The following is a 144,179-nucleotide window of genomic DNA, read 5'->3' on the forward strand; positions in this document are numbered from 1 at the left end:
TTAGTCTCAGAATCCCTTTTCACTCTTAAAAATTATTAATGATGCCTAAATAGCTTTTACTTATGTGAGTGAGATACATCAACATTTGCTATATTAGAAATTAAAACATAACAATCTCTGAAGGTCAGACTCATTTTCTTTTTTCACCAAGCCTTTGGAGAGACTGGAGATGAGTTGGAAATACAATCCAAGGAGCTATGAGTATGGTTGGCAGTCTAGAGGCTCTAAAAGTCCCTACAGGCAACCACATCAGGCATCAGACCCTAGCACTGTGTATGTTGAGGGTGCCTGCAAAAATAATGGAAGAGGAGTGCAAGGAGGTATTGGAGTCTACTGGGGACCAGACCACGATCTAAACATAAGTGGTACACATTCTGGACAACAGACAAACCAAAGAGTATCATCAGAAGTAGCTGCTGAAGGATATGAGCAAGCAAAGGCCCAAAATAAGGACAGAATTACTGTGTACACAGATAATCAACTTCTCACCAAAGGTATGAATGAATGGATTGAGAACTGGAAAGAAAATGGCTGGAAAACAAATGAAAATAAAGATGTTGCCCACAAAGACCAATTCACTAAGCTGGACAATATGATTCATGATATGAATGTTGAGCAGAAGTATGTACCTGCTTGTTCGAAAGTTGAAGGCAATGCTGAATCTCAAAGATTAGCCAAAGAAGCAACTAGGAAGAAGTGAGAAGACTCAATCAACACTTTGCAGATGGTGAAATTTAAAGTGTCACTCCCTTTATCTTTAACCCTGCAATATAATCTCCAAATAAACCTCTTTACCTCCCCCCACCCCCTCTTGTGTTGTAGCTGTCTTTCATGGCTATCTGTTCTATGTGTTATTTTAGTTTTCATTCAATAATATAAACAAAATACTATATACTATACTATAAACATACTATAAACAGTAGAAATTATTCACATGCACTACCAATAAGAGAAAGGCAGATATCCTCATCTCTGTCAGATCCAACTGAACTCTGACTTGCTCAACTCTTGTCCCATACTGCCTATAAACCAATCCAGACTGCTTGACTGCTCACATAACTTGGAGTAATTGGAGTCACCAACTTTTCCTTCAGGTAAAATGGACTGTGAAATGAACCTTGCTGTCTGCCTTGACACTGCTTCCTAAGGACTTCCTGGCTTTACCATTTGCCCTGCTTATATACCCTACAGCATCCCAATATCATCTGACCTACTGACAATCTAAAGATGCCTGTCTGGGCCATGCAATCTGCTCCTCTGGTGCATTTGAATGACTTTTAGGACCCAGAACTTTAAAAAAATCTTTTCATTTGCCCAGCAACGAACTCTCTAATAATGTTGTCTTCCCCTGCCCCTGGCCTCCGCAAAGTGTGAACTTGACCATAGACTGTCTTTCTGTAGTTGTCATCCATCCCCAGTACTGAGCATAGCACTTGGAACTTAGTAGGAATAGGAGTTCAATAAATGTTTTTCCATTTTAAAAATAAAAGAAATTAAAACATGACAATTATTATGAAAATAGTTTTGATTTTGCAGATCTCTTCAAAAAGACTCTCTTTGAGAACCACTGGATTAGATAATGTCTTAGGTCCTTTCCAACTCTAAAGTCCTATGGATCTAGGGATATGATTCTCCCTGAGAGACATGGTATAATGTACCTGTAGCATCTATCCCACAGCATTGTTGTGAGAGTCATTTGAGACAACAAATGAAAAAATGCTTCCAAAACTTTAAACTACAGCATATATGTCAGCTATTATTGCTTGAGCTGGACTTTGAATGATGGTTAGGATATCTACAGGTAGGAAAGAGAACTTTAGGAAGGGAATAGGACAGGTACAGAAGTTATATTTGTTAGGGGTGAATGAATAGAACAGTTTCTCTGAAAAGAGAGTTGTTGTAGCAAATTAGCAAGAAATAATATTGGAAAAATAGGTAGAGACTACATTGTCTTTAAGATATAACACAGGGGGTGGAGCCAAGATGGTGGCTGGAAAGCAGGGACTTGCTTAAGCTCTCCCCCAAATCCTTCCAAACACCTGTAAAAAATGGCTCTGAACAAATTCAAGAGCTGCAGAACCCACGAAATAGCAGAGGGAAATAGGTCTCCAGCCCAGGACAGCCTGGATGGTCACTATTGCATGGTGCTGAGAGTGGAGCGCAGCCCAGCGTGGGCCCTGCCAGGACCACCAACCAGACTGGGAGTCAGGCGGAACAGGCCTGAGGGCCATGAATCACTGACATGTGGCAGTTACCAGACTGCTCAACCCACAAATGCCAAAAAGCACAGAGTAAGTTAGTGTGAAAACTGCTGGATTGAGGTGAGAGCAGTCTGGCTCCAGCCCTAGGGGCAGCACAGGTAGCCCAGCAGTGGCAATGGCAGCACCAAGTGGCTGTTGCAGCTGCTTCCAGAGCTCCAGCTGTAGCTACTTCAAGAGTCCCTGGCTCACACGGTGGGAGGAATCAAGCGGTGGATCAGAGTGGGAGTGCAGGGAACACTTTGCTGGCACAGAGGCAGGGTCTCTTGCTCTGCCCTGCTTGGATTTGGGTTGCGATCCTGGTTGGTAGTTCTTGGGGGAGGAGGAGCACTGCTGTGGCAGAGCTTGTGGTGACTGTGGAGTAGAAGTAGCTCTGAAAACAGCAGCACAGCCCCTGAAGTTTTCTCTTCTCTACAAGCAGTCATACACTGACAAAAAGCTCAAGGGTCAAGTAGTTGTCTGAGAACATGAACAGGCAGCAAAAAAGGACGCAGACTATTGAATCTTTTTTTGGTGACAAAGAAGACCAAAACACATAATCATAAGAGGTCAACAAAGTCAAAGAGCCTACATCAAAAGCCTCCAAGAAAAATATGAATTGGTCTCAGGCCATGGAAGAGCTCAAAAAGGATTTGCAAAAGCAAGTAAGATAAGTGGAGGAAAAATTGGGAAGAGAAATGAGAGGGATGTGAGAAAACCATGAAAAACAAATCAATGACTGGCTAAAGGAGACCCAAAAAATACTGAAGAAAATCACACCTTAAAAAATAGACTAACCCAAATGGCAAAAGAGCTCCAAAAAGCCAATGAGGAGAAGAATACCTTGAAAGGTAGAATTAGCCAAATGGAAAAGGAGGTCCAAAAGACCACTGAAGAAAATACCACCTTAAAAATGAGATTGGAGCAAGTGGAAGCTAGTGACTTGATGAGAAATCAAGATATTATAAAACAGAACCAAAGGAATGACAAAATGGAAGACAATGTGAAATATCTCACTGGAAAAACAACTGACCTGGAGAATAGATCCAGGACAGATAATTTACAAATTATTGGACTACCTGAAAGCCATGATCAAAAAAAGAGCCTAGACATCATCTTTCAAAAAATTATCAAGGAAAACTGCCCTGCTATTCTAGAACCAGAGGGTAAAATAGAAATTGAAAGAATCCACTGATTGCCTCTTGAAAAAGATCCCAAAAAGAAAACTCCTAGGAACATTGTCGCCAAATTCCACAGTTCCTAGGTTGAGGAGAAAATACTGCAAGCAGCCAGAAAGAAATAATTTGAGTATTGTGGAAACACAATCAGGAAATACAAGATCTAGCAGCTTCTACATTAAGGGATCAAAGGGCTTGGAATATGATATTCCAGAGGTCAAAGGAGCTATGATTAAAACTAAGAATCACCTACCCAGCAAAACTGAGTATAATGCTCCAAGGCAAAATATGGATTTTCAATAAAATAGAGGACTTTCAAGATTTGTCAGTGAAAAGACCAGAGTTGAATAGAAAATTTGACTTCCAAATATAAGAATCAAGAGAGGCATGAAAAAGTAAACAAGAGAAATCATAAGGGACTTCTAAAGTTGAACTGTTTTGTTTACATTCCTACATGGAAAGATGATGTGTATAATTCATGACACTTTTCTCAGTATTATGGTAGTTGAAGGGAATATACATCTATATAGACAGAGGGCACAGGGTGAGTTGAATATGAAGGGACGATATCTTAAAAAAAAATCAAATTAAGGGGTGAGAGAGGAATATATTGAGAGAGGGAGAAAGGGAGAGATAGAATGGGGTAAATTATCTCACATAGAAGTCTCAAGAAAAAACAGTTCTGTTGGAAGGGAGGAGGGGGCAGGTGAGGGGGAATGAGTGATTCTTGCTCTCAATCAATTTGACTTGAGGAGGGAATAACATATATACTCAATTGGGTATCTTACCCCACAGGAAAGTAGGGGGAAGGGGATAAAAAAGGGGGTTGATAGAAGGGAGGGCAGATAGGAGGTAATCAAAAGCAAACACTTTTGAAAAGGGACAGTGTCAAGGGAGAAAATTGAATAAAGGGAGACAGGTTAGGATGGAGAGAAATAGTTAGTTTTTCACAACATGATTATTGTGGGAGTGTTTTGCCTAACAATACATGTGTGGCCTATGTTGAATTGCTTGCCTTCTTAGGGAGGGTGGGTGGGGAGGGAAGAGGGGAGAGAATTTGGAACTCAAAGTTTTAAAATCGGATGCTCAAAAAAAGTTGTTTTTGCATGCAACTGGGAAATAAGATATATAGGGAATGGGGCATAGAAATCTAACTTGCCCTACAAGAAAGTAAGGGGAAAGGGGATGGGGGGAGGAGTGGGGTGACAGAAGGGAGGGCTGACTGGGGAATGGGGCAATCAGAATATATGCCATCTTGGAGTTGGGGGGAGGGTAGAAATGGGGAGAAAATTTGTAACTCAAAATCTCTTGGAAATCAATGTTGAAAACTAAAATATTAAATAATAAAATATAAAAATTTAAAAAAATAGTACACCAAAAAAATAAAAGATATAACACAAACCCTCAGACTGGCATTTAATGCCTTCCACAATATGGCCTCTGTGTTTCCAGTCTCATTTCATATTACACTCTCCCCTCTTCACAAACTACCCCTTATACTTAAACTGGTCTACTAGAGTTCCCATGATAGTTAATCTCCAGCCTCCATGCCTTTGCAGAAGGGTACTTGATGTCTGTATCTCATCCACACCTCACCTTGAGAACCTCAAATGTTCATTAAAGTATAGTTTAGGTGCCATTTCTTACACAAGGCCTTTCCTGATTCTCCCAATTATTACTTTATCCCTCTTTAAATGATTTGTATAATTTTGTATATATTTTGTGTAGTGCAGGTATGATATTTAAATGTGAACATCTCAACCTTCCAATTCTCTTCAGTCTAGCTCATTCATCTCAATGTGGACTCACAGTGGCAGATGAGGGTGGCAACGCTGCTACAACTCAGTCTTTCAGGAGTCTGGGGATAATTCTGGTGTAGGGAAGTTCAACATTTACTACTCACAAGTGCCTGAGTCCCCGTACATGTGTTTCCAATTTAAACAAATGAGTCACAGTCACTCCATTAGTTCTTAATTATGAAACATTTATTAAACAGAATACAAAACAAGAACAATCATTACGTAGTAGTCCATCCTTAAACTTGGATTACATACACATATAGTGTCTGTGGGTAAGAATGGACACAAACTTATAGAAACTCAGGAGGGAAGTACACGAGTGGGGAAAACTCTGTGTTTGTGTTTGGGGTAACTCAGGACTCAGGACCATAAGCTTTGACGTCCTTGGTCTTCTTGGAGCACAGTTTGTACCAAACACCACCTGCTGGGTAAGGCAGCTTTTCAACTGGCTGTTCTACTCAAACCATTCCTTGACTGGGCTCTAAGGCAATGCTATACTCATTTAGCAAAACAATGTGGTTGAGCTCTACCAGTTCTTTACCATATAATGGTATACCATAATACCATAAAATGTAGCTCATCTAATTTGAGTAAGTTACTGAGGGTAACTTAATGCTCCCTTATCTCTTCACTGACCATTAGTTCCAATTCCTTGTAAATCATTTTTGTTCTACTCTTCCCAGTCTATAGAAGTAGCATAATAGAGCAAAACAGTATTCAACAGATATGGAGTTAGAAGACCAGGACTCAAAACCCAGTTCTGCCACTTTTTTCTTGTTTGTAACATTGGCAAAGTCATTTAACTTCTCTAGGCCTCAGTTTCCTTAGCTGTAAAATGATAGTTTGGCCAATTGCTTTTTAAATCCCTTCCTGTTTTAAATCTATCATCCTATAACAACCTGGAAAAACCTACACGACATAATGCTGAGTGAGCGGAGCAGAGCCAGGAGAACGTTGTGCACAGCCACACATATATGGATTCCGTGAGGACCAACCCTGACATACTGCGCTTTTCTCAGCAACCTAAGGGGCAAGGATAACTCCAGGGGACTCACGATGGAGAATGCTATCTTCATCCAGAGAAAGAACTGCGAAGTTTGAATATAGATCGAGGCGCACTACATGCTCGCCTTTTTTGCTTCTTTTTTGTTTTTGGTTTTTGGGGTTTTTTTTTTTGGTTCTGTTTCTTCTTTCTCATGATTCATTCCATTGGTCAAAATTCTTCTCCACGACTTGACTAGTGCATAAATTAATTCAATGCGAAGTTATACATGACAGTTATATGAGATTCCATGCCGTCTTGGGGAGGGAGGGGGGAGGGAGGGAAGAAAAACTGGAACTCAAAACTATGTAGAACTGTGTGTGGTAAACTAAAAATAAAGAAATTTTAAAAAAAATCTATCATCCTATAATCAGTCTCCTTGGGGAGAAAAACAGAGGCAAATAAGAGTTGAATAATTCAGCCTTCTTATCCTTGTCCATCATCATCATTCCATTCACCCTAAGCAGTAGTTGCAATTTTTTTTTCGATCCTTCTCTTTTTTCCAACCATAACAACTCCTTTAAGTCCCCCATTGTCTTCACCCCTCAAAAAAATCTCATTTTGTTGAATTTAGGATTCATTAGCCTCAACTAATTCTGAGCTTCAGCAGTCCCAAAACAGGACAATGCTAGCCTTCTGCATTCATCCTCTGATATCTGCCCTTGTTTACATTTTTTATGCATGCTGTAAAACGTGAGTTAGTTACTGAGTTACTCATACAGTCACATGAGTTTCTATAAGCACCTCCCCATTTTCTTCCCCAATGGAATTATTGTTTATGTCTTTAATCTCATCTTTAGGATCTTCTCATACTTCTGTGGCAGCTTCCCCTGCAGAATGTTAAGCCAGCCATCATTTCTATGAACTCTAAGAAATTCACTCACTTCAAATCTAGAATATATTTCAAACTATCCTAATCTTTCCACTTTGTCTTTCACAAACTCACTGGCTCCCAACTTCAGTAACCAATTTTATATTTATAAACATAGTTCACTATGTGTGTAAATTGAATGATTTTTGTCCCATGATTATAGGCCAGAAAACCTTCTTAGCAAAAATGGTTTTTCATAAAGCTTTTATAGTGTCACTGGTGATTGTTAAATTTCACTGATTCAGCTTGCCCTTGGCTGAAAAATTCCTGACAAGTAGGGTTTTTTTAGGTCATTCTCCTTTTATAGTTACTTTCATTGTAGTGGTTACTATAGCAGGCATTGATTACAAAGTGTTCCCTCACAGCCCCACCCACCCTTGAATCTATAGAGTAAATCAATCTGTAACTTGTATTATCTTCTGTAAACCTCAACTAGTCCCAGAACCTACACTTACTTTCTTCTTCACTTCCTTAATTTTCTCAGCTCTTTTAGTCTATAGGTTTTATTATCACACTTCTAACTGCCTTCAGTTTAGGTTCGCTTCTTTCATTTTAAAATGTGGCACTTTTTCCCCCTTCATCTTTGAAAATCTTAAACACAATAAAATAGTACTGATGCAAATATTTTATAGAACAGTATCAAAGAACTACCCATTCTGATCAACCAAGATCCAACATTTAGCTGAACAAAGCAGATAAATAATAGGGGACCTTCCCTACCTCTCAATCCCATGGGCTTGTTCATTAGTTTTTTTTTTTTTTTCTAGAATTAGGTCTCAATCTAAATTCCAAGTACTAGCCCATATATAAACTAGGCTCCAGCATTGTCATACTACTGTCATCAGCCACTCTAGCTCCTCCCTACAGTATATTATCTCTATTGCTCTTCCTTCGCCACCTCAGCTGTTGCAGTAATCATTTATCGGCCACCAAAAATGTGACAGGTGCTATAGACCAATGTACTCAACTTGAACTAGGATGCAGATGATGGATGAAATAAGATGGCGACCCTTGAGAAAATGAATGTAGAATTCATTACAGATCTTAAGGTGTCATATCAAAGTCAGCAATTATTATTGCTGCTATCATAATTTAGGCTAAACAGAAATCCAGGTAAGCAGGAATCCAAAAATATCATGAAATGGAAAGGATGCTACTGTTTGTTTACTAGGCTTGTTTTAGAGGGCAAACAAAAGTTTGTGGGTTAAAACTGGGGCTGCTTTGAGAAGCTAATGTCAGTATTGTTGGCAGTGTCAAACACCACTTTCTCTCAAACCAAACATTCTAGTTTGGTTAAGTCCAAAAATACTGTGAAAACGTTGGGGTTGTCACTACAGGATGTTTTCAAGAAGTCACTTCTAGAGCTTTATTAAGATCCTCTCTAGTTACCTTGTACTTCCATTTTTCTTTATATATAGATATAGATATGTTCTATGGCCCAAACTATATTTTAAATCTCTTGAGAGTAGAGAACGCATGAGAGTACTTTGTCTTATGTTTCCTTGTACTTAAATTCATCCATCATAAAGACTCACTTATTGATACATTTATTTAACACATTTCAAATGTGTTTGAAGTAATTTGCCTTTCCTCATGCCTATCTTTGTACTTCTCACATTCTGTTTTGTATTGCAGTTATTTACTTATGAGTCTTATCTCTCCAGTTAGATTGTGAACTGCATAGGCACACAGTATCTTTGTAATTTTATTGATCTTTGCACTTGCCCCCAGGACTAGCCTGGTACTTTGTACTTAATAGGTTCTGAATGGTTGTTGAATTAATGAGAAGTATTATTGATAACTTATTCAACAAAAAAATACAACAAATTTGTATCCTACTATGTGCAGCTCACATGACAGATACAAATAAAAATAATTAAGACTTTTAAATGGTTTAAAATATTGTAACAGCAATAAAACACACACAACACATACAACTGAGAAATGGTGGCAGCATTAAAAGAAATAGGGAAACCAAGAGGAGTTTCAGGTTTTAGAGAAGAGAAGAAAATTTAGAGAAGAAAATGCTGGTTTTTAGGAATACCATTGTAAGGACCAAGAAGTTATATAAGACACGGTTCATGCCTTCAAAGAGTTTATAATGTAGTCTCTTTGGTGTCTGACACAATGATATACACACAGCAGGCACTAAATGTTTGTCACTGCTCAGCATAGTACATAGAATATTGGACTTGAAGTCAGGAAGACTTGAATAGGAATCCTGTCTCAAACACTTACTAGCTATGTGATGTAGGGCAAGGCATTGAATCTTTCTCAAGTCAGTTTCCTCATCTGTAAAAAGGGGATAATAGCACCAATTTACAGATGAGGAAACTGAGGCAGTCAATGGGTAACTTGTAGCTTAAAGTGTTTTATAAATGTTAGTTATTATTAATATTGTTAATACTATAATCAGGGTTCATTATGTAGCCTATAATATTTTAAAATCTGTCAACTTAGAAGCAGTGAATTCCAGCCTGATGTTTAAAGTGTTATGGGAATGCCAGGGTAAATGTAAATATAAAACAACAAATATGTACAAAAACATTTAATTTAGAGCTCGAAGGGACTTTAGGGATTATCTAGTCAAACCCATTGTGTATAACCAGCTACAAGTATTCAATTATATTAAGTGTGTGCATGTAGACATACATGTGTGTGTATGTTATACTACATCATATTCTATATGTAATGGAGAGTGGTACATGCATAAAATACCTCTAATAGTATCCACCCTAGCTGAAGAGACCGAGGGGCCTGATCCCCAAAGTCATGATGACATGTAATAGATGTGTTTCAGAAAGACCTGAGCACATGTACTAGTTCTGGTCTGCTAACTGTATGGTTAGAAGAAACCTTCCCGATTGGCTATCTAGCCAAACCTGAGGACCCATTCAAAAGAGCTCAACCCTTTTTCTTTTTGGATGCTTTCTGTTTGGCGTCTCTGCTGTTGGTTTGATTTCTTCAATGAAGGCAACTAGGTGAGAGACAATACTGTAAGAGGAGAGGCCTTAGGCCCTCCCCTTAACTCCCCCCCACCAATGAGGCTAACATGCAGCTTTATGGAAACCTCAGTTTTTGCCTCTATATTAATTTTTTTTTTCATTTTAGGTGAAGGGAATGGAGCCTTCAACCTTTTCAGTTTCAAAAGTTCAGGAGAACAAATGTTTAGGCTTTCTGATATCCCTACACCTGGCATTTAAAGCCAGCTTAGAATCAATGCCATGTGGAACACTGGATGACAATCAAATGACTTTTGCAACCTAGTCCAACAATAGCTGAGACAAGGACCTCATTCAGCACCAGTGCTGCGTTTGGATTTGAACTTGGTGGGACCAATGCTATGCAAGAACTGAGCTAAATTTGAGCCTTCTCTCCCCAGAGACTGAGGTACTAGAGGGGAATGTTCCCTTAGGTGTTGGGGAACTTTTGTTTTTGTACTTTTGTTTTTGCTCCTTTCCCTTTGTAAAAGCTAACAGATGCTAAATGGTTAAATGGAAGTAGGGTACTAATCATGGGCACCTAATAGTGAAAAGAGCACTACTACTGGAGACACAAGCCAGTGGCAATAGAAAAGAAACACCCCAAGCCCCTCAGGGTACCCCCTAGAACCCTGAAAGATGTAGCTACTCTGGCTCTAGGTAAAGGAGCCATAGCATAGTTGCTACATATATGCAGTTTGAAGTTGCACAGGACTTATTGGAGCAAGATGAAGACCAAATACAGTGACAGCTCTTCCATAAAATCTTCGCTAAACCTGCTTTTCTCTCCCATACCTCCTCCTAGCCCAATATGATCTTTCCATCCTCTGATTCCTCACAGCACTTTAGACTTGGTCTTTATACCTATAACATTCCACCTGTTATTTTTGTGCATGCCTTATCCTCCCTCTCCACCTCCAACCCATTAGATTATAAAAACCTTAAAAGCAGAGACTACATCTATTTCATCTTTGTATCCTAGTACCTATTACAGGTCCTTGAACATAGCAGGTTCTAAATAAATATTGGTTATAACGTAAATGGAAAGAACCGAAAATGAAATTAGATGCTGTGTAATTACAAATGACCAAGGCTGGTCCCAGTGAAGAAATGAGGATATGCACCCCCTTCTCTGCTTTTCATAGTTGTAGGATGCTGGGTATAAAATAACTCATTTGCTTATTATAAGATCTGAATGATGTTTTGGTTAGTTTTATGGAACTCATTTTTCATTTTTTGTTACAAGAGATGGTTCCCTGGCGAGGTGAAGAATGACATATTTGAATATTAAGGTGATACAATAATTGGAGAAAAGTAAAGCAACTCAGGTTCTACCTAACACCTATAAGATTAGCAAAGTTGACAAAAAAAGAAAATAAAAAATGTTGGAGGGGCTATGGGGCTAAGTTACATCACATGCTATTGATATGAGTTGTGAACTACTCCAGCTATTCTGGAAAGCAACTAAAGTTACTAAACTGTATACAGGATCTGACCCAATAATACCACTAAGGTCTTTGACCATCCCAAAGAGATCAAAGAGGAAAAAGATCCACCTATACAAAAAATACTTATAGTAGCTCTTTTTATAGTGGCAAAGAAATGGAAACTTAAGAGTACCCATTATATGGGGAATGACAAACCAAATTATGGCATATGGTTGTAATGGAATTATTTGTGTGTCAGGAGAAATAGTTTGATATTGTTCTTGAAATGCTAGCTGTAGCGATAAGACAAAACTGAGCAAATAAGCAAAGAGAAGGTAAAATTATCTTTATTTGCAGATACAATAATTTGCCTAAAGCATCCTAGAGATTCAACCAAAAGAATTAAAGCAATTACTAGTTTAAGTAGGATACAGTACAAACTGACAAAAATCATTAGCTAAAAAAGATAAGAAATTTAATTCCATTAAAAATAACTAAAAAATACATTAAAATATGGAAGGTGACCAAGAGGCCCTCAGGACTAATATGAATATGAATGCAAAACATTCTATAAAAATAAAGACTTAAATAGCTGGAATAATATTCACTGTTAATGGCCATAAAATAAAAATGATACTATCTATATTTATAGATTTAGTGCTGTTCCTATTACAATATTATAGGGTAACCTTAAAGAACAAAACAAAGTAGCAAACTATATCTGGAAAAAAAAAATAAAAAATCTCAAGGGTCATAATGAACAACTATGGCAACAACAAAGAATGAGAAAGGCCTAGATTTACCAGATCTTAAACTATATTACATCAGATCATCAATACTAATTGGCATTGGTTAAGTCAAAATGTCAACAAACAGAAGATACTAAACAAAAACAATCAAACCTAGTAGCCTAGCCTTTTATCAACCCCCAGGTAGCAGATAGTATGTGTAATAGAGTGACGGAAGAAAAGAGTCCGCAAAAACTGGAATTCTCCTTCAGACGTTTACTAGCCGTGTGACCTGGGCAATTCACTTTACTTCTCCCAAATAATAGTCCCAGGCTTCTTATGAGGATAAAATGAGATTTTTGTAAAATGTTTTGTAAACCTTAAAGCCCTATTACTGAACCCCAGTACAACTACCAGTGGGGTCCCATTGTTTCATTTTTTGCCTTTACAACCTAGTACAGTGCCTAACAAATGGCAGGCAGCTAATACTGATGTTTAATTTAAAAACACTGGGAATGGCAGGAATTAGGCTGAGACTAGTATCTTATGCCATATGGCTAGCCATCTTGATTCTCTGTTGGTGTGAAGAGAAGCCTTTTATAACCTAGCCCTCTCCCACCTTTCCAGTCTTCTTTCACCTTGCCCCTTGTAAAGTACTCTTCATACTCTTCTTCTATTCAGTGGCACTGGGCTCCTGGCCATTCCAAAAATGACATTCATCTCATTGCTGCAAACATTCTCTCTGGCTGTACCCCATGTCTGAGACTTCTCTCCCTTCTCCTTTCCATGTCCTAGCTTCCTTTTCCTCCCAACTAAAATCCCACCTTCTACAGGAAGCCTTCTCTAACTTCTCTTAATTCCAGTGCTTTCTGTCTTTTAATTATTTCCTATTTACCCCGTATATAGCTTGGTCTGTATTTGCGTGTTGTCTCCCCCATTAGATTGTAAGCTCTATGAGCTGTCTTTTGCCTCTTTTTGTATTCCCTGGTGCCTGACACATAGTAAGCCCTTAATAAGTTTTTTATTGAATGAATGAGGAAGAAGAGGTAAACGAGAAAGGGAAAAAAAATTCAGGAAATAAACGTTGGCAAAGAAGAAACAATTTTTTTTTCCAGATGATACAACTGTTTTAGGAAACTCTTGAGATTAACCTGAAAAAAAATTGAAACAATAACTTCACCAAAGTGGCAATATATAAAATTAAAACCTTATAAATCATCAGGCTTTTTTATTTGCCAACAATCCCAGCAGACCTAGGAACATAATTCCACTCAAAATAACTATAGCATAAACCTCTTCTTTGCACTTGGTACATCTCCCTTGCACTATAGCTATTGTGTATAATTTTTTCCACCTATCAGATGCTAAGCGCTGAGAGGGGTAGAGAACTTCTTGCTATCTTTTCATCCCCAGAAGCTAACTCAATGCTTTGCATATAGTAGCCACTTTACTGTTTGAATTGAAATACCTCCTGGGAGAAGTCCAACAGGCCTGCCTTGACCCAATACTCATCGCTGGGCCTTGGGACTGGGGGATTATTGCAAACTGAAGACTGTGGACTCCAGGGGGTTTAATTCGGTTTCCTTTCTATGGTCCATCTTCGCGACTATGGTGCCAATGTTGGGGCTTCCGGGTTGGAGTCAAATGAAGTCAACTCTCCCTCTCCGCTTCACAAAACCCAGCGACACACAAAGGATGGATGCCCCTGGCGGCTCTGCACACATCCCCATCCCCTTCTCCTCTTCCCAGGGATGCACGTAAACCCCAGGGGGTCGGGAGTCCGTTACTTCTCCCTCCACGCTCCATCCCCCTAGAGCTTCATCCTCCTCCTCCACCGTCCTTCCCCCGCCCTGCCCCAGGCGCCAAATCTGAGTCTCTTTCTCTCCTAATCAGTTACTTCTTGGCCCGAGCCCACTGGGGCTTCGTTCCTGACCAGCCTCCCAGGGCCAGGAGGTCCGGTCCCCGCCAGCTCGCTCTCCTTCGCCTCAGGGACTGGTTGTCCCCAACCACCTCCTTCAAACACAAGCCTGGCATTCGGGGGCGCGCACTACAGGCCGCACTGCCCTTACCCCCATTCCCTTTCTCCAGCTGCAGGGCGCAGCACGAGTTTCCGTGTTTCCCTCGGGGCGCTCCTCGCGGCTGGAGAACCCAGCACGGCTCGCGCCGATAACAGAAAGAGGAGGGGAGTGGGGGGAAGGGGAAATGAGCAGTGCGGTGGCGGGAGGGGGGGTAAGAGGACGAAAGGGGAGGAGTCTAGGGGGAGCCGGAGGAGACGACGCGTGGCTCAGCCCCACCCCTCCGGGGTGGAATCTGGCTTCTCCATTGGTCGGCGCGTGACGTCAGTCTCTTCCCCGCCTCGACGACGAGGCCGCGCCCACCCATCTCTTTCCCTGCACCCCGCCCCTTTACCGGATCTCTCTAGTGTCCGCCAGGCCGCCTCCTTCAGCCGGCGCTGAGCCTCAGCCCGGTAGTCGCACGGAAAAGGGGGAGGGAGGAGAGGCGGCTGCGGCGGCCGGGAAGGAGCATTGTCTGGGCAGGTGGAGGGAGATACGTTGCCCCGCAGCCAGCAGCACCACCTGTCGCTTGGCTAGGAGCCCGGTAAGGACCCGTGCGGGCGGCTGCTGGGTTTCCGGGCAGGGTGAGGGGAAGAGGGACTGCCCTCGGCCGGAGTGCGAGTCTTGCCCCTGGGGCCTGACCCCGGGTGCGTGGGACGGTAGGAGAGGCGGCAGCCCCGGCCTCCAGCGCCTCCCTCCCCACCCCCGCCTGGCCGGCGGGTCCTGGGGGGTGCTACACCCGCGGCTATTTCCCGACGGCGGCGACGCAGGGACCCTGGTCCGGGGATCGTGAAGATGGACGGAGGGAGGGACTCGGGGCCCCGGGACGTTCTTCTCTCTCTCTCTCTTCCTCCCACCTGTGACCTCGTGCGACCTCCGGCCACCTTCCCCAGCTCCGGGTGGTGAGGCACTGATGGTCTTAGCAAGAAAGAGCAAGAGCATCCCTGCGTGCCCTCCCCCCAACAGAGTTTGCCTTTGGAAAGCAATCCTGAAGGTGGGCATTTCTATCTGGATTAATTTATTTGGTGTGCCCCGGTGACCCCTCCTAGAGGCACCTTCCAGTTTTGGAATTCATATCTGCCACTGGGGGACGGGTGGTTGTTTTGTTTTAGATAGACGGGCCTGTTTTAGGAAGCAAAAGTCGGAAGAAAGAGATAGTTTAGAGAAATTCAAATTCAGTTGCATCTATTGAATGGGCAGCAGGTGGTTAGTTTTGGTTCGGTTCGGTTCGGTTCTGCCTTCCTAGGGATAACCTCTCTCTCTACTTGTGTGTCAAATTTCCTTGGCCCTAAGGATGAAATATCCATTCTTGGTTCCAAGCAGATTCTCGATGATGATAATGATGAGTCTTAAAAAAGAAAGATAATAATTGCCTTTGGTGTGTGTGCTGTCACAAATATGATCAAAATAATAAATTGCAAGAGATACTCTCTTAGGAAATGTTTTAGGCTTCATAAAATGATCACTCTGTAGCAGAGAGCCCAGCAGTTAATGTAGCTTTGCAATTTGTTTTCATGTTTTAATAGTATCACTAACATCTTATAAACCCTAACCCTTTTAAATCATAAATATCCACCTCTTTATCTTTCTCAAAGCATTGTGGAAGATAGAGGAGAGAAACATTACTATTCAGAAAAAATACTTAACTGCCTTTTTAGCACAGAAATCAGGATGGACTAAATCTACCAAGTTGTTTACTGATTATTTTGGTAGCACTTAGTTAACTAGCTTATAAATTCAGGGGAAAAAAACAGGTAAATTAAGTTATTTTTATATTAAAAACTTTAAAGGATCAAACTTGTTTTTTATTTGTTACTTTGTAAGCTGGCTTTTAACCTGTAGGTGGCTTTTCTTTTTTAAAATGACAGTTATAAAGACTAGAAAGTTAGACATACAAAATGGAACTGCTGACATGGCTTTAACAATAAAATGACTAGGAAATGTTGGGCATTGTATTTTTGGAGCAGAGTTGTGCATTTCTTTTAGAATTAGGACAAACTTTTCCATATTAAATTTTTGAAAAATCATCCTTTCTTTTCATATGTATCCTTCAAATTTTCTCTGGGATCTGTGCAGAGGCATAGACCAATTCAAATTCCATCCCAACATCCATCCCCTTTTTCTTGGGACTTTTTTTTTAGTGGCCATACACATATTCCATGAAGGGAGCTTAACAAACCTAAAAGGCATATACTATACAAAATGTGTATCTTATGTCTTAATAAATAGTATACCTGTTAAAATATTCATATTATTTATTTTTATCATTTATATAAAATAACACAGCATTTACATAGGCTTGATTTGATCGATAGCAACTCTGTGAAGTAGGTGAGGAATATAGCACATATCACCACTTTACATGTGAAGAAACTGAAGCTCAGATAGATTAAGTTATTTGTCTAAGGTCATAAAGCTAACAGAGAGTAGAGCTGGGGCTTGAACATAGGTCATATGACCTCAAGTGTAGTGCTTTTGCCACAACTCTAGTTTGTCAGACTAAAAATTATGCTAACCAAGAAAACTTTAGTCAATGTTTTGAGTGTTTCCTGTTTTAATTTCCTTTAATTTAAAGGAAACCTGATAGGTTTCCTCTCATTCTGCCATTCCACTCTGACTAGAACTATTCATGTATTGTTTATATTTAATTTTAGCTTACTGTTAATGTGAAATTAAATTCTAATAGGCTTATGTAATTTTTAAGCTAAAAGATTAGGGTTTCTCGTATATGTAAATTGGTGTAATTGTAGAAAATTGACATTAAAATCAATGGTGTTATCCTTTGAAAAGAGTGGAGCATTGAGTGAAAATAGCTAGCAGGAAAAATATGCTTGATTGTATTATATGAAAAATAGCAAAATTGTATTTAAAAGGGACCATTTTAGTTTCTTGAATATATCTGTTTCATAATTTTAATTATTGGTGCATATTTCCATTTAAACTATAATAATGAAATATATATGTATAGTATGATTGTTTAGTAGAAAGTTCTTTGTTGAATGCCATGTCATCTTTGCTGTAAAGACCTTAATCACAGGGAAGTAAAAGTATTTTAGAGTACAGTAGAGTTCTTTTTTTACATTATGCCATAGTCAAGGGAAGTAATAGCGCTTTGTCTATTAAGGTCAATGTAACTACTTTGTGGCTCCTCACTACTAAGCATATTATTATGGTAGTTTGGACAAAGGTCATGTCTTAAGTACTCTTACCCTTAAAAATGTCTGCAGTAAATTGCTGTGAGTTTCCAGGACTGAAATGTACATGTACCTTGTTTTATACAATAGAAGTTTTAGAAAAGCTGTATGAAAGTGAAATTTTTATGGAATTATGTTTAAAACACATTAGAGCAGTAGCCTTCAGACTCTTTTGATCACATATCCTTCTCATAAAACATTTTTGAGCATGTACACCCCTAGACATATATATGTCTATTTGTAAATTATATACATGTACGACTGTACTAATTATGCACACAAATTATATAACAAACGTATATACGTATATATATTTATATGTATAAATATACTGATATAAAAATTTATATTTTATACATGTATAAAATATACTGACAAATTGAAATTAAAAAGAGTAGGATAAAAATGACATGATATTTGATCCTAGAGTCAATAGAGAGCTCCTAGAATTTAGCAAATAGAGTCCTGATATGATCAGACCTGTGCTTTAGGAAAATCACTTCTATCTTGGAGGATAGATGGGGAGAGGGAAATGAGACAAGGAGCCATGATGAGAGATGATGAGAGCATAAAATAGGATGGTGGTTGTATGAGTAGATAGAAGTGGGCAGATGTGAGAAACAAGATTTGGCAGTTAACTTGCATGTATGAGGTGAGTAGAGTGAGGAATTGAGGATGACACTGAAGTTGCAAACCAGGGTGACTAGAAGGATGATAGAATCCTCCAAGGTAATTGGGAAGTTTGGAAGTTAAGTGGGTTTAGAGAAAAGAGAATGGAATGAAATTTGCATTGCAGAACACAATCCATCCATGCCTATTCATCTGGCGCCACTCACTATCCCGCTGATGATGGAAAAGAGGTCAGGAATTCTTATCTGCCATGTATGTAGGACCAGCTGCTGCAGCCAAATAGTGATCCTGGGGGGTTAGGGTATTGGGCACACTGGAAAAAAGAGGATTTTCCTGGCAGCATCTGTACAGCTGCTGTGCAGATGCCCAGACTGGGTTAGGTTATGACAGCCCTAAGAGCCACAATTGCTGCCAAACTGGGGAAAAGGTTGAGAGTTTACATTGCTAGAAGAGAGGCTTTGGTAGTGTTGGGAGATAATAGGTGTGGTTGTGTTGGAGACAAACCCCCTAATTGTCCATCTCTGGGAGAGTGAGACTTGACTCCCATTCTCACCTTGGATTACTTGATCTTGTACCCTTTGTAGTCATTCCCTGGCTCCACTTTGTAGATTACCACATGAGATATTTACAGACAAATTACTACCTACCCCTCCCTTCCTCCCTCCTCCCTCCCTCTCCCTCTCTCTCTCTCTCTCTCTCTCTCTCCCTCCCCCCCTCTCCCTCTGTCACATACACACACACAGTTCCAAACACATAGAAATCTGGATTATTCTATATTGGATTTGCTTAAAGGAGTGCGCCTATACTTCTTCCAGCAATAATAATAGCTCACATTTCTTTAGTGTTTTAAGGTTTTTCCCACAACAACCTAGTGAGTAGGTAGTACTGTGTTTTTCACTCCATTTTACTAATGAAACAGGCTTAGAAGTTAAATGACTGACTTTTCCATTGTTATATAGCTAGTGTGGATTTGAACTCCAGACTATATCACACTACCTAAACTAACTGAACAGATGATTTTGAAATTTGATTGAGCCACTAAGTAGAATTCATTGTTACATAATAAATTTATCACAACTCCAGAAAGCTTAAGTAGATTTTGAGACAGCTTGGCATAGTAGATAAGGTGATAGGAGTCTGGAAGAACTGGCTTTAAATTCTGTCTTTGTCTCTTATACTAACTATGTGACTTACGACAAATCTGTTAGACTACTAAGTTATAGGAGTTGTAGTTTGTATTGGTGGAGGGAGTTCCCATATTGGAGATACCCACCACAGTTACAAAATTATAGATCTGAAATTACAGATCCTTCACAGGACTTTTATTTAATAGACTTAAAGGGATTTAAAAATGTCTAAATTAAAGATGTTCTTGTTTTCTATATTGATGTCTGTGTTTATAAATAACATGAAAAATTCCCCCTAATGTTGCAACTTCCTGATGATAAAAGAAATGTCAGGTTTAACACCTCCAAAATTGAACTCCTCTCTTCCCCTGAACCTTTCTTCAAACTTCCTATTTCTGTTGATAGTGCCACTATCCTCCCATTCATTCAGGTTTGAAGTCCCCTAGTCATGATTATTTTGATTCTTCCCACCCCTTCCCAACAGTTATTGGTTGCCAGGTCCTTTTCATTATACCCCTATATCCATCATCTCTCCATTCACACTAAGACCACCCTAATTCTAACCCTTTAGCTCTAAAGCTTAGATGAGCCTATTACAGTTTGAAGACAGCCCACCTTCTCAGCCTTATTTCTTTTAGTAATTCTTTGTTCCAATCCAACTAGTTGTCCCCCTACGACTGTTTTTTAGAAAATGTATCTTTCTTTAAGATCCAGCTCTTATAGCCTTCTGTAATTTTTGAGGAGCTAAGCAGATTATAAATTCCTAGGCTTGGAGCTTGCAGGAACTTTAGAGGTTGAATCCAGCCTTCTCATTTAACAGATAAGGAGACTGAGGTCCAGAGAGACTGTGATTTGCACACAGCTAATAAACGCTAGTGGCAGGATTCCAGCTGAGCCTTAGTGACACCCAAATCCTGTGCTTTATGCGCTAAACCATGCTGCCTTTTATAAATTATAAGTTTTACTTTTTTTCTTCCAAATAATTCTGTTGAGTAAAGGTGCTCTGTGAAGTTCTGGGAAACTGTACCCCAAAGGAGACTTTTAAAAAATGTGTTACTTATAATACTTAAATACTAAGTACTGTAGGCAATTGGAGTATAGGTCTGGAGCTGGCAGGTACCTCAAAGACCATCTAGTCCAATCCTCTCATTTTAGAGTTGAGGAAATTGAAGCCTAATGGGGGTTCAAGTTACTTTTCTAAGTTGGTAAGCATCAGAATCAGGATTTGAATTCAGATCCTCTGATACCAAAGCTGGTACTCTTTCAACTAGAATACATTATTAAAATGTTTAATTTATGCTTTTTTAATGAAGTTTCCTCAGTTTCAAGGATTTTGAATTTTGTTCTTTGAGTTCTGATAATGGTACTTAAAATAACAGTCCACAATTTTATTGATTTTCTTTAAATGATTTTATTATTGATACTCTTGAGACATTTGTCGATAATGTGAAAGTCTACATAAATTTTGCGTGATATGCAAGATATATAGCTGTGAAACCACTTTAATGCTTCTTAGCATTAAAGAAGTACATTTGTAGCCTGAACCCTGTGGTTGATCCCATCTTTCCTAATGACAGTGCCACGTTCAGAAACAAGACACATTCTATAAGTGAATACCTGGAACAAATGCCTCAAGTCTCCTCTACATCAAAGGCAAGTTTTATAATGGAGCTTCATGAATAATGACTTCAGTTTTACCACATTTTAGCAAATAACTGAGGTATCCTTTTTAAACATTCTGCAGAAATGTAAAGTGGAAGTGTTTTGTTTCATGAGTGCAGCAAACACAGATTACAAGTTTTTAGATTTCATTTACGTGGAAGAATATTTTTGTTAATATAACTAAATGATTAGCTGTAGTTTATGATATAGTAGTTATTTTATTACCTTCTGCCTCTGCAAAGCCTAATAGTGCTTATCACAGAGTTATGGAGGGGAGAAAAACCTAGAATCACTGCAAAGCAATTTTATTTCCCCTAGAGAATTATTTGTCCTTTGCCATAATCTTATGTGACTGTAAAACAATAAAACACAGGTTTTTCTGCACACTGCACTCTGAAAACCTAGTTTAAGGGAGAAGGGGTTAGGGGACAGCATTGATGGTTCTTGTTAATCTTATTAAAAACAGAATCACTATACTTATACTGTTTCTAGCTCAGCCTTATTTGTTCCTTTTATTCCCTTGGATCATGCCTGTAATAAGCCTCTGTGTATCCTTGGAGGTATGGGAGCAGAATGTGGGGTAACTCCCTTAGGGTATAGAAGGAAGGGAACATTTTCTCTATATCTGTTTAAATCCTAGTGGGGTTGCCCTTCGTTATTTTATGACAGTTTTCCTTCTACTATCAGGACAGAAAAGCTAGCTCATCATTTTAGTAATTTTTAAAAATTATGATGTACACCATCTTAATGGTGGATGGGTTATGTTCAAACAATGCCAGAACATTTAGATGAAAAATGAAAAAAAATGCAAATATCTGACTATTTGGTAATTTATTACACAATTATTTTAGATTTTATTCAGATAATCTAATTATTTAAATAGTTTTATGATGATTATTATTCCTATAAATTATGCTTTACATGTCACCAAGGATAAAGAATGTACATTGTCTAGACTATGATGACCTGGGCCCAGAATTATACAGGACAAAGAGGGAACTGAATTCTCTTTAGAAAGTTGGCAGTGCTTTTTATTTTTAAATGTTTTGTTGATACCTTTTTTTTATACCACAGTCACTTCTCCCCTTAAGCCTCTGCCGTATAACAAATAAAAATAGTTAGCAAAACCAACCAACCTAAACACAGCATTTTGAAAATATTCAGCACTCCACTCCCATAGTGCACCATCTCTCTGCTAAAAGGAAGTAGGATGTCTTTTGAAATTGGTGCTGTGTTTTATTTAAAAAGAAGGAGATCATTGCATTTAATCTGATTTCTGATTTTTAAGTATTATTTTTCTTTTATATTGTTGTAATTGTATACGTATTATTTAAAAACGCTTTTCAGGCAATATGCAAGAAATTTATTGGAAATATGGTAACTTGTAGCTGCTGTTTGGGATTTAAAGTTGATGTCAGTGATGGTGTTAACAAACATTTAGGACCTGATATATTTAGAGCACTGTTAGGTGATGGAGGAGATAAATCAACTAGTCATCAAGCCTTTCTTAAGTGACTGCTACATGCCAGGCCATACGCTAGGCACTAGGGATCTGAAGACAAACTGAAACAGTCCCCTCCATCACATAGCTTACTTTCTGTCTTGAGAGATGATAGATCAACAGGTATAGTCAAAGTTGAGGTGAGGGTGGGAAATGGAATCTAAGAGGCGTAGGTGAAGAAGGACTGAATTTAGGCATGAGAGACAGCCAGGGTGCAAAGGCAGGAGACAAAAGATGGAATGCCAGCTGGGAGAAGTAGCAAGAAGCCTAGTTTGACCAGATTGTAGATTACAAGAAGGGGAATAATGTAAGAGAGTTTGTAAAAGACTTTAAATGCCAAACAGAGGAGTTTGTATTTGATCCTAGAAGCAATGGAGAGTTACTGGAGTTTATTGAATGGGAGTCTGAGATGGTCAAACCTGTAATTGAAGGAAATCACTTTGTCATCTATGTGAAGGATGCTTTGCAGTGGGAAAGAGACCAATTCAGAGGCTGTTGCATTAGTCCAAGCAGGAGGTGATGAGCTAGAGTAGGATGGTAGTAAGTCATGTGAATAGACAATGTAATGGAAATAGAAATAATAATAGTAATAGCTAACATTTATATAGCTCTTACTGTGTGCCAGACACTGTGCTAAGCACTTTGCAACTATCTCATTTGATCCTCACAAACAAACCTGGGAGGTAGGTGCTATTACTATACCCATTTTACAGATGAGAAAACTAAGTTGTGACTTGACTAGGGTCACATAGCTAGTAAGTATCCGAGGCTGGATTTCAAGTCTGGTCTTCCTGACTCTTAAGTCCGTGGCTCTATCTACTGCACTATCTAGTTGCCTCAAAAACAGTGAAAAGATTGAAAAAAGTAGAAGAAAATAAAAGATATCTCTTGCCAAAACTAATTGATCAAGGAGAGGGGACTTGAAAATCGTTGGAGTAGGTGCCACAGTGGATAGAGCACTGGCCCCGGAGTCAGGATCTGAATTCAAATGCAGCCTCAGATACTTACTAGCTGTGTGACCCTGGGCAAGTCACTTAACCCTGCCTCCAAAAAAAGAAAGAAAAAAAAGAAAATCATTGGACTGTATGAAAGACACAAACAAAAAAGGAGCCTACGCCATGTATTTCAAGAAATAATTTTTAAAAACTGCCCCAATATCTTAGAACCAGAGAGCAAAGTAAAAATGGAAAATGCACTGGTTATTATATGGGAAAACAAACAAACAAACAAACAAACAAAAACCCCCAGGAACAGTATAGGCAAAACCTAGAGCTTACAGATGAAAGAAAAAATATTGCAATCACTAGAAAGAAAGAGTTGGGTAATGAGGATGGCATGCAGGGAATGAGTGGTCCTATCCCATATCTGGACTATTCAGAGAAGGGAATTATACACATCCATAAATTTGGGTGTAGACAAACATTTAATTCAATAGGGAAATGGGAGAGAAAAGGAAGAGGCAAGAAGTGGGAGGGATTAGTCATATACAAAACAAATTCTAACCATAGAGGGTGGATTATGGAGGAGAGTTTTAAAGGTAAAAAAGAATAAGAACATGTGGTTGGGGTCTGGGTGCGAGAAAGACAAGAGGGACAAGGGAGCAGAAGCAGACTGCATGAAGTGGACTAGTGTTGAGGACACTCTTCTTTTAAGAGGCCAGAAAACAGAAAAAGGAAAGTATAAGGGAATAGGATCGAGGGAAACACACAGATAATGATCACAACTGAAAGCTATGAACTCAACCATAGAGCAAGGGTAGAAAAATGGTTTAGAAAACAGAATCCAGCAATATATTGCTTACAAGAAACACTTTAATGTTTTTGTTTTATTAATAGCATGTGTCTTAACAATATGATGATTTTAAAAATATAAATGGTATGTTCATTTTAAATCCTGTGAATCTAATAGATTATTTTTTTCAATAAATACTCCACAGTCATTCCCAGTAACAGTAATATTAAGAGCAGTCTTACCTCATTAAGGCAGCGAATTGAAATACTTTTTTAGTAGCAAGATGATACAGTGTATTTTTACTGTTTCTCTTTGGTCATGTGATTCAGTGGTTGAATTTTAATTAACACCACTACATAGCAATAAATTATAATTTAATTAAAATTAATATTGAAAAAGTTGTCCAAATATGGATATATGATATGATGAATATCTTCTTTTAGTATTCTGGCCCTTCTACACCCCTCTCCCTTTTTGTTGAGTAAATTTTTTAAAATGAAAAATAAAGTTCTCAGGACATAGCTGCATACATAGTCAGGCAAAATCAATTCCCATATTAGTCATGTCTGAAAATAAGTCTCTTTCCTCACTTTAAGTTCATCACTTCTACGTGAGGAGGAGAGTGGCGAATTTCATCTTCATTCTGTTGGACTTGTGGTTTATCATTGCATCGATCACAATTCTAAAGTCTTTAAAAGATGTTTAAGAAATGCTTGAAAGATAAGAATTCATACAGTTAAGATGAAAGGCTTGAGAAAAAGCTAATATAATTCATCAGAAGTAAAAAGGGTAAGAGTAGCAATCAGGTCTGTGTGACCCTGGATAAGTTACTTAGTCTTGTTTGCCTCAGTTTCCTTATCTGTAAAATGAGCTGGAAAAGGAAATGGCAAACCACTCCAGTGTCTTTGCCATGAAAATACCCAATGGGGTCACAAAGAGTTAGACACGACTGAAAACAGCTGACCAACAAAGCAATCAGGATCTCAGAAAAAGCAACAGCAAAAATAGATGATTAAAAGAGATAAACAAGAAGATTATGTTTTGCTGAAAGGCGTAATAAACAATAAATTAATGTCAATATTAAACATGCACCAATTGCCATAGTATCTAAATATTTATAGGAAAAGTTAGATGAGTTATAGAGAGAAATAGACAAGACTATAATAGTTGAGAATCTCAATTTACCTCCCTCCAACTTAGATAACTCTAATCAAAAACTAACCCCCCCCCCCGCCCGCCCATGAAGGACTAAATACAATTTTAGAAAAGTTAGATATGATTGACCTTGTGGAAATTATTGAGTGGGACTAGAAAGGAGCATATCTATTTTTCAGATGTGTATGGTACCTTCACAAAAATTGACTGTGTGTTAGGGCATAAAAACCTCACAAATGAAAAAAAAAGCAGGAATATTAAACATCTTTTACAGATTATAATGCAATAAAAGTATGTTTAATAAAGGCTCACTGGAAAAAAAACAATTAAAATTCATTGGAGACTAAATTTAAACAAGTGATAATTTCATCAAAGATGTCAATGTCAACAGTGATGGCAATATACAAACATTCTTTAGGATGCAGACAAAGAAGGCCATAGGAGAAATTTTATATACACTTTCATCAGTAGAAGAGAGAACAGATCAATGAATGGGCAGAGAACTAAAAAGTAAACAAAATCTAGAAAACTAACCAATTAAAAGACCCCAATTAAATACCAAAATAGAAATTTTGAAAATCAAATCAGGTCTTGAACTTGGGTTTTGAATTCAGGTCATGAAGGTCTTCCTGATTCCAGGCCTGGCACTCTGTCCACTGCCCCACCTAGCTGCCCTCTGGCTATAATGGAGAGAGTATGTAAAAGGATGTGAAATAAACCTGAAAGTGTAGAAAAGAGCCAATTTGAAAAGGGTTCTTAAGTACAAAGCTGAAGAGTTTGTTTTATCCTAATAGGGAGGCATAAAAGATCCTTGATCAGAAGAGCAACATGGTTAGACTTATGCTTTAGGAAGATTATTTTGTCATCTATATGGATAGATGTATTATGAAGGCAGAATTTATGATTTCAAAGAGAATCTCATATACGTCTGAAAGGTTCGGAACCGCAGGATATAAGGAATTCTCCAGGCAGAAGGCAGAAGAACTAAAGCATGTATTTAAACTCCACAGTAACAGACCCACAAACCAGCGTCCCCATTTTGATATTTTGATCAAAAGTTTCCAGGCCCAATAAGTCCGCCTCACAAGAGTAACCAGGAGGCCACAGAGAAGCATGATGGTATAAAGCAAAGTCGTGTACATGCTTCCCCTCTACAGTAAGAAGATTACCCACTGGTCACAAGTCCTTGCTCAGCACTCCTTGCTCCGCACGTGGGTCAGCTCTGCTACCAGCAGCTCCTGCATCAGCTTCCGCTGTAGGCATCTCTGGCTCCAACCGGAAAAGGAAAGGGAGTCTTCAAGCCATCTTCTCCCCTCTTATAGAGTTTTTGACATCATCAAGCGCCGCCTGAATGACCGGGCCGATTGGTTCTTGAGTTGGCCCCTTCCCCTAGGTTAACACCCAATAGGGCATGGCTCTGGAGTCAACACCTCCCCTCAGCCAGTCCCATGACTCATCACACAGGAAGTTCTCTGCTCACAGGCATGAGTCTCTGGGCTTCCTGCCCCGGAAGAGGTCACACAGGAAGTTCTCTGCTCCCAGGCATGGCCCAGCAAGGCTCAATGAGATAAACTGAGTCACTCAAAACAAAGGCCACTCTGGCCACAATAGACTGGAAGCCAAGAGTCCAATTAGAAGGCTGTTACAGTAGTCCAGATGAGAGGTGATAAGGACCTGATCTAAGGTGGTAGTCCTCTTTGTGTAAAGAAGGGGAAAGAAGCTAGAGATGTTGTGGCAATACAATTTTATGAGAGTGAAATAGAAATCCAGGCACTTAATCCCAGTCAGCCTGAAATTGCCAGCTGTCCACTTGAAACCATGTGGTACGATAGAATACTAGATTGAGATCAAATCCTATTTTTGACATTTACCAGATATATGACCTTGGGCAAGTCATTTAACCTCTTTCAGCATCTGTTTTTTCAGCTATTAGAAATAGCAATGACTATAAAAACTATCAATCTTTATGGGATTGTTTTGTGGGAATCACTTGAGATAATTTACATAGAGTCCTTTATAAATCTTAAAGTGCTTATAGAAATGTCAATGTTATTAGTTACCTCACAAGGTTGTCCTGAGAAAAAATATTATATAAATTTGGGATATAATTATTATGAGATTATAGGCATCCTTAGTGGCATCTGGCAAGATTAAGGGAAACCATGGTTGTTAGGGCACTGGTGTTAGTCATGAAGATGTGAGTTCAGATCCTCCCTTAGACATTTAATAGCTGCATAACTCCTATCCTTCAGTTTCTGACCTGCACTTCTGTCCTTCATTTTCCTCATCTGTAAGATTGTGCAACGTGATCTCTGACATCCCTTTCAGCTCTAAATCTGTGGTCCTAATCACATAACTTTGTGTTATATTGAATTGTTTTTAGCTTGGCCAAGTCATTTAACTTCACTAGGCTTCAGTTTCTTTATCTGAAAAAGGAGGGAGGCGGACTAAATGCCTCTGAGATACACTTTAGCTCCAGAGCTATGATCCTAGGATCCTCTTCTCAGCAAAGAGGCAGGGGTTTTGAGGGACAAGATGTTACAAACATTATCAGGACTCATTGTATTAGTTGTTTTAATATACATGTAGCTGCTTCCACAAACTCCCTAACCTGTCATTTCCTTAATCTCCTTAAGTTTCATGTCCTACTCCTTCATTATACTTTAGTCAGGCTTGCACAATATACAGCCTGCCAAAGAATTTCAGACGGCCTGTGAAAAATGTAAAGAATGTAAAAGAAAGTAAAGATGTAATGAGTGCTTTGTCTGTGCCTCACTTGACCTGCCTTCTGCTAGTCACTATTGTGCACATCATACAACTTGGCGGTTGGTTGCCACTGTGCCCGCTCTCCCCTTTGTTACATGACCCGCAGCTACCACCGTCAGTCTGTCTCTAGTCTGAGAGGAGTGATTTCATGATAAATAAAAATCTTAAATAATATGTATAATTAATTGATACTAATTGAAATCCCCCCCCCTTTTATATGGTCTCTCTGCAAAATAGTTTAATCATCAATTATACCTTTTCTTGGAAAGTGAGCTGCTAAAAACCTATCTGTGCCCCAAAGTTTAGCCTATTTTAATTTTGACCCCTCCCTACTGCCAAGCTGTGCATATCTGCATTAGATGTTGTCTTTACTCACAATTAGAAATTCTAACATTCCCCTGTCCAACCATAATCTCTTGTCATCCTATCTTTCCCTTTTTATGCATCTTATATCCTTTCTTTTCCCTAGTCAAGACCTTCTGTTCTTCTACCTCCTTCAGTATTTTCTCAAACTGGAGCCAAGATGGCGGCTGGAAAGCAGGGACTAGCGTGAGCTCCCTGCTGAGTCCCTCCAAAAACCTATAAAAAATGGCTCTGAACCAATTCTAGAACGGCAGAACCCACAAAACAGCAGAGGGAAGCAGGGCTCCAGCCCAGGACAGCCTGGATGGTCTCTGGGTGAGGTCTATCCCACATGGAGCTGGGAGCTGGGAACTGGGAGCAGAGCAGAGCCCAGCGTGAGCGGCACAGACCAACCAGACCAGGAGCCGGGCGGAGTGGGCCCTAGAGCCCTGAATCAGTGAGCTGCGGCAGTTACCAGACTTCTCAACCCACAAACACCAAAGACAACAGAGAAGGTTAGTGGGAAAAGCTGCGGGAGTGGAAGGAGTGGAAGGAGTTCGAGGTTCGGCCACCGCCCCCGGGGCAGTGGAGGTGGGGCAGCTACAGCTGCTTTTGCTTCCAGCCCCAGACCCACCTGGTGGGAGGAATTAAGTGGCGGATCAGAGCAGGAGTGCACAGCCTGCTGAAGATCTAAGCCCAGTCTGGGTTGGGGGTTCTTGGGGAAGGAGGAGTGCTGGTGTGGCAGAGCTGGTGCATCCCCCCCAAATGTGGAACATAGAACTCTTTAGTCTGCAAGCAGTCATACCCCACTGAAAAACTCAAGGGTCAAGTTAGTTGGTTGGGAATATGGCCAGGCAGCGAAAACCCACCCAGATGCAGTCTCAAACTTTGGATTCTTTCTTTGGCGACAAAGAAGACCAAAACATACAGCCTAAAGAAGTCAACAAAGTGCAAGAGCCTACAACAAAAGCCTCCAAGAAAAACATGAACTGGTCCCAGGCCATGGAAGAGCTCAAAAAGGATTTGGAAAAGCAAGTTAGAGAAGTAGAGGAAAAATAAGGAAGAGAAATGAGAAGGATGTGAGAAAACCATGAAAAACAAGTCAATGACTTGCTAAAGGAGACCCAAAAAAAATACTGAAAAATACACTGAAGAAAACAACACCTTAAAAAACAGACTAACTCAAATGGCAAAAGAGCTCCAAAAAGCCAATGAGGAGAAGAATGCCTTGAAAGGCAGAATTTCCCAAATGGAAAAGGAGGTCCAAAAGACCACTGAAGAAAATACTACCTTAAAAATTAGATTGGAGAAAGTGGAAGCTAGTGACTTTATGAGAAATCAAGATATTATAAAACAGAACCAAAGGAATGAAAAAATGGAAGACAATGTGAAATATCTCATTGGAAAAACCACTGACCTGGAAAATAGATCCAGGAGAGGTAATTTAAAAATTATTGGACTACCTGAAAGCCATGATCAAAAAAAGAGCCTAGATATCTTTCAAGAAATGATCAAGGAGAACTGCCCTGATTTTCCAGAGCCACAGGGCAAAATAGAAATTGAAAAAATCCACTGATCGCCTCCTCAAATAGATCCCAAAAAGAAGTCTCCTAGGAATATTGTTGCCAAATTCCAGAGCTCCCAGATCAAGGAGCAAATACTGCAAGCAGCCAGAATGAAACAATGTGAGTATTGTGGAAACCCAATCAGAATAACCCAAGATCTGGCAGCTTCTACATTAAGAGATCGAAGGGCTTGGAATGCGATATTCCGGAGGTCAATGGAGCTAGGATTAAAACCTAGAATCACCTACCCAGCAAAACTGAGTATCAGGCTCCAAGGCAAAATATGGATTTTTAATAAAATAGAGGACTTTCAAGCTTTGTCAGTGAAAAGACCAGAGCTGAATAGAAAATTTGACTTTCAAATACAAGAATCAAGAGAAGCATGAAAAGGTAATCAAGAAAAAGAACAAGAAAAAGAAATCACAAGGGACTTACTAAAGTTGAACTGTTTTGTTTACATTCCTACGTGGAAAGATGACGTGAATGATTCATGAGACCTCAGTATGAGGGTAGCGGAAGGGAATATGCATACACACACACACACACACACACACACACACACACACATATACATACATACACATTCACATACATATATACACATATATACATATATATATACATAAACATATATGTGTGTGTATACATATATATATAGAAAAAGAGAGAGAGAGCGGACACAGGGTGAGTTGAAGATGAAGGGAAGATTTCTAAAAGAAATAAAAGCAAATTAAGGGATGAGAGAGGGAGATAGGGAGAGATAGAATGGGGTGGATTATCTCGCATGAAGGTGGCAAGAGGAAGCAGTTCTGTGGGAGGAGGGGAGAGGGCAGGTGAGGGGGGAATGAGTGAATCTTGCTTTCATCAGATTTGGCCTGAGGAGGGAATACCATACATACTCAATTGGGTATCTTACCCCACAGGAAAGAAGAGGGAAGAAGATAAAAAAGGGGGGGGATGATGGAGGGGAGGGCAGATGGGGGTGCAGGTAATCAAAAGCAAACACTTTTGAAAGGGGACAGGGTCAAGGGAGAAAATTCAATAAAGGGGGATGGGTTGGGAAGGAGCAAAATATAGTTAGTCTTATACAACATGAGTATTGTGGAAGGGTTATACATAATGATACACATGTGGCCTATGTTGAATTGCTTGACTTCTTAGGGAGGGTGGGTGGGAAGGGAAGAGAGGAGAGAATTTGGAACTCAAAGTTTTAGAAACAGATGTTCAAAAACAAAAAAAAAATAGTTTTTGCATGCAACTAGAAAATAAGATACACAGGCAATGGGGCATAGAAATTTATCTTGCCCTACAAGAAAGGAAGGAAAAAGGGGATGGGAGGGGAGTGGGATGACAGAAGGGAGGGCTGACTGGGGAACAGGGCAACCAGAATATACACCGTCTTGGAGTGGGTGGAGGGTAGAAATGGAGAGAAAATTTGTAATTCAAACTCTTGTGAAAATCAATGCTGAAAACTAAATATGTTAAATAAATAAATTTAAAATTAGAAAATAAAAAAATAAAAATAAATATTTTCTCAAACTGTTAATGCTACTCTGGATTTCATTTTCCTCTCTCTCTCTAGCCATAACCCAGTAGTAACACATTTCAGCTCTGTGCCGTCATCTCCTCTTGAATCCCTTGTCTCCTTGTCCTATCCCTGCTTTTCTCCTGCCAAACTTCAGACCTCTGCCCTGGGTTACTCCTATCATTGATCTCCTGTACTCTTATTCATGAGTCCCTGAACAAAATTGGAGGAAGTTCCACAACCATGCTGAATTGGTACACTATACATTAATGTTATACAAAGTTAACTAGGCCATCACTGCACCAAATGACTCCGTTTATTTTTCCTTGATACCCTATTGTTTTAATAATCTGGCTAGCAGCTCCTGTGGGGGCATAAGATCCCCCCCACAGCCAGCACCCAGGAGGCTGCTGGCATACCGGGAAAGCACAGGTTCTTTTTATCTGCTTAAACAAGGAAAGCACGGTGAAGGGGTTGACCAGCTTACTTTAGTCCAGCATTCAGTTAGCATATAGACAACATTCATTTAGTTCAGGGGAAGAAACGCCAGCATTCAGTTAGCATTCAGTTAGTTCAGGGGAGCATACAGGCAACATTCATTTACTTCGGGGGAAAAAGCGAGCACCCCGAATTTCAGAACTAAATACAAACAAATTACAAATGTCAACAGATGGACCCAATACAGATTCATTCACTTACTTCAGGGGAAAAAGCCAGCACCCCGAAGTTCAGAACATTCATTTAGTTCGGGGGGGGGGAAACAAAACTAGCACTCCAAACTTCAGAACAAAATACAAACAAATTACAAGCATCAGCAGACAGACCCAATACAATTCATAGTTACCAACATCTGGGCTCAGCCCAAGAGCAAGGGCTGGCCCAGAGTCACGCTCGCCACTGCTCCCACGCCAACCAGAAAAGGAAAGAGGGCTCTTCAAGCTGTCCTCTCCCCTCTTATAGAGTTTTTGACATCATCAAGTGCCGCCTGAATGACCAGGGCCGATTGGTTCTTGAGTTGGCCCCTCCCCGTAGTGTAGACTAGGTTAACACCCAATAGGGCAAAGCTCTGGAGTTAACACCTCCCCTCAGGCAGCCCCATGACTCATCACACAGGAAGTTCTCTGCTTCCTGGCATGGTCTCTGGGCTTCCTGTCCCGGAAGAGGAGCAGCAGACCCAGCAATGCCCAGTGAGGTAAACTGAGTCACTCAAAGAAAACAAAGGCTATTCTGGCCACACCTATCTCTCAACAGAAGTTATTCCAGACCTTTTCTTTCTTCCTGAAGTCTGCCCGCACCATACCTTTTCCTCATCCTTTCTCACAATGGAAGGCCTTCCCTTTTAATTTACTGAGAATACTGTGGTCATTTGTTATAAGTGCCCTCTTCTCCCTTTCTCTTCATCTCAAATCCCTTTACATCTTCCCCCAGTTCTCTCTTCCTTCTTTCAGTTCCTGACAAAGAGGTGCAACTTCTCCTTGCCAATAACCCTTCTACGTGTGTGCTTGATGCTACACTCCCCCATCTGGTTGCAATTTCAATTATCTCACCCCACCCCTGAATCTTCAGCCTCTCTGTCAATTTATTGTTTCCCTGCTGCCTTCAAAACATGCCCAGGTTTCCGTCTTTAAAAAACCTTCACAAGACCCTACCATCCCTCAAGCTATCGTCCTGTGTCTTTCTTCCCTTACTCAGCCAAACTCCTTGAAAAAGTTATCTATCCATCTACTCATGATGGAAAATGCTGTGCACATCCAGAGAAGGAACTGATGGAAGCTGAATACAGATTTCCCTTCTTTATTTTTTCGTAGTTCTTTTCTTTTTCTGTTTCTTCTTTCACAAAATGACTAATACAGAAATATGTTTTACGTGATTTCATATACCTATCAAATTGCTTACCATCTTAGGGAGATGGGGAGGGAGGAAGGGAGATAAAACATATCGTAGGGTCAAATATACATCAAACTAAATTTTAGTTTTCAAAAGCATATTCAGAAAGCAATCCATGAAACTAATCTAAAAAGCAAAATGACCCTCAGTATTGTGTAGCACTTCTCTGCTTCTCCAGGGCTGGTGGCAGAAAAAAAAATGAGGCAGGTTGCCAAAGCTCTCACTTACTTAGTCTATCATAAACATTAACTTGATTGTTGATACTGTGATATGAAATCCTTGTCCATTGACCAGAGTTGACATACTCCTGGAGGAACTGCATCATCTCAGTCTTGACATTATTGTATAAAATGAAACCAAAAGACAAAAGAAAGTTGTAGCTAAATGGAAATGCCAGTTCACAGATTCTCCAGGGAAGTGGAAACAGAGGAATTGGCATAGTTGGTTTTATTGTGCTTTAAGGGGGAAGGGGGAGGTGGCATGCAAACAGGGAAGAGGAATATCACGGGATGCTTGGTCATTTCATACTGCATTTCTCATGATAAACATTGGCAAAAATACCACCACGATTAAGGCAGTATTTTTGTTTAAGTTAAAGATAAAAATTTTATTAGAGATGAAGTTTAGCTGTTGAAAATCAGTTGCTACAACCAGCAGTTTATCAGGGATCAGAAAGAGATGAGAGCCAAACACAATGCCAGTTTCATATATGAAAACTCTTTTATGTTCTTAAAGTGGAAGATTATGAGCCATATTGCTTCATGAAAGGTCAAGAAGGAAAAAAGTGATTGAGAAGTCTATAGAAAGCTTATCGAGAGATCTAGGTAAGCCATATCACCATTTTTAAAAAAATAATATTTTAATTTTTCCCCAATTACATGTTAAAACAATTCTTTAATATTTTTTTAAGGTTTTGAACTACAAATTCTATCCCTCCTTTCCTCCTGCCCCTCCCTCAGATGGTAAGCAATCCAATATAGGTTATACATGTGCAGTCATATAAAACATTTCCGTATCAGTCATTTTGTATACAAAGAAAGGAAGGAAGGAAGGAAAGAAAAATAGTACACTTCAGTCTGTATTCAGACAATAACAGTTCTTTCTCTGGAGGCAGATAGCATGTTTCATCATGAATCCTTTGGAATTGTCTGAGCTAGAATAGCTAAGTCATTCACAGTTTTTCACTGTACAATATTGCTGTTACTGTGTCAACATTCTCCTGGTTCTGCTCATTTCACTTTGCATCAGTTCATGTAAGTCTTTCCAGGTTTTTCTGAAATAATCCTGCTTATTATTATAGCACAATAATATTCCATCACCATCATATACCACAGCTTGTTTTGCCATTCACCAGTTGATGGGCCTCCCCTCAATTTCCAGTTCTTACACCACAAAAAGAGCAGCTATAAATATTTTTATACAAATAGGTTCTTTTCCCTTTTTAAAAAATCCTTTTCATAATGGAATACTATTGTGCTGTAAGAAATAATGAACAGGTAGATTTCAGAAAAACCTGTAAAGACTTACATGAACTGATGCTAAGTGAAGTTAGCAGAACCAGGAGCACACTATACACAGTAACAGCAGCATTGTGCAATGATTAACTATGATAGACTTAGCTCTTCTCAGCAACGTAATGATCTAAGACAGTTCCCAAAGACTCAAAATGGAAAATGCTATCCACATCCAGAGAATGAACTATGGAATCTGAATGCAGATTGAAGCATACTATTTTCTCTTTCTTTTTTTTCTTTCTCATGGTTTTTCCCTTTTGTTCTGATTCTTCTTTCACAACATGACTAATGTGGAAATATGTTTAATATGATTGTACATGCATAGCCTATAGCAGATTGCTTGCCATCATGGGGAGGGAGAAAAAAATTTGGAACTCAAAATCTTATAAAAGTGAAGGTTGAAAACTATCTTTAAATGTAATTAGAAAAATAAAATACTATTAAGGTGGGGGGGGAAGTATAAATTTTAAAAAATAAAAATCTCTTAGTTCCAAATTGCTGTCCAGAATGTTGAACCAGTTCACAATTCTACCAATAATGCATTAGTGTCCCAGTTTTCCCATATCCCCTCCAACATTTATCATTTTCCTTTTTTGTCATATTAGCCAATCTGTTAGGTGTTAGGTGGTACCTCAGTGTTGTCTTAATTTTAAGCCATATCATCTTGAGAGAGCTTTAAAGATGAAACTGAAAGGAGGAAAACCAAAAAAAATTAAAATGAGAAAGGTTGTGTATCGGTAATTAAGGTGGGACTTTTTTTACTCTTTTCTCTTTTAGAAGGCTAAAGTAATCAGGTGCCCTTGATTAAATCTTACTAGGTGAAAAGCCCCAGGCCCACACCCTTTTGCTAAGTGTAAAGCCCCAGGCTCACACCCCTTTGCTCATTAGGTATGAAGCCTTTGGGGCCCTAAGATGGGCATATAAACTCACAGGTTAGCATTTTGTTTGGGGCTTTCACTCACTGGAAGAGTGTTGATGTGGAGACTCTGGGTAGCCACCAGGGAGCCCTCTTCCCTTCCCCCACCTTGGAAAAAACCCAGATGTTGGTGCTTCTCTTTTTCTATTTATGTGATGTCTTGATCAGACAAATCCCATCTGTTGAATTGTGTTATTTGCTCTGTTTATATTGTCTCTTTGTGATTTCTGTTTGTATTTGCTCTGAAGTTCAGGGTGCTGGCTTTTCCCTTTAAATTAAGTGAATGATATATGTATGTTTGATTAAAGTGAGATTGTAAACCCCTTAAAGTTACTTTCCTTAGAAAGCAAATCAAAGAACCTGTGCTGGCAGCCCTTGTTGCTAGTCTTGTTGGGTCTTACACCTCTACAGAAGCTGCTTGCCATGTCGTTACAGGTTGGCCAAGATTTTTATAGCCATCTTTTTTCTCCATCAATGACAGTGAAGTCACCATATTTGAACTCTATCATCAAAGTTTCTAATGTGTTATATGAGAAAGTAGAAGTGGCTCTATTTCTTTGCATTCCACATCATCAATTCCCATCCATTTAAGTTCACTGACACCCAAGATGTTGGTAGTTAATCTTTCCCTCTTCTGTTTGACCATATCCAGCTTACCTTGGTTGACAGATCTTACATTCTGGGTTACTATGCTATATTGATCTTTATAGCATCAAACTTTCCTTTCATCACCAGATACATCCACAGCTAAGCTTCATTTTGGCTTTGGCCCGGCCACTTCACTCTTTCTAGAGTTACTTGTAGTTGTCCTCCACTCTTCCCCACTCATCTTCCTATGTCATAACAATAGAATAGGAATGACAGAGCTCTTCAAGAAAATTGGAGATGTTAAAGGAATGTTTCATACAAAAATGGGCATGATAAAAAACAAAAATGGTAGGAACTTAACAGAAGTAGGAGAGATTAAGAAGAGGTGGCAAGAATATACAGAAGATCTTACCATCACTGATAACCATGATGGTGTGGTTGGTTACTGATAAAGTGCCATTCATCCTGGAGATTGAAGTCAAATGGGCCTTAGGAAGCATTGCTAACAATTAGGCTAGTGGAAGTGATGGAATTCCATCTGGGCTATTTAAAATTCTAAAAGACGAAGCATTAAAATGCTGTACTCAATATGCTGGCAAATTTGGAAAACTCAGCAGTGTTCACTAGAATCGGAAAAACTCAGTTTACATCCCAATCCTAAAGAAGGGCAATGCCAAAGAGTGTTCAAGTTACTGAACATTTGCATTCAGTTCACACATCAGCAAGGTTATGCTTAAGATTCTATAAGCAAGGCTTTAGCAATATGTGAACTGAGAATTACCGGAAGATCAGGCTGGTTTTCAAAGAGTAACTAGAAGCCAAATTGCCAACATTCACTGGATTATGGGGAAAAGCAAGAGAGTTCAGAAAAACATCTACTTCTGCTTCATTGACTGTGCTACAGTAAAGCCTTTGACTGTATGGATCACAACAAAATGTGGTAAGTGCTCAGAGAGATTGAAGTATCAGATTATCTTACTTGTCTCCTGAGAAACCTGTATAAAAGTCAAGTAGCAAGTTAGAACTGAAGATGGAATGACCGATTGGTTTAAGATGGGAAAAGGAATACAACAAGGCTGTATATTGTCACCTTATTTATATAACTTACATGCAGAGTGTGAAATGTGAAATGCCAGCCTGAATGAATCAAAAGCCAGAATTAAGATTGCTGGGAGAAATATGAACAATCTCAGATTTGCAGATGATATCACTCTGATGGCAGAAAGTAAAGAAAGATCAAGAAGCATCTTGATGAGAGCGAATGACGAGTGTAAAAGCTGGCTTGAAGCTTAATATCCAAAAAATCTAAATACATACATCAGTACATATATACATCCAAACTAGAGATCAGAAGGACCTGAGTTTTAGTTTTTATTTGGTCACTTATTTGCCTTTTGATAAGTTATTTAACTTTTCTTTCCCTACAGCCCTTTTCTCTTATTAGTCAGTTCCTCTCAGAATCCCTATTTTAAGGAAGTATCCAAGTTAGCCATGTTCACTTCTTCCTTTCTCTCCTAGCTCCATTTTTTAATGTAAATTAGTTTATTTTTATTTTCCACAATGCACTTCCATAAGTTTTAAATTTTCTCCGCCTCCCTCTTGTACCCCCTCCCCAAGACAGTGCAATCCGATACAGGCTCTACATATACATTCTTATTAAACATATTTTCACATTAGTCATATTGTAGAAGAATTAGAACAAATGGGAGGATTTGTAAGAAAGAAAAAACAAAACAAAAAAAGAGAGCAAATAGAATGCTTCAATCTATATTCAGACTCCATATTTCTTTCTCTGGATGTGGATAGCATTTTCCATCATGAGTATTTTGGAGTTGTTTTAGGTCCTTGCATTTCTGAGAAGAGCTAAGTCTATTAAAGTCAGTCATCACATAATGTGGCTGTTACCGTGTACAGTGTTCTCCTGGTTCTGCTCACTTCACTCAGCCTCAGTTCGTATAAGCCTTTCCATTTTTCTAAAGTCCACCTACTCATCATTTCTTATAGCACAAGAGTATCCCATTACATTCATATACCACAACTTGTTCAGCCATTCTCCAATTAATGGGCATCCCCTCAATTTCCAGTTCTTGGCCACCACAGAAAGAGCTGCTATAAATATTTTTGTACATGTGGGTCCTTTTCCCATTTTTGTGATCTCTTTGGGATACAGCCCTAGAAGAGGTATTGCTGGATCAAAGGGTATGCGCATTTTTATAACCCTCTAGCTCCATTCTTAAAGCTCTAGATTTCTTTCTTCACTATACCTCCATGTCTATATGTTTTCTTTCCCAGATTTTCAGCTTCCTTTTATTAAATGTTGTCTTTCTCCATTAGAATGAAAGCTCCTTGAAGTCAAGGGCCTACTTTTTGCTTGTTTTTGTTTGTTGACTTCTCTCAGCCTTAGTTTCCTCATCTATAAAGTAGATGTAAATTATGCTAAGTACATTATCTATATTTTCTCCTTTGATCCTCACGTGTCCTACATTCTTTACAGGATTATTGTGAGTACTGTATAAGGTAGTATATGTGAAAGGGCTTTAATCTTGCTATTATCAGACTGCTGAGATTTTTTTTAAAAATGCATTAGCATAAAAAAGATTCTAGTTTTTAAATTGGCATCATTTAGTATTTATGTGATCACATAGTATCCAGGCAAAACTATGAAACACTTAGCATTCTTGCAGTGTTCTACATTGTCACTGTTGCTAGAGGTGCAGTTTTTAATTGTATTATGTAAAAATCCAAATTCTCACTTGAGACAAATTTGAGACTTCAGTATCAGTATTTTCATTATGTAGTCCATCTCATTTTCCTACACAGAAGGTAGAGATACCATGAAACTGGATAAGCCGAAAATTGTTTGGATTTGAAATGTATTGCCAGTTTACCTTTCTAATTTTGTTTAGCTCGAGCCAACAATTGAAATTAGTTTCTGTATTTTGAGCATACAGTAAAGGTGGTATTCCACAAGTATCCTAGGAATAGGGAGGAGTAGCCACTCTGAGATTAAAATCTCACCATAAAAATATACCCAAAGTTAGCTAGCTACACTAATCTAGAAAAAAGACAATTAAGAATTAACATAATAAAAGCAAGAATCTGTACACTGATAAGTTAATATAATTTGACCAAACAATGAAATGTATATAGAACAGATATCTTCAAATTCCTTACTAGAGTTGAAATTATATTACACATAGTATATTGTAGTGCATGCCACATTGGTTTTTATAGATAAACTGTGGCCCTGAAATTAAATCTCCTTAAAGGATCAGGACTAGACCTGTGATTTCATTGAGTTGAGGATCTCCCAAAAAATGTTGTGAAGATAAAACTGACAAGATTTGGCACTAGATTTTATATATGGTGTGAAAGTGAGGAATTAGGGATGATAAATACTGAAATTGTGGGCCTAGGTGACTAAGAAGAATGGTTGAAGCTTCAAGAGTAATATGGTAAGTTTGGAAGAAAGGAGAGTTTGGGGGAAAGAGATAATGAGTTCTGTTTTAGACATATCAAGTTTGAGATTTCTAAATATTATATTGCCAGTATGTTTCAGAAGCAGAACTTTGAATCCAGGTCTTCCAGGTTTCAAGGCCAGTTCTCTATCCACAAACATCATGTTGCCTGTCTTGTGAAGTTCTAAATAAATTCACTTTATGTGTATGGATGTGTGTAAAACTTTAGGCTTTCTCAATTTACATACTTCTCTAAGCCATTCTTAGGGCATCCCAAGTTAAGTTCCCCATGTGGTTGTTTATTTCAAGCCTTTTGTAATTCCCTACCCATCTCCAGGTAGTACTACCTGTCCCCTTCTCTCCATCTTTTGCCACTAATATTTAAGTGATCTATGGAACTGGCAATGGATTTGAACCTCTCCCCTCCCCTCCTTCTGATGATACTTGTCTCTACTTAGATAATGGCAGTAATGGTTCCCATGAAAACAGATTTGGCAGAATACCTGCCCTGGTAGTTTTAAAGCTTCCACCAGCCCTACAAGTAATACCATATATCAGGGTGTGCCTTTATATGAGCTTTGCTAATGGAAAAAAAAAATTCTCTTATTATTTCAACTTCTGCTCTTCCCTTCTCTCATCTTCTTGTTCTCCTTCTCCTGTTTTGTCTTCTACTCTTCCCTCAGGATGCTCTTTCGCTTCCTTTTTCAGATCACAAAGCCATTTGCTAGAAATTGAAAAATTTTGTATATGCATTAAACAAAGCTTTCTGAATATGCTTTTGAAAACTAAAACTTAGTTTGATGTATATTTGACCCTACAATATGTTTTCATCCTGATTTTTTTTCATTGTTTTTTCCAGGTGAAAGAAAAGATGTTCTCCAGATTAAGAGTAGTTGCCTCTCCTTGTACATTGGCATGTCGAAGTGTACACACCAAAGAAAAAGGAAAGCCATTAATGTTGAATCCAAGAACAAACAAAGTTAGTAACTTTAATACTACTATTCATTTTCTCTCTTCTCATTTATTAGTTTAACACAGTATTTTGCCACTGTCAAATAAATGATGCGACCAAGTTATCAATACTATCAAATGAACTTTTTGAGTTTTGAAAGTTTTATTGTTCTGTGGAATTTGCTTTGGAGATGACCCTGATAGCATTTTAAAATAATATTTTATTTTTCCCAAGTTACATGTAAAAACAATTTTTAACATTTGTGGGATTTTTAAAAAATTGTTTTGAGTTCCAAATTTTATCCCTCCTCTTCCCCCCCCCACCTTTGAGACAATAAGCAAGCTGATAAAGGTTGTACATGTGCAGTCGTGTAAAACACTTCCATATTAGTCATTTTGTGCAAGAAGACTTGAACAAAAAGAAAAAAAGAGAAGATATAGTATGATTCAGTCTATATTTAGACAGCATCACTTCTTTCTTGAGTACTTTGAGATTCTGGCAGCATTTTTAATGATAGAGTTTTTCTAGCAGGGGTTCTGTTTCCTATAGAAGTAAGGTATTTGGGGGGTAGCTAGGTGGCGCAGTGAGTAGAGTGCTGGCCCTGCAGGAGGACCTGAGTTCAAATCCGGCCTCAGACACTTGACACACTTAATAACTGTGTGACCTTGGGCAAATCACTTAACCCCAATTGCTCTGCCTTTCCCCTCCAAAAAAAAAATCAAACAAACATAGTCTGAGGTGGGGGTAGAGCCAAGATGGCAGCTGGAAAGCAGGGACTTGCTTAAGCTCCCCCCCAAGTCCCTCCAAACACCTATAAAAATGGCTCTGAACAAATTCTAGAGATGCAGAACCCACGAAATAGAAAAGGGAAGCAGGGCTCCAGCCCAGGACAGCCTGGATGGCTGCTGGGAAGGGTCTATTGCACAGAGCTGGGAGTGGAGCAGAAGAGAGCCCAGCATGGGCTGTGCCGTGACTAACCAAACTGGGAGCCAGGCGGAACAGGCCCTAGCGCCCTGAATCATTGAGCTGTGGCAGTTACCAGACTTCTCAACTCACAAACGCCAAAAACAACAGAGAAAGTTAGTAGGAAAAGCTGCTGGGACAGAGTGAAAAGAGTTAGGGTTTGGCCACTGCCCTGGGGGCGGTGGAGGTGGTGCAGCTTTGAGGCTGCTTCCAGAGCTACAGCTGCAGTTGCTTCCAGCCCCAGGCCCACCTGGTGGGAGGAATTAAGCAGCAGATTAGAGCGGGAGTGCAAAGCCTGCTTTGCCCTGCCTGGATCTGGGCCACGATCCTGGTTGGTGGTTCTTGGGGGAAAGGGGGCGCTGGTATGGCAGAGCTTGATGAGTAGAAGTAGCTCTGAAAATAGCAGCACGGCCCCTCAAGCTTGGGACAAAGTACTCGCTACTCTGCAAGCAGTTGTACCTGGACAAAAAGCTCAAGGGTCAAATAGTTGGCTGGGAACATGAACAGGCAGCGAAAACGCACCCAGATTCAGTCTCAGACTTTGGAATTTTTCTTTGGTGACAAAGTAGAGCAAAACATACAGCCAGAAGAAGTCACAAAGTCAAAGAGCCTACACCAAAAGCCTCCAAGAAAAATATGAATTGGTCTCAGGCCATGGGAGAGCTCAAAAAGGATTTGGAAAAGCAAGTAAGAGAAGTAGAGGAAAAATTGGGAAGAGAAATGAGAGGGATGTGAGAAAAACCATGAAAAACAAATCAGTGACTGGCTAAAGGAGACCCAAAAAAATACCGAAGAAAATAACACCTTAAAAAATAGACTAACTCAAATGGCAAAAGAGCTCCAAAAAGCCAATGAGGAGAAGAATGCCTTGAAAGGCAGAATTTCCCAAATGGAAAAGGAGGTCCAAAAGACCACTGAAAAAAATACTACCTTAAAAATTAGATTGGAGCAAGTGGAAGCTAGTGACTTGATGAGAAATCAAGATAATATAAAACAGAACCAAAGGAATGAAAAAATGGAAGACAATGTGAAATATCTCATTGGAAAAACCACTGACCTGGAGAATAGATCCAGGAGAGATAATTTTAAAATTATTGGACTACCTGAAAGCCATGATCAAAAAAGAGCCTAGATATCATCTTTCAAGAAATTATCAAGGAGAACTGCCCTGCTATTCTAGAGCCAGAGGGTAAAATAAAAATTGAAAGAATCCACTGATCGCCCCCTGAAAAAGATCCCAAAAAGAAAACTCCCAGGAATATTGTCGCCAAATTCCAGAGCTCCCAGATCAAGGAGAAAATATTGCAAGCAGCCAGAAAAAATCAATTTGAGTATTGTGGAAACACAATCAGGATAACACAAGATCTAGCAGCTTCTGCATTGAGGGACCAAAGGGCTTGGAATATGATAATCCGGAAGTCAAAGGAGCTAGGATTAAAACCAAGAATCAGAAGTAAGGTATTTTGAATCTGTGTTGGGTTAGACTAAGGGACAGATCATTTATATCTAAAATGCATAATAGCACTCTGGAAGGACGTATAACTCTTAATTAGAAAACCCAGCTTCTTACAGCTTCCTGGATTCTGAGTCAGCATTGAAACACTTAATTGCAAAGGTAGCTAGAGCTTGTGTAGGTAACCCCACCTGTAACATTACTGTCAGAACTTCTCTTAGAGGGCAGTGAGGGAAATGAACTTAATAAGGTATTCCTTTTATTTACCCCTTTCCAACTTGAAACAAAGCCCAAGGTAGACATTAGTGCTCACTTGATAGGTAGTTAAAGCAGGGTTTTTTCTCAGTGAATAGGAGAGGATGAGTCTAAGTAGAGGAGCTTTTCTTACTAACTCTTTTCTTCTTTCTATTCTAAAAGCAATTACTTTGAAATTGGAAAGAACCCTATTCCCAACTGGCATGCTTTTGTGAACTTTATAGTTTTTTGCCTAATATAATTTTAGCTGATTTAATTAGTAGTGACTCTTTTTAGAAATAAAATTTCAAATCACATTTCATAGTCAGGTATAATGTAAGTCTAATTTTCTCTCATATGTTGCAAATAATATCCATAAATATCCATCAGTGAAATTCTCATATTAGGAAATTCATATATTTGCAAAGAGAATTGAAAAACTCATTCTAAATTGGCATTTTATCTTGGCTTAAGCAGGAGATAAAGACAAAGTAATTCATGCTAGTTATTTTGTCCTGTGACATATCTAAAAATATGTGAGTTTCTAATTAAGACATATGCCAGCTATCTGGAGACAGCCATCCCTACTTTATCCTGACATGAAAACCTAATTTATTTTTTATTACTGGCTTCATAGATTCTCAGAGTTGGACAGGACCTCAGTAGACATTTAATCTAATCCATACCTGCAAAGCAGTCCCTTCCACAGCATACTTGATAAATGGCCATCTTTCAAGACAGTTTGGGGGTAAAAGAGAAAAAGGGGGGATTCCAAAAATTTTTTTGAGGAGGGGAGGGCAAGGTTAAAGTCACAATGTTTTGGGGGTTTTTTTGGAGGGGAGAGGCAAGGCAAATGGGGTTAAGTGACTTGTCCAAAGTCGCACAGCTAGTACATGTCAAGTGTCTGAGGCCAGATTGGAAGTCAGGTCCTCCTGACTACAGGGCCAGTGCTCTTTTCACTGTGCCCTCCAGCTGCCCCTAAGTCACTATGTTAAAAGTCATGAAACTATCCCAACCTTTGAAGCTTATAAGATAAAGTGGATTTATTTTAGTTATAGAGCATCTCATGATAGACTAGTAGGACTTACTTTCTGCTTGTGTTTTCTAGAAAGAAATTAGCTGCCTATCAGGTTTTTAATGAAATTTACTAACTTTACTTTATGGGGGGGGAAGGCAGGGCAATTGGGGTTAAATGACTTACCCAAGGTCACACAGCTAGTAAGTGTGTCGAGTGTCTGAGACTGGAATTGAACTGAGGTCCTCCTGACTCCAGGGCCAGTGCTGTACTCACTGTGCCACCTAGCTGCCCCGAGGTGGACAGTTTTGCTAGTAATCTACCAAAACCAAGATTTTTGTTAATCACTGTATGTTATATATGACAACTATATAAAATTATCTCTAATGATCAATTAGATTAGGTCACAAATGTAATATTTGATATATTATTTGAATCTTCATGGTAAATATATAGTAAAAGTACCAATCTGAACTCTTATCTATGGTTATACTAATAGGAAAAGGCATTAATAAGTGAAATCTATAAATATTCCTAAAAATTAGTTTTAGCTATCTAGCCTTTTACACTAGGTAATCAGTGCTAGTAAAATTAGCTGTGTTTGAATTTCACTCCTCATGTATAAGGTGCTAATAATGAGTGAAAAGCGAAGCAAAGGGTTAGTCAATAAACATTTATTAAGAGCCTGCTGTGTGTGAGGCACTATGCTAAGTGCTGAGGGTACAAAGAAAGGCAAAAGTCAGTCCCTATCCTTGAGGAGCTTGCAGTCCAGTGGAGGAGTCCACATGCAGACAACCTATATATAGCAAACAAGTTATACACTGAATAACTGGGAAGTGACCAAGGGAGGGAAGACACTAGAATTAAGGAGAACAGGAAAGGCTTCCTCTAGAAAATGAGATTTTAGCTGGGATTTGAAAAAAGCCAAGAAGTAGAGATGAATAGAGGAAAAGGGTTTAGACAATTCAAAGCCAAATAATTAATAATTCTGAAATTTGCATATGCATGTGGGTTAATTTTTTTAATGAAGAATATTTTACCCTTTCCTCATTTAGGGAATGGCATTTACATTGCGAGAACGACAAATGCTTGGACTTCAAGGACTTCTACCTCCTAAAATAGAGACACAGGATATTCAAGCTTTACGATTCCATAGAAACATAAAAAGAATAAGTGATCCTTTGGAAAAGTAAGATTTTGTCAGAAACTTGGTTTTTGTTCATTTTGGCAGGTGTTGGTTGTAATTTGTAAGATTTAGATGTTTCATTATTGTGGTATAACCAATGCTTTGACTTTTTACTAAAATTTATATATTCAGTTATTTGAATAACCTTATTTCACTTTTATTTGTCATTGTAAATTATTGTTGGAAAAGGTTTTGAGATTCATAGTAGGCTCAGTAGAATTATAGAATATTAGAACTAGAAAAAAATTGTAATTCCTCCATTGACCATTGTCATCTAATCTGACTTCCCACCCAGTGCAGGAATTTCCTCTACAGTATCCCTTTGTAGCTAGGTGATTATTTGAAAAGTCTTTCTTTTAATGGGTCAAAATCTGCTTCCATTTATTCTAGTTCTGTCTTTCTGTCCTCTAAAGCTACAAAAATAAGTCTAATCCTACTTCCATGTGATTGTCCTTAATATGTTTGAAAATAGTTGCCATGTCCTCCCTCAAGTCATCTTTCTGTATTCCATGTATCTCCTATATTTTTTTCTTACATGGCATTGATTTTAAGCCATTTACCAAATTAGCGTCCCTGTCCTGGTTCTACTTTATTTGCCTCAGAGAAGCAGTATGGTAGAAGGGAAAGAGTATTAGGAAAGGCCTGAGTTCAGATCCCATCTCTGGCACTCACTAGGTATGTGACCAGATTTAACCTACTCTTAAGAGATAATGTGACAGTAATACTTTGGTTTTGTATACTACCATCTTTATCTATTTTCTGTTGCCCAGAATTGATCAAAGGAAGCTATGTGAAGAGCTTTATAGGAAACTGTTTTTAGTCAGTTCTGTCTTATATACTGTTTGCTTTCCTAGAACCTATAAATATTTTAGTTCTCTTTGACAATTTGTCTTGTTCTCTATTTAAGTAATAAGTAGATTATATTTTTATTGCTTAATGTTAATTCATAGAGTTGAATGAAAATTTTACTTTATTTTTCTGAATTTATAGTCAGAAACACTAATTTTTATGATCATATTGCTTTAAAAAGTAATGCTTTCCATATTATTAACCAAGTGATAATATGCAGAGCTATATTCATATATCTTTTTGGTAGGTTGATATGTTAGCATGAGCAGTAAATTATCTCTAAGCTTGTTAATTTACCATGCTTATTTTCAGATATATCTACATAATGGGAGTCCAAGAAAGAAATGAGAAGTTATTTTATAGGATTCTTCAAGATGATATTGAAAGATTAATGCCAATAGTATATACCCCAACAGTGGGGCTAGCCTGTTCACAGTACGGACACATCTTTCGGAGACCAAAGTAAGGCCAATTCTAATTTATATTTAGAAATTGTTATGATCATGGTTTATAGAAAAGATACTGTATTTTACTTTGTTGCATCTGCAATTCTTTGCTGTATGTTGATATACCTCTTATTCCTCATGTCTTCCATCCATTTTCTGTATTACAATAGCTTAAGTGAGTGATAGAAAAAACAACATACAAACTTCTATTTTGACAGAAGTGATTATTGCCATATTCCTATTGCCCCTAAAATATTATATGAATTACGTCTGTTTCATGTTAAAAAAAACATAAGCACAATATTAAGTAATAATAACCAATACTTAGTTCCTTATAAAACATTTTTTGTAAGTAAATTGTATTTTAATTGTTATTTTACAGATGAGGAAGTTTAGGTTCAGAGAAGTTTAGTGTTGGAGCCAGGATGAAAATAGTGGTCTTTTGATTCTCAGTCTATTATTCTTTTGACTATACCAGGATGCCTCTTTGGGAACTCTTTTCTTCATTCTGGTAGAGATACATTCTACTTTTCACTGAATCTACTTGACAATCTGGCCATGACTACCTTCTGACTAATTTGAGAGATTTTCCTCAGTTCTTTTTTAACTTTATATTTTTCTGCCCATGTAGTACTGAGTTCTGTTGGCTTCTTTCTCTTACCATGTCACTATGTGCTAATGCTTTTTGTTCAGCTAATAGAGTTAAACAAAAATCTTGCCATACATCTTGCACACTCTTCCTCTCCCTCTCTCTCTCTGTGTCTCTCTTTCTCTCTCAAATGTGAAGCTAAATGTACTGAAATGTAGCTTCCTAATTGCTGCTCTTCCCGTTAGACTCTCCTCCTCCTAGTCTATTTTGTACACTACCACCCACTGTGCTTCTGAAAAGACCACTTTGATTATGTCCTTTCCTTTTACTGCTTTCTATAACTCATCCCAAACCTACAGTTTTACCTTTAATCTCTACTATTTCACATGAATTTTTTACTTCATCCAGACTGGTGATCTTATTATCTCCTAACCATCGCTTGATTAATATTTTCTCTCTGACTGCTCATGTTCTTTCTCATACCTGAAATGTACCCCCACACTCCTCTACCTAGCTGACCTCAGAGCTTCAATGCCTAACTTAGCTTATTCTTCCTGAAGACTTCTCTAGCTTTCATTGATCTATTTCTTCTCTGACAGGTGTGTATGTGGGAGAGTGGAATAAGGGACCTAAAAGCTAGAGACATGGAAGGATGTGTATATTGGAGGAGGGGGAGATTTGTGTGCATAAAGGGTGGGGAAAGGTATTCCGAGGGGTCCTTGCTATGTGTGGCTTCCTGGCTATAGAGGATCCTCTGCAGGGCTGGAGACAAGATTATATGTGAGAGGGCAAAGGAAGGAGTTTCTTTCGTGCATTAAAATGGGTCTGAGGGGAGGACATTGAATTTCACTTCTGCTGAAAGGGAAGTCAGGGACTCTGATCCTAGGGGGAAGAAAAGGAGTGATTGGGAGGACTAATGATCCAGAAACCCATGGCTCCTCCATGCCTATACCTACCCTGAAAGGAGTACCCCAAGGTTTACATGCCTTCTGATTCTTCATCTACATTAAGGACCTATGCCAAGCTTATGTATATTTATCTGTGTGGATGCAGAGTCCTGTATATGTGGAGATGACTGAATTTGAGCCTACTCCAGGTAGTCTCTCTGGGTTGGCTCAAGAGTCATGCCTTATTAAGCAAGATGAACCTTTTCCATAATAGTCTTAAAATATCTGAACAGCCATATTGTGTCTGTCATGATAGCCTTCTTTACCAAGCAAAACCATACAAACCAGAAGGCCAAATTTTTTATTAAATTATACAGAAGGAAAGAGAGCAGCCTCTTCCCAGTCTCAACCTGGAACCAGGGATTTAGGCAAGGGGAGGGGAAAGCAGGTAAAAGAGGGGAATCATAAGATCTGGGGAAAGAACCTAGGAAATGGGTATGTCTAGATGAGGGGGTACTAAGTGGCAAACGGAGAGAAGTAAAGAAAACTTCCCAACAACTATAGCTACCCAGTAGGGGAATGGGCTACCTCAGGTGATACATTTCCCTTCCCTTATTTTGGAGGCTGTTGAGAATTTTCCCAGTCAGATTTGAGTCAGACTAGATGACCTTTAAAGTCCCTTCTAACTCCAAGGTGCTGTGATGTTTTTTGTCTATGGCACTCATGCTTTGTATTCATTACCTTGGCATGTTTTATTTCTTCAGGTAAATTTTAAGCTTTGCAGGTAGTACCATGACTTACATATTTTTATCATCTGCTTTACCTAGCATAGGACTTTTTGCCATATTAGATTTTTAATAGATATTTGTTGTTTAGAAAATGATTATTTGGTCCAGGTTAGATTCAGAGTTGGAACAGCAACATAGAGATTAAGTGTCAGGTTGAGTTGGCACAAGATTGGAAATTGTAGCAAAAGTGGATTCCAGTTATTTGATTTCTGTTTGACTGTATCTTCTAAAATCCAATTTGGTGGGGGAGGGAGGAATTTTTTCCAAATGATTAAACTTCCTTTTACTATGGGTAAGAATATTGTATTTCATATGACTTTGCACTTTAAACCATGATCTCCTATAAAATCTGTATATTCTGTAAATGCTTTTTTCTATATTTCCTTCTCTCTCTAATTGCTCCTCTTTCAAGCTTTAATGAAGTTTTTATATTGATTTATTTCATAGAAGTTTTTATGGTTTCATACTTTCTCATATTCATGATTGACTTTTATATCATTTTGATAGTTTTTAGCTTATTTGAGTATGATAGCCTCATCCTACATAAAACAATGATAGCATTTAAATATAATAATGTTTCCCGACAGCTGTGCAGTGAGCAGTTTTATCAATGTGACATAATTAGATTAATTTGGAAATGTGCAAAAAACTACACAAAGTAGTCTAATCTACTAATAGTTGGGAGGGAGGGACTTCATAACACAAAAGAAAGCAAACTATTGTAAAGTGCAAAAGTGTTTTTGTTCTGTTGCAGGGGATTATTTATTTCAATCTCAGACAGAGGCCATATTAGATCAATTGTGGATAACTGGCCAGAAAATGATGTTAAGGTACTAAGAGCACAACTCTCCCTTTCACAATGTTGTCTTTCCCTTTAAGTTACCTATGTACATAGACATCAATGTTTTTCATTGTTGCCATAGTTTATTTTGCACTTCTACGTCATGGTGCTTTTTTAATGAGGATATCATGGTATTGTACAAATGTAAGGGGTAGCCTTTCTCTTTAGGAATCACTAATAAAAGATCAGCTGACTCAGAGAAAGAGAGGGTGACAGTGCTGACCTCTGCCTGCCCCAAGCTTCTTTTAAACTTTAGTCTCTTCATAATATTTAAAGTACCAAGAAGCTTTATTTGGGGGTTCATGATTTTATTCTGTGTGTAAAGCTAATTGCTAGATTTTCTAATTCTTTAAAAGCTCTAGGATAGATCCATTTCCTGTTTTAACAAAAGCATTTTGCATACATTTTCTTCCACATTTTACAACAGCACGAGGTACCTAGTAGTAGTATGGGTATTATCCCCCATTTTTAAATTTGAAGAAACAGTTTATAGAGCTAGAGCTAGAGTTCTAAACTCAAATCTTTGGATTCTAAATCCATTACCATTTCCATTGTGCTAAGTTGCCTCTCCTTTTTTCTTTCATCAAATAGAATTTTAGCACCTTTACCTGTAGGTGCTTTTGTTTTTACATTTTTATGCTTGAACACCTCACTAAAAGAACTATTTTGGAAAGAACTTTATTAGTTCTTACTAAGGGGATACTTAGAAAATGAAACTCGCAGTGCTGTCTAAGCCTTTTAGATTTATCCTTAGTTAAAGAACCATCTTCATCTGTTGTAACATTTTAGGAATCCAGCTCATGCATGTATTGTTTCTGTGACAGTTTCTTTTGTATTTCTTCCATAAGTATAGTTATTTGACACATTTAAGGCTTTTGTTCTTTACCACATTCTTTTGCCTTTGTGTTTAAATTCAAGGCTTACCAGGGAGAAGACTTTTGTATTTAAGCCAGAACTTTTAGCAGAGAGAAATTATTTTTAATTTATTACCTTTTTAACATTCTTTTATCAAGGAGTAGCTCTAAAATGTAAAGTGTGCTTTTTTAGGTTATTTTCTTTTAAAGTTTTTAAGGTAAATAATTTGAATTACAAAATTATAGTTAAAAATACAATAAAAAGTAAATCCTGTAAAAATACCATTTTAACCTCTAATATTTTGATTTAACTTTTGATGTGTATCTTTTTGTAATTAAGGCTGTTGTGGTAACTGACGGAGAGAGAATATTGGGTCTTGGAGATCTGGGTGTCTATGGAATGGGAATTCCAGTAGGAAAGCTTTGTTTATATACAGCTTGTGCTGGAATACGACCAGATAAGTGCCTCCCTGTGTGTATTGACGTGGGAACTGACAATCCAGTGAGTTTAACATTTTCCACCCTCTGATTTGTCTTCCAGTTCTGTTATGAAAATTATTTCTCTTGTATTTTTCTCTAATTGATGAATAAGAAAGGCAGAAATTTTCTAGGCATTATATGTTTTTGGCTTGATTGAATTTGGTTTAGCTGCAGGTTTTGTGGCCAAAACTAAACATTATACCTGGTGTGATAAAGTGAAGTCCTAAAGCTACTAAAGGAGTTTTAGGAAAAATAGCAAGAATGTTAGTTTCTTGTTAATTCGTTTCATGCTACATTTTTACATAGAAATTATGTAAATAAGATTATTTATTTTTATGCTGTCTGTTTTCTTTTATAGTCGCTCTTGAAAGATCCATTTTATATGGGCTTATATCAGAAAAGAGATCGCTCCCAGCGTTATGATGACCTGATTGATGAATTTATGGAAGCCATTACTGACAGGTATTTAATGAAATTACAAATATATCAAAGTATTAAAAAAATTACTAGTTTGCATGAGGGGGTTCCAATTACAAGTTAAATTTAAATTTCTGCATTAAAAATAGCAATAAAATTTTATAAGATTATAATAGCATTTATATAACACTAATGTTTGCAGAGTGGTTCGTAAGGATTACATGTTAACTCATTTGATCCTCACAACAAATCTGTAAAGTAGGTGCTCTTGTTATCCTTCTTTTACAGATAGGAAACTGAGGCTGAGAGAGGGTAAGTGACCTGCCCAGTATTAACACTGCTAGGAAGTGTCTGAGGAGGGATTTAAATTCAAGTCTTCCTGACTCCCCAAGTCCAGACCTCAATGTGTCGTTATAAAATCATACCTCATTTGTATAGCACTTAAAGGTTTACAAAGCACTTTGCTCACCAGAACCCTATGAGGTAAATAGTGAAAGCATTGTCCATTTTTTCAGAGACAAAATGGAAGCTCAGAGCTATCAAGTGACTTGCCCAGTGTCACACAGTACACATGGGAGCCCAGATTTGAACACTGGTCTTCAGGTTCCAAGTCCAGAATTCTTTCCATTAACCAACTGATGGAACCTGGGTGTAGATGTCTGTTTTTAAAGAAAAATCCTCAGTTTCTGATCCAGAAGAGTAGAAAGAGATTACATTTCAAAAGGACATGTCAATTCTTTTTGTTTCTTGATTAGGTCTACTGATAAGTGAGGGATGTGTCATCTCTGTACTATGCTTAACTCTTGCTGATTTAGTTTATCTGTTTGTAGCTTTAATTTGCAAATCCTGATTCTTCCTAAAAAATTAGAAACCTTCCTACCTGGAAAAAATATTGGAACAAATTGACAGTTTACCAATTCTGAATATCAGGAGCTAGTAAATACTTGTTTATTTTCTTTTTAAATAATAAATAGGAGATGCTCTCATTACCCTTGGCTGCTCATTCCAGTGTTTTAGTACCCTGAGAGCTGATAAAATTCTAACTAGAATTTCTTTGAAGTTCCATGTTCTATTGTCCTCCAGGAATTTGGGGAGTAGCCACACAACATTCTCAAATATTCTTGTTATACTTGAATACAGTTTATCAAGTAACTCTTGTTCTTCAGGCCAAACAACCTCAATTCCTTTTTTTTTTTTCTTCACAATGATAAATTTTTATTTCTCAACTTTTAAGAGTTCTTATTTAGACAGATTCTTGAACTGGTGGTTCATAGCCATCAGTCCTTTCTACTTTTGTGCCTGTTTCATCTCCTGAAGGTTTTCCAGAGCCACCACCTTCACCATGCAGTTCCATTACCTTTCCCAATTCAAATCTGGGCTTCTTGAACATCTTGACTTTTCAGACAAGTACATCATGGAGAGGGTAAATGGACTGGCAAGCCTTTTCTATGTCTTTTCCAATGCTATCTGGAATTAGTTTATTGACAACTTCTTTCAAGTCGTTTGTCTGCACCTCTTGGGTCATGATTTCCATCATTTTCTTACGAATCTGACAGACCTGTTGGTGCTGGGCATAAGAGGTCTTACGGATCTGGTTGTTGCGCTTTTTGGTAAAACCAACACAAAAGAGGTGGAGCAAGTATCCATCAGTAGTTTTAACATCAACATGGGCTTCAATCATGGTCTGCCACTTTTTGACCATGGAGCACATCTTGTGCTGGGTAAGGTCCATTCCTGGACATTAGTCAAACAATTTTTACCTTGAACATCTTCAGCAATTAACTTGAACTTACGAAAAGCAACCTCATCATTCTGCAGATGAGCAAGACTTACTTCAAAAACTTGACCTTTGAGACCATCAGAGGCAATTTTTGTTCCTTGAGTCCTTGTAACCAGTGTTTTGCCAATATTGTGAATGTTGAACATAGCTGGTGCTTTTACATCATACCAATCCTTCTTTGAAAATGGATCAACCACTTTCTTCTTGGCTCCTTTTTTGCTGCCTTTGGTGAGGTGCTTATTCTTGCCCCCTCAATTTCTTTTTATAAAAATTTTTTTTGCTATTTATTTAGTATTTAATTTTCTCCCAGTTACATGTAAACAACAATTTTTAACATTTGTTTTTAAAACTTTGAGTTCCAAATTCTCCCCCTTCCTCCCTCCCAAATCCCCCTCATTGAGAAGGCAAGCAATTCCGTGTGGGTTATATATGTGTAGTCATGCAAAACATATCCATAATAGTCATGTTGTGAAAGAAAACACAGATTAAAAAAAACTCAAGAAAAATAAAGGAAAAAAAAGTTGCTTCAGTCTGTATTCAGATACCATCAGTTCTTTCTCTGGAAATGGATAGCATTTTTCATCTTGAGCCCTTCAGAGTTGTCATGCATTGCTGTATTGCTGAAAATAACCAAGTTATTCCCACCTGAGCATCCTACAATATTGCTGTTACTTTGTAGCCATTACATTTCACTTTGCGTCAACCCATGTAAGTCTTTCTAGGTTTCTCCAAAAGCATTCTATTCATCATTTCCCATAGCGCAATAGTATTCCATCACAATTACACACCACAATTTAGTCAGCCATTCCCCAATTGTTATACATCCCCTCAGTTTCTGATACCCCCAGAAAAGATCTGCCACAAACATTTTCTGTATATATAGGTCCTTTTCCCTTTTGATTTTATCTCTTTTGGGATACAGACCTAGTAGTGGCACTGCTATGTCAAAAGGCATGTCTGGTTTTATAGCCCTTTGGGCATAGTTTCAAACTGCTCTACAGAATGGCTTAATCAATTCACAACTCAAACAACATGACATTAACGTCTCATTTTTCCTACATCCTCTCTAACATTTGTCATTCACCTCCTGTATCCTGTTATCCAATATAATAGGTATGACATAGTACCTCAGAACTGTCCCAACTTGCGTTTCTCCAGTCAATAGTGAGTTAGAATACCCTTTCATATGGCTATAGACAGATTTAATTACCTCATCTGAAAACGAGTTACATCCTTTGATCATTTATCAATTGGGAAATGGTTCTTATTTTTATAAATTTGTCACAGTTCTCTATGCATTAGAGAAGTGAGGCCTTTATCAGAGAAGCTTGCTTTAAAAAAATTTTTTTCCACAGTTACTATTGCTAACTGTATTTCCCTCCATCCTTTCCCCCACTCCCATTTATTCTATTCTCTCTCTTCTTTTACCCTGTCCCTCCTGAAAAGTGTTTTGCATCTAATATCCCCTTTCCTGAATCTTCCCTCCCTTCTACTACGACCCCCCTCCTTTTATCCCCTTTTCCTTCTATTTTCCTGTAGGGTAAGATAGATTTCTGTACCCCATTGCCTGCATATCTTATTTTCCAAATACATGTAAAAACAATTTTTAACATTTGCCTTTTTTTTTTGAATGGGGGAAGGCAGGGCAATTGGGGCTAAGTGACTTGCCCAAGGTCACACAGCTAGTAAGTGTGTCAAGTGTCTGAGGCTGGATTTGAACTTAGGTCCTCCTAACTCCAGGACTGGTGCTCTACTCACTGCGCCACCTAGCACCCCAATCTGCCCTCCCTTCTATCCCCACCCCTCTCTCTTATCCCCTTCACCTATACTTTCCTGTAGGGTAAGATAGAGTCCCATATCCAATTGAGTGTGTATGTTATTCCCTCCTTAAGCCAGATCTGATGAGAGTAAGGTTCACTCATTCCCACACCTCCTCCCTCTTCCCCTTCACTGTAAAACCTTTTTCTTGCCTCTTTTATATGAAATAATTTACCTCATTCTATCTCTCCCTTTCTCCTTCTTCCAGTACATTCCTCTCTCTCACCCCTTAATTTTATTTTTTAGATATTAACCCTTCATATTCAACTCACACTATGCCCTCTGTCTATATATATTCCCTCCAACTACCCTAATAATTTTTCCATGTAGGAATGTAAATAGTTTGACTTTAATAAGTCCTTATGATTTCTCTTTCCTATTTACCTTTTCATGCTTCTCTTGTATATGAAAGTCAAATTTTCTGTGTAGCTCTGGTTTTTTTCTCAAGAATGCATTAAATTCCCCCATGTCATTGAATATCAATTTTTTCCCTTCATTGATTACACTCAGTTTTGCTGGGGTAGGTGATTCTTGGATTTTAATCCTAGCTCCTTTGACCTCTGGAATATCATATTCCTAGTCGTCTGATCCCTTAATGTGGAAGCTGCTAAATCTTGTATTATGCTGACTGTGGTTCCACAATATGTGAATTGTTTCTTTCTGGCTTCTTGCAATATTTTCTCCTTGACCTAGGAACTCTGGAATTTTGCTATAACATTCTTGGGAGTTTTCATTTTGGGATCTCTTTCAGGAGGCAATCGGTAGATTTTTTCAATTTCTAGTTTACCCTCTGGTTCTAGAATATCAGGGCAGTTTTTCCTTGATAATTTCTTGAAAGATGATGTCTAGGCTCTTTTTTTGATCATGGCCTTCAGGTAGTCCAATAATTTTTAAATTATCTCTCCTGGATCTATTTTCCAGGTCAGTTGTTTTTCCAGTGAGATATTTCACATTGTGTTCTATTTTTTTCCATTCTTTTTGTTTTGTTTTATGATTTCTTGATTTTTCATAGAGTTATTGGCTTCCATTTGCTCCATTCTCATTTTTAAGGAATTATTTTCTTCAGTGAGCTTTTGGACCTCCTTTTCCATTTGGCCAATTCTGCTTTTTAAGGCATTCTTCTCCTCATTGGCTTTTTGGACCACTTTTGCCATTTGGTCTAGTCTATTTTTTTTAAGATGTTATTTTCTTCAGTATTTTGGGGGTCCCCTTTAGCAAGCTGTTGACTCATTTTTCATGATTTTCTTGCATCATTCTCATTTCTCTTCCCAATTTTTCCTCTACTTCTCTTACTTGATTTTCAAAATCCTTTTGAGCTCTTCCTTGGCCTGAGCCCAATTCATATTTTTCTTGGAGGCTTTCATGTAGGAGCTTTGATTCTGTTGTCTACTTCTGGGTGTATGCTTTGATCTTCCTTGTCACCAAAGTAAGATTCTATAGTCTGAGTTTTTTCCATTGTTTGTTCATTTTCCCAGCCTATTTCTTGACTTTTTAATTCTTTGTTAAGGCAGGGCTCTGCTTCCAGTGTGGAGGGTGTGGTGTCCTAGCTTCAGGGGTTTTGTGCAGCTGTTTTCAGAGATACTTCTAGGGACATACAAGTTTTCAGTTCTTCCAAGGTGGTGTGGTATAAGGAGAGGTGTTTACTCTTCTCCTGGCCTGTGCTCTGGTCTTTGAGTGACCGCAAGCACTCTTCTCTGCCCTGGAACCATGAGGAGGGTTCCCTCTCCACTGCTGCCACAAGCCCTGCTATACCAGTACTTCTCCTTACCCCAGGACTGAGACCCTGATCCAAGTATGGGCAAAGCAACAGAGTCCTGCTTCAGTGCCGGCAAAGAGACCCCTGTCATCTCCTTCTGATCAGTTCAATCCCCTTACCATCTATGGGCTGAGAGCTCCAGAAACAGCCACTGCTGCAATGGGGCTGTGCTGGGGCCAGGGCTGGACTGCGCTCCTCATTTACCCAGGTCCAACAAACCTTTCCTCCAGACTTTCTAAGTTGTCTTTGGCATTTGTGGGTTGAGAAGTCTGGAAATAGCCACAGCTGCCAATGATTCAGTCCTCTGAGGCCTGCTCCAGGTTTCCTGGCACAGCTGTGCTCCTCTCTCAGCCTGGTGCAATAGACCTTTCCTGTTGACCTTCCAGGTTGTTTTGGGCTGAAGATTTGTTTCACTCTGTCTTTTCATGGGTTCTGCTGCTCTAGAATTTGTTTAGAATTATTTTTTACAAGTATTTGGAGGGGTTTGGGGGGAGAACTCTGGCGAGTACCTACTTTTACTTCTCCATCTTGGCTCCCAACCTCAATTCCTTTTGTCATAGGGACTTATTCCATTCTTTTATTTTTCTGATCGTCTATAGATCTGTTCCCATTAGGGCCCTTGATTCATTATTTATTTTATTAACATAATCCCAGTACTAAATTTTGTTATGTAGCTTGTATATATCTGTAATCTCTAGATCATTTTATTTTGTATTTATCTCAAGCTAGACTCCTAACCTTATGCTTTTATTTTGAAATTTTGATCTCAAGATATTATTACCATCTTACATTTTTAGTTTGAACTTCCTATTATACTCTTTATTGCTCAGGCCTTTAAGCAGTTACTGTATCTACTGATATATTTTTGTTTCTATGCCATTTATTTTGGACTCATCTATGGTTTTGTCGGTATAGGCTAACTCCTAGGGTAGAAGTTTCCTTTATTGGTGCATATTAGGACCTCATTTTCAACATAGAGTATTAAAATATCGTGGGAAGCAGTGAAAGGTTTCAGAAATAGGACTTAAAGTGGCACCAGGTCTCCTTGAGTGCAGGGCCCTCTGTCTACTACAAGATGCTGATTCTGTAACTTCATTATAGAAAATGTGAGGCTAATTTAGGTGAAAGCAGTGAAAATAATTTAAAATGTTTTAATCATACTTTTCTTGAGAGATTTGAGTGTCCTTATTTAAAAATAGATACCTTGAAGAGTGATTTGAAACCTTTTTTTAAACTATATGGGATTTGAATTAACATAACAAGACATGTTGGAAGGCTAGAACTGATTCCTATACTTCCTACATTTCTGCATTACACATAGAGAAAGGTATACTAAATCTAAATGATCCCTAAACTCCTCTCTACCTTAACATTCTTTGACTTCAGTTAACTTTACCTGAGTATACCTTCCTTGTTACCCTTTGTTCAGCTCTTATGTTGTATTATCTTAAAAAGTTCTCACTTGTCCTTTATCTAAATTCTACCCATTCTTCAAGCTATAGTCTCAGGATCTGTTAAACCCTTGCTGAATACTTTAACTCACATTAATCACTCCTTCCTTTGAACTCCTGTAATACTTAATATAATACATTTCACATTGCTGTGTATTCTGTTATTTTTCCTACTTAGCTATCACATACACCATTAGGATATAAGTCCTTCAAAGGAAGGACTTTTGGGGTCATTGTCTTCAGTTTATCCCTAAATTCTTTTCAAAATACTGTACTTTAGTAAATCTTTGTTAAATTAGTAACACTTTTTGGCCATTATGATGCCTAGTATTTTTTAATGAGACTGTGGGTACAAAAGTGTCCAATAGAGAATTGTTGTGATTGAGAAGGAAATGGCAAAACACTAGTATCTTTGCCAAGAAAACCCCAAATGGGGTCACAAAGAGTCAAACACAACTGAGCAACAACAGAAATAATTGTTATGAGGGATATAATGTAAAATCTTAGGATATAAGCTGTTTAACTGGTTCAACTATGTATGGGTTTTGCTCTGTTTTTAGATATGGCCAGAACACACTTATTCAGTTTGAAGACTTTGGAAATCATAATGCTTTCAGGTTCCTGAGAAAATATCGAGAGAAATATTGCATTTTCAATGATGATATTCAAGGTAGAAATCATTTCAGGTTCAATTCCTACTTAAAAAAAAAACCCTTAAAACATGCTCCTCCATGTTAAATCATTTTTATTTCTTGTAGGGACAGCCTCTGTAGCACTATCAGGTCTTCTTTCTGTACAGAAAGTTCTTGGTAAACCAATCTCAGAGCATACTGTCTTGTTCCTTGGTGCAGGAGAGGTGAGTTCTTTTACTAACCTTTTAGCTATGAAAAGAAAGACAGGATATTAAAATTGTGTAAGACTGCATGTCATGATTGCATAATATGGGTAGAAGATATAGAAAAGAAGCTGCTTTTGTTGCTAGTCTTTGAGAGTTGCCGTTATTGAAAAGCTCATCCTCCTCTGATCAAAACTGATGATGAGCCTATCTGAACTTAGCTAGGCTGATAATCAGACAAGAGAGATAGGTCATCACTTGAACCCATACTCAGAGCCCTTCCAGCGAGGCAACAGCAGATCTTCTACTCTGTTGCCATAGTCTCTGTTACTTCAAGGTCACATATATGTCACAGTGAGGTATTGTAATAGGAAAATGTATAGACGTGTGTGTGTGTGTGTGTGTGTGTGTGTGTGTGTATAAACATATATGTACACTCTTATATTTATGTCAGTGTATAGATAGCTACATCCTCTTGGCATCCATACATATAATGCATGAATGTATGTATAGGATCTCATAGAAGACTGACTTCTATAAGACTTACAAAGGGGAAACCTATATCATTTCTGACAGCAATAATTGATAATAAATATTGGTCTTGATTTAAAAGAATAAAATAGTTCTTTATTCAAATTAATAAAATTAGGGAATATATTCCTTTGATTTTTGAAGTTCAAATTTTGTTAACCAGGCTGCCCTTGGAATTGCAAATCTCATTGTTATGGCCATGGTGGAAAATGGTATTCCAGAAGAAGTAGCACAAAAAAAAATCTGGATGTTTGACAAGTTTGGCTTACTAGTTAAGGTAAGATTCCATTTGAAATTTGGACAACTAAACACTTTTTTAGTAGTATTTTAAGATATAATTTTTTTTAGATAAAAATCTAATTTTATGGATTATTGTAGCTTAATATCACAAAACCATCTTATTATTTAAAATTAATGTTGTTTCAGTCAGGACTATTATCTAGTCCTGTGAATAGAGCAGGCACAGGAATATAAAATATAAGTCTGTTCTTTGACTCCAGACCTGTTAGTGAGAAGCAGGTGTCATGGATTCATTGTCTCCCTCTTGTTATCAAGTGCTTCTGGAAGCTTACTATTAGAGGAAAAAGAATATTTTGTTTTCATTTGACTTACAGATAGCTCTCTTGAAAAAAAATAATTTTTATTCCCACATGGAAAGATGATATTTGTAACTCATGAGACCTTTCTCATTATTAGGGTAGGTGGAGGGAATATATAGACAGAGGGCACAGGGTAAATTGAATATGAAGGGATAATTTCTAAAAAATAAAATTAAGAGGTGAGAGAGGAATTTTGTAGGAGAAGGAGAAAGGGAGAGGTAGAGTGGGGTAAATTATCTCATATAAAAGAGGCAAGAAAAAGCTTTTACAGTGGAGGGGAAGAGGGGGGAGGTGAGAGGGAATGAGTAAACCTTACTCTCATCAGATTTGACTTAAGGAGAGAATAACATTCACACTCAATTGGGTATGGAAATATATCTTACCCTACAGGAAAGTATGGGGGAAGGAGATGGGGGGGGGCGGTAATCGAAGGGAGGGCAGATTTGGGGAGGGGTAATCAGAAGCAAACACTTTTGAGGAGGGAACCATGTCAAAGGAGAGAATAGAATAAACAGGGGCAGGATAGGATGGAGGGAAATATAATTAGTCTTTCACAACATGACTATTATGGAAGTATTTTGCATGACTATACATGTACAGCCTACATCGAATTGTTTGACCTCTCAATGAAGGTGGGTGAGGAGGGAAGAAAGGAAAGAATTTGGTACTCAAAGTTTTAAAAAACCAATGTTGGGAATTGTTTTTGCATGCAACTGGGAAATAAGATACACAGGCAATGGAGTATAGAAATCTAGGTGTGATAAGAGATGGGGGGGTGTGATAGAAGGGAGGGCAGATTGGAGAAAGGGATAGTCAGAATGCGTGCCATCATGGGGTGGGGGGAGGGGAGAGAGGGGGAGAAAATTTGGAACTCAAAATCTTATAGAAGGTGAAAACTGAAATAAATAAATAAATTGAAGTGTGAAAAAAAAAAGAACTTGAATTTCAAAATCCTATTCTCTGACGATAAACTTGTTCTTCTACCTCTCATACTCTCTTATTCACGTCAAACTTATTCTTTGTTCTCACCATAATCTCTGAAAGTGTAGAATAGTGGAGAGAGAGCAGGCCTAGAAGCTAGGAAGACCTGGTTTCAGGTTCTGATTTTGGCACATTTTGGCTGTAGATCTATTGCAAGTCAATCAACCTCTCAAGCTTCCAGAAAACCATCTCAAATACAACTTAGATAGAAGATGCTCTCTTGCATTGATTGAGGCAGTTGCTTCATCTGGGTTTTTTCCTGTACCAGTGAAATCACTGCCCCAGTCCCTGTACCCATAGTGACTCTCCCTATTCTTTTGTTCTACTTTATTTGACTCCTTACGTTCAGCCATTTTAATAATTTTCTAGATATAATAATGTTTTAAAAAGCACATTTCTATAGTACTTTAAAGTTTACAAAGTACTTTCCTCATAACATCACTGTTAGATAGATAGTTGTTGTTCAGTTGTTTCAGTCATGTCCAACTCTTCATGACTCCATTTAGGGATTTTTTTTTTTACAAAGATACTGGAGTAGTTTTCCATTTTCTTCTCCATTATATTTTACAGATGAGGAAACTGAGGCAAACAGTTAAGTGATTTGTCCAAAGTCACACAGCTAGTAAGTGTCTGAGGCCAGATTTGATCTCAGGAAGATGAGTTTTCCTGACTCCAGGCCCTGCATTCTATGCACTATGGTGCCATCTAGATTCCTATGTAGGTAGAATGTACAACTATTACTATCTTGATTCATAGATGCAGAATTAAGGCTTTAAGGGGTTAGATGACTTAACCCATGATCTCTGCTACTAAGTCTTTGAAGTAGGATTAAATCTAAGGTCACCTGACTCCAAGTCCAGTGCTCTATATCAAAGGTGTCAAACACAGGCCATATGGCTGTCTGAGTCAGATTAAAATGTAGTTGAGATGTATTTAACAAAATCAATAAAAATTTAACAAAATCCAAAAAAATATTTATTTACCTTGCTCATGTGTCCCAAGAGAGAGCTTTATATAGGGTGGGTTGAAATAAATAGATAGGGAGTGAGTGGGAAGTGATATTAATTTTTTTTAAAAGGGGGGATATCAATAAAATATTTTTAAAGTAATTGGGAGCTATTGCATACATTTCTAAGAGGAGTGCCAATATTTAGCTCAGTGGTGAGCTAAAAGATAGCACATTAGTTCTCTCACCTTAGAAGTCTTTCTACTCTTTGTCTTCTGCTTTTTCTGCCAATTCTGTGTAACTTCCAGCATTTGATTTCTCAAGCCCTGTCCCCTTAGCTGCTAAACTTCTGGAGAAAATCTCAAATTCAAGCTGACTTCATTATGTTTATTCAGAATAGCATAGTGTATGGATAATTGGCCTCAAAAGTTCAGGAAGACCTAGGCACAACATATGTGCTTGCTTTGTGACCTTAGGCAAATTATATAGCTTTTCAGCACCCAAGGCAAGTGACTGTGAATTGTAGAGCAAATGCTGACCTACATTCATATTCCCATGAAATAAAACAGGGTAGGGATTGTTTCTTTGTTTTTTTTATCCCCAACATCTAGCACAGTGCTTGGCACATAGTAAACATTTAATAAATGCTTGGTGATTGACTGGTTGTTTGAGAACCTAGATTAAAATCCTGCTCTAATGCTTACTACTACTTGTGTGACATTTGGCAAGTAACAACTTCCCTAGGTTTCAGTATCTTTATCTGTAAAAAGCATTTTGGACTAGATGGCCTCTGAGGTCAATTCACCTCTGTATTTGTGATCTTCTAAGATGTTATTTCCTTCCTTCTCTCCCTGACCGTGTTCCTTTGCTTGGAACTTTGAAAAGGCAGAGAAGAGAAAAAGAAAAGGGAGAGGGAGAGAGAAGAAAGAAATGTTAGAGATACTTTGCAAAAGCTTGCGCCTTCTCCAAAATTGGGGAGCCAGGTAGAATTTAGTTTGAAATTCAGAGCAGGCTTGAAGCCCATGATTAGTTTTTATTCTGGTGAAAGTAATTGGAATATGTTTATTTGCCTTGCTCAGCTGTACTTATTTGTTCCAGGGGAGAGTTTTTATGGGGTGGATAGAGGTAAACTAGTAGAGGTCAGTGGGAAGTGATAGTCCTGTAAATAAAGGGGGGGAGGAGGGGTGCCAATAAAATATTTTTAAAAATTAATTGGGAGCTATTGTATATATTTCTAAGAGGAATACTAATATTAAAGTAATACTTTATGAAAAAGCAAAATTTCTGTTAAGTCTTAAGTTATATTGAAGGAAGAGTAAATGCACAGGTTGAAAGGCTGTTGCAGTTCAAGAAGTTAAGTTCAGCTTATAAGCACCTACAGTATATCCCCCCCATAAGGTGCTGGGGAATACAAAAATTGAATGTGATGTGGTCCCTACTCTTAGGGATCTTACAGTCTCATAAGCAATGGTAGACCAGAGCTTTGACAATAAAAATACTCAGGACAGAGGTGAACCCAGGAAATCCTATAAAGAAAAAAATATAAAATGTAAAAGAAACAAAGAAGAGACTGGACACTAGGAGAAGCCAAAGATATTTTGAGAAAGGTCATCAATAGGAAAAAAATTAATTTTGGAAGTAGTAAAAGTCCTCAGATATATAGGGAAAGATAAATAAAATGGAACACTTCATAAATATAAAGGATATGCGTGACTAGATTATGTTTATTAAAATGATGTCTTTTTATCATAACTTTTAAAATTTTCTATACTAACAAAACTGTTATTTCACTTGTACATGTAGGGAAGGAAAGCTATGATAGATAGCCATCAAGAACCGTTTGCTCACTTACCTCCTGAAAACATACCTAATACTTTTGAAGATGCAGTAAATATACTTAAACCTACGGCTATTATTGGTGAGTAAAGATGGTCATCTAATTTGCTGATCTGTTTGTTAAGCAAACACAATCTGATGCCTCTTGGAAGAGTCAAGTTTGAGGTATAGGAATACATAGTCCCATATTGAAAACCTTGTTGTCAACTCTGGTTGTTGCCTCTTCCTTGTTTCTCACACGTGATTAATCACACTGTCTGCTCTTCCACAATACATCTGTCTTCATTTCCCACTGCCACTACCCCAGGACAGGCCCTCATAATCACCTATAGTAACCAGTCTTCCCACCTTCACTCCCCTTGTTCCAATTCATCACTCCATTAACAAATTAATTTTCTTTGTACACAAGCATAGCACCTAAGCAAGGACATTGCACTTCATAACTATTGTTTGAATTGAATATCGCTGCTCTTCTTCTCTGGTGTCTCCTGATTACCTGACAGAAATTTAGGTTCTTTTTCCTGATACTTGAGGCCCTTCACAATACAGTACCACCTCTCTTTTCTAATCTGTCTCATCCTCTTTCTCTCCACATTTGCTGTGTTCCACTCACAGTTTCCTGTACCCACCTGTGTACATTTATTCATAGTGTTCTCTGTACCTGGAATATCCTGCAAGTCTTACCTGTTGGAATAGCCCCCTTTTCCTTAAAGTCTAATTCAAGTACCTCCTCCCAATTTTAATGTGCTTTTAATCTCTTGGATTTATTAGGGTCCTTTCTTGACCTCTTATCCACTTACCATATATTATTTGGTTGTGAGCACATCACATCACTCAAACTATGAGAATGGAGATCTTATTGACTCACTGTGCCTCCCCTGACACCTAGCATAGAGCTCTTTATATAGCTTAATAGTGCTTCTCAAAGGAATAAATTAATTCATCTTTTTAGCATAAGATTAATATTTACTTAGATATAGTTCTCTTGTTTATGATGATATGTGGAAAGTATGGCACATTATCAAGGAATTATTGTTTTGGGTTCTCTTAAATTGTTTATTTCCTAATACTTCCTTGTGTAGTGCTTTGTAGAATCAGTGAGGAATAATGGACTTAGACTCTGAATAAAGCTAAGGTAAGAGTCCATGCTCTTCTCATGATGTTTCATACACAATCAGAAATGCTGCATTCAGGTCTGTAAGGGGAATGAAAGAATATTGAACTAGGAGGATGGAGACCCAAGTACCACTCCTGGCCTTGTGGCTAACTAGCCATGTGACCTACATATGGCCTCATTTTACTATCTGTGCCTCAGGTTTCTCAGATGAATGAGTTAGGCTAAATGATCTCTAAGAACTCTTCCTTTTCTATGAGTCTGTTCTTAGCAAGATACAAAAACTGTTTCTGTGTAAACATTGGACTGCTGAAAGATTAAAGAAAATATCAGACCAGCATGACATGCTAAGATGCCTCTTTTCGAGCAAAGGTTTCAGAAGGAAAACGTCCAAGGACAAAAGACCTTTGTGATAGGCTATCAAAATATTCACTGTAACAGCAAACACAATTTTGCTCTATACATACATATATACATACATATATGTGTGTGTGTGTGTGTGTGTGTGTGTGTGTGTGTGTGTATATATCCCTTTATAAAAATTCTAGGGACAAATCCAGATATTCTAAAATTTTGTTGCATTGAATAGGGCTTGAAATGAGTGGACCGCTGTTTTGTTAACACAAAGACATTGTAAGGACTTGTAAGATTTGTAATAATGTGATTTACAAAACACTATAATTCTGAACTATCTAAGGCCTTGAAAATAATTTCTTTCATCATGGTTTTCTATGCTATACAAATTCTTTTGCAGTGATGAAATATTGTTCAAATCAATGTTGTTAAAAAGCATGTACAGTTCAACAATCAAGAATTGAATGCTTGCTATGTGTAAGGCAATGTCTGTAGAACCTAGAGAGATAAAACAAAACTGATAACCTTCTCTCTCCCTGCTGCCAACCTTCCCCAGTGCCTCTAGTATAGTATATAAACAACTTTAGTCTGATATTTAAAGCCTTCTATATTCTGTGGCTCCTCTCTACCATTCCAGTTTTATTTCATTCCCCTTCAGAAACTTGACATTCCAATCATACTGGACTACTAGTTATTTCCCAAACTCAGTACCGCATCTTCTGCCTTCATATTATTCTCACATGCTTCTCCTCATTCCTGGAATGCACTTCCTTCTCCTCTCTGCCTCTCAAAACCTTCTCAGTCTCAAAACCTTAGTCTTGAAAATGGGGGTCGGAGCCAAGATGGCAGCTAGAAAGCAGGGACTAGCATGAGCTCCCCACCGAGTCCTTCCAAAAACCTATAAAAAATGGCTCTGAACCAATTCTAGAACTGCAAAACCCACAAAACAGCAGAGGGAAGCAGGGCTTCAGCCCAGGACAGCCTGGATGGTCTCTGGGTGAGGTCTATCCGGCACGGAGCTGGGAGCAGAGCGGAGCAGAGCAGAGCCCAGCGTGAGCGGCATAGACCAACCGGACCAGGAGCCGGGGGCAGGGTGTGCCCTAGTGCCCTGAATCAGTAAGCTGCGGCAGTTACCAGACTTCTCATCCCACAAACACCAAAGACAACAGAGAAGGTTAGTGGGAAAAGCTGCGGGAGTGGAAGGAGCTCGCGGTTCAGCTACCAGCCCCGGGAGCAGCGGAGGTGGGGCAGCTACAGCCGCTGTTGCTTCTGGCCCCAGGCCCACCTGGTGGGAGGAATTAAGTGGCGGATCAGACCAGGAGTGCACAGCCTGCTGAAGATCTAAGCCCAGTCCGGGTTGGGGGTTCTTGGGGAAGGAGGAGTGCTGGTGTGGCAGAGCTGGTGCATCCCCCCCAAATGTGGAACGTAGTTCTCTAAACTCTACAAGCAGTCATACCCCACTGAAAAACTCAAGGGTCAAGTTAGTTGGCTGGGAATATGGCCAGGCAGCAAAAACGCACCCAGATTCAGTCTCGGACTTTGGATTCTTTCTTTGGCGACCAAGAAGACCAAAACATACAGACAGAAGAAGTTAACAAAGTCAAAGAGCCTACAACAAAAGCCTCCAAGAAAAACATGAACTGGTCCCAGACCATGGAAGAGCCCCAAAAGGATTTGGAAAAGCAAGTTAGAGAAATAGAGGAAAAATTGGGAAGATAAATGAGAAGGATGCGAGAAAACCATGAAAAACAAGTCAATGACTTGCTAAAGGAGACCCAAAAAAATACTGAAAAATATACTGAAGAAAACAACACCTTAAAAAATAGACTAACTCAAATGGCAGAAGAGTTCCAAAAAGCCAATGAGGAGAAGAATGCCTTGAAAGGCAGAATTTCCCAAATGGAATAGGAGGTCCAAAAGACCACTGAAGAAAATACTACCTTAAAAATTAGATTGGAGAAAGTGGAAGCTAGTGACTTTATGAGAAATTAAGATATTATAAAACAGAACCAAAGGAATGAAAAAATGGAAGACAATGTGAAATATCTCATTGGAAAAACCACTGACCTGGAAAATAGATCCAGGAGAGATAATTTAAAAATTATTGGACTACCTGAAAGCCATGATCTAAAAAAGAGCCTAGATATCATCTTTCAAGAAATAATCAAGGAGAACTGCCCTGATATTCTAGAGCCACAGGGCAAAATAGAAATTGAAAGAATCCATCGATCGCCTCCTCAAATAGATCCCCAAAAGAAATCTCCTAGGAATATTGTCGCCAAATTCCAGAGCTCCCAGATCAAGGAGCAAATACTGCAAGCAGCCAGAAAGAAACAATTTGAGTATTGTGGAAACACAATCAGAATAATCCAAGATCTGGCAGCTTCTACATTAAGAGATTGAAGGGCTTGGAATACGATATTCTGGAGGTCAGTGGAGCTAGGATTAAAACCAAGAATCACCTACCCAGCAAAACTGAGTATCATGCTCCAGGGCAAAATATGGACTTTCAGTAAAATAGAGGACTTTCAAGCTTTCTCAGTGAAAAGACCAGAGCTGAATAGAAAATTTGACTTTCAAATACAAGAATCAAGAGAAGCAAGAAAAGGTAATCAAGAAAAAGAACAAGAAAAAGAAATTGCAAGGGACTTACTAAAGTTGAACTGTTTTGTTTACATTCCTACATGGAAAGATGATGTGTATGATTCATGAGACCTCAGTATTAGGATAGCTGAAGGGAATATGCATATATATGTTTATGTATATATATATATGTTTATGTATATGTGAATGTGTATGTATGTATATATGTATGTGTGTGTATATATATATATATATAGAGAGAGAGAGAGAGAGAGAGAGAGAGAGAGTGGGCACAGGGTGAGTTGAAGATGAAGGGAAGATATCTAAAAGAAATAAAATCAAATTAAGGGATGAGAGAGGAATATATTGAGAGAGAGGGAGATAAGGAGAGATAGAATGGGGTGGATTATCTCACATAAAGGTGGCAAGAGGAAGCAGTTCTGTGGGAGGAGGGGAGAGGGCAGGTGAGGGGGGAATGAGTGAATCTTGCTTTCATCAGATTTGGCCTGAGGAGGGAATACCATACATACTCAATTGGGTATCTTACCCCACGGGAAAGAAGAGGGAAGAAGATGAAAAAGGGGGGGGGATGATGGAGGGCAGGGCAGATGGGGGTGCAGGTAATCAAAAACAAACACTTTCGAAAGGGGACAGGGTCAAGGGAGAAAATTCAATAAAGGGGGATGGGTTGGGAAGGAGCAAAATATAGTTAGTCTTTCACAACATGAGTATTGTGGAAGGGTTATACATAATGACATGTGGCCTATGTTGAATTGCTTGACTTCTTAGGGAGGGTGGGTGGGAAGGGAAGAGGGGAGAGAATTTGGAACTCAAAGTTTTAAAAACAGGTGTTCAAAAACAAAAAAAAAAAAAGTTTTTGCATGCAACTAGAAAATAAGATACACAGGCAATGGGGCGTAGAAATTTATCTTGCCCTACAAGACAAGAAATGAAGGGAAAAGGGGATGGGAGGGGAGTGCGGTGACAGAAGGGAGGGCTGACTGGGAAACAGGGCAACCAGAATATACGCCATCTTGGAGTGGGGGGGAGGGTAGAAACGGGGAGAAAATTTGTAATTCAGACTCTTGTGAAAATCAATGCTGAAAACTAAATATATTAAATAAATAAATAAATGACAATGCAAAGAAAAACCAAAATAAAACAAATATATTAAAAAAAAAAACAAACCTTAGTCTTCCTTCAAGGATTAACTTGAGTGCTATGATAATGTTAATGGTCTTTCCTTTCTGAGTTTTCCTTATACTTGCCATATTTGTGTCCATGTTGTGTCCCCTCTTCTCCATCCACAGAAGAATGTAAGCTCCTTAAGATCCAGGGCTGTTTCATTATCTTTGCATTCCCAAATCCCAACAGTGCTTTATAAATAATTGATTATGAAAGAGGAGAGAGGTGTTATGTATTTCCTCTATTACTATTACTTGTATAATGAAATATTTTGTTTATTTTACTTATATTGCAGGTGTTGCAGGTGCTGGCCGACTTTTTACTCCCAATGTGATCAAAGCCATGGCCTCAATCAATGAACGGCCAGTAATATTTGCATTAAGTAATCCTACAGCAAAGGCTGAATGCACAGCTGAAGAAGCATACACACTTACAGAGGTAATAACTGACAATAAAATAATGTATTACATTTGAAAACAAGTAGAATTTTTCAGATTTAATTCTGAGCAGTCAAAAATTTGTTATAAGCAGTCTTCTCTGATTTGGCTATTTTAAATGCTATGTGTATTAATAGAACTTGATCTGTGTAGAATTTGTAATGTTGCACAGAACTGGTCAGGACATTACTAAGAGTACTCAAATGTTTTAGTTATAAGAGGAAGACGAAAATAAACATATATCTAGTTGAAATTTTTAGCTGCATTTTGGACTTTGTTAAAAGAAAAATAAATGAAAAGTTATTATTTGCTTTAGAGTATCATTTGAACAGAATTGACTAGTTATTAAAAGCAGTACTCCAAATGTAATTACCTGATAGTTTTAGATGGTTTTAAAGGGCACTTATCTTAGAAAAAAAGAAATTGGCAAAGAAGATAGTCTAATTTGCCCACACTAATGTGAGAGAGGGAAAGGAGCATGAAAAGCATAAAAAAACTGATAAGTCTTAAATCTCTTGTGTTTGGCATGGATGAAAGTCAGGTGTACTACCATTATATAGGAACTGCCTTCACTCTGGTCCTCTTCAAGAATGAAGGACAAGCAATGACAACACTGACTCTTCCCATCTTTGATAAGCTGAGACACAACTGGGAACAATAGGGAATAGCACCAAGTTGTTGGTTTTAATTTGCTTGTGGATAATAAATAATTTGTTCTACAGTGTTTTGCTGTATATGAAACTGTTAAAATTTAGTTTGGGGGAAATAGAAAATCATAGCACCTTTTATTTGCGGTATCTTTTATGTGGCTTTGTTACTTATGACATGCTTTTTTTGAGTCTCTTCCTGTTTGACATAGAATCATTATTCATTAGTCTGCTAACGTGATTAACAATACTTGCTCATATTTCATCATCTTATTCATGAAGATAGTGAGAGGCTTGGTTAATAGGCTTGCTGTAATCAATATGGAGATGTCCAAAGTCTCAGTGCAGTTTTAAGTGCAATTTTAACTTAAAACTGCACTGAGGCTTTTGGGATACTGCACATCCCAAATAAAAACGGCTGATACTTGATAATGATTAAAACTATTCAAATACATTCTCATTTGATCTTTCTATATCTGTTTTCCTTGGGTAATTATATCAAAAAAGGAAATAAGGTTATTATAGCTTGATTTGTTCTTAGGAAATTATGGTATATTCTAGAATTCTTCAGAGATGAATATCAGTTCTTTTTTTAATGGTATATTTTTGTCAATTAGCAAAAATCCTCCTCTCTCATCCACTCTAAAACTCCTGAATTGTTTTTCTGGGATCTTAGGCACAGCTCAGACTGGGGACATGTGCAAGCATTCAGTGCTCCCAAACAGGGCTGATCAGGGCAAAGTGATTGCTGCCCCCTCGACTGAGCTCTGCAAGTTCCTGAGCTGGGTTTAGGTCTGAGCAACAGTAGCTGCTGCTGGACTTAGCCCTTCTCAGCCCCCTGGAAATCTCTGCTGGCTCAGAGTGATGGAAGTACAGGCTCCCCTTTAGTCCAGAATTCTTGCTCTGGATATTCCTGTACAGGCTGCAGACTATGTTCAAAGCTAGATTCAAGATTCTACTGTGTTCTTCTGGTGTGAGCCACATGGCTGCCGCTGGCTTCTGAACTTGGTCCTTCTTAGTACACTGCTTTGGGCCTCCTGCTTCCTAACCGACTAGCTTCCTGGGCATACATCCTTAACTTGGCTTGCCCTGGATCTGTGATACCAAACTGGAGACTGGGCAACAGTGCTCCCAATTGGCACCACCAGGCCCCATCAAGGTGCCCTGGTGTGGGTCTGGGACCTCTGCTTGCCCTGGTGCACAATCTGCTCCCTACACTGGAATGCCCAAGCAATGTATGGCTTCCTTTGGCCACTGATCTCCAGGGCCTGTCTCCCTTTTGCCCTCCTCGTCAGGAAAAATAACTTACTGTTATTTGTTCTTGGATTTCCCCATTAGGATTCTGCCTGGTACAGTTTCTATATCTGTTTGGAGGAATTATAGGGAGGCGCTCAGCTGTACTACTTCCTACTACTCTACCATCTTCTCAATATCAGTTCTATATCAAGGTCTGTAGTTTCTTTAATCTACCCTATTTGACATTGTTATCAGGATTTGCCAAGTTTCCAGCCTTCTGGTATTTCTTTCTTTTCTCTATGATTTCTCAGAAATTACCGGCAGTCATTCTGAAGTTATATCAGCAGTTTCCTTGAGCATGGAATGTAATTTATCCAGAACCAGACTGGAAGCGATCTAAATTATAGCAGCTAGATTCCATCTTACTACTTCCTCACCTGTCTTGGGCAATAGTCCTTTTTTTCAGGAGGACTTTCTGGTCTTTCTATTTGGAGAATTGTTCTTTCAGAATAAACAAACTAGAGTTGAGGAATCTACCTTCTCTGTTATCTTTTAAAATCATACCATCTTTGCAAACAGTTCCAGAGGTGGGGAACCTGTGGCCTCAAGGCCACATGTGGCCCTCTAGGTCCTCAAATGTGGCCCTTTGACTGAATCCAAACTTCAGGGAACAAATCTTTTTATTAAGGGGATTTGTTCTGTGAAGTTTGTTCTACTATCTGATAGTGCTTTTTCAGTTTTCAGAGTGCTTTACGTGTAGTCTCATGTCATAATCACAACAGCCTTATAAAGGCAGTAGCAAGAGAATTTATTATTTTTATTTTACACATGAGGAAACTGAGGCACGGAGAGGTTAAGTAACTTAACCAAGGTCACATAGTTAGGAAGTAGCAGCAATAAGATTTGAACCCTTGTCTTCTAATTTTAAATCCAGTAAACTTTCCATTACAACACATCTCTTTCAGGGTTGTTTTGAAGATCAAATGAAATACTACATGTAAAGCATATTGCAAAGGGTAAATCACTTTAAAAAGTAAGCATGTAAGCTATTACTATTATTATTGTATATTGTTCCAAATATAAGTGAACAGACTTTTAAACTTTGGTTTTCTTTAGTATTTGTTGAGAGCCTTGAATCATTCCAGGCTCCAGTCTTCCTGAAACTATTCTCACAGGTTCAGTCAATCAAAAAGGAAACATTTATTAAGTGCCTACTATGTGTCAGACACTATTCATACTACTCTTCTGTATTTCTTGTTTTGTCACCTTATGTCTTTTTGAGTCACAAAATCCCTTTTTTTCTATGCTGATTCTACCTTCTTTTTTTCTTTCTATTTAGGATTGTTCAGAAGTGAATAAAAACAGAATTTTATTTTAACCCTTCCCATTCCTCACCAACTAAATTCCTTTCAAGAGTCTTAGTCCATGGGATCTTCAATTTGTTACACATTTGTTAAGCACCTTCTCTGTGCCAGTTACATGCTAGGTACTAGGGATACAAAGGCAGAATAAAAAGTCTGTGCCCTGAAGGAGCTTACATATATATGCATACACGTGTATATGTGTATAGATATTTATAGGTAGATGTGTTAGATATATCTACTAGTTATATGTACTTATATGTGTGTGTGTATATACATAGACACACATGTATATATACGTATATCATATCCTTATGTAAACAAATATAAAGTATATTTAAAATATTTTCAAGATATAGTTCTAAGAACTTAAGGTATCTGAGAGCATTTGAATGAACATGGCATGTATAGAATATGAAAGAAGAAACAAGAAAGTATACTGCAGTTGGAGGATCTTGGTTGACTCTTTCCTGAGGGAGATTACAAATCTGGCACAAAGGTGACATTAATAATAATAGGTAGCTAGACATCTGCTGAAATTCTCATTCTACAATTCATTGCTACCTGACAACTTACCTTGCTGGTAATATGATTTTTCATGAAAAAGAGGAAGTAAGCAAAAGATCTGAGTTAGAGTCTTAGCTTTCTGCTCTCTGAGACTTAGTTTCCTCATCTATAAAATGGCAGGGTTGGACTAGATGACCTCTGAGATCCCTTCTAACTCTAGATCTATGGTTCTATGATTTTGTAATCATTAAGGAAAACTGGTAGTCCAAAAATATAGTTTGCTATCTAATGAGGTAGTGAGTTCCGTGTCTTTAGAAGTATTCAGGTGTAGAACCTAGGTGATTGCCTATCAATGGTATTTAAGAAGGGATACCTCCCTAGGGCAGGCAAATGTAATATATGAACTAGGTCTTTTTCACCTTTTAAGATTCTGTGACTCAAAGCAATGTTGTCCTTTGAAGTAGCTGTATTAGAGTGCTACTTTTATTCCAGTGACTTCCTAAGGAAACCCAAAAAAATTTTATGCAAAAAAATTACATAGAGACACAGGAGCTATGAAGCACCAGGTAGATCAGCTGGTCTCTAGGTTCTTTGGAACTCTCAGACATTCATTAGTCTTCCTAGACAATTTGAGCCATACAAGAAAATTAGTCTCCATACCTTAGATTCACACTCCATTTTTAACCTAAAACAGCATTGTCCGGTCTGACCACGCATCCTATTAGCCCTGTGTAGTATAGTTCAGATGCCTGCTCTGCCCTACATGGCTCTGGGCAGTTACTTAAACTCAATGCTTAACTGTTGACTGCTTCTGGCAATCTAATCTCCCCTCAAAAGATAAAGACTTATGACCACTAGGAATATTAAAAGAGGGAAGGCAGCCTGGCATAATAGAAAGAGATTTGGGTCTAGAGGTCTCAGTTCAAATCTTTACTCTCCCACTTACTACCTCTATGAATTTGGGAGAGTTGCTTAATCTCTGTGGGCATCAGTTTCCTAATCTGAATTGAGAGTTTCCTAGATCTCCAAAGCAACTTCTAACTCCTAAATCCTGTGATCCTGGGTATTCTGAAATCTGTTCTGAGAGAATAGTCCCAAGTAGGTTTTGATTTATTACAGTGTAGTTGAAATACATCATTTATAAAATCACTACTTTGAAGGACAACTCTTTTGGGGTAAATCCATTTTAGAAAGCTTTTAAAAATATTGGTTTATAGTCATATTTTATATGTAATTGTAGCTTTTATTCAGGGAAGATTTTGGTATTCTAGTGCCCTCTGCTGTTGTTTGAGAATATTTCCTTTCAAAATCTCATTTGACCTATTTTAAAGGTAGGATATTATATTATTTGGGGGACTAAGTGAGAGGAAGTAATGTGGACATCACTGTTATACTGTTAAAAATTATTCAGTCCAAATGTTGTTCTTTGCCCTAATTTACAAGAATTAAATGATCTGGGTAGAATTAGACCACTAAGCCATCTGCCTTTTCAGAATTCGTAATGGATAGAAGTGACAGTGGGAAACTGCCTAATAGCTTGATATGGTGATAATGTGCCCTTACTATTTTATGGAGTTAGTCTAAATCCAACCACAGTCTACCTTATGCGGTCTCTACTTCATAATATTCTTAATACTTTACATAATATCCTTTTTACTTTATAAAAATTTATTTTATAAACAAGCCTGAAAGGAATATATCTCGTATCTGACATTTCTTATAAATGCTGCTTAGTTCAGTGGTATGTACTGAGTACCTCTTGTTGCACAGTATACCATTATCAGAGAATACAAACCAGTTAGAAAACTCAGTATCTGCCTTCAAGGCAATAATAAAGTTTCATTTTTTTCCTAAGTTGAAAAAAATAACTGTGTATATGTTTGTTTTTCTAAAAGTATGTATTGTATCACTGTCATACTCATTTCTCCTCCTTCAATAATGTGGACAAGTAACAGCATCATGTGGATTGCAGTATTTTTTTGCCACGCATTTTATCCACGGTTTTCCGATTTAAAAATGAATGTAGAAATATTATGAATTCCTTTGTTTTGGAAATTAATTTTTCCAAAATTAGTCAGCATTTTTTGTATTGTTACTCTTTAATGTACATTCTTGTCCATTCTAATGTATGAATTTTTGTTTTTTTATGTTATAATATTAGCTGGTATTTATTGTACTTGGAATATTGACTTAGCTCTCTCAATTTTTTGCTTTATAACTGTAGGACTTAATTTGTGTGGATTCACCACTGAATTTTAGTAGGTCATATTAAGGATATCTGTAATTGCTATTTTATTTTGTTTAAACAGGGTCGATGCTTATTTGCCAGTGGTAGTCCATTTGAGCCTGTGAGATTAAAAGATGGGAGACATTTTATCCCAGGCCAAGGAAACAATGCTTATATTTTCCCAGGTAAACTCCAAAAATATTTTATAGTATAGGATTTAATTACACACACACACACACACACACACACACACACACACACACTCTAAAAGAAAAAAAAAATGATGGGAAGAATGTTTGCCTCACAAAGAAATAACCTTTTTTCTTCTGACAAAAGAACAAAGTATTTTTCAAATCCTAGTGATTTTATAGCTTTATAAAATTTGAGGTTTGTAACCTATAATACAATGGATCAGTCAAAACTAAACATAATCCAACCATGAAAATCAAGAGAATCCAGAAAAATGTTTCATTATCCATCGCTTTGTATTTACCAGCAGTAGAACATGTAAGCGATACAACAGCACTCCCCATAAAGAAACTAACAGAGAAAAAATAATTCTGAAAAAGTTTTGCTATAATATGCAAAGTAATATTTTCAACTATAAATATTCAGATCGTGAAAAAAAATTCATCATTTGAATGTAATTAGACAGGGAAGAAGAAACAAGAAATTCACCATTTGGATAGAATTAAGGAAGCAGAAAAACTTTCATACTTTGTCTGGTGGGAGACTTCATTTTACTCCATTATTTTGTTTGAAATATTGTAAACTCCATAAGCATTAGATACATCATTTTCAAATGCAAGAACAAAACATAAAGTCTGTTTGGGGTGGGGAGGGTTTTTTTGGTATGTACCTCATAAGATTGTTGGAAAGATCACTTGAGATAACTTAAGTGAAGCAGTTTGTAGTCTGTGTGTGTGTGTATGTGTGAATTGTGAAGTGCTGTGTGAATGAGTATTGCCAGTAATTATAATATCCTTCTACAGTAACATTAAAGTCATATCATTTCATTGTTTCTTTTTAGCTGGGAAATATTAAGAGCTAGAAATTAAAAATTTTTTTAAGTGATTAAAAGCTATCAAACTTTTTAACCATAGTGGGGGAAAAACCTAAAAGCAAATTTAATTTTGAATTATCCACACCACTCTTCCTTTCTGTTGGCATGAATACTTGATTTGACTTTATTTGAATTTCAGGTGAAAATTTAACCTCAGCACTTCAAGGATCTGTTATTTTGTCAGCTTAGGTACTCAGCCATCAACACAGATCTTTACCCCTTCTAACATAAATAGTCTTTGAGAATGATTTAGCAAAAAAAATTAAAAAAATAAAACAACCTTATCTTGCTGCCAGACCAGTGATGAGGCTTTCTATACTTAGCTAAGCTAAGATTCTCAGTTAGTCCATCACTAGGCGATTCAAACCCTTTGCAGCTTCGTAGGCCCTGCTATGGTTGCCTCTAAGAATGGATGAAAGAAGCATTGGAGGCAGAAACGATGGCAGAGTAGCAGGAAGCAATATAACAAACTCCTCTCAAAAACTCCAAACAGATCTAGAAAATGCCCCAGACTAAATCCTAATGGGGAAATCCAAGACAAAGTTACCCTGAGATATTTTTTCAGCAAAAGTTGACATAAAAAGAAGCAAGTCTGACAAGGAGCATCCCTCAAGCATTCCAACATGGGAAAAGGCTGCAAGCAGAAGTCCCAGACAAGTGCATTGGTAGCACTAGGCCCCACTACTCACTTCCAAGTCATGGATCCAGGGAGATATGAAGGGACTTTTCCCCCCACCCTGACTCCCCTTTCCACCATTATCCCACCACAGATTTAGCACTGTGTGTACAAAGAGATAAGTTCAAAACCTGCAGGGGAATAACCAGGGCAAGAGTTCCAGACCAAAGGGGAGCCAACAGTTGTGCCCCTCCAAAACAGCAGAGCTTTCCAGATGGCTTATAGGGGCTGAGTCCGGTAGCTTCTATTGTTGCTAAGCCCAGGTCAGAAACTTCCAGAGCTGGGACCAGGGCGGGGTAGTAATCAGACTTTGCCCTGGATCAGACCCCTTTGGGAACACTGAAAGATTGCAGGTCTCCACCTTGAGCTGTGCCTGAGGTCCTGGAATAACCAAACGCTCAAAGTAGCAACAGGACCATCACAGACCTTCTCTCCAGAAGTACACAAGTACACAAGAGCCCAGTCCTAACATCAAGCCCAAAGTAAGCCCAAAGTCAGGCAGTAGGATGGAAGAATGAGCAAACAAACAAACAAAAAAAAAAAGAATCCAACCATTAAGAGGTATTAGGGTAACAGGGATGTGCAAGACACAAATCCACAAGGAAAAAAGAATGACTCCAAAACTCTGACAAGGAAAACTTCAAAAAAAATGCGGCCTGGGCATAAATTCAACTAGAATTCCTGGAAGAAACGAAGCAAGAGTGAAAAAAGTTTATGTCAATAAAATGAGAGTGCTAGAGGAAAACAATTGGAAAACAAAGGAGAATTACAGAAGAAAGAATTGTAATGAGAATTAACAACTTGGCACAAGAAGTACAAATTATAACAGACCAAATAAAAGCCAATGATTCCATTTTAAAAAATAAGAAATATTAAAGCAAAGTCAAAAGGCTAGAAAAAAATTAATATATCTCATAACAAAAAGACCTGGTAAACAGATTGAGGAAAAAAAATTTTCATTGGACTCTGACAGTTATTGCCAAAAGTCTTGCAAGAAAACTAAAAGAAAACTCCTCAAATCTCTTAGAAGCAGAAGGCAGAGTGGAAATAGAGTCCACTGGTCATCTCCTAAACCCCAAAATGAAAACTCCCAGTAACATTATAATAAAAATTCAGAACTCCTAGGTCAAAGAAAAAAATCCTGCAAGCAGTCAAGGAAAAATTCAAGTCCTGAGGCCTACAAATTCACAGCCACCACACCAAACTCACGGGAGAGCTTGGAATATGCTATTTCAGAAGGCAAAGGAGATGGGCTTACAGTCAAGAATATCTTATCCCACAAAACTGAGTACTGTCTTACAGGGTGGGAAAGGGAGAGAGGAAGGAAGGAGAGATAAAGGACTTACAGGAATTCCTGATGAAAAGACCAGAGCTGTGTAGAAAATTTGAAGTTCAAAAATAGGTGTTAAGAAGAACATGAAAAAGTAAATAAATAATGATCAAGACTAAACAAGGATAAACCACTTACATTTTAATATGGGGAGATGATACATATGTCCCCACTGAACCGTATCATCATCAGGGGTCATAGAGGGAGTCTAAATAGACAAGGCCTGAGAGTGGTTCTGTTATATCTTGATGATCTGAAGAGAAGATGGAAAAAAAAGGGAAGAGGAATACATGGATGGGGGAAGAAGGATAAGGAAAGTTGGGGAAAATTATCTCACATTATCAGGGTCCTCAAGGAGGCATCATTATAAATAAGGAGAAGGGGTAGGCTGACACTTGAATGTTCATTCATCCCCTACCCCACCAGAAACAGTAATGGGGAATTTTGATAGATGAATTCCTGGACTTTGTTCCTAGAACCTCTAAAACTGCTTGGTGATTATTTGGTAAATAGCCACTCCCTGGTTCGTAACCTGGTTAGCAAAGATGCAAATTCAGGAAGCATATTGGCTACTCATCATAAGGCAATGTCAGACCTCTGACTGAGGGAACCCTGCCCCATACCAAGAAGAACCATGAAAAGAGAAGATTAAGCCTAAGAGCATTTTTTATTCCTTCCCTATACTGCGGACAGAGCAGATTTTATTAACCCTGTTTTCCAGATGGAAAACAGAGGCCCAGAGAGGAATAGTGATTCCCCCAAGATTGCATAGCGAGTAAGTGGCAGAGTTGGAATGTGAACTTCTCTCCTGACTGAATGTTCTTTGTGCTTTACCATAGTGTCTCATTTATTATTAGTAAAGCATGATATAGCAGTAAACATGTTGATGTAATTATTTAACTTTGATGGTCATTTTTTCATTTGTTTTAACCATGCTAGGATTTTGAGGGATTAGCAGAAGGAACTAAATATCTTGTGGAGTTTTCATTTTTTATTAACCTAAGAAATTTTCATCAAATGAAAAATAATGAATATTATAATGTCTTATTTGAACTCTTCAAAAAGCATAAAATTTCATGTGATATGAGGTGAATTTTCCAAATAACTTTTTTTAACAACATTTTATTCTAGGTGTGGCACTAGCTGTAATTCTTAGTGGTGTTCGGCACATCAATGATCAAGTCTTTCTAGAAGCTTCAAAGGTAACTGTTTTGGAAGGGGAAAATGACAGCTTAGGAGGGGGTGTGGAAAAATTGGGACACTCATATATTGTTGGTGGAACTCTGAACTGATCCAACCATTTTGGAGAACAATCTGGACTTATGACCAGAGAGTTATAAAACTGCATATATACCCTTTGACCCAGCAATACCACCATTAGGTCTGTTTCCCACAGTGATCAGGGAAAAAGGGAAAGACCTATATGTCCTAAAATATGTTGTGACAAAGAACTAGAAATTGAGGGGATATCCATCAATTGGAGAACAGCTGAACAAGTTGTGGTACATGATTGTGATGGAATACTGCTATACTACAAGAAATGATGAGCTCGGGGCAGCTAGGTGGCGCAGTGAGTAGAGCACCAGCCCTGGAGGCAGGAGAACCTGAGTTCAAATGCGGCCTCAGACACTTGACACACGTACTAGCTGTGTGACCTTGAGCAAGTCACTTAACCCTAACTGCCCTGCCAAAAACAAAAAAATAAAAGCTACCTGAGAAGTGATGAGCTCAATGATCTTAGAGAAACCTAGAAAGAAATAAAGAATGAAAGGAGCAGAACCAAGAAAAGGTTGTGTATAGTAACAGTAATATTGTTCAGAGAATAACTGTGAAACAACTAAGATATTTTGAGTATTATAAATACTCAGATTCACTACATAGGAACATGCCGTCCACCTCCAGAGAAAGAACTGACACACACACACACACATACACATACACAAAATTGTGCCAAATGGTGGCCTTTTCTGGAGAGGGAGAGAGGGAGACAGTTGGACAGTTTTATAACTCTCTGGCCATAATTCCAGATTGAACTTGAACATGTGATAAGTTGCTATTCATAATAATAGAGAGAATAGGTTAAATAAGTCTGGCAATCAAAGTAGTATACCTGTTGCTTTTCTGACTTACCCACCAAGAAAATGAGCATTTTGTAAAGTAATTTTAAAAATCATATTTCTTAAATTTTCTTTTAAATCAGAAATCCTACCACATTTATAATACTGAATTTTTCCATTTGATTATAGAAAAAATGCTTCAAATTCATTGCTGATTTTCCTTGAAGTGTTGGCTTACTTGAATTCCAGTCTCCACAATATAAATTCTAAAGTAGGATTTATTTTTTGAGCACAGCCACAGATGTTCATTTTGAAATAGTTGTTGAAGTCTAGTGGTAATGTCAAGCACTTGTATAGTGAAAAGAATAATGGATTTGGAGCCAAATCCTATATTTTAATCTTAGTTCTGGTACTTGCTGTATGTGTGGCCTTAAATGAATCATTTTATAGCTGTGGATCTCAGCTTCCTTATCTATAAAATGAGAGGATTAGATTATGTGGTCTCTGAGGTTTTCTGCTCAGAATAACTGATCTTTTGAATGTTTGTTGAGTAGAATGAAGAATACAAACTGCTTCTCTCTTTTTTGTGTAGTTATGTATTTTCATATGTCTGTGGTGTTTTAGATTTATTACTGTCAGAAAGCAAGCCTATAGGTTTAATTTCCTATGATAACTCTTTGTACCCTCTCATCAGATACCTGTGAAGGTTCTGTGATTTTTTTAATAAAAATGCTTATATACTTTTTTTCTCTGTAGGCATTAACAGAACAATTGACAGAAAAGGAGCTAGCCCAGGGAAGACTTTACCCACGACTCTCTAATATTCAGGAAGTTTCAATTAACATTGCTATTAAAGTAAGTAATAAACAAAACATACCACTTTATGTAATCTTGGTGCCTGTGAATATGACATTGTGAGAGGTGGCCTATCAGTGAGTGAACACAAAAACTAAAACTTCATGCAAGTACTTGAGATGTTCAGACTTTACCAACTTGGTTTTCAAAGTGAGGAAGATGACACAATTCTTTTTGGTTGGATATTTATGCTACCAATATATAATTAGGCCAATCTTAACAATGTTGAATGGTCCTAACAGTACATAAATAATATATAATTAATATAAAAAAATAATATGATTAATATTAAGAGAACATTTCTAAAGTATGTAAAAGCTATTTACTTAAATAGTTTAAACATTCTGACAGTAATTTTACTTATACTACTCATCTGCTTAATAAAGCCTGCTTAAGAGAGTGGTAAACTTCAATCCAGTCAGCTTGAATGAGAGACCACCAATTCCAAGTTAGTAAACTCAGAATCAATGAAACTTCACTATGCATTAGATAAAAATAATCCTAGGTTTTTCTGGTCACTTGGAATAACTCTAAATTTATACTCTCTCCAGAGGAAAAAGTGAGGCTGGTGACTTTGCACAGCCTTCCCTCACTTAAATCCAGTTCACTTGCAAGTCATGGCATCACCTTCCTGATGTCATAATTCTCTTCTAGAATGAAGGACAAAACAATAGTTTACGCTCTTTAAAAAAAACAAACTTGTCAAGCATTTATAATCTCTCACTATCCTGTCCTCCCCTTTAAACAGTAAGAAAAGAAAATGCTCATAATAAGTAAGCATAAGTCAAAGTCAATCAAAATAAATTCCACCTTGACCATGTTCAAAACTATAAGTCTTATTTTACATTTTAAATCTATCAGGCGGTTTATGGTAGTGATGTGGCAGGAGGTAGGTAACATATTTCCTCTTTAGTCTTCTGGTATTGTAGTTTATTACTGCACTGATCAGAGTTCTAAAATCTTTGAAAGTTGCTTTTCTTTGTAATGTTGTTATATAAATTATGCAGCTATGTGTAATGGGGTCAAGAAGAGCTGGACACAACTGAAAATGACTAAAATTGTTGTAGTGCTGCTCACTTCACTCTGCCTCAGTTCACAGAGGTCTTCCCAGTTACCTCTGAAACTATTTCCTCATTTCCTGTGGCGAAATTATATTGATGTATTGATGTGCCATAGTTTGTTTAGCTATTCCTCAATAGGTGGTCACCCCCTTAGTTTCCAGTTTAGGGCTCAGTTGAAAAGATCTGCTATTAATAAATATATGTGTTTACAGATTGGTCTTTTTTCTTTGATTCCCTTGGGATGTAAGTTTAGTAGTTTTAACACTAGGTCTGAGGGTACACAGTTAAGTCACTTGGAGGGCATAGTTCCATATTGCTTTCCAGAATGGTTATACCAATTCACAGCTTACCAACGTGCCTTTACTCTGCAGTCTCTTCCATCTTTTTTAATTTTCCTCTTTGCCAGTCTGATAGGTGTGAGATGGAGCCTCAGAGTTTCTTAATTTCCATTTCTCTAATTATTAATGATTTGGAGCAGGTTTTTTTGTATAGTTGTTGATTGCCTGGGTGTCTTCCTTTGAAAGTTGCTCATTCATATCCTTTGATCATTAATCCATTGGAGAATAGATTTGAATCAGTTCCTTATATATCTTAGAAATGAGACTTTTATCAGAAAAACTTAACTGCAGTGGTTTCGCAGTTACCTGTTTCCATTCTTATTTTAACTGCTTTAAATTTGTACAAAACAAAAAACAAAAAAAAATTTGTACAAAACCCTTTTAATGTTATAAAATGAAAATTGTCCATTTTAACATCTTTGATCTTCTTTCTTGCTTGTTTGGTCACGAATTCTTCCTCCACCCACACATCTAAAAGGTAATCCTTTTCTTGTTCCTCTGATTTGCTTATGATGTCACTTTTTATGTTTAATTCATGTTTCCCTTTGGAGTTTATTTTGGAATACACTATGAGATGTTCTTCTAGACCTAATTTCTACCAAATTACTTTCTGGTTTTCCCATTACTTTTTGTTGAAGAGGCCTTATTACAATTAGTGTCTTTGGGTTTAACTCTATGCCACTACATAAGTTTACTTCTGTATGTTGTGTATGTAGTTTATCTTTTAAAGAGATATAACTTAATATAATTTTCTGCATTACAGTACTGGCTCATAAACTTCTCAGTGAACTTACTAAAGATTTACTGATCATCAAAAATAGTTGCCTTTGATGAGTGCCTACTCTGTAGTAGAAGATACTTTAGTAAGTGCTATGGATGATAGAAATGTCTCCTGCTGTCAGGGAATTTTTAATTTAATAAGAAAGATAAGACATATACAAATAGTTGTAGTAAAAAAACGAATATGTTCATTTCACAAGAGAGGTGCTATTAGCATTATTAAGACCATTTTCAATCGGAAGATCAGGAAATGCTTCAAGCATGTGAACTGAGTCTTTCAACCATTTGAAAACAGAACAAAGTATACATTCCAGGCAAAGGTAGTTACATGAAAAAAGACCTAAGAATGAGAAAATGTGACATATGTTCAGGGAATGGAAAGTAGTCCACTCTAGCCAGATCACAGGACATATGAAAGGAAATAAGGCTGGAAAGGTAAATAGCAGCTATATTGAGGAAGATCTTGACTTCCAGCCTAAAAAATCTGCAACCTGTTTGGTAAACAGTGGAGATCATAGAACATTTGTTTACAAAGGAAGATCATAGGATCAGATTTTTTCCTTATGATGATTAATTTATCTAAAGTATGGAGCACAGATTGGAAGATGAGAGATGGATTGATCTCCTAGGAGATTATTGAAATAGTCTTAAATACTAATTACTGAAGGGATGAATTAGGGTATTTGTAGTAGAGAAGGAAAGGAAAAGATGTAAAGAATATTGATTGGGGAACAGCTAAGCAAATTGTTTTATATGAATGTAATGGCATGTTACTATGTTATAAGAAATGACAACAATGATTAATACAGAGAAGCATGGACTTACATAATCCAAAGCAGAGTGAAACAGTGGCCCAAAAAACCCTATGCATAATGACTACAACCATATAAATGGTAAGAACAACTCCCACAAAACAATCAAAAGTGAATGTTGCAAAATTATGAAGAATCATCATTGGCCCCAAAGAAGAGATATAAGAAGATACTCCTCCACTCTCCTTTGTAGTGGTAGGAAGTCCATGAATGTGGAACACTAGGTATATTTTCAGACTTTTTTTTTTTTTTTTTGCTTTTTGGCAGGGCAATTGGGGTTAAGTGACTTGCCCAAGGTCACACAGCTAGTAAATGTGTCAAGTGTCTGAGGCCAGATTTGAACTCAGGTCCTCCTGACTCCAGGGCTGGTGCTCTACTGACTGCGCCACCTAGCTGCCCCTATTTTCAGACTTTTAAAAAATGTTTTGGTTGGTTTTATTTTTTTTCTCTTTTTAAAAGAAAATATTTGTTATATGGGATACCACAGTGGGAGGAGTTGAGGAATAGATACCAGGAGAAATCCTGGCAATGTTAAAACAAAAGATAGCAACAAAAACTTATTTTAATAAGTAAATTATTTTCCTACCGTTTAACATAAAGTTTTAATACATTACATTTCCTCCATGTTACCTTTTCTAAAGAAATAAGCAAGAAGTAACTTCTACTTCTAACTTCTGTAATACTTAAACTCTCTTACTTTGTTAGACCTATGATCTCATCAAGGTGGGTACTTCATCTAGTGTTTCACATCACAACCTATCCATGCCTTCATGTTTTATGTGACTGCTCTTCATGCCCTCCCTTAAATTCTTCCAGGGGATCCACCTGATATGCTAGAGATCTTCCTCTACATCTTGTGATACTGCATGGCTGCCAATGGTTTTCTTGTTCTTGTTACAAAACTGGCCTATCTTGTTTTCTGGTCATATATCTCTTGATTACATCTTTTTTTGCTACTTCTGCACAATTCTTTGGTAATTATGTTGCAGCCTACTCACTTTGCTCCTCTGCATTATTCCTTGGAAGATCCCACAGCTATGAGTCTTTGTCCTTATGGCATTTTCTGTGACTAATATGCACCGCCATACATCACAGGAAGAATTTAATGTTTAAAAAATACACCTTTTTTAAAGGGAAAACCTTGTTTTTAAAAAAAAAAAGCCTAACACTTAAGAACCCTTGATCACAGCTGTAACTAGCCATAGCTCCAGAGAACCCATGATGAATCATGTTATCAGCCTCCTGATAGAGATGATGGACTCAAGGTACAGAAAGATATATTTTTTTACATCTACTCTGTGGATTTGTTTTGCTTGAATATGCTTATTTGTTTCAAGGTTGGCTCTTTCTCTTCTCTTTCTGGCCCCTTGGCCCTTCCTCCCCCTGACCCCACCACCACCACCATTTTTTTAATGGGAGTTAGAAATAGTGATGGGCAGCTGGGTGGTACAGTAGATAGTGTGTCAGACCTGAAGTCAGGAAGACTCATCTTTCTGAGTTCAAATTCTCAGATACTACCTGTGTGACCCTGAGCAAGTCACTTAACCCTGTTTGCCTCAGTTCCTCATCTGAAAAATCACCTGGAGGAGGAAAGGGCAAACCACTCCTGTATCTTTGACAGGAAAGCCCCAAATGGGGTCACAAAGAGTTGGACGCAACTGAAATGACTAAAGAACAACAATTAAAAATAGTAATGCCAAAAATAAATTTTTAAGAAAGCCTGAGACATTTTGTTTAATACAGAGAACAAAAGTTAAGAAGAAAACATAAACAAGACAGTTAATTTTGAAAGCAAGGAGTGAAATTTATGTAGTCCATTCTGTTACAACATGAATTTATTGCAACAGGATTGATATTACTAGGGAACAATTTGAGCATAACATGAATTTTGAATTTGATTTTGCTTGATTTCTTCAAGGAACAGAATGCAGAAAAACTGCACCACTTTACAGTAACTCATAAGCTGCAACCCTTCTGATGCCCACTTACACATACAAATTTTAGATCTTTTTCATGGTAAAGTGCATTATTTATTGTACGTCTTCTGTTACAGTAGGAACCTGTGAGAGGAGAAGAGCTGGTGTGAACTACCCTCTCTTCCCCCAGGGCCTCCAATGTGAGACTCAGCCTTTCTAACTTTTGCAGTACTTTGTTAGAAATAATGAAAAGTAGCCTGGAACTGCAGATAGCCCTAGGCTGCCAACAAGGTCACTATTTATTGTAGTATTTATGTATTTTTAACCATTTAATATGTATTAAACTGTGCTGCCATTTTTATTAGATTCCTGTCGTTTGTGTCACTAACAAAATTTTTGAGGGTTATGCCCCTTAGCCACATTTTCCCCATAAGCTCTGTGGCTTTTATTGCACAATTTTTTATAGTATCTTGCTTTTGGGGAGTACATGTCATGTTATATCTGAACTAACTGTACTTTCAAAAAACAAACGGTATTAAATGTATACTCACCACTTCATATACAATCTCCCTTTTATGAACTGTATTTATGGAAAATGCTTATTTGGTGGAAGAGTATTTTAAGTTCAGAATTTTTTTTTTAAAAATTAAGAATCTATTGTCCTTTTCTTAATCCCCATCCTTATCAACCTTTCTGCAATAATTTGACACTATAAACCTTCCTCTCTTGCTAGATTCTCTCTTCTCTCTGGATTTTCATGACACTTGGTATCTCTTAGTTTTCCACCTTCCCTTTCTACTCTCACTATCCTTGACTGGTTCAAGATCCACAATATTTCCCTTAATTGTAAGTGTTCCTCTACATGAATCCTTTCCTGATCTCTCTAACTGCTAGTGTTGGCCCCAATTTATATTGATTTTATCTGTGTCTGTTTTATAAATGTATTTCTGTACATCTTCAAGATGTAATGTAAACTCCTTGAGTGCAGGGACTGTTTAATTTTTGTTTTTGTATCTCTAGTGACTAACGCACTGTCCAGCAAATTGTATGTGCATATATTTACAGATCGCTTGATTAATGTAAATGACCTGAGAAGGAGGGGCAAAACAATACCAGTATTAAGAGGTTCCTTGGAATTGTTTTCTGGAAAAGATCTCTATCATCTTACTTCTTGGTTATTTGTCTCAGAATACCTAAACTGTGTTTTGATGGTGCATGTGGTTCATTAAGGGATATCTGAAATAGGAGATGATACTCAAAGCTTGGAAAAATTCAAAATCTTGATTAGTATTTAAAAAGTGTTCTAAAAAACCATCAATAACTACAATCCCATATACCTACTTTGCCATCTCTGACAAAAGCTTTATGAGAGAATTCTTCTGGCCAAGATGGCTGCCTGAAAGGGAGGCTATCCATCCAGCTCCTGGTTATATCTAGTCTGTCAAAACCCAAGAGTTCACACCAGAATAAATAATAAAGAAATCCAATGAGAAACTACAATAAGTGATTTCTTCCATCCTAGAACTGCATACCAGAAGCTCTAAGGTAATAGGAAAGGGTACTAGTCAAGCCAGCATCATCGGTGCGTAGCCTCCAGGCACTACAGAGATGGCCAAGGATGTGAATCCAGGCCCTGTGTCTAGAGGAGGCAAGAGCAGAGAGCTCCCTAAAGAAAGCCCTAGGGTAGGAACCTTGTAAATGCTGTATAGTATCAGTAGTGACCAGCATGACGCAGAAGCACTCAGCTCAGAAACCCAGATCCAGGAAGTTATTAACTAGCTTATACTGTCCTAGAAGGGTTCCCTAAATATTCAAGGTAGCTTACTAGCCTTGGGAGTTGAAATTCAGGGCACAAACTCAGGTGACTTGGGCAAGACCAAAGAGCACCACTTACCCCACTCAAAAATACTGCAGGGTAGAGCCCAACCCTGGCACAAAGCCCCAATTCAAGAATTAAAGCCAGAGATCTGAGTAAATCAAAATATAAAAAATTATTAAATCCATTGTCAAAAATCATTACAAATCTAGAGATGCCCCAAAGGAAAGCAAATAATTCATAACAACTGCAAGCAGAGACTCAGAAAGGGAATAGATTTGCCACAAGGACTACATGAATACCTGGAAGAAATTGAGCAAGACATTAAAAATTATAAATAGAAGCTCTAGAGGAAAGATTTGTTGTTGTTGAGTCATTTCAGTTGTGTCCGGCTTTTCTTGACCCCATTTGGGATTTTCTTGGCAAAGATACCAGAGTGGTTTGCAATTTCCTTCTCCAACTCATTTTACAGATGAGGAAACTGAGGCAAGCAGGGTTAAGTGACTTGCCCAGAGTCACACAGCTAATAAGTATCTGATATCAGATTTGAACTCAAAAAGATGAGTCTTTCTGACTCCAGGCCCAGCACTCTATCCATTGTGCCACCTAACTGTGCCGAGGAAAGAATCAGAAGGCAAATAAATAGCTTAAAAGAGAAACCCATTCTGAAAATTAGAATAGACATCAAGAAATATGGAATCTCTAAAAATTGGAATGTGCCAAATAGAAATTATTTATTCCATGAGATAGCAAAAAATATTCCCAACTGTGTATCTTCCTGGTGCCTCAAACTCAATATATCCAAAATTGAATCATTCATCTCTTTTCCAAAATTTAGGGGTGTTCCTGCCTTCCCCATCCCTTATGCTCCAGACCTTAAACTCTTCCTTGGTTTCCCCTCTTCCTCCTGCTATCCAATCAGATGCCACATGGTACTGATTCTGCTTTGCTCTTCCCCATCTCTGGTCAGGACTATCCTCTCCTCCTGCTCTGACATTGCTACAGTCCAGGCCCTCCTCATGCCCCACATAGATGAGGAGGTGATAGTACAGCCATTGGCTTTGGACTCAGCATCCTCCCTAAGAGAACAGAGGTCCACATCCCATCTTTGATCGCCTTTGTGACCTTGGACAAATCACTTCACCTCACTAGATTTGTTTCCTCACCTGTAACTGTGAAGATTGGATTAGATGGCCCTTGAAGTCCTTTCCAGCCCTAGCACAATAATCCTATGACTCTGTGACTGTTGTACTAACTTCCTAAATGGTCTCGCTACTCTATTGCGTTCCTTTTCTTATATATCTTTCACACCAGTGCCAAAATAAGTTACAGGTGTAACTCCCTTGCTCAAAAATCGTCATTGGCTCCTCTTCACCTCTAAAATGAAATAGAAATACCCTAGCCTGACATTTAACGCCTTCCATAAGCTGGCTTTGACTTTTTTCTATTTGATTCTATGCTTTTCCCACTCTGTATTCCAGCCAGACTAGACCAATAGCTATTCCCTGATCTCATCCTTCTCGTTCTAACATGATTTCAAGCAGGCTGGAATTTCCTTCTACATCTCTGCCTGTTATCTCAAGACCCATTTCACGTATAGTGATTTCTTTCTCATATTACTTATAGCACCTTCTCTAGGCCCCTTCTTTGTCCTTATTACCTAGCTCACATCATGCATATTTTTATGCATTTTTTCTTCCACCTTTTAGACTTTAGACTCTGGTGACAGGGACTATTTTGTTCTTCATCTTTCTATCCTCAGAACCTAGTCTTGCACACTGTAGCTCCTTAACATTTTGTTTATATAATAGCATGTTTATTAATTTATTAATATAATAGCGTGAGTGTTATAATGCCTCCATGAGGAAACAATTTTCTCATAATTTTTCTGTTATAAGTCTAAATTAAGTAGTTAATATCAATAATGAGAAAAAACTTTGGGGTAGGAGGAGGTGGTATAAAACATTGCCAGGTACTGAGTCTGTTTCCTCAAGTTTAATTCTGTAATGTCTTATAATATTATTTTGCATTTCTCAAGTGAGCCAGTAGTTCCAAAATGAAGTTTCAGTTACTTTGGTGAAATAAGTAAATGATCACACGTCAAAGATCACAGAATCAGTCATTTAAACACATCTTTGTCTACATATTAGCTTATCCTCTCTAAATAAAAGATAAATTTGTGAAACCTTTAGGCAATTCTAGAAGATGAAATTTTCTCTTTATAAAAGTATTTGTTTTATAGAATTTGCATCATTAGCACATACAGAAACAGCATGTTTTTATTCTTTTCAACATCAGGCACTTTATTCATTAGTACCTGACAGAGTAAGACTTGCAAACTTAACCAAAATAAATCAGGTTTGCAAAGTGTTTAGAAAAGAGCACTCTGAAAAAAAGTCATGAAATTGTTTCATAGTTTGCTGGAGTTTTTCACCAGTATTATGAAATATCTAGTGATGTGTTTCTGTTTAAGTTCCAAAACCACCTATTAGGAAAAAAACCCAAAACATAGTCATTTTCAACTTCTCCCTAAAATTTTTTTTTGCCTTTTCTGTTTGAATTGGGGCAAATAAGAGCATTTTCTGATATACTCATCAGAAGAAGTTTAGAAGCCGTGCTGTAGAATGACATCTGGACTGTACTTGTTCTGCTTCTATATTTACTCTTTGTGCTTCAGCCTTCCACTGCACCACCATATTGCCCTAGTGGTTGGTGCCCCTTCAGCACAGTATTGTCTGAATATAGTGATGCTCATAGAAGCACAGTATTGTCTGTTAGTCCAGGTAATTTTAGGCAAGGAGGTCATCAAGGACTCCTAATTTAATCAAGGAAACAAAGGCCAAACTCTTCAAGGGCACTTGGTTCAATAAGTACTAAAAGCCCATCTTGATTGCCAATACACAACCCTGGAGTCAAGAGGAGCTGAGTTCAAATCCATCCTCAGACACTTGACACACTTACTAGCTATGCGACCTTGAGCAAATCACTTAACCCCAATTGCCCTGCCTTCCCCCTGGAAAAAAAATACATTAAGAAATGCTGATGACTTTTGCGCGTTTATCTTATATCGTGCAACTTTTCTAAAGTTGTTAATTATTTCAGGTAGTTTTTTAGTTGGTTCTCTAGGGTTCTTTAAATGTATCATCTACAAAGAGTGATAATTTTGTTTCCTCATTGCCTATTCTAGTTCCTTCAATTTATTTTTCTTTTCTTACTGCTATAGCTAACATTTCTAATACTATATTGAATAATAGTGGTGATAATGGGCATCCTTGCTTCACCCCTGATTTTATTGGGAAAGCTTCTAACTTATCCCTGTTACAGGTAATGCTTGCTGATAGTTTTAGATAGATACTGCTTATCATTTTAAGGAATACTTCCTTTATTCCTATGTTCTCTAGTGTTTTTAATAGGAATGGGTGCTGTATTTTGTCAAAAGCTTTTTTAGCATCTATTGAAATAATCTTGCAATTTCTGTTGGTTTTGATATTGATATGGTCAAGTATGTTGATACTTTTCCTAATAGTGAACCTATGCTGCATTCCTGGTTTAAATCCTACCCAGTCATAGTGACTACCTTGCTACTATTTTGTTCAAAATTTTTGCATCGATATTCATTAGGGAAATTGGTCTATAATTTTTTTTCTCTGTATTAGCTTTTTCTGGTTTAGGTACCGGCACCATATTTGTGTCATAAAAGGAGCTTGGTAGGATTCTGGCTGTTTTTCCAAACAGTTTATATAGCATTGGAATTAATTGTTCTTTAAACGTTTGGTGGAATTCATTTGTGACCCCAGGGGATTCTTTCTTAGAGAGTTCATTAATGGCTTGCTCAATCTCCTTTTCTAAGATGGGGTTATTTAAGCATTCTGTTTCCTGATCTGTTAGTCCAGGTAATTTGTATTTTCATAAATATTCATCGATTTTGCTCAAATTGTCAAATTTATTGGCATATAATGAGCAAAATATTTCCTAGTGATTTCTTTAATTTCTTCTTCATTGGTGGTGATTTCATTCACCCTTTTCATTTTTGATAGTGGATATTTGGTTTTCTTTTTTTTTAATCAACTTATTCAATGGCTTATCTGTCTTATTGGGTTGTGTGTGTGTGTGTGTTTGTTTTTATAAAACTAGCTCCTAGTTTTATTTGTTAGCTCAATAGTTTTTTATTTTACTTTCTATCTTATTAATCTCACCTTTGATTTTCAGGATTTCCAATTTGGTACTCAATTGGGGATTTTTAATTTGTTCTTTTTCTTGTTTTTTCAGTTGGATGCCCATTTCATTGATTTACCCTTTCTCTATTTTGTTGATATAAGAATTTAGAGAAATGAATTTTTGTCTAAGTACTGCTTTGGCTGCATCCCATAAATTTTGGGATGTTGTCTCATTTTTGTCATTCTCTTTAATAAAATTATTGATTGTTTTTGTGATTTGTTCTTTGACCCACTTATTCTTTAGGATTAGATTATTTAGTTTCCAATTAATTTTTAATCTTTCTACTGCCCTTTGTAGAATGTAATTTTTATTGCATTATGCTCTGAAAAGAATATATTTAATATTTCTGCCTTTCTACATTTGATTTTAAGGTTTTTGTGCCCTAACACATGGTCAATTTTTGCTTAAGTGCCATGTGCTACTGAAAAAAAGGTATATTCTTTTCTGGTCCCATTCAGTTTTCTCCAAAGGTCTGTCATATCTAACTTTTCTAATATCCTATTCACCTCCTTAGTTTCTTTCTTGTTTATTTTTTGCTTGAATTTCTCAAGTTCTGAAAGGGGATAGTTAAGGTCCCCCACTAGTATAGTTTTACTCTCTATTTCTTCCTGTAACTTGCTTAACTTCTCCTTTAAGAATTTGAATGCTATATGAAGAAACGCTCCAAATCACTATTGATTAGAGAAATGCAAATCAAAACAACTCTTAGGTACCACATCTCTCCTGTCGGATTGGCTAACATGACAAAACAGGAAAATGATAAATGCTTGAGAGGATATGGGAAAATTAGAACGTTAATACATTGTTAGTGGAGTTATGAACAGATCCAGCCATTTTGGAGAGCAATTTGGAACTATGCCCAAAGGGCTATAAAAACATGCATACCCTTTGACCCAGCAATACCACTCCTAGGGCTATATCCCAAAGAGATCACAAAAGTGGGAAAGGGATGTGTATGTACAAAAATATTTAAATAATATTTAAATCAAGGGGATGCCCATCAATTGGGGAATGGCTGAACAAGTTGTGGTATATGAATGTAATGGAATGCTATTGTGCTATAAGAAATGGGTAAGATATGGACTTCATAATAACCTGGAAAGACCTACATGATATGATGCTGAGCAAGAGGAGCAGAACCAGGAGAACATTGTACACAACCACAGACATAATGATTCTATGATGACTAACTTTGATAGACTTGGCTCTCCTCAGCAATACAAGGTCAAACTATTTGCTCTCTCTCTTTTTTTTTCTCTCCTTTTTTGGTTTTGTTTCTTCTCTCTCATGATTCATTGCATTGGTCATAATTCTACTTTGCAGTTTGACTATTGTGTAAATAAGTTTAATGCGAAGGTTTATGTAGAATCTTTATCAGACTGCATGCCATCTTGGGGGGGAAGGGGGAGGGAAGGGAAGAATGTTTGAAATTCAAGAACATGTAGAACTAAGTGTTGTAAACTGAAAATAAAATATCTAATTTATAAATAAATAAAAATAATTTGGATGCTATACCACTTGGTGCATATATGTTTAGTACTGATATTACTTCATTGTATGTGGTACCTTTTAGCAAGATGAAGTTTTCTTCCTTGTCTCTTTTGGCTAGGTCTGGTTTTGCTTTTGCTTTGTCTGAGATCAGGATTGCTACCCCAGCTTATTTTACTTAAGCTGAAGCATAATAGATTCTGATCCAGTCCCATGCCTTTACTCTGTGTATCTCTCTTCTTCCAAGTGTGTTTCTCGTAAAAAACAATTGTAGGGTTCTGGTTTTTGAAACACTCTGCTATCTGCTTCCATTTTATGGGAGAGCTCATCCCATTCACACTCACAGTTATGATTACTAACTACGTATTTCCCTCCATCCTATTCTTCCTTCTGTTTGTTCTCTCTCATTTCACCCTTTCCCTCTTCGACAGTGTTTTGCTTCTGTCTACTGCCTCCCCTGGTCTGCCTGCTCTTCTGTCAGTCCCTACCCCCTTTATTTAATCTCTTCCCCTCCTACTACCTGTCTGGTAAGATAGATTTCTATATTCAACTGATTATGTATATTATTCCCTCTCTGAGAGTAAAGTTCAAGCAGTGCCTATCACCCACCCAGTCATCTTTCACTCCACTGTAATAGGTTTTTTGTGCCTCTTCATGTGAAAGAATTTACTCTATCCTACCTCTCCCTTTCTTCTGCACCCAGCATACTCCTCTTTCTCGTCCCATATGCATACCCTCTATCTATTTATATTTCTTCTTGCTGTACTGTTAGTAGTATACTTTTTAAGAATTACAAGTATCATCTTCTCATGTAGGGATGTAAACAGTTCAGCTCCATTGAATCCCATGTGTTTTCTTCCCTCTTTTTGCCTTTTTAGGCATCTCTTGGGTCTTGATATTGGAGACCAAATTTTTTTGTTCAATTCTGGTCTTCTCCTTATAAAAGCTTAAAATCCTTCTATTTCATTGAATGACCTTTCTTTCCTTTGAAGTATTATGCTTAATTTCACTGCACTACTTGGTTGTAGTCCTAGCTCCTTTACCTTACAGTCTATTTACTTTTTCCGTGTACTTTATCTTTGTACTGTTGGCACCTGACAGTTTCCTTCATGTCAGAAGTGCTTAATAAATGCTTGCCAACTGATTGGCACCTGTATGTCCAAACAGCCAGTTTTATTGCATTGGGTCTTCTACTTTTCCCAACTCCTTTATTGTTATGCAGGGGTAGTTCCTTAGGTGCTAGACAGGGGGCTTCTTTTTTCTTTGCTTATTTGTTTTTGTTTTTCTTGGACATTTACTTAGTGTTTCTTGAATACTAAGCTCTGGATAAGAGAAGTATTCGTCATATAATAAACATTATTACTCACATTTTGCATGCAGAAGTATAATAGCAATAATTTTAATTTTTTCCGTCTCTGGAAGGACACAAGTAACAATTGAAAAATAAAAGTAAATTCTACTTTGAACCAAAAAGAACTAAAACTTAACCAACTAATTTAGATAACTTGTTGTTACTACCTTTACTTTTTGTTAATACATGCAAATTGTATAGTAATATTATTTATCTTTCAGATTACAGAATATCTATATGCCAAGAAGATGGCTTTCCGTTACCCAGAACCAGAGAACAAGACCGAGTATGTTAGATCAAGAATATGGCGAAGTGACTATGATTGCTTGCTGCCAGATGTATATGAATGGCCTGAATTTGCATCACAACCTCCCAAAATATCTGAATAGAAACATACATACTTCCCTAAAGAACATTTGCTAAGCTGCAGGGACCTCCCAGGATCCTCTTTTTTTCCAGACCAAGTAGAGAAAATGTTTGAGATTTGCAGTTTTTTTCCCCCATATTTTGTTGTCTTACTACATTTTGCTTGATTTATTTCCCCAAGTATCTACAAATCTTATTTGTGATAGAATACATCACCTACCTTGTTCATGGATTTAAAAAAATAAGTTCAAATGACTGTAATGTTCTAATACAAACTTGGAACAGATACCGCACCATATATGTTTAAAATATATATATTTTTAATACGTATTTATTTGTATTCCCATTCACTGCTGACTGCCAAAGCAAAGTTACTTCTGCCATTATGATTAATAATCTTCTCCCAGCCAGTTCCTTCAGAATTATTTAAAATTCACTCCTGTGGATGTGAATAACAAATTTTGAATTCTAACTGGAAGCAAGAAATCCCTGTAATTAGAAAAATTTACACTTATCCAAAGTGTAGAAGAAAGCTTTTCCTGGTGTCCAAAATATTATTCCTTCATTCAGGTGTTTTTAACCATCTTTTTGTAAATCTCTGACAGACCAGGTTGTGAGATAGGAAAAGTTTACCATAATATTTATTTTCTCTATATGGCCTAAAATATTATATTGGTACAGTGAAAAGGGAGCTAGTATTAGTCTTAGAAAAACTAAGGAAATGGTCAGCCAGTCTATTGAAAAATACACCAAAATTGTAATGAGACCCTTTTCTTTTTTTAATTTTGGTTTGTAATTCTTAGCACCCTAGTTAATTGCTCAGTCTTAAAGTTATATTCAGAAGCAAGCATAATTTACAATACTTGCATTTTCTTGGATTTCAAGTGATTCCTTAGGAAAGGGGTGTAACATAGTAGAGGACTTAATATAATGCCCCATATATTCATAAATTATTCAACTAAATGTATTGTCCCCTTCATCATCATCACTTCGGGAATCTATGAACTTCCTCCAATTGCCCTGCCATTTCTCACAACATTTTTAGAACTCCTTGGAATTATCTGCAGAGTACTGGGTTTTTTTGTTTTGTTTTGTTTTGTTTTTTACTAAAATCTTCATCCTTTGAGACAGATTTGAGTTTTAGAAATAGCCAAAAATTGTTCAGAGGCAAGTCTGATAAATAAGATGGGTTATGAAGATGGGTAAGGTAATACCTTTTGCAGGCTAGGAATTCAAGTATGTCTATAAAATAGTGAGATTAATTTTCTTTCTTTTAAACTGCCTTTTGGAGGTAATTCCAAACAAAAGAGTTCCAGATTTGAAAAATAATAATTAATTGGAAGAATACATTTTGATCAATATGGAACTTTATAATCTCATTTCAAATGTGTAAATTATTTGATTTTCTCCAAAATATTCATTTGCTTTAACATTATAGAAAAATGTGTAATGGTTAATTTCTATCCTTTGTTTCATTTCTTCAGTAGAGAGAGTTGTTGAAAGATTGATTGATGGTATTCTGAGTATGATTAAGTGGTTATTGAAACTCAGAAAACCTTCAGTTGATCCCCCTTGTATAATAGGGCTATACAGGAGATTTGGTTTAGACAGGTATAAAGGGATGCCCTAATTATTCACCACTTAGAAATCTGTTTCCTGTGAAATAAGTAAATTAGATCCACATTTGTACATTTTTCATACTTGGAAGATAAAGCATTTAATTTTTTTTTTCTCATTGATCTTCATTTAAAATAAGTAGCCTTTAAAATGATCCTATCCATGAAATTGTAATAATTTGAGGTTCTAATATAGTATTAAACAATGGACATAATTACAGATTATCTTCCAGCTATTGTTTTTTGAAGCCAGGAGCCATGAATTAGAAAGCTAATTTTATGTTCTTGGTAAGTATGTCCAATACCGTATCTTCACTGTATAGCTAAGCATTTTAGAAATAAAATGAATATATTCAATGAATAGCCTCATACATATCTCAATTAAGGCAGTAAACTCTGTGTTTTCTTGTCTTGGGGGAAAATGGTTTACACATTTTGGTAATATGTTTTCAAGAAAATGTTAGGAAAATAAAACTTCGTAGTGTAATTTTTTTTAAAAAAACTTAAATCTTAAATAACATAGCATCTTTAAAGCTACTAGACACCAGTGTGTCTTACGATGACAGAAAATTAAGGAGAATTTTTTTTTCTTAACAATAGAAGTTTATTAATGTCATGTGATTATAATTCCAAATTCTTGTTCTGATTTTCATTAGTGTTGTGTGTGCTGTTCAAGAATTGGCACTTTCTAAATTGACTACAACAATAGCTGCACACTGGCTGAAAATATTAACACAGAGAAACAGATTGGGAACAAACTGGAAATAAACTAAAACATTTTAGTTTTCTATGAGGTTATGTCTGGGGAAAATGTACTTAATTTGATAAGGAACTGAGAAATAGTTGCACCTTATAGGAGAAAGAAGAAACTAGAATCATTGTTGGTTTGTCAGAAATGGTTTCATAGTACAGTAAAATAATGTTATAATCTGGCATCAGGTGTAGTGTAGGCCAAATGGAGCACTTACATAAGAATAAGGGAAGGATCGCTTCACTGATCCTCCTTTCCCCAGGTGAAGAGAAGGTTAATTTACAGTATAATGGGAAAAGTATGTGAGTTTGAGGTTTGGTTAAAATGCTTAAAGTATAAAGTGTGGTATGAATTTTAAATTCTGTACTGTGAATGGTTTTCTGCAATTTAAATATTTTTTAAAATACCAACTCAAATGATGTTTTTACATAGAATGACTTTTCATCTATTTTTGCTATGCTTAGTGTTTACAATCTATAATTTCACTTAAATTTAAGGTGTTAATCTGAGAATAAATGTAATTCATATGAATTCTGAAGAATTGCTTCAGAAGGTTACCTGAAAATACATCTAACTCGGGGCAGCTAGGTGGTACAGTGAAGAGAGCACCTGCCCTGGAGTCAGGAGGATCTGAGTTCAAATCCAACCTCAGACACTTGACACGCTTACTAGCTGTGTGATCTTGGGCAAGTCACTTAACCCCAATTGCCCTGCCTTCCCCCCTCCAAAAAAAAAAAAAAAAAGAAAATACATCTAACTGTAATGCATTTCATTTGTATTGGTTTAGAAAAATAGACTCATTAAATATGACAACCGTCTTTTACTCCACAAAGAAGAGAAAGCTGAGAGAGTACTGATTTTTCAATATATTGTTATTGTCTTCTGACAATTTGCATTACCCTATGACACTAAATTCGAAGACCTTAAGAAATTAGTCCTGTTTCTCTGAACTCAGATTGGCTATGCTTCAGGATTAATGTGTAATGGTTGTTATGTGTTATCTACAGCTTGGAGTCAGTAACAGCAGTTTTAAACTAAAAGTGGTTAACACTTACCACAAAACTTCCAAGAGGGATATGGAGAAATTCTTTTCTTACACAGCATTCAGATATTATCCATATTCTGTCCCTTTTAGCCCTCTGAGCTTTTATTTGCCCCTGGGAGGACACTGTTGAATTCACTAACAATAATGCAGTCATTTTTTTAGGAGCACAGTTATAAGAGCTTTAATTAAAGTTCCCAATCCTGAAATTTCACTTTTAAAAGAGATGTATGCAAAGGACTGCAATTGGCAGCACTTATATTTTGTATCTGAAACTACACATGTTCAGATACTGATACATTAATAAGTTAAAAAGTTACAATGAGACATCTATTTCCAGTCATGAAATAGTACTTGGTTCTCTGATCTTTTGACATTCATCAAAATTATTTTCTGTTAGTATTGAAATCAGCACTCTGCAGATAAACTAAATAGATAAGTCTAACATTTAAATGTATAGATTAAGATAATTTCCAGTCCTTTAATCTGGCTGAGATTTTCAGTATTTTAATTTAACCAGCAATTTTGCCAAGCCAACAAAGAAATTAGGTTAAATGCAAGGTTGTATCCTGTAACAGTGAGCATGGAATAGGCCCACACTGTTTTCTAATTGATTAAGTACGAGTGGACCCAAGAAAGGCCAGTAGTCTTTTTGAAATAATGATTTGCTTTCACTGAAAATTCCATGCAAAATGGATTTGGTAATCCTAAATCTTTTTGCTTTCTTATACAGGTTGAGTGGGATAAAAATGAAAATGTTAAAAGTTCAGTTGCAGAAATTGTACATTAAATAAAATGTCTTTTAAAAGCTTTGTATCTTTCTGTAACAGCTTCCTACTGGCAAGCTGTGTTTTTGTATTCCTCCACTCTTGTCTATTCCATATAAAAAAAGTTGGACACTTTTTAGTTACTCTTACATTTTCTGGTGTTTAGCAAAATTTTTTAAGCTTTATGTTTGAGGGGGAAATGTGGCCGATAAACTAAGAATTTCCTTGACTTTCAGTATTGCCCTTGATGTTCTTAGTTTAATGATTTTTCTTTATGCTTTTCCAGTTTAAGAAATACTTAACAAATCATTGGTCGTAACATATTCCAGTTATCGTAAATCAGTAATACCTGAGACATGTAAAGGTGATGGAGCAAGAATAAACTCTCACCAAGCCCTTTCATTTGCATCTTGAATATAGATGTCTTTTATTTTGGAAAAATGTCATTTTAAATGAAACATTCATCTCTTAAAGTCCTATCTCCTTTTTATGTTTACCTCTCAACTCTTGTTCAGTTGCATCTGACTCTTCGTGACTCCTTTTGGGGTTTTCTTGACAAAGTACTAGAGTGTTTTGCCATTTTCTTCTCCAGCTCATTTTATAAACAGGGTTAAGTGACCTGCCCAAGGTCATGCAGCTAGTAAGTGTCTGAGGCCAGCACTGAACTTAGGTCTTCCTGATTCCAGGCCCAGCACTCTGCTGCACCACCTAGGTGCCCTCAACTCAGTAGGATTTTTAAGTCCCATTTTATGCCAACAAACACTTTTTGTAGAAAGTATTGGACAATACCTACTGCATGCACATGTATAAGTACAACTTTACACATTTGTAACTATTGTTACAGGATGGAAAGAAAATTAAAAATGAATGGGACAATTACAGAATTAAAGTTTCCCTGGAAGTATTTTCAAATTAAATATTTGACAAACAAGTTTCATTCTAAATATTTTACTCCACCTTTCTCAAAATGACCTATGTAGAATTAAGAACTGAAACAATTTTAAAGCCAATTATGATACTGTTTTGCAAACCATTTAATCACATTACATGCATTGATTATTGACTAGGCAAAAATCATTGCCTAGTATTTTCTCCCATCGATATTTAAGAAGAGAGAATGATTCCTTTTTATGTTGATTACTTGTGGGAATATAAGTTTAAAGGAGAAAATATTTATATGCAACATTGATTATATGAAGGCATAGTGATAAGTTAAAAGAAATTTATGTTGATATGTACATTTTTTCCTCCTTTATGATATTGTATTGAGATGTGTTCTGGTCTTATATTTTCTTAGTAAAAATTTTCCTATGCATAAATTATGCTTACGTATTTGTTCTGAAGTATACCATCATATATATTGGATACTTTTTTAAACAGCTCATCTTAAAACTTTAAAAAATAACTCCAGAATACCTAATTCAATGATACTTTCAATTCATAATGTGGAATGCTGACTGTGTTTTCTGTTGTTTTTTTTTCCACTTCCTTCTTTGTCAACGCCCTCTAAACATACTTATCTCCGTTGTACTTTCATCTTAAGCTATAGAAAATTGTAGTATTAGACCTTAAATTCATAAAAGGTTGTACATTTTATTATTAGGAAGGAGGAATAAAGTAAAAATCTTGTTACAAAGTACAAAATAATTACTATCTTGTATTTTTAAACTAATTCTCCCATGAAAGTTCTGTGGTATTATAAAAAAATAATAATAGTTAACATTTATAAAACCCTATGTGCCATGCACTGTGCTAAGCACTTTACAATTATTATCTCATTAGATCTTAACAACAATCCTGGGTGATAGTTGCTCTTATCTCCATTTTACAGTTGAGGAAACAAACAAACAAGTGACTTGCCTAGGGTCACACAGCTATTATGTGTCTAAGGCTGGATTTAAATTCAGGTTTTCCTGACTCCCGGCCCATCAGTCTTAAACACTGTGCTATTTAACTATCCTTTTAAAGTGAAGGTTTCATCTTTCATAGAAATCATGAACAGGGCCAACAAACTGAGAAGTTTTCTTGCCCATCCTGTGCGATGGTATATGCTTTTGCTGCTGTTACATTTGGCACCTGTGCATCTTTTCTATACAATTCTGCATTGGGAGGGGAATATTCCAAAGGGGAAGAAATTCCAGGTGTTCAACTAGTAAGTATTTATTATGTGCCTTCTATGTGTCAGGTACCATGATAAGCCCTGGAGATGTGAAGACGAAAATTAAACAATTCCTGACTTAAAAGAGCTTACATGCTATTGGAGTAGATATAAATACAAAATATATGCAAAATTTAAGATAATTTGTGGTGCAGAAGGACCATAACACCTGGGGGGATTAGGAAAGGCTTCGTGGAGAAGACAGCACTTGAGCCGAATTTTGAAGAGATGAAAGCGAAAAGAGGGAGTTAATTCCAGGCACGAGGGCCAGGAGATAAAGTGTCATGTGTGAGGAATAACAAGAAGGTCACTTTGGCTGGACTGTGGAGTGCAAGAAGGGAAATGATTTAGAATAAAGTTGGAAAGTTTGGTCGGGGTCAGATTGTAAAGAATCTTGAATGCCAAACACATTTGTGATGTATCCGAGAAGAAGTAGGAAGTCAGCGGTGTTTACTGATGAGGAGAACTAACAGGTTTGCCATTTAAGAAAACCCCTTCGGCAGCTGTATAGAGGTGAATTAAGAGGGGAGGTCAGCTGGGATACTGTTGGGGCATAGTAGATATGAAAAGTGATGAGAGTGTGTGTAAGGTGATAGGATCGTGGCCCATAAACAGCCCCACTGCACTTGCACATCGTTATATATACATAGAAAACAAACAGTTGAGCTTAACCTGTGGACACCACACTGCACCTGCTCTATGCTGCCAAATCTAATGTAAATTTAGGAACTTACTGTTGGCATGTTGCCTTCTTTGTGTGCGCTTCTCTAAATCAAGCAAGCAATGGTCAGTGAATGCAGAATGGGAATGGGAATGCAGTAGGGGGATGCTCAGATGCTCCTATGCCCTGTCTCGACCTGCTACCCTCAAGAATAAAGTGATCAGGTGCATGCTGTAGGGGCAGATGCCCACACCCCTTGTCTCATCAGTCACCATGAGAATAAAGTAATACGACCCCTTATCTGGGGCTTCACTATTTAAGTGTGTCCAAATCCAGTGAACCTGCAGTGGAGCTGACCTCCTGTGTTACAGAAAGCCTGAACTAGAATGGTGGCTATAGATGAAGGAAACAAGTGAAATGTAGAGCAACAGCAAGATCTGGCATTTGAATGGAATTACGGGGTGAGGGAAGCTGAGGATTGAAGATAACGTATAGGTTATAAATGTTGATGACTAATGGTGGTGGACTCAACAGAAATAGGAAAATTCAGAAGAGGGGTGGGTTTAGGGAAAGAGTTGTGTTTTAGCTGAAGTCACTGAGTGTAGAGATGAACAGCCTCAGGACAGAGCTTCATGGGACGCCCATAATACAGAGCATGAAATGTGCAGGAAACCAACAAAAGAGATTGAGAAGTAGCATTCGTTAAGAGAATACAAAGAGATACATGTTGGGAAAAAATCCATAGAAGAGAGACTCTTCAGGAGAGGGTAGTTGATGATGTCAAATGCTATGAGATCTATGAAAAACTAATTTAAATTTTGCAATTAAGAAGTTACTGCTAACTTTGTAGAGCAGTTTTAGTTGAGTGATGAGGAAGCCAGATTACAATGAGAATTTTGAGAACTGAGAGGAATTGGATGCAACGAGCATAAACAGCTTTTTCTAAGAGTTTGGCTATTCATGGCAGAACGGATGGTAGGGCATAGTGAGGAATTTTTTGAGGATGGGGAAATGGGCATATTTGTAGGCAACAAGAGAATCTGTGGATCAGGGAAAGACTGAAAATTAGAGTAGAGATGATAATAGGAACAATTTGCAAGGGAAAAAAAAAAACAAAGGAGATGTAGCTATCTCACATCCTATCTAGTCTACAAGAGCATCATGGGAGACTGTCAGATGCTTAGCTAAAATCCAGGTAAGCGATGTCTATAGAATTCTCCTGACCTACCAGTTTAGTAATCCTGTCAAAAAGAGTGAAGTTTCAATTTGACATAACCTGTTCTTTGTGATCACTGATTCTTTTTTCAGGTGTTCTCCAACTACCCCCTGAATGATATGTAATTGGGGGGAAAGGTAGTTGATTTCTCCCCCTCCTCCATCTCAGCTGCTGTAATTACAGAAAGCAGTAGATAATAAGGCATTAATATGTAAATTACATACTAAGATCTAGCCTTTATTACTTAAAAAGTCAAACCAAGAAACTTTCCTTATTGAATTGGAAGGGAAGCCGGCCATGAGCCAGAGTAATACCCCTGATGGCTTATAAAAAGCGAAGTCTACCAGCCCTGGGAACATTGAGGCAGGGAGCATCTCTGTGGAGTGTGAACCCCTTTATTACCAGCAGATAGAGAGGTAATTGTCTCTCCTCCCCTGCATTAGCCATGGCATCTAACAGCGAAGGGACTCACCCAGTAGAAGAGACTGCGTCCAGCCAGGTGCAGAGAGAGACGTATGGGGGCCAAGATTTGATGGATGAATTTGATGGTCAAGGAGCATGACGCCTGACAGCTCCCTGAAAGAGCTAACTGTGATTTCAAGGGAGAATTAGCTCTGGCATTTGGGAGCTGAGCAGACCCGGGGAGCACTGGGGAATGGTTTGACCAGGAAAAAACAAAATGAGAACAATATAAGGAGAGAAAAGACATGAGGGCCTTGCAATACCCTAGACATAAATTGCCTAGACCACATACATGCCTTACTACCACTGGTCTCTAAGTATGTGCCACTTCTTCCTTCTGGTGCTGGTGGTGGTGGTGGGTGTGTGGGTGTGTGGGTTTTGAGGAAGTATTCCAGGTTTTTAGGGGGAAATGTTTTATAACTATTATATTGACTGGCTGGCTATTAAATATAACCTCACCAGTGGGGACTTAGGAGCTGTCGTCTTAGGAATACAGACCTACATGGAACCTTTGAAACAGAAGTAGTTGCATGGCCCCAAAGAAGAGATAAACAAGAAGACACCCCCACTCTATTCCTTTGCAAAGGTAGGAGGTCGGGAACATTGCATTTATCTTCAGACTTTTTCAATATATTGATAGGTTTTACTGATTTTTTTTCCTATTAATATACTGATAGGTTCTGCTGATTTTTTTTTCTCTTGCTATTTCTCTTTAAAGTATATTCTTTGAAATGTGGTATAGATCCCAGAGAGGGGATGGGAAAGATATCAGTAAAACTTTATTTAAAAATAAAAACTGATGTTATCCCCCTGGGGATTCAAACTACAAAATCTATGAATACTGAGTTGGGGAGATAACCTGGGGGCTACAACTAGAAATACATTCTAGAATTTTGCGAGGCATCAAAATCAAGTCCTTTGGCCTGTAGTTTACAGACTTCAACTCTTCCCCTTCTTGATAATCGTGATAATATTTGCCTTTCTCTATTCCTACAGTAATTCCCATTCTCCACAGTCTTACAAAGATCACTCACAAATGGCTCAGCAATTACACCTGTCAGTTCCTTCAGTACCCCAGGATGTAGTTGATCTGGATCAGGTGAGAGCTAGGTGCTTTCTTATTACTTTATTATCTTACATATCAGTTCCCTATTGCCATTTTTATTTTGTCATTTACAATCCAGAAATCTTCCTCCTCAGGACAGAGAATGGAAGCAACACAAGAGGTTAGCAGCTCTACCTTTTCTCCCATCATCTAACCCTACAGAGGTTTTATTCCTTCTTAAATCCTCCTTTTTCCTCCATATAGTATTTCTGGATCCCTGATCAATAACAACCTTTTCTTTTAGGGACCTCACAAATCACTTTGGTTTATATCTCTCAGATGTCCTTAACATGTATTATTTTATGTTAGCATGGGGACTAGAACTGTGACTTTATTGGCATAGTGAGCTCCCAGTGAGAAGCTTCTGCTGTCAATATATTGTCTTGGAGAATTATTTAAAACACTGAGAATATCTTATTCATGGTTACACAGCTAGTATATGTCATAGGTGGAACACACCATTTTTTTATTACTGTTTCTTCTCCATATGCATGTCATATCCCCCTACTTGAACACAAGTTTCATGAGGTCGAAGACTTTGTTTTATCTAAACTTCATATATTGCCCATCTCTAGCAATACTCATAATAAATATCTAATAGATATTGTTCAATTGAATTCAATTGAAGATTAACATAGCATTGGTATGGAGTGTATTCTTAAAGAGGAGAAAAATGTTGGGAGAAGGTTAACTGGTGAGACAAGTGGAAAATTATGGAAAGAAAACTAAATATAGAGAGAAAAAAACATGAGAAGTACAAGATCCGTGTAGACCAGTGGTATCAAGCTTAAGTAGAAATGGGGGCCACTAACTCATACATAAGGATCTCTATGGGCTGCATATTGATTTTGGGAACTACATATTAACAGCATATACTACTGTATTTTTATTTATCTTGTTAAATATCTCCCAATTATGTTTGAATCTGATTTGGTGGCGCTTGGGAGCAACTATCAGACCACAGATTTAACATCTCTAGTGTAGACCAGGGATGAAGCTGATACAGTAGAGCAAGTGGTAAAGAAAGTCTATATTGGGGTGTTACCTGGGTGTTGGTATTGACTCCTTGGTTCATACCTTATCAGACTATCGAAACCTTTCCCATTCTACTATATCTATTGTTTACATGGTTTCAATTCTGACTCATATGACTTAATTTATAGTTCCCAGCAGGCTCTCCAATTCTGTATCAACAGTTACCTACAACATACTTAACATTTTTATCAAAAACTTGATTGAAAGTATATATTCCATGCTTTTCACATTTATGGATGACACAAAACCAGAATGGTCAAAGACCATGTGAGTGGATAAAATCAGGATGTAAAAAAAAATCTTGACTAGCTAGAACACTGGATAAAATCTTGTAAGATAAAACTTCATCTTAAACATATCATACATTTGGGTTCAAAATGTCAACTCTCACAAGTACAAAATGGGAAAGGCATGGCTACATAGATTTGTGGATTTTAGTGAATGGCGATCTCAACATGATACAACATAGCAAATTAGACGCAGCTAGGTGGCACCTAATAGATAAAGTACTGGGCCTGGAGTCAGGGCTCAAACTTATATAGAGTTTTACACAAAGAACGAGTTGGTCCAATAGGAGACTCACCTGCCATCTTCAGGGTAAGACAGTCCAGACCAGTGAAATGAGAATATTTTCTAAATTGTCTGATAAGAACTGAAGAATGAGAGGAAGAGAATTTAACTCTTAACCATACCTTCCCACACTGGGCATCTAGGTGGCACAGTGCACAGAGTGCTGGCCCTGGAGTCAGGAAGATTCATCTCCCTGAGTTGAAATCTGGCTTCAGACACTTACTAGCTGTGTGACCCTGAGCAAGTCACTTAACCTCTGTTTGCCTCAGTTTCCTCAAGTGTAAAATAAAGATAAATAATAGCACTTACCTTTCAGAATTGTTGTGAGGACCAAATGAGATAATAATTATAAATAAATGCTTAGCACAAAGCAGGTGCTATATAAATGGTCCCTTTTTCTTTCCCTCCCCCCAGTGTAATTTAGCAGTCAAAAAAACTAATGTAACTTTAAGCTGTATTATTTAATACGTAGTGTCATATATATTTAATTAATTAACATTAATACACAGTGTCAAGAATCTGATTCTGAGTCCTGTTCAAAAGCTTAATATTTATGTGACCCTGTACAAATTTAACCTCTCAGCCTCAGTTCCTTCATCTGTCAAATGAAAAGTTTGAATCTGACAGACTCTAAAGACCCTCCTGGCTCTAAATCTATGATTTCATGACTAACAAGGTGATCCTGCTGTTCTCTGTGCTAGTTGGGCCACATCTAAAGTATTTTGTCCAGTTTTGGGCAACACATTTTAAGAAGGATCATAGGGTCATAGATATAGGCTCAGAAGAGAACTCTGAGGCCATATAATCCAACCCCCTTATTTTACAGATGAAAAACCTTAAGTCTAGGGAAAGAAAGTGACTTGGCCAAAGACACATAGAGAGTGAATACTGGGCATTATATGCTTGAGAGCAATCAAGATGAAGATCTTTGAGATCATGCCAATAGCTTTTATTTCTTTCTTTTGTTCTCAAACCTTCATGCCACTCCAGGATTAATGTACATAGTAAGCACTCAGTTCATGTTATTGATTTATTCCTCTTAGCTGTCTTAAGAAGTGCTTGATCAGATGGGGTTAAGAGATCAAACAAAGCAAGATGTCATCTCAATTCTCAGACCAAAACCTTCATTCAAGCTTTTTTGCCTTTTAATAAATCATGTCACCATCTTTCCCTCACACCTAGTCTCAGATTCCTATTAGTTGCTTCTCTAGGTTAGACACCAAAGGAAGGGAAAATTTTCTTCAGGTTGTCTTCTAAAATGAATGGATGTGGAGACCACCCAAAATGTCAGAGTAGGGAAAATCGGTACAATCCATTTCTACCTCACAACTACTCCTACTAGGAAGTACATCAAACTTAGTCCTGAGACAGCATGAACAGGAGCTAACTGGCAGCTCTGTCACTGGTACCCCAGAGGTGGGTCACATATCCAGTGCAGACTAAGGAGGGGACCTATATTTAGGGGTGGTGGGTCAGAGCACAAGTGGTAGTAGGTCTGAAGTTATCAGTATTGGGCAAGGAGCAGAAAGAGAATTGAATAACATCTGTGTCATTCTAATTCTGTAGGAGGTTCTTGGGTCCAGCCCCAGCCCAGTCTGAAGCTTGCAACTGAATAACCAGGGCAAGAAGTTCAGACCATGAGAGGAACTGCATTTCTGTTGTTCTGAAACTATAGCACCTTCCAGCTATCTTCCAGTCTTCCAGGGGCTGGGGCTTGCAGCTATCTCCTGGAGCTTCAACCAGGGCAAGTTCACAGTCATTCTGCCCAGACCCAAATCCAGGAACTTGCAAAGCACAAACTAAGTGGGCAGCAATCAGATGTCACCCTGGATCAGACAACTTTAGTCACACTGAAAATTTGCAGTTCCCCATCCTGGGCTGCCCCTGAGACCCTTGAAGAACACAGAACTTGATACCTGGAGAAAGCAGTAGCAGAACTGAAGAGAATACAAAACATAACTAAGCAAGACCCAGACATTTTCCTCCAGAAAAGTATAGAGCCTGGCCTTAAAACAAAGTCTCAACTCAAGTAGTAAGGCTAGAAGAATGAGTTGGTGGGTTTGTTTGTTTTCTTTCTAAATCACGCTGTAAGGACCTATTATTGTGAAAGGAATACCCAAGACAAACTCAGGAAAAGAAAATTACCAAAATACCTATAAGCAAGGCCTCAAAGAAAAACACAGCTTGGACACAAGTTCAGTAAGAATTCCTGAAAGAAATGAAGCAATAGCTTTAAAATTATTTTATATATGAAATGAGAGTGCTAGAGGGAAGAATTAAAAAAGAAATGGGTTATATAAGAAAGACTTAAGAGAATTAGCAGCTTAGCATAAGAAATACAAAATCTTACCCAAGCTACAAATTCCTTGAAAATTAGAATAGACCAAATAAACTAATAACTCCATGAGACAAATATGAAAACAATGTCAAAAAACTGTAAATGGAGAAAATATAAGGCATATCATTTTTTAAAATGATATCAATTTTTTAAAAAACTGACCTCAAAAACAGATCAATGATAAGGAATTTAAGAGTCATTGGACTACCTGAAAGCCATGATTAAAAAAAAAAAAAGGAGCCTAGACACCATATTTAAAGAAATCATGAAAGAAAATTGACCATATGGCTGAGAACCAGAGAACAAAATGAAAATAGAAAGAATCCATTGGTCATCGCTGGAAAGAAACACCAAAATGAAAATTCCCAGTACTTCCAGGTCCAAGAAAAAATCTTGCAAGTAGCAAGAAAGAAACAATTCAAGTCCTGAGGAACCACAGTCTTGACCTCAGTCAACACATAAAGAAGCAGAAAGTTTAGAATATGATATTCCAGAAGGCAAAAGATATAGGCTTACAACCAGCCAGTTTGCTTACAATAGCAAAACTAAGTATAATCCTACAGGGGAAAAAATGGAGCACAATGAAATAAAGTACTTCCAAGCATTCCTGATGAAAAGACCAGAGCTGTGTAGAAGCATTGAAATGACAGAGTCAAGAGAAACATAAGAAAGTGGATATGAGTAAATGATTAGAAGAGACTGAAAAAGGATGAATGAAGTGTTTACATTCTAATGGGAGGAGATGATTTGTGCCACCACAGAACTCCAATGTTAGAAGGAGTCAGATAATACAGAGGGCCTGGGAATGGTTTTGTTAGGTTTTTGATGAGCTTAAAAGAAGAAAGATAAGGGAAGGAGAAAGTAATACACTAGGGGAAAAAGTGAGGAAAACTTTTTCATATCATATAATTTGAGTACACAGATAGACTATACAAACAAGGAGGAATGGGTAGGGGAGCAGGTAATCGTTAAACCTCACTTTTTTAACTGGTCAAAAAGAGGGTAGAATACACTGATTTGGGTGCAGAAATACATTTCACTCAACAGGGAAACAGGAAGGAAAAAGGAAAGTTAGAATAAGAGAGATGATGATTTCAGAAAGGGATTAGTCATAAGCAAAAGAAACTGACCATGGATAGTGGACAGAGAGGGACTTAAACGGGCATATATTTTTTTGAATATGGACAATGTGGGAATTCATTTTAATTGACTATGTATTTTGTTATAATTGTTTTTCTTTTTTTTAAGCTGGGGGAATGGCATAGGAGAGAAAATAGATATTTGTTCTTGAGTTTAAATCTGGCCTTAGATACTTACAAGCTCTCTGACTTTGCACAAGTTACTTAATCTTGTAAAATGGGCTGGAGAAAGAAATGGCAAACTGCTCCAGTATCTTTGCCAAGAAAATCCTAAATGGGGTCACGAAGAGTTGGACACAACTGAAAACAACTGAACAACAGCAACAAAATATGTAACCTAGAAAGGGTAGGAAGGGAATATTTTTCTTATTTCTTCCTTTAACATGAATTAGCTTGCTAGGTTGTCCAGTCATCACCTGAATTGACAGAGGACCTAGCCCTAAGGGGATGAAACATGGCTAAGATTCAGAGGGAAGAAGCCTAGTAGGAATAAATCCTAGAAAAGGTAGGCCTGGGTAGAATACTAAATTGGAGACCGAAGCAGTTAATAGGCATGTGCAGAACTGTAACAGAACCAGCTCGTCATGTAACAAGGAACAATGGATGGTGTATTGTTAATGGAATGGGAAGATCTTTCCTGCCCATTCATAGGCCTATAGTCACATGGAAGCCTGAGTCCCAGGAGCCTGTGGTGGGAGAAGCTTGCTGAATGGGTAGAGCAGGAAGTTGGGGTGAGTGGGAACTTGGGGAAAGAGAGGAGGCAGAGAGAGCAGAGCAGCGGTTGTGAGTAGGAGAGGGAGGGATTCTGTTTATGGGAGTCTGTGGGAGGCCCGATGGAGGGCAGGCCTGGGGATGGCAGTGCCCCCTACGTTGATAGTGTGTATAGATTTCTTTTTTGCTATGATGGATTTGGCTTTCTGGTGTTGGAATAAATGTTTTGGTTTCATCTTCCATGAAGAGAGTCTTTTATATCTTGCGATTCAAACCTGGGAATATGCCAGCATATTCATAGCAGCCGCTGTGGGTATCACGTTGGTGATATAGACAGGCAGGCCCAGTGCTCCGCTGGTACCCTCATAATGTTAGGGGAAACTGAGGAAGGCCTTCCTTGATTGTATGGAAGTATGTGTGGCTCCTCTGGAGCTGACTAATAGAAGATAAAGAATAAAGAAACAAAATGGTCTCTGCTCTCAAGAAGCTCACATTCTAATTAGGGAAGACAACCCACATAGGAGGGTACAGTTTTAGGATAGATGGAAAGGCCAGGTGATCCTTCAGGCACTGACTGTTCAGATGGAAATTCAAATTAAAAAGCAACAGGGCAGACGGTAAGGCTTGATGGATCTGGGGGAGCAATGGCAGAGAAGAAGGTCCTAGACCAATAAATCCTAGGAAAGGGGGTAATGGGCCAAAAAGACTGAGTGGAGCAGAGTTTTGGGTTACTCAGGCAGGGGATGAGAAGGGTTATGATCCATCCGGGAAGGGGTTTCTGGTACATGGTGGGAAGTGGGCAATGGGGGCTGGGACCTGGCAAGGGAAGGCCTCCCTAAGGCTTGGTCCTTCTGGACAGCTGAAAGCTGGGCTTGATGGGCACTGGGGCCCATTTGTCATCTGCTTATCTACTGCAAATGCTGATTGGTTGATTTCCTTTTCCACATGAATTTCCTTTTCCAAATCCTATAGGGCTCAGTTCAAGTCCCTTAGTCTTGAGTGATCTTGTCAGCTCCCTTTGATCTCTTTAGCATTTAACTGAAATTTTTCTATACATATGCCTCACTGCCCCAATTTGATTTTAAGCTTCTCAGCAGCAAGGTCCTTAGCCTCATTTTTTTTCACTGATCTGTTCAGCACCCAGAGCTATGTTATGTATACATTTAGAAACATTACCTTTGCATGATGGCTTTGGAGCTGGAAGGTACTGCAGAGACTGAGTACACCAAGCCTGGTTTAAGACCAGAAAGCAGCTCTAAACCGACACCAAATGAGATATGTGCTATGGCACATCGTAGAGTTAACAAATGGAGGTTTACTTAGCTACATGAGGAGAACAAGGTTCAGTGAATATACGGCATTAATTCTGCTGAATGCCACTTTTCTCTATCAGTGTTGGTTATCCTACTGATCAGAATCCTGAGCTAATCAAATTTCTAGGACAGTTTCAATAGCCTTTTAGAGAAAAAAAAAAAAAAAACGAGCCTAGCCCATATGTCAGAGGCTGCAGTCAATATTTCTCCTAGTCCAAGCCCCTCATTTTAAATATTAGGAAATTATGACCTAGAGGGCTTAGGTGATTTGCTCAAGGTCACACAATGACACTAGTTACAGAGCTGCCACTCAAATTCGGGCTCCAAATCCAGTCCCTTTTCCACCATCTATACCTTTTATACTTGGCTTTGTGGAGGGAGGAGAAGCAGGTTTAAAATTGACAACCAAATTGGTTGTGATGTGTGGGGATCTATATTTATTTGTTTTTCTATTTTCTTACCTAAGTGAAGCAGTGGGGGGAGAAGTGCTCTGCCTGTAGAAATCCAGACCTCATGAGTAACTTTCCACCCTAGAGTTTCACAGATGCCAACTCTAATGCAATATTGCTGTCTCAGGTATAGGTCTACCAGATTTGCTCATTTTTATCACCTCTAATACAGTGGGCATGACTTCTGTGTCTCAGATACTAAATTATAACTTTGAATATTTTTAAAAATGAAATGTAATTTAAAATGTGGAACTTTTTGTTTTTCAGTGAATGGAATGAAAGTATATTTATAAAACTTGCAGATGACACAAAGCTGTGCGGGCTCATTAATATGGTGGATGACAGTCAGGATCCAAAAATTGTACCAAGCAGGTACAATTGTGCAGATAAATGTGAAGTTTTACACTTGAATTTTAAAAATCAGCTTCACGTGACCTTTGGCAAGTCACTTTACCCCAATTGCCCTGCCAAAAAGCAAAAAACAAACAAACAAAAAAAATCAGCTTCACAATTACAAGATGTGGGCCAATGCATCTGAATAAGGTCTGGGAGTTTTAACGAAATGCTGATGAGATAACACTACAGTGTTTTGCAAACTTAAAGCATGATAAAGTAATAAATATTATCATTATTATTACTGTTGTTATTATTGCGAAATGGGCTGCTAGGTGGGGCAGAGATAGAGAGCTGGGCCTGGAATCAGTTTAAATCTAATTTAAATCTAATCTCAGACACTTATTAGCTGTGTGACCTTGGGCATATCACTTAACCCTGCTTGCCTCAGTTTCCTCATCTGTAAAATGATCTGGAGAAGGAGATGGCAAACCATTCCAGTATCTTTGCCAAGAAAACCTCAAATGAGGTCATGAAGAGTCAGAGACAGCTGAACGAGAAAAATATTATTATACAAGTTCAATATGAATCAACAAGTTCAATATGAAGGCTAGTTCATATACTGACAAAAGCTAATATGATTTTATTCTGCATTAAATGAGGTATAGTGTCCAGAATGAGGGACATAGTTGTCCAACATCCAATAAATATTTAAGTACTTATTATATGCCAGGCACTATGCTGAGCAAGGAGATACAATTAATAAAAAGACAGTCCCTGACCTCAAGGAGCTTATTATCAAATGAGGGAAGACAACAAACTAAAGATGGTGGGGGAAACAGAAGGGAGGTACCTGGCCCAGGGACATCCTGTTCCAAGGAGCTGAAACCAGGCAGAGCAGCAGATGTACAGTGGGGTGGGCTGAAAAATCCAGTTTCTGCCCCCTATAAAGGAAGGCTTTGGGAGGCGTTCACCCTTCAGCCCTCCAATCAGATGGGAGAGGAGGCTGAGAGAGGAGATGTTAATCTAGGCTTGAGTTAACAGTATGGTGATGAATTAGATGTGATGAGTTTAACCTGGGAGGGTCATCTTGTGGTGGAGTTGAAACTAAGCAGAGCAGCTCATGTGGGTTGTCTCTCTACCCTAGTCAGTGTTCCCGTTAGAGGGAGGACTAGAACCTCTGGTGTGAGGGCTTGCTGAGCCCTTTTCAGAGCTGCTTATCCACCTTTGGTCTCCACTTGTGGCTCCTAGAAGCTGTAACAGAAGTAGTAGCCACACCCCAGTAAAACCATCTCTGCATATAGGCTAAACCCAGTTGAAACAAGGCCACAAACCCATTGATGAGTTAGGGGCTGTCTACCCCCAAGCATGTGAAGGCTTCCCCTAGCAGAGTGGGTGGATGAGAACAATTTGTTCCAGTGGCCATGAAGGCGGCTGAAGCAGGTGCTGTGGAGCACTTAGAGTTTGGTTGGACATAGAGAGACACCAAGGTCATTCATTGCATCCAGGGTCATCACCAGTCATCCTGACTTTTGTCCTGCCGCAGGACTTTGATGGTTCTGGAAGAAAGGGTGAGGCTGAGAACTTTGTGTAACTCTGCCTCACTTAAATCCAATTCACACTCGAGTCAAGACATCACCCTGTAATTTCATGGGTCCTCTTCTAAATGAAGGATAAACAACAACCAAATCCTACTTTCTACAGGAAGCTTTCCCAATACCTCTTAATTCTAGTGCTTTCCACCTTTTAATTATTTCCTCTTTATTCTATATATGGCTTGCTTTGTATACATTTGTTTGCATATTGTCTCCCCCATTAGACTCTCAGCTTCTTGAGGGCAAAGACTTTTTTTATATTTAATTTATTTATTTTCAGTTTTCAGCATTCACTTCTGTAAGTTTTTGGATCTTCTTCCCCTCTCTCCCTCCCTAAGATGGCATGCAATCCAATATGGGCTCTACACATACATTCGTATTAAAACACATTTTCACATTAGTCATGTTGCAGAGAACTATAATGAATAGGAGAAGCGATGAGAAAGAAAACAAAAGAAAGCAAAAGAGAAAAGAGTCTGCTTCGCTCTGCATTCCGACTCCATAGTTCTTTCTCTGGATGTGGATGGCATTTTCCATCGAGTCCTTTGGAAAAATTTTAGGTCCTGGGCAAAGACTTTCTTTTGCCTTTTTCTGTATCCCCAGGCCCTTAGCACAGTGTCTGACACATCATAGGTGCTTAATATATGTTTATTGATTGATTAGTAGAGGGGGAAGAACCAAGTGCTTGGTCAGAACTTGAACATCTGCAAAGGGTGGGGAAATGGGAGTTTCATATTGCATGTGTTTTTAGACTTTTTCAATGTATTGATCAGTTAGCTTTTTTCCCCTTCTCTAAAAATTAATATTTTTTAATACTCCAAGATTCCAGATATAGGTCATATGGGATGGCTCTCTGGGAGAGGAAGGAGGAGAGACAGGTGTTAATTAGGGTGATGTAAGAAATAAAAAATATCAACAAAAACTTATTAAAAAAAGACAAAAAAATCTCCAAAATGCATTGAGGGAGTTAAAATAAGAAAAACAGATGTCTAAGGAGTGGATTGGTTCCAGTCTAAGGGTTTGAAGAAGGCAAAGACAAGGAAAGACAGAAGGAATATGCTAGTATAGAATGAAAGAGGTGGGGTGAAACCTGTTATTTCTCATAATTGGGGGTGTGTGAGAAGAGGCAAATATAAAGGCAGGAGTGGGTATCAGAGGAATGCCTCTCTTATCTGAACAAAGGAGTTAAACACACATGCACACAGAGAGTTTGATGTAAAAAGATATCAAGTGACTGGGAAACAAGGGAGGCAGAAGATTACAAGAGGGTATAATAGTGTGGGGGGGGGCAAGAAAAGGGGATTAACAGAAGAAAAGAAAAACAAAAAAATTAGAATCTAAGGGGAGTACTTTACATTGCTTTTTATTCAATTAATGAATAACCAAACAAATTATGGCACATTAATGTGATGGAATATTATTGTACCATAGGAAATGAGGAAAGAGAATCCTGGGAAGTATAAATAGATGTAGAGTTCTGTAAGCAGAACTAGAAGAACAATTTCTACGAATTCAGCAACATTATAACGAAAAAAAAAAAAACTTTGGAAAACTCAAGCACTCTGATGGTACAGTGAGCCATGACCAACCCTATCTGCAGAGGATCGATGATGAAGCCTGTTAGCAAAGTGATGGACTCGGGGCCAGAGACATACCTTTTTGGACGTGAACACCGTATGGATTTGTTTTGCTTGATTATTTCTATGTTACAAGGGTTTTATTTTTTTTCCCTCCCTCTTTCTCTTGATTTTTAATTGAGGGATGGGAAAATCCAGTTAGCAACTAGTGCTCCCCCCAATAAGACCATTGCTAAAATGATAGTACTTACACAGGGCTTTAAGGTTTACAACACTTTACAAATATCTCGTTTTATTTTAACAACCCTGGGAAGCAGGGACTACCGTTATTCTCATTTTACAGAGAGGAAAACTGAGATAGAAGGGGTTTAAGTGACGTTTACCCAGGATCATAGTTGCCTCAGGATGCACAGAAGAGAATGGAAGGAAGCTTAGATAATCAAGACCGTTTTGAAAGTAATAGGTAGGATGGATGGATAGATAGATACAGATAGATAGAAAGAAGATGGACAGATGGCTAGAGAGATGTGTGTACGGACAGAAAGAAAGGAAGAAAGAAGATCGCCCGGTGGATAGATAGAAATATGTATGATAGACAGATAGCATTATAAAATGGAGAAACAAGGTTTCATATAGAATCTTCTTGTGTTTAGCTGTGTGTGTAGGGAAATGCTTGGGGGGGGGGGTGTTTCAAGTTCAAAATTTTTTTTAATGACCCTAAAAGATTTTTTTTTCAAAAAAATCTAACTCGGTTTTAAAAAGTCTCCTTTTCTTGCTTTCGGCAGGTTTTTTTTTTTTCTGTGTTAAATCCTGCTCTATCCTTTGCAGAGTTCATCCCAACTCAAAAACAGAACAAAAGCAAACCCAAGTAACAACTGCCAGAAGGGAGAATTGGAAAAGGAGGGTATTCATGGAAAGGGGGGGTGGGAGGGAGGGGAGTTTTCTTAGCTGAAAAAGCACTGGACTCAGAACTAGGAGGGGCGTCTTCTACCTTTGGCTCCGACACCTAATCGCCCCTCCGGACCATTCTTTCCAATTAATTGCAATCAATTCCAAATTCTTTAAACTGCCTCTCCGTACCCCAGTTTTCCTCTCCTGTAAAATAAAGGAGCCAACAAAACAAAAGGCATCAATAAAACGTGTTTTTTGTTCGCTTGCTTGGTTTGGGTTTTAAAAACGCAGGTCAGGATCTTTGATGTCAGGGGCTCAGCTGTGACCTCCCGTGGTTCTCTCCAGGGTCCGCTGAAGGTATGTCCCGAAAAGTGGGGGTGGGGAGGTTTGCAATTTCTCCATCTTCCATGACCAGACTCTCTAATCAGTCAGCACAATGGATGTAAGAGTTTGTTTTACGTGGATTTTTGGAGGGAAAGCGCTCCCGGGGCGGAGGCCACGCAGGACGTGTGGTCCGACGCCAGCCCGGAACTGAGCGTGCATCTCACAAAGGCGCGTGGGGCGGCCCGGGAATATCTCCGAGAAGCCGAGGCCGCCCGGCTTCCTAGACAGGACACGGAAGTGATCGCGGGGGGGCAGAGAAGCCGGAGACACATTTCCGCCCGCTGCCGATTTCACGCCCCCCAGCTCCCCGCGTGGTTGCCTTCAAGCTCGAAGAGCCGGGACCGTGCTTTCACTCGTCCCCCAGCTCCCGCTTGGCCCCCAGGAGGACTGCCGCTTCCTTTCGTCTTCTTACTCCTCCGCCGGGGCTTCCCCGAGAACAGGTGAGTAGAGCCTTAGAGCGTAGGTGTCCCGGTGCCGGCCGACCCTCCTCGCCCCGCCCCCGGCTACTAGGGTCCGGCCCGGGCTGTGGCCCCGCGCCTGCGCTCTCCACCTCCCCCGAGGACTCGGTCGGTACCTCTCACTGTGGGGCGTCCGCTCGTGGCAGCGCACGTGCCATCCCGCGGGGATCCACCCCCCCCCCCCCCCCCGCAGGCATACCCCAGGAGGCGTCTCTGCGGGAGCCACCTTGCCACGCTCTCTAGCTAAAGTACGTGGTCAGGGCGGGGGAGGGGGGCGGAGTTGGGGGGTCCCCCAAGGTTTGAGATACGATCCCCCCGCCTCCCAAATGACCTGGGTTGGATGGAACGGCTTCCTCAGTTTTCTCATCTGTAAACTGGGAGAGCGCAACCAAGTAGACCAGGCGATCCCACGAAACCTGAAGTCCGGGTGGTAAGAACTTGTGTTCCTTAAGTTCAAAAAACGTACAAGTCCTGCATGAAACCATTGCAGTTAGAAACTGGAAATTCAGTTCCCTCGTTTTAGAGATAAGGACTGAATATGTGATTTTTCTTGTTATGGAACCTCCCCTCCCCCACCCCAGTTCTGGGCTACCCTTTCTCTGTAGTATATAGTTTTAGAGGAGGAAGTTCTCAATCTGTTTTAAGTTATGGAACCCTTTGCCAGTCTGGTTAAATCTGTAGACCCCCATCTCAGAATAATGTTTGCAAATGTATAAAATAAGGCACATAGTATTTATTGTACAGGAAATCGATTATATTGAAATTCAGTTATCGAAAAAATATTTTTTTAAACTTGTAAAGACGTATAATGAATCGACCGGTGAAATGAGCAGAACCAGGGGAACAGTGCGCACAATGACAGCAATATTGTACAATGATCAACTTTGAATAACTTAGCTATTCTCAGAAATAGAGTGATCCAAGACAATTCCAGAGGACTGATGATGAAAAATGCTGTCTACTTCCAGAGAGAGAACTGATGGACTCTGAGCACAGATTGAAGTATAATTTTTTTCACTTATTTTTCTTGCTCTTTTTTTTTTTTGCAACATAGCTAACACGGAAATATATTTTGCTTAATTTCACATGTTTAATTTATATGTTGCTTATCTTCTCAATGAGTGGAGGGAGGGATAAAAATTAGAACTTGAAATTTTTAAAATATAAGTTTATGAAATAAGTATTTTCTATGTTTATATCATATTATAAGATATAAAATATTTAAGATGTTAAATAAGATTTTTAAAGAAAAAAAATTAAATTGTATTGTTATCAGCATTCAAGAAAAAAAGAAAATAGAAAAACAAAACAACACAAACCCACCCCAGGTTATAAACCTCTGAAGGATGCCTAATGCTATCCATTCTCTTTTCGGTTGTTTTGGACTCTTAGTGACTCCATTTGAGGTTTTCTTGGCAAAGATACTGGAGTGGTTTGCCATTTTACAGATGAGGAAACTGAGGCAAACAGGAGTAAATGACTTGCCTGGGGCACGCAGCTAGTGTCTGAGGCCATGTTTGATCTCAGGAAGATGAGTCTTCTTGATTCCAAGCCAGTTACTCTATGCACTGTGCCCCCGGCTGCGCCTCTAAAACTACCCACCCCCGGCCAAGGTGAGGGATTCCAGGTAGTTTTACGATGTGACTAATGTGGGAATTGCCTTTGCTTGACTTTGCCTGTACATAAAAAGGGCTTTGTATTTTTTTTTTTTAACTAGAGGAGGTAAGTTAAGAAAATAACTGCTTTGTAAGTAGAAAATAAAAGAAAAGTAGCAACCTCTCTCCCTATGCCCCAGAAAAGTTGCCTAGAGAGAGAATTGATTTCACCCAAGGTCAGGCAGCTAGTGCCTCAGTTAGGACTTGAAATTATCTTTCTAGGGCCAAGGCCAGTATTAGAGGATCCAGAAAAGTTCGGTGATTTTCTCAAGGTCACACATCGTTTTAGTGATAAAAGGGACTGAGACCTAGCTCTCCCGACTCCCACTTACCCGTGTACTTCTCGCTCCTTGTGTTGGTGGGTATTCCCAAAGTGAAGTTGTGCAGAAGGAAGGCTGAGATATTTTTGGGATGGGAAGAGGGGAAATGAAGAAGCAGGATTGCTTCACAGCTTCTGAGAGGGTTTTCACAGTGTGTTGTTAGAAATATTGTGTTCCCAGAAGTTTAGATACGCATACATCATGATACCTACTTTTTAAAATTACTATTCATGCTTTAATATGTTGTTGTTGTCCATTCATTTTTCAATTGTGTCTGACTCTTCATGACCCCATTTGGGGTTCTCTTGGCAAAAATACTAGAGCGGCTTGCCATTTCCTTTTCCAGCTCATTTTACAGATGAGGAAACTGAGGCAAACAGAGTTAAGGGACTTGCCCATGGTCACGCAGCTAGTAAGTGTCTAAGAGTGAACTCAGGTCCACTTAGCTCCAGGCCCAGTACTCTATCCGCTGTACCACCTAGCTGCCCAACCTTAAACTAGGTTATTATTAATATTTTAACCGGGCAGCTAGGTGGCGCCATGGTGCACAGAGTGCTGGGCCTGGAGTCCAGAAGACTCATCTTCTGAGCTCAAATCTGGCCTCAGGCTCTTTACTAGCTGTGTGACCCCGGGCAAGTCACTTACCCCTGTTTGCCTCAGTTTCCTCATCTGTAAAATGAGCTGGAGAAGGAAATGGCAAACCACTCTAGTATCTTTGTCAAAAAAAATCCAAATGGGATCATGAAGAGTCAGATAGGACTGAAAAATGACTAAGCAACAGCAATACAGGATTAAGAACTAAAATGATTGCCATAAAGGCTGTAGGAATTTGGAGAGAGAGGAGCTCAATGTGACTTCAGAATCACCCAAAGTTTGCTGAGTATTATTTTAATGTTTTATCTTCTAATCTGAATTCTGACTTGTTTTTAATTAATTGGTTTATGGGTAGGTTTGTTTTTTTTAATTTAAGTCAGAATTCCAGTTTCACCCATGGTGAAAAATGCTATCCACCTTCAGAGAGCAAACTGATGAACTTTGAATGCAGATTGAAGCCTACCTTTTAAACTTTCTTTTTCTTGAGGGTTTTTCGTCTGTTTTTGCAACATGGCTAATGCAGAAATGTGTTTTGCATGATTTCACATGTATAATTGATATCAGTTGCTTACCTTCTCAAGGAAGGTAGAAGGGATGGAGAGAATTTGAAACTTAAAGTTCTTAAAAAATGATAAAAAATTTTATATGTAATTAGGAAACACTGAACAAAATAAATAAAAATATATAGAAAAAATTTGTCAGTCCTCCATGATTTAGAAGTTGTTGGTAAGAGGCATTTTAGAAGCTGTTCAAATCTACCTTGTGTTTGTGTGTTATGCTACAATAGACCTTGGGTTGCCTAACACTGGTCTGGTGCCCAGAATGTCATTTACCATCTACCGGTAATGTCTACAGGGTTTTGAGTTTGTGATTTGTGACAAGCAGTGCTCTCAGGATTCTTTTTTGTTATTTCAGGGTGGAAGATGTCCATGGATGTAACCTTCCTAGGAACGGGCTCTGCATACCCATCACCCACCAGGGGAGCCTCTGCCGTAGCTCTCCGATGTGAAGGTGCCTGCTGGCTCTTTGATTGTGGGGAAGGGACGCAAACACAGTTCATGAAAAGCCACCTTAAAGCAGGTCGGTTAGTGTACCTCGGGTGCTTTTCTTATTTATGAGAATGTCTTGAATAGCATCATTTTGCCTGCTTTTCAAGGTCCTTTAATCTGGACCCATCCTACCTATTCAGACTTCCCTCTCATTCATCAAATATTTATTGAGTGCTTATTAGCTGCAAGACACTTTACCCAGTTACTTGGGGATAGGAAGATGTGTAAGAAAGCACCTGACCTTATGGAATTTCCTGGAATAAATACAACACTATGTTGATTTAGATCAGTGTATTGAGAATGATAAAAATGTCAAGAGGCATAAAAATGCCTTTATCTAAGGCAGTTGGGGAAGTCTTCATAAGAAAAGTGGGATTTGTACTGGGCTTTAAAGAGTAAATAGTACCTTGATGGGTGAAAATTTTAATTTTTTTTTAGTTTGACATTCACTCCCTCCTCGCTCCCCCATCCATTGAGAAGGCAAGAAAAATGATACCCATTATACATATACAGTCATGTAAAATATATTTCCACATTAGCTATTCCTCCCCCACCAAAAAAAAACACAAGAAAAATAGTGAAAAGGAAAAAAAAAATAAACTTCATTCCACACTTTGAATCCATTAGTTCTTGATCTAGAGGTGGGTAGCATTTTACCCCCATCATTGAATGCTTAAAAGCTTTTTGGAAAAGAGGTTGTCCCTGAGAGTGGAAATCAACTTTGGTTAACAAGCTTTCGGGAGGGGTGGGGGGAGGTGGACACATTGATGAGGAAGTGGGCAAAAATTCTATCGCTCCTCCTGCTGAGTATGTGACCTAATCAAGAGACTCAGCTGTCTCCAGCAATCTACACAAAAGAATCCATCTCTCCTTAGAACACTGGTTGGTTTTCCCCTTCATAAGCTGGGTCACCCTAAATTCTGATGTAAGGTTCCAAGTACAGGGGCTTATTTCCTAAGGGCAAGAACTCTGCTAAACTGGATTCTGTCTGTAAGGTCTTCTGTTTGAACGGGGTCTCACTCAGGATCTAGAAGCATGAGGATTTGGACAATCTCTTCTGTCAGCAATGCCCTTCAGAGACTGACTGAATAACCTATAGGGTCTTGTTTCTGATGGAGGAAATAGGAAGGGAAAACCTCAATCCTAATTTGATAATTTGTTATTAATATGAGAAAAAGAATCCTTTCTCTCACTAATTATTAGTGATTTAGAGCATTTTTCATGTGACTATTGATAGCTTTGATTTCTTCTTCTGAAAACTGCCTGTTCATATAATTTGTCCATTTATCAATTGGGGAATGGCTCCCAATTTTTCTAAATTTGGCTTAGTTCTCTATATGTTTGAAAAATGAGACCTTAATCAAAGAAACCTGTGGCAACCCAGTTTCCTGCTTTTCTTCCATTTTGGCTAATGTTTGTACAAAAACATTTTAATTTATGTAACTAAAATTGTCTATTTTATGTCTTGTGAACCTCTCTGCCTCTTGTTTGGTCATGAACTCTTCTTTTAGCCATAGATCAGACAGGTAATTTCTTCCATACTACTCTAATTTGCTTATGATATCAACCGTTATGTCCAAATCATGTACCCATTTTGAGCCTGTCTTGGTATACAGTATGAGATGTTGGTCTATGCTGGTGGTCTAGTCTGGTGGTTATATATATATATATATATATATATGTATATACACATATCCTGCAACTTTGCTAAAGTTGTTAATTTTTTTGCTTGGTTTAGTACTCATTTCTCTTGGAATCTGTAAGTATATCATGTCTTCTGCAAAAAGGGATAATTTTGTTTCCTTGTTGCTTATGCTTATTCCTTCAATTTCTTTTCCTAATCTTATTGCTATAGGTAGGATTTCTAATACAATATTGGAAAGGCTTCTAATTTGTCCTCATTATAAATAATGATTGCCCTTGTTTTTGATAAATACCACTTATTATAAGAAAGGCTACATTTATTCCTATGCTTTTTAGTGTTTTTAATAGGAATAGTATTGTATGATCCAAGACAACTCTGAAGGACTTATGGTGAAAAATGCTATCTATCCCCAAAGAAAGAATGGATGGTGTCAGAATACAGATTGAAGCATACGTTTTTTACTCTATTTTTCTTGAGGTTTTGTTTTTCTGTGTTTTCTTTCACAACATGACTAATATGGAAATGTTTTACATGACTACAAATGTATAAACTATATCAAATTACTTGCCCTCTCAGTGGGGGGGTGGGATTGGGAAGGAGGAAGGGAGAGAATTTGGAACTCTTAAGTTATAAAAAATGATTGTTAAAAATTGTTTTGACACGTAACTGGGGAAAAATAACATGCTAAATACATTTCGTAAAAGGTGAGAGAAAATGAATAGGTATTGTATTTTGTCAAAAGCCTTTTCTGTATCTGTTGATTAATGATATTTTTTTTATTGATATGGTTGGTTATGCTTATAGTTTTACTAATATTGAATCAGCCCTGCATTCGTTATATAAATCCCACTTGGTCATAGTGTAGGTCTTTGTGATATATTGCTGTAATCTCCTTGCTAGTATTTTATTTAGATTTATAAATGAGTATTCATTAGGGAAATAGGTCTATAGTTCTCTTTTGCTGTTTTCCCTGGTTTGGTTGTCAAAACCATATTTGTGTCATAGACGAAAATTGGTAGGACTCCTTTACCTACTTTTTCAAACAGTTTACATAATTTTGGATTTAATTGTTCTTTAAATGTTTGGTACAATTTGCTTGTAAACCCATCTGCCCTTGAGTTTTTCTTAGGCAGCTTCTCTGTGGCTGTTTTTATGATAGGGTTAAAGTAGTCTATTTCCAGTTCTATTAAAATGCGTAGTTTATATTTTTGTATATATTCATCTAGGGGCAGCTAGGTGGCACAGTGGATAGAGGGCTGGGCCTGAAGTCAGGAAGACTCTTCTTCCTGAATTAAAATATGGTCTCAGACACTTATTAGCTGTGTGACCCTGGGCAAGTCACTTAAACCTGTTTGCCTCAGTTCCTCATCTGTAGAATGAGCTGGAGAAAAAATGGCAAACTACTCCAGTATCCTTGCCAAGAAAACTCTAAATGAGGTCACAAAGAGTCTAATATAATTGAAAGGAATGAACAACATATTCATCTATTTCACCTAGACTGTCAGTTTTATTGGCACACAGTTGGGCAAAATAGCTCTTAATAATTGCTTTAATTTCATCTTTGTTGGTTATGCATTTGCTGTTTTCATTTTTGATACAAGAAATTTGATTTTCTTCTTCCTTTTAAAAAAATAGTCACTGTTTTATCTATTTTATTTTTTCATAAAACCAGCTTCTAGTTTTATTTATTAATTCATTGTTGTTTTTTTTACTTTCAGTTTTACTAACCTCTTTTAATTGTTAGGATTTCTATTTTGGTGTTTAATTGAGGATTTTAATTCTGTTCTTTTTCTAGGTTTTTTTTAGTTGTATACCCAACTCATTGATCTATTATCTCTCTCTTTTATTTATGTAAGCATTTAGAGAAAGAAATTTTCTCCTAAGTACTGCTTTGGCTGCATACCACAAATTTTGGTATGTCATCTCTTTGTTGTCATAATCTTTAATGGAATTAATGATTGTTTCTATGATATGTTCTTTGATCTACACGTTCTTTAGGATTAGATTATTTATCTTCCAGTTAATTTTTAATCGATGCTTCCAGGGTCCTTTTTTGTTTTTTTTGTAGGGGGGGTGGGTTGGGGAGCAGGGCAATTGGGGTTAAGTGACTTGCCCAAGGTCACACAGCTAGTATGTGTGTCAAGTGCCTGAGGCCGGATTTGAACTCAGGTCCTCCTGACTCTAGGGCCGGTGCTCTACTCACTGCACCACCTAGCTGCCCCGAGGCCCTTTATTGAATGTACTTTTTATTGCATCATGGTTCAGAAAGGGTACATTTAATATAATCTGCTTTTCTGCACTTGTTTGTGAAGTTTTTATGTCCTCATACAGGGTTGTTTTTTGTGAAGGCATCATGTATAGCTGACAAAAAAGGTATAATTCTTTCTGTTCCCATTCAGTATTCTCCAGTGTTATCGTATCTCACTTTTCTAAAATTTTATTCATCTCCTTGATTTCTTTCTTATTTTTTATGGTTAGATTTATCTAGGTCTGAGAGGGATAAATTGAGGTCCCCCTTTAGAATAGTTTTACTGTCTATTTCTTCCTGTAAGTCAATAACTTTTCTTTCAAGAATTTAGATGCTATGTCATTTTGGTGCATATGTGTTTAGTATTGATACCAATTCATTGTCTATGGTACCTTTTAGCAAGATGTAGTTTCTCTCTTTTAATTGGGTCTATTTTTGCATTTGCTTTGTCCGAAATCATGATTGCTACCCGTGCCTTTTTTGCTTCAGATAAAGCATAATAGATTCTGCTTTAGCCCTTTATTTAGCTGTGTGTTAAAATACTCTTTCAAGTATGTCTCTTGTAAACAACATATGGGTTCTGGTTTTTTATCCACTCTGCTGTCTACTTCCGTTTTATAGATAAATTCATTCAGTTCACATTCACAGTTATGATTTATAACTCTGTATTTCCCTCCACCCTATTTTCTTCTATTTATCCTTCTCTTTTTTACCATGTCCTCTTTTAAAAAGTCTGTTTTGCTTCTGATCACTGCCTTCTTTAATTTACCCTCTACTTAACCTCTCCGTCCCTTTCTCTTAGCCCCTTCTCCTTCTACTTCCCTGTTGGGTAAGATGAATTTCTATATCCACATCTGTGTCTATACGTGTGTGTGTGTGTGTGTGTGTGTGTGTGTGTGTGTGTGTGTGTGTGTGTGGAGAGAGAGGGAAATTGAGATTCTCTCCTCTTTGAACCAGTTCAGATGAGAGGTTCAAATCTTGCCCGCTTTCCCTTACCATTTTCACCTCCACTGTAAAAATTCTTCCTCTTTTATGTGAGATTATTTTCCCTAATCTTCGTCTCCCTTTCCCCTTTCTCCCAGAACATCCCTTTTTCTCACCCTTCCATTCTTCTTTTGAGATCATCTCAATAAAATAGACTTGCATCCATGCCCTCTAAGTAGACTCCTAACTGCCCTAATAATGATAAAGTTCTTCAGGGTTACATGTATCACCTTCCTATGTAGAAATATAAATAGCTTAACCTTATCAAGTCCCATATGGTTTCCCTTTCATGTTTACCTTTTTACATTTCTCTTGAGTCTTGTGTTTAAATGTCAGATTTTCTATTCAGCTCTGGTCTTTACATTAGGAATGTTTGAAAGTTCTTTATTTCATTGAATATCCATTTTTCCCCTGTTGGATTATACCCAGTTTTTCTGGATAGGTTATCCTTAGTTGTAATCCTATCTCCTTTCCCTTCTGAAATATCATATTTCAAGCTGTTCGCTCCTATAGCTCCTAAATCTTCTGTGATCCTTATTGTGGCTCCACTGTATTTGATTGGTTTCTTTCTGGATGCTTACAGTATTCTCTCCTTGACCTGGGAGCTCTGGAAATTGGCTGTGACATTTCTGAGAGTGTTCATTTAGGGATTTCTTTCAGGAGATGTTTGGAGAATTCTTTCAGTTCCTACTTTGCTTTCTAGTTCTAAGATAATATGGACAGTTTTACTTTATAATTTCTTGAAATATGATGTCTAGGCTCTTTTAAAATTGTGGCATTCAGGTAGTCTAATAATTCCTAAACTATCTCTCCTCATTCTTTTTTCCAGGTCAGGTTTTTTTTTTTCTATGAAATATTTCACATTTTCTTCTATTTTTTTCAGTCTTTTATTTTGTTTTATTGTTTCTTGATGTCTCATGGAGTCATTAGTTTCTGCTTGACCAATTCTCCTTTTTAGGGAGCTATTTTTTTTTTTAGTAAGATTTTGTACATCTCTTATCATTTGGCCAATTTTGATTCTTAAGGAGTCATTTTCTTCAGTATTTTTTTGTACCTTGTTTTACCAGACTAATTCTCTTTGTAATTCTCTTTTATTCCTCTAATTTCTTTTCCCATTTTCCTCTACTACTCTTATTTGACTTCAAAAATATTTTTTTTTTTTTTGGCTTTTTAAAGAATTTGCTTTCTTTAGCTCTTCTAAGAATTCTTTTTGGGCTTGTGTCCAATCTGCATTTTTCTTTGAAGTTTTGCTTGTTGATGTTTTTAAGTCGGTACCTTCTTCTGAATTTGTATCTTGAGCTTCCTTGTCAGCCTGGAAAAGTAGCCCATAGCAGCCACACCGTGATGGTATTTGATGAACAGAGAAAAGCAGGCTGCCCACTGAAAGCCAAGAGATTTCCCCCAGTACATGGTCTAACCTTGCCATCCCTGACTCAATCAACTCTTCCAGCCCCCTATTGCCTCTAGGATAAAATATAAACTCCTCTGTTCAGTCCTTCACAGCCTGGCCCCAAGTGACATTTCCAGGCGCATTTGTATATTATTTTCATACTCTACAGTCCAGCCAGATCAGCTACCTCTCTGTTCCTCATACACAGCCCTTCCTCTCTCCTCTGTTCCTCTTTGCGGTACCCATCTTCCATCTCTGGAATGCACTTCTTCCTCTCTCCTGCCTCTCCTCCAGGTTGCAGCTTAGATTCCGCCTACTTGAAGCCTTTGCCCATTCCCTTTCCTGTGCCCCTTTGCTCTTTTGCCATCTACTCTGTATTTAACGACTTTGCCTTTATTTGTATTTTTACTGTATTCTATATGTACATACATATATGTATACACACACACACACACACACACACACACACACACACACATCTAAGCGAGTGCTTTGTCCCTGATTTGACAAGTGTGGCACCTTCTATTTTTGTCAGATTGATTTCCCCACTCTTTAAATACACCAAACTCAGTCTGCCTTCCCTCTCTGCCTTCGATTATGTTACTCTTCCTGCCTGGAATGCCTTTTACACTCAGCCTAAACAAACTATGCATCCTTCAAGGTCGAGTTCCAGTCCCAACAACTCATCTGTGAAGTCTTCCCTGTCCATTTTAGTCTTCTCTGATCTTCCTGTCCTCTGAATTCCTAAAGCCCTTCCATTCTGAAGCAAAAAGTGTTACCCTTAATTATATGCTGCCATGCGTTGTTCTCTGCTTGAATCCTGTCTCCACAAATAGATCTTAAGCTTCTTTACAACAGAACCTAGTCTTATGCCTTTTCTGTACCAAGTAGGGTGTCCTTAAGTAGTAGGTATTCAGTAAATACTTGTTGATTGAAGTCATTACTCTTTTAGTATTTTACATGCCTGAGAAAAGTTAACTGATGCTTGGAATTAATATTTATGGTGATGATCCTTAACTTAAGATATTTCGGGGGAGAAAGGGAAGTGATGGTGTTGTACCAAGAAAGTGCTGGCAGGGAACTCCAGCAGGAAAGTTATAGGGATGTGATAACATGTCAGCCTTTGGGCATCTGCCCCACAGTCACCCATATCCTTCTGTAAGAAACACAGGCTCTATTGGTGCGAAGCTGCGCCCTGCTCTCACTCTATTTCTAAGACATTTGGGGCTACTTCTCGGGGCCTTTGAGGACCTGAACAAAGCTCTACTCACCGCCTCCAGCCTTTCTGGGAAGGCCATTCGTTCTTAAAGTCAGTTTACAGATGCCTGGAGGCTGCTGGGCATCTGTAGTGTGGTGCCTTCTTCCAAAGGAGCTCAAAATATCTAGACTTGGTGCACCCAGTATCCCTTTAAGTTAGGTGAATGCTCGGATTACTGTTCCCATTAACAGGTATTGGCTTATTATTAATTCTATATCAGCAGCCACTGTTATTAAATTTTTTTGCAAATTCTGAATTATTCGGTTTTGATCCCCAGGACCTGAGCCTTCAGAATCTTTGTTGATAACAGCTCACATTCACAGAGTACTTTGCAGTTTACAGAATTAGGTCCGCAAATTCCTTTAGTCCCTTACCACAGGCCTTTGAGGTAGGTAACGCAGATGTTATTATCCCCATGGTACAGCTGAGGAAATCGAGGCATATACAGATTAAGCCATTTGCCCAGAGTCACACTGCTAGTAGATTTGAGCGTAGGTCTTTGATTCCAGAGCTAGTATGGCTTCGTTGTACCACAGCTGCCTTGTATGGCGTTATAATATATAGAGCGCTTTCCCCAGATAGCCCTCTGCGTAAGTAGTAGTGTCTGCATTTCACAGTGGAGGAAATTAAGAGGTTAAGTGATGCGTCCGTGCAGTTCTGTGGATAATAAGTAGTAGGCTCCTACTGAATTCAAAGCCAAGTCTTCTGACTCCACACCCAGACCTTTTTCCCACCTTTCTGGCTAGAAATGAATTTTGTCTTACAGATTCAAGATTTGCATAAGGAAGGCTTTGATTTATGCTCTTGGGCCTGCTATTCTTCAGAAGACTTGCTCTGTCTGACGAGCAGAAAAACCTTTCTTATGTGAGAACATGAGAAAAACCACCCTGAGACTCATACTCTGGTTGACAAAAGTGCCAAGGATGTTTTGTGGGAAGATAGTCCATGGTCTACCTGAGAGATTAGAAATCTATCACCCAACATTTCAGTTCCTCTTCATATCCCATTATGGACCCACTACCCATTAATTTGTCCCAACCTGTTTCATCTTGTGCCACCTTTTCAGGTAACAGTTTGCATTAATTTGCTACTCGCTTTAGAAACTTATTTGTCTTAAATTTACCTCTTTCAAACTTACAAGATTGCTTCTACCTCTGTTGACAAAGTTGAGATTCATTATTCCTCTCCCTCTTACGATTTTAGGCTAATTGTATGCCTACCCATATTTAATCTTTCCAAATGAAAGTCCTGATTTTTTGTAATCTGTCATAGGCCTATTCCACACCACCACCACCACCACCACTACCCCCCCCCCCCGATAATTATAATTATCTTTCTCTTTAGACCTTCTCTCTATGTCTGCTGTTGAATGTTACATCTTTTGTAAAACTATTTGACAAAACTGTGGGAAATAGTTTTTTTACTTAGTAGAGAAAGGCTTCCTAGTTTTTAGTATCTAGTCCGTGACCTTAAGTTCAGTTGTTGTTGTTGAGGGATGAGAAGATGGAGAAAAAGAAGAGCCTGATAATGTCATTGCTGAGGCCAGGTTCAGACCAGGTCTTAGCAACCTCCTCAGAAGCTTCATTTGCCTCTAGCAGGATCAAATCGTGTTTAGACATGTCCAGGCCTAGGCAAGAGAAAGGGAAAATAGACATCCCAGAGAAGAAAAATATAAATAAGGGAATAAAAGGAAGCGATACACCACTAGTGTTTGTGTCAAAGGTCCCAATTTACCCATACTTTCTTAGAGTAGACCTTCCCCCCCCACCCGCCATTCCGGTGTTTGGCTACCAGTGATGGAGCAGTTTCATAAATATCCATCTAGAGAACAAACTGATTCAGATTATAAATTAAAGTATTGTATTTGAAGTGTTCATTTGGAAAAAAGCTGTTTTGAACCATGTTGGGTCACAGATAGATTTCACGTTTTAAATGTGGTAGAACTTTGAAAACTAGAGCAAAAAAATTCCCTTCTCTCTCCCGCCTCCCTCTGAGGGTGAGGAAGATGGGAGTGAGAAACAATAAATGCTTGACAGTTAAAAAAAATTAAAAAGAATTTATAGGGGAAAAAAGAAAACTAGAATAAATTGTCAGTAGTCTGAAATTTCACTGATGTGGGAACTTCTTCCACCAAGGCAAATTGAAATCTATCCGTCACTTACAGGGTTAGCGACCTGTCTGAAGCCCCGAGGTTAAATGATTTGCCCATTTTCACAGAACTAGTTAAGTGTCAGAAACAGAACTTGGACCCATACCTTCTGGACTCCAGGCACTCCATCTACTACTCCATGCTGTACAGTATAATTATGACAAAAAAGATCCCTGAATCACGCGGTTAACTTCAGTGAATGAGATCATGGGAAATAGAACCCTTAATTATACACCACTGCTCTGTATGCTTTTTATCTTCCAAGGCATTTTATTTTGGTCTCTCCTAAATAAAATTATGATCTTATTTTTCTGTTTCATTTTAAAAGGGAGAATTACAAAGATCTTCATAACTCATCTTCATGGGGACCACTTCTTTGGCCTTCCTGGTCTTCTTTGCACTATCAGTCTCCAGAGCAGTCCCAGTGCTTCCAAACCACCTATGGAAATCTATGGGCCTGTAGGGCTTCGGAATTTCATCTGGAAGACTATGGAGCTCTCTCGCTCAGAGCTGACCTTCCCCTATGTTGTCCATGAGTTGGTGCCCACAGAAGATCAGTGCCCTGCTGGAGAATTAAAAGACTTCTCTTACCTAGATGGAGCTGACAGCCCTCCCAAAGAGATACAAGGGAGAACAATCCTCTTAGACTCAACTGAAGGCTCTTATGTACTGGTCAATGATGAGCAGTTTCTTGTAAAAGCATTTCGCCTCTTCCATCGAATTCCATCCTTTGGTTTTTCAGTGGCAGAGAAGGAACGTCCGGGTAGACTCAATGCACAGAAACTGAAAGACCTTGGTAAGTGAGTTTGCTGCCCATTAATTATGTTAGGATGGTCTTTGATGCTGCTGGAAGTGTTTAAACCGCAGGTGCAGTTGTGAACCAGCCTGTCTTATCAGCCACCCAAGCATTCAAGCACAATCGTGTCTACTTAAATTCTTTACTGGAAATTTGCTTATTGATTAAAGACTTAATTCCAGAAGCCCAGAAGTACTTGCCAGAGCACAAGCCAAACGTGTGTAAACATTGGAGGGCTGTGGGGAGAGGGGGATGTTGTTACTGTAGATGCAGAGCTATGGAAATTTTTTTTTTTGAAAGTCAAGAGTCCCTTTGGAGCAGCAGACTATATAATTATGTGAACACATTATCAGAACTGCATCCCAGTTTTTGTTTAGATGAGGCTGCCAAAAGACTGCACAGATTCACCACCTTGGCTTTTAAATAGTATTTGTGCTGTATGTGTTTATAGTTATTACAGGCACACCTTATCTAACTTCATTAAATAGTTTCTAAACGCACAATGCTAGGTGCAATGCAAGTTACAGAAGGAGGAGTTAGTTCCATAGCAGCAACATTTTAAGAAGGATCATTGGCCTTCCATAACAGTTTGGTATAACAGTAGCCTTTACGGTGATGCTTGGTTTTCTATATCAGCAAAAGGATGTTGAGTTGTGCCTTTATTCAGCAGCCAATTCAGTTTGTTGGATGTCTATAACTTAATTTGGGATGAAGGATCAGTGATCAGACAGCCTCTTGACTGTCTTCTGAAAATCAGTCACACAAGAGAATTATTTTATCCGTTATTTTTGTGAGTTCTCTAGGTCGCTGTACATGCATCACCTAAGTGTAGGTTATATAGCGTTACCTGAACAGTTTAATCCAGAGATTAACTGGTAGATGTACATTCTGTGCTCCTTTCTATGCAGAGGATGGAAACAAGGCTGATGTGGCTGCTGTAATAAGATCCCAGATGGGACTTAGAAGCTTAAAAATCATCTAACATGTGGATGAGGAAGATACCATTAATACCAATAGCCAGAATTGAGTTTCTTGAAATGTAAAGTTAATCCTAGTTTCTCATACTTTTTTTTAATGGTTACACAATTGTGAGAAGAATCAAATGCCTTTTGTCTTTGACATTTGTGATGATGATAGAGTGGAACATTCTTAAAAAGTTGTAAATACCATTCCGGTGATTTAATCACATCTGCCTTCATCATTAGGTGTCCCGCCAGGTCCTGCCTATGGGAAACTGAAAAATGGAGTGACTGTCGTTTTGGAAAATGGAGTTAAAGTTTCTCCCCAAGATGTCTTAGAAAAACCTATTCCTGGAAGAAAAATATGCATTTTGGGTGACTGCTCTGGGGTTGTAGGTGATGAAGGAGTGAAACTGTGCTTTGAGGCAGATCTTTTGGTTCATGAAGCCACTCTAGATGACACTCACATGGACAAAGCGAAAGAATACGGTCATAGCACCCCACGTATGGCAGCAGAGTTTGCTAAGTTGTGCAAAGTCAAGAGACTGGTTCTCACTCACTTCAGTCAGAGATACAAACCACCTCTCTTGTCTGGAGAGGGAGAAACAGATGATATTAGAGAATTAAAAAAGCAAGCAGAATCTGTGTTAGATTTCCAAGAAGTGACTCTAGCAGAGGATTTTATGGTGATTGACATTCCAAAGAAAAAAACTATCAGCATTACCTGAAAGTTTTCATGTGCCAATTTGTAACTGAGCCTACGCTCCAGATTTCTGTCTGAAATTATTTTAGGCCCAATAATCCCAGGAGGGGTGGGACTACATTGCTGAATTGACCTGTGTGGCCTTAATGGTATTGCAGAGTGGCTCTTAACACCAGCAGCCTTCTTAAAGTTCCAATTTGATTAAATGAACCTGATTAGATAAATCCTTACTGTAGTTTAACTGTTCCCTTGAGTTTGATCCAGTACTCTCTCCCTACCAGCTCAGTGTTTTTGCAGTCATTACGTAAATGCAGAGAAAACTCTTGTTTTCTGCTAACAATGGATTAAGCAGAAAAAGAAAAGAGGTGTAAGGAAGATCTTAGAAAGCATTTGAGGATGAATATAAGAACTCAAAACTGCTATATTTTAGCTGCAGTACTTAGCACAAGGTTGAGTTCAGCATCTCTTATTTAACTTAGTTTCTGTTTAAATTCAAATCTAAATGATCAAAACTGAGCTTATATGGTTTTAGAATTAATATCTGGATCAATCTGTATTATAAAGAAACTACAAGAGACTGTAGGAATTGTTTGTTTAGACTGGCATACTTCACATAATCAAATATTACTTGAAATAAGTAGGTTACAATATACACCAAAATATTCATAGCAAAGAACTGGAAATAAAACGGATGCCCTTCCATTGGGAAATCATTATCCAAGTTATGGCACATGAATGTAATAGAATGTTTCTTCTGTAATAAACAGTGACTGTGAAGAAGCTTGAAAAGACTTAAACTGAATTGATGTAAAGTGAAGTACGAAGAACCAGGCACATGATCTCTGTGGTTACCACAACAATGTAAATAGAAAAAACAAAAATGAAACTAGATGTTGTGTCATTGCAATGCTCAAGCGCTGCCCTGAAGAAGAGAGAGGAGAAATCGCTTCTCTCTCCTTTCAAGTACATTCCCTGAAAATAGCTTTATCAGCATGTTAATCAGCTCTGTTACCTAACAGCAGCAGGAGGCAACACAAGTCTGGTTCCTTTTCAGTCATTGTTTATGTTGTTTTTTTGGCCCTCTTTTCCTCTTTGCAGCACATTCACCCAGTGGATCTTTTAAAAATATGGACTTAGAACACTACTTTTCTGCTGCAGATTACATAGCAACATTAAGGTTCCATAAGAAACTTCATGCTGATGGTGACTGAGATTGACCCACAGTTTTCCTTAGTGTATTAATTTCTAGATGTTTATTTAAATATGTTGTCTTATACAGGAGGCCCTAATATTCTGGTGAATAGGTTTAAGAGAGTCCCAAGGGGAATCTAAAGATAAAAATAAGAAAAGGAGGCAGGCATGTGATCCTTTCGTGAGGGTTGGCCAGCTGACCTGTGGCTCTTCTGTATTTATGGCTTCTTGAGGAGGTGAGGGGGTGGGTGGCAAAATTGAATGGACCATAAGAGCCATGCTACTAAGGTTTTCCTAATGTGAAAAGGATTTTCAGTGATACATTAAGTTGCTAGCAAGAACCAAGAGAGAATTATGAAATTGAAAATTTCTTCCATATTCCCAGTTGCCTTTAGGTCTGAATATAAACTCTTCTCTATTGGGCATTGAAAGCCATTCACAGCCTGGCCCCAACGTACCTTTCCAACCTTATTACACTTTACTCCCCTTCATGCCTACTGTACCTCATACGTGGTCCTCTGCGTGCTGTCTCTCTGTCCCCCTTGCCTGGAATGCACTTTTTCTTTCCTTCTGCCTCTTAGAAGTCTTAATTTCCTTTAAGATTTAGCTCAAATGCCACCTTCCACGTGAAAACTTTCCTAATACTTTCTACCCCTAGCTCCTAGTTTCTTCTAAAAAATCAGTTGTTTTGTATATACCTGGGTATACATGTTGTTTTCTCTCAAAATAGATTGTAAGCTCTTTGAGAGCAAGGACTGTGAATTTTTGTTTTTGTAACTTAGAACCAAGGTTCTTAACTTGGGGTCTGTAAACTTGTTTTTTGTGTTTTGATAATATAATTGGTTTCTTATCTAATGTATTTTATGCATTTAAAAAATTGTGTCCATGACACAAGCCTAAAACATAATTGCCTAATAAACAGTGGTTGGTTGATGGAGTCCTCTTTTCTTCCAGTGTTGCAGGGAATTCAATATTGGAATTAGCACTGTTTAATACTGGCAGTCACCTCCACTCACTCTTGCCAGTAATTAGCATCCTTTATGGACTTAAATTTACAGGTTCATAGTTTACACTTTAGTTGGTCCCCATGTTGGAGCGCATAGCATTTGCAGCATCGTGGGTCTGTGGGCTTACTTTCGGAGCATCCTCAGTTCTGGGATCCCCAGTTTGATCAGTCAGTAACCCAATGAGTCCTGGTAAGATTTCTCTAGAATGGGTTTCTTCCTGGGCCTGTTCCATTCCAAGTTATCAATCTCATAGGCTATAGAACCAACCAGATTTGAAGAGCATATTAGTTTCCAAATTAATCTCAACAACTACAGTATCTGTGAGTACATAGGCTGAGCTCTTAAGGTGGGCTGTTACAGGCTGACAGTTTTAGAAATCTCATGTTCGCCTGGGGGATACACTTCACATCTAGCTATTTTGGTTGCTGTAACATTTATTATAGGGCAGCTAGGTGGCACAGTGGATAGAGTACCTGGCTTGGCATCAAGAGGACTTCTTCCTGAGTTCAGATATGGCCTCAAGACAGTTTTGTGACCCTGAGCAAGTCACTTAACCTTGTTTGCTTCAGTTTCCTCACCTGTAAAATGAGCTGGAGAAGGCAATGGGAAACCACTCCAGTGTCTTTCACCAAGAAAACCCCAAATGAGGTCACAAAGAGTCAGACATGACTGAGAAATAACTGAACAACATTTATTAAATAAAACAGCTACTTTTAATGAGAGCACACTCTATTAAAGCTATTGCTCATATGGCCTGGCACCATTTATGAGCATTCCAGAGTTCATTTGTGGCTTGCTGAGGCCATGCATGCAGAATTGTGCTGTACTAATGTTTGTGAGAGAAGAGTTACCTGTTAGGTTCCCTAGGATGTGGTTATTCCCAAGATGATCTTTCAGACTTTCCACCTGGAATTAACTATGTCCCTATAGACATAAGACAATCAGGCTTGTGTTAGGTATTATATATGATTGATTGTATTCATTCTCCATAAGAAACCTAATGGTTCATTCAGTGCAGTGATCTTATTCTTTTAACACTGGCAGTAAGGGTGAGGTTAGTAGTTTCTTTCTAAAATCTTTTGCTCAGAAATGCTCCCAGAACATCTCTGACTTCCCATTAATAATCTATGACTGTATTTCATAAATTTATTGCATCTCCTTGAAATCATTTGCATTTCTCACTTGCGCAACTTATTTGGGGCAATGAATTCCATGTCTGTTTAAAACTCAACAAACATCAATAAATTGCATATTCCCTTGCAAGGCCCAATACTTGGTGCTAGAAATATAAAGGGAAAACAGCCCCTGCTCTCAAGAAGGTCACATTCTGCTAGGAGATACGACAGGTAAACACCTAAGTTTAAGATAGCTTGAGGTGTCAGCAAGCACTAATGGGTGGGGAGATTGGATAAGGATTCTCTTATTGGCTGGTCCCTGAGTTGAGTTTTGAAGAAAAGGGTTTTAAGAGGTGGAGATGAGTTAGTGCATTCCAGACACGTGAGACAGCTCGGACAAAGGCACATAGGGAAGAAATGAAATTCTGCATTCATGAAATGAAATAGGGGCAAGTAAGTGGTACAGTGCCTACAGCACCGGCCCTGGAGGCAAGAAGACCTGAGTTCAAATGGGACCTCAGACACTCACTAGCTATGTGACCCCGGGCAAATCCCTTAATTCCCTCCCCTCCATTGCCCCACCCAAAAAAAAGAAATGGAGTAGGCCAGGTTGGCTGAAGTGTACAGGGCATGAAGCCAAGAGGACTTCATATTTTATCCTAGAGGGAATAGGGATCCACTGAAGACTTGCATAGGGGAGTGACATAGATTGCTTTGGGAAGATTATTCTGGCAGCTATATGAATAATAGATGCTGAGAGGGAGAAGGTTAAAGCAGACTAATAAAGGTTGGAGTAGTCCAGTTAAGCAATAAGAGCCCAAACTGGGTTGGTAGCCTGGTGAGTAGAGAGGAGAGACTGAATGGGAGAGGTGTTTTTACTTTCTATGTAAAGTGAAATGCTTCCCCCCCACCCCAGACACTTAACCTTCAAGCTTTAGGATTCCATACTCTCTTGCCAGCCTAAATAGAGGCACCTTTATAAGTACATTATAGCCTCAGCAAAGTGCCCAAGAAATGTCCACTGCAGCCCTCTTAATATGCAGCAAATCTTGATTTGCCAAAGTGTATGCATAATTAGTGACCTTTCTAACATTGCTTTACCAAAATGCTTAAGTCCTGGGACCGTTATCTCTCATTCCCAATACAAATAGCTTCATCCTATCCTTCAACCACCCTGTGCAATGTGATGGCATTTTCTTTGAATTGCCTTTAAATCATTTTAGGATTTGTCCCCCAGATTTGCTCAAATAGCTTCAGATAGGCCCATGATGAGCATGTACTGGGCGGGGCGGGGGGGGGGGGGAGGAAAGGAAAGAGGGGAACAAGCATTTATTAAGTGCCTCCTATATGCCAGGCACTGTGCTATAAACACTTTACAAATTTTGAGGGAATTTTTTTTCTTGTCATAGGTATAAGATCATAGTGGTAACAGCTAGTTCCCTTCTAGATCTATCACTACCCCAGGTAATTCTTTTACAGGATTGATAAAGGGAAAATGTTGCTAATTCTTGGGATTTTGCACTTTACCAGCTGAAACAAGATGAATGGGAATCGTGCTTGAAGTAAGGTGGAAGAACTTTCTGATTTCTTTAGGAAAGCCTGACACTTTGCCACTACATTTTCCACAATTCCCTAGCTTTACTTTGTGCTTATAGATAAATTCTCCTACTTCCTCTTTTCCCACACTTAAAAGCAGTGAACAAGAAGAACATTCTTTCTCTTCGAGGGAACTTGATCTTGAAGGAAGGGTAGGCTATCAATAAATGGTAGAGCAGGAGAAGACAGCTGAATGGGAGACCACAGTCAGAGTGAGGGTGTGGAAGGAGGCCAGGACATACCAGGTTGTTGAGGTTGAGGAGGTAGAAGTGGTGTCCCACTTGCCTGCCTGAGATATTCAGAGAATTAAGAATTCCACTGTGATCTGAGGCCCTCGAGTCAGATTACTTTGAACTGTCAACACACATGCTTTCTAAATACAAATTTTAATTTTTATTATTTTCCGGTGAGGACTACAGCAAATGACAGTGGATTTCTCATTGGCTCCTGTCCACAATTCATTTGTAATAAGTGGCATTTAGCTAAACTAATTCCTTCCTGGATGACAAACTGCACTTCTGAATGAGGATAAAAATGGTTTGTTAAGAGTCACAGGATTTGGGGTGGGGAAGGAAAGAGGGAAGGAGACAGTTTGGAACTTAAAATGTCCCCCCAAAAATTTATAAATCAGTCAATAAATAAATAAATAAATGGAGGTTTAAGGGGAGAAAAAAGAATCTTGGGATTTTTAAGAGTAGAAAAGGACCTTCAAGATCTTCCAGTTTAATATCCTCATCTCATAGATGAAGAAATAGGCAAAAACACAAAAAGAAAAACCCAACCCAACAAATCTTACATATCCAAATTTTTCTTTAAAGGGATAAAATAATATATTTCCCCTCCTGTAAAAGGTGATGACAGCTTAATTGATTTTGTTGAGGCATTTCAGTTGTGTCCAACTCTTTGTGACCCCATTTAGGATTTTCTCAGCAAAGACAATGGAGTGGCTTACCATTTCCTTCTCCAGCCCATTTTACAGATGAGGAAACTGAGGCAAACAGGGGTAAGAGACTTGCACAGAGTCACAGAGCTAGTGTGTGTTTGAGGTCAGATTTGAACTCGGGAAGATGAGTCTTCCTGATTCCAAGCCCAGTCTTTTATCCACTGTGATTCCTAGTTACCCAGCTGATAATGAGATATGCTCTTTATTTAAGGAATTATGATGGGGGGTGGGTGGGTGCAGAGGCATATAATAAAAAAGGAAATCAGGGGTCTCAGATATATCGCCAAGCTTATCCAACGTTAAAAATACTTTCCTCTGAATAAAGCTGGCTGAGATACCCCGCTGCTCAGATGTCAGCATTCTAATTATATACTCGGCAGACGTGGCAGGTATGGAGATTGAATCTGCTTACATACAAGTAAAAGGGGAAATGGCAGGGGATTAAATGTCCCAGCTATACAAATCTTCCGTCTCTCCCCCACCTACCGGTATCTGCAGCCTGGCCAGCCCCAGGTAGAGCCAGATACGTTTAGTTTAGCATTACCAGAAAGGAGATTGTCAGTGTCTCATTTGTGTCACCCATTCTACGTTGAATACAAACCTTCCCTGAACTAGACCAAGATGGATCCTTGCCTCCCTGACCCGAGGTCACTCTTTTTGGTTTACCAGTATCAGCGACAGCTGTATAAGCCTGACAGACACCAGCAAATCATTGCTTGGGTTCAAATTACAAGGTGCTGGAAGTTACTTACATGGGTAGAGATGTTTGCCAAAGGATTAACAGGATCACGGGAAATCAGTAGCCCATTCCTACCAGTCCTGAGGTCGGCAGCCCCATTCAGCACAGCTGGTCTGCAGGTACTGCTTAAAGCTCCATTAGCTGGGGATGTATGTACCATGCAGGATGTTGCCCTGATGCTGAACTAGCCCACAGCCTCCATCAAAAGATATTCTACTCCTCCCTCCCCCCAAAGAGAGCTAGAAAGAAAAATACAGGCATTGTCCTCATCACAATATCTCCTGGGATGGTCTTGTGCAGGACACAAGGGCTCCTAAGAGGGAAGAAGAGAAAGTCTTAGGGAAGGGGCATACTGAAGAGGGACAAGAGATTGGGAACTACGAGATGGGGTGAGTGACAGCATGGTAAAGCAGAAAGAATGCTGATTTTGTAGTCTACAGAAGGGTCTGTTACAGTAGCCAGGGAACAATGGAGCCTGCAGGCCACACTGAAGATTATGGATTTAAGCATTCCAAGCCAAACCAAGGACAACTAATCTTCCCCAATCCACAGCAGCATTCTTTGTTTGTTATCTCTTGTCTTAACCCAAACAATCCTGCCCTGGGAGTCCTTCCTTCAATCTCACATATCAAGGCAAAGATGCCAGCTAACAGGATACTGTCCCAGTGTTAGCAAGTTCCCCCACCCGCACAACATCCCTAGAAATTGGTGCCTGTTTTCTCCCCTTTTCTGGAGGTGATCAGGAGCCTTCTTGACTCTCGTGGAGCTACGGGGGACATCCAACAGAACCAAGGCATCAGGCTACCCTAACTCCCTTTTCTACCAACATTCCTTAGGAGTGTGGTGATGGGGAAGAAGGGACAGGTAGTGTGCTAAGCACTTTACAAATATGATCTCATTTGACGGAGAAAGATTATTGCCCCAGGTGTGGATGAGATGTTGATTCTAGAACACTTCTAGTTTTAAGAAAATAGTAGAAATATAATGTTGCAAACATGTTTTGTTTTTTTTTTTAATTTGCAAAACCATAGACATAAAGTGTCACTCTGCTAGCAGGGGAGCCTCTGGATTGGCCAGTTGTCTTTTAACTTGGCACAAATATTTCATTAAATGAGCCCCTTCCCCAAAATTATCTCAAAAGCCTTTCAGCATGAGACTATTTACTACGGTCAAGAATTGCTGGATTTTTCTTTTCCCTCTCATGTAGTATTTACCTGATCTAGTATATTTTCATTATCTGGCACTATAGTAGGTGCCTTAGGTACGAAAAACAGCTCCTGCTGTAAAAGTGCTTGAATCTACTTGGAGAGACAACATACAATCACAAAATCATTAACGCAGAGTTAGAAGGGACCACAAACGGCTGGTTACTGTTATTTTACAGAGGAGGAAGCTGAGAGCCAGAAAGATTAAATAGTTCACCCAAGGTCACAGATACAAATAAGCATCCAAGGCAGGATTTGAACTCAGGGTTCTGATTACAAAGCCGGGGCTCTCTTTCCACTGAACCATCCTTCAGTTCTCAATCTCTCATCCCTAAAGATGTGATCCTGTGAGTAAAAAAGAAAATTCTCTCACATTTCTTTATGATGCTCATGATTATAGTGCACTTTGCAAAGTAGCACCGGCCAAGTGCCAAATGTAAACCGAAGAGAACCTGAGGATGTTAATAGGTAACCCACAGAGGCTGAGCCCTGTGGTTATTCTCCACATGTGAAATGTCTTTTTCAATCAATTGATCAATAATAAACATTTATTAAACACCTGCTCTGTGACAGGCCCTGTGCTAAATGCTGGGGATACAAAAGAGGCAAAAGATAGTCCTCGCCAACAAGGAGCTTACAGTCTAAAGGGGGAGACAACATGCAAACAAATACACACAAAGCAAACTGTATCAAGGATAAATAGGAAAAAATTGACCCAGGGAAGACAATGGAATTAAGACAGGATGGCTAACTTGGGCCATCAGGTCTTAAAGCATGGGATTCTTTGCTCTCTGGTGCTTTTTACTTCATCCCATATATTGAAAATATTCTGCCAATGACAAGTAATATATTTTACTTACTTGACTTCACTGTATTAATTCGTTAACAGATGTAAGCATTGTCCTGCTCTTTAATTTCCCCATCTGCTCTAAATTTATTCACAGATGGTTATGGGGGTGGGGTGGGGGACTAGAGATTTCTGACTGGCTCATATCTGGATTTTTTTAAAAGAACTGTAATCCTCTGGAACGAAGAGAAGTTGGTTGCTGGAGGCCATTTTTAGGTGTGTTTTGCAGCAATGCATAACATGTATTATTGTTAGCATGTCCATCTACCTTAACATGTTGGTACAATTACATGTAGCAGAAAACTGCAAATTTGGTTCTCTATTCTTGGGCATGGACTTCCATTAACCAATATTTTAAACCACCTATTTGAGATATTCAGTTTATAGGCTCAAATCTGGAAGAATGACAGGGATCACTGGGTCATAGCTGGAGGAGACCTCAGAGATCAATCGCCGCTTTTAGTTACCACCATGTTGTTACATTGCTTAGAAATCACTGAGTAAATCACTCATATGATGATGATGCGATAGCTAGTAATTCTAGTGAGTTTTAAGGCTTGTAAAATGTTTTACCAAATGGGGGCACCTATGTGGCACATGGATGGAACACTGGCCCTGGAGTTAGGAGGACCTGAGTTAAAATCTGGCCTCAGATTGACTTACTGGGCAAGTCACTAAACCTTATGTGACAGGGGTGGATTCAGACCTAGGTCTCTCTGGACTCCAGATCCAGAACTCTATCTCACTGTATCACCTAGCTGCCTCTGAGGTTATACGATGTTTTAACATTTATGAAGCACTTTACATAAATTTTCTTAATGGACTCACAACATTATAGGTAGATGCTGTCATTGCAGATGGGATAATTGAGAATCAGAGAAGTTGTGAGCTTGCTCATGGTCACACAGCTAGCAAGTTTCTGAAATGGAATACAAATCCAGTCTCTCATGACTCCCAAGTCCAGTGTTCTATTGACTCTAATAAACTTCCTGGCAGTGCCTTGGTAATGAAAGTTATCAGATCATGGGAGAGCAAGAAATAAATACAAGAAGTACCATAGTCTATGAAGAAG

General features: G+C 38.2%; 2 protein-coding genes and 1 pseudogene across 2 annotated transcripts; 2 read left to right on the forward strand and 1 right to left on the reverse strand.

The window, feature by feature from the left end:
- Nucleotides 1-14,645: 14,645 nt before the first annotated feature.
- On the forward strand, nt 14,646-97,977 carry ME2 (malic enzyme 2). The gene is made up of 16 exons (XM_036760720.1): nt 14,646-14,861; nt 40,738-40,857; nt 45,551-45,684; nt 46,843-46,992; nt 49,995-50,070; nt 51,276-51,437; nt 51,774-51,877; nt 59,198-59,307; nt 59,396-59,493; nt 60,167-60,280; nt 64,333-64,447; nt 69,897-70,039; nt 76,099-76,201; nt 80,217-80,287; nt 81,899-81,997; nt 95,999-97,977. The coding sequence occupies exons 2-16, from the start codon at nt 40,750-40,752 to the stop codon at nt 96,164-96,166; spliced, it is 1,755 nt and encodes a 584-aa protein (XP_036616615.1). The 5' UTR covers nt 14,646-14,861; nt 40,738-40,749; the 3' UTR covers nt 96,167-97,977.
- LOC118851230 lies at nt 53,040-53,773 on the reverse strand (annotated as a pseudogene).
- A 24,227-nt stretch (nt 97,978-122,204) lies between the features above and the next one.
- On the forward strand, nt 122,205-136,592 carry ELAC1 (elaC ribonuclease Z 1). The gene is made up of 3 exons (XM_036751094.1): nt 122,205-122,363; nt 132,335-132,802; nt 134,008-136,592. Exons 1-3 carry the CDS (start codon nt 122,207-122,209, stop codon nt 134,487-134,489), a joined length of 1,107 nt encoding a protein of 368 aa, XP_036606989.1. The 5' UTR covers nt 122,205-122,206; the 3' UTR covers nt 134,490-136,592.
- Nucleotides 136,593-144,179: the final 7,587 nt, after the last annotated feature.

Source organism: Trichosurus vulpecula, chromosome 1 (assembly GCF_011100635.1).
Source record: "Trichosurus vulpecula isolate mTriVul1 chromosome 1, mTriVul1.pri, whole genome shotgun sequence".
Classification (NCBI taxonomy): Eukaryota; Metazoa; Chordata; class Mammalia; order Diprotodontia; family Phalangeridae; genus Trichosurus; species Trichosurus vulpecula.

Coding starts and splice junctions, on each gene's coding strand:
- ME2 (XM_036760720.1), top strand. CDS start 40,750: ATGTTCTCCAGATTAAGAGTAGTTGCCTCTCCTTGTACATTGGCATGT. Junction 60,281..64,332: donor AGTTTGGCTTACTAGTTAAG/GTAAGATTCCAT, acceptor TTGTACATGTAG/GGAAGGAAAGCTATGATAGA. Junction 80,288..81,898: donor TCTTTCTAGAAGCTTCAAAG/GTAACTGTTTTG, acceptor TTTTCTCTGTAG/GCATTAACAGAACAATTGAC.
- ELAC1 (XM_036751094.1), top strand. CDS start 122,207: ATGTCCATGGATGTAACCTTCCTAGGAACGGGCTCTGCATACCCATCA. Junction 122,364..132,334: donor GAAAAGCCACCTTAAAGCAG/GTCGGTTAGTGT, acceptor TCATTTTAAAAG/GGAGAATTACAAAGATCTTC. Junction 132,803..134,007: donor ACAGAAACTGAAAGACCTTG/GTAAGTGAGTTT, acceptor CTTCATCATTAG/GTGTCCCGCCAGGTCCTGCC.